The sequence below is a fragment of the Antechinus flavipes genome, chromosome 3 (genome assembly GCF_016432865.1).
Source record: "Antechinus flavipes isolate AdamAnt ecotype Samford, QLD, Australia chromosome 3, AdamAnt_v2, whole genome shotgun sequence".
Lineage (NCBI taxonomy): Eukaryota > Metazoa > Chordata > Mammalia > Dasyuromorphia > Dasyuridae > Antechinus > Antechinus flavipes.
The window spans coordinates 577,484,210-577,628,388 of NC_067400.1; the positions used below are offsets into that span (position 1 = coordinate 577,484,210).

At 44.2% G+C, this 144,179-nt stretch overlaps 1 protein-coding gene and 1 long non-coding RNA gene across 9 annotated transcripts; both read right to left on the reverse strand.

Annotated features, from left to right (window-relative positions):
• Positions 1 to 34,043: 34,043 nt before the first annotated feature.
• RPS6KA1 (ribosomal protein S6 kinase A1) lies at positions 34,044 to 95,949 on the reverse strand. Of its 7 annotated transcripts, XM_051988103.1 has the most exons (23): positions 95,835 to 95,949; positions 88,560 to 88,604; positions 73,411 to 73,464; positions 69,373 to 69,492; positions 69,118 to 69,199; positions 65,821 to 65,901; positions 65,216 to 65,295; positions 64,754 to 64,860; positions 62,116 to 62,153; positions 61,876 to 62,018; positions 59,918 to 59,988; positions 58,695 to 58,783; positions 57,034 to 57,098; positions 56,314 to 56,416; positions 52,820 to 52,950; positions 51,824 to 51,949; positions 51,542 to 51,631; positions 46,866 to 47,024; positions 42,591 to 42,752; positions 41,431 to 41,507; positions 37,050 to 37,167; positions 36,404 to 36,541; positions 34,044 to 35,109 (listed from the first exon to the last, which is right to left on the reverse strand). In XM_051988103.1, the coding sequence occupies exons 1-23, from the start codon at positions 95,895 to 95,897 to the stop codon at positions 34,987 to 34,989; spliced, it is 2,265 nt and encodes a 754-aa protein (XP_051844063.1). In that variant the 5' UTR covers positions 95,898 to 95,949; the 3' UTR covers positions 34,044 to 34,986. The 7 variants fall into 7 exon arrangements, with proteins under 7 accessions (XP_051844063.1, XP_051844068.1, XP_051844067.1 ...); XM_051988108.1 differs by lacking the exon at positions 88,560 to 88,604 and having other exon boundaries at positions 69,373 to 69,489; positions 95,835 to 95,946; XM_051988107.1 differs by lacking the exon at positions 88,560 to 88,604 and having other exon boundaries at positions 95,835 to 95,946.
• Positions 95,950 to 113,619: 17,670 nt separating this feature from the next.
• On the reverse strand, positions 113,620 to 120,019 carry LOC127558155 (uncharacterized). Of its 2 annotated transcripts, none has more exons than XR_007952728.1 (3): positions 119,913 to 120,019; positions 118,906 to 119,127; positions 113,620 to 113,678 (listed from the first exon to the last, which is right to left on the reverse strand). It is a non-coding gene; the product is annotated as an uncharacterized LOC127558155 (long non-coding RNA). The 2 variants fall into 2 exon arrangements; XR_007952727.1 differs by having other exon boundaries at positions 118,906 to 119,140.
• Positions 120,020 to 144,179: the final 24,160 nt, after the last annotated feature.

Consider the following 144,179-nt stretch of genomic DNA (forward strand, 5'->3'; position numbering starts at 1 on the left):
GAGATGACTAAGAACCATTACATTGAATTCCCAATCCCTCTATTTTTGCCTGCCTGCATTTTGGATTTCCTTCACAGGCTAACTGTACAATATTTCAGAGTCCGATTCTTTTTGTACAGCAAAATAACAGTTTGATCATGTATATTTATTGTGTATCTAATTTATACTTTACTATATTTAACATCTACTGGTCATCCTGCCATCTAGGGGAAGGGGTGGGGGGAAGGAGGGGAAAAATTGGAACAAAAGGTTTGGCAATTGTCAATGCTGTAAAATTACCCATGCATATAACTTGTAAATAAAAGGCTATTAATAAAAAAAAGAAAGAAAGAAAAAGAAAAAAGGACATTTGTTGGATTGCAACTGAGCCCCTGAGCATAGATTTCAGATGGGGAAAGGAGAGGAGAATGCCCAGTGATTGAAAGCCCCTTGTCTGATCCCATGAAACTAGTAAGTTGCAGAGAGGCAGGAGTGATAGCCAGTGGGATGTCTGCTTCACCATAATGCCTTTTGTTGCTGAGGTTCTAATGCACAGGCTTGAAAATTAGAAAGAAAGGTGGTCTGCTGTGTCTGCATTGGAACATAAGCATAAACAGAAGGGCAGACATGCCTTCCATTTAACAAGCATCTACCACTATATGTCTACCACATGTTCTGTGCTGGGATCCCTCACAGAGCTTACAGTCTGGTGGGAATACACTAACCCATTCACACATAACCTGTGACATACAACAAAACATGGCAAATGCATTAGAGAGATGCAACAGAATGCTTTCTAAAAGGCCCAATGGGGAGAGTATGACCAGTAATTGCTACTAATTAGGAAAGGCTGTGGGGATGGAAGGGATTTTTAAAGAATGGATAGCAAGATAAAAGGCTGAGATCAAATCCTGGTTCATATGTTTAGTAGTATTTAGACTTTGTCTCAATTTCCTTAACTGTAAAATGGGGATAAAAATAGCATCCACTTTCCAGGGTGATTGTGAGAATAAAATACAATAATCTTTGTAAAGCACAAAGCAGTTTTGAAATGTTATTAATAGTATTTTCAGTTTTTTATTGTTGTTTGCATTTTGTTCTCTTTCTCATTTTTTCCCTTTTTGATTTGATTTTTCTTGTACAACATGATAATTGTGGAAATATGTATATGAGAATTGCACATGTTTAACACATATTGGGTTATTTGCCGTCTAGAGGAGGAGCTGAGGTGAAAGAAGAGAGAAAAAAAATTGGAACACAAGGTTTTGCAAGGATGAATGTTGAAAACTATGCATATGTTTTGAAAATAAAAAGCTGTATATTAAAAATGTTATTATTAAAGTGGAGGGATTAGTATAGAATACGTTCTCTAGAATCAATCAACAAACATTTATTAAGCAACTCCCATATGCTGAACAACCAGAACACAAAGGCAAAAAATGAAACAATAACTGCCCTTGAATTTATTATATTTGATGAAGAGAGACAATGTGTATACATAAGTGCATGGAAAATAATGTAACGTAATGTAATTTGGGATCCTTTCTCCCACTAGTCAGTGGAGGAGAGGGCTGGAGATCAGGAAAAGGTTCATGTAGGAGGTGGCTCGGAAGCTGAGCTTTCAAGGAAACTGGGGCTTCTAAGAGGTAGAGTTTCAGTAAGACAAGATGGACCCATTGTCCCTCCCCCACCCCCCAGCCCAAGTGAATGCACTGAGTGATAGTTGATTCTAGGAAGGCTTTCTGGGGAAAGTATCCTTATCTGGATGCTGAGAGGATTAGGTACCTTCATTCAGGCTCGCTGGAAAGAGACAATATCCATTTTTGTTTTGACATCGAGGCAGCCTTTTAAGTTTAACCAGATTCATTTTTCTTAGTGCAATAAAAAGTGAGGTCAAAGAACTCTGCTGCCTGACAAAAGGAAAACTATTGTGCATTTCAAGTTTCCGACTGAAAGCCTGCTTTTAAAGCAACTCCCTCTGCTCCATCACCCGGCAATGTCGAGTTTACCAGGAACAGAAACACATTAGCTTCGAGTGCCGGGGTCCTAAATATACACACGTAGGACAAAGGGCTTGATGGCAGCATTTCCCACCTGCTTTCAGGTCAAAGGTCTCACTAGTCTCGGCTGCATTCAGGTAATGGGGCATAGAAGCATCAGGACCACCCAGTAGAGCTGGAAAAGCACTGGCTCTGGATTCTCCAGCCTTACCTTCCAATCAAACACTTAATACCTGCATAAATTTGAGCTAGTCATTTAGTTGTGCTATGCCTCAGTTTACTTATCTGTAAAATGAGAGAGTTGTGAGGGCTTCCTTCTAAATTAAGGGTGGGGGACCTTCATTCTGTCAAGAGCCATTTGGATATTTATAACATTTATGGGCCATGAAAAATTATCAACTTACAGAATTCAAGGTGGGGAGAGGATTGTTGTATCTACATTTCAACTCATCATGTTGCCTTAGCAAATGATTTCAAGGTCCAGTGTTCCCCACCCCTGCTCTAAATCTGCAATCCCATCCATGACTAGAAGTAAACTTGAGATCTTTTTGCCATAGCAAGTATAGCATTATGAAGAAGCAATTCTCTAGGCTAATATATCATAGAGTCCGAAAGTACAAGCTGAAACACACAATGCCAGAGTTGCAAAGAAGAATCCTTAGAAATAACTCAGGCAATTATATGCAAAACTTAATAGAGTCTCTTTCTTTCCCTCTTTTTTTTTAACCCTCAAAAGTAGAAAGTAAGATGGAGAGAAAAGAGTGCTCGTTAATTGAAATAAACCATATTATAAGTTTTAATCAAAGAAACTTGGGGGTCTGGAGACTAACAATAATATTAACAGAAACATTCATATAGCAATTCAAAGTTTGCAAAACACTCATCTGATTTTATTTTCTTAATGCTTCTTAATGAGACAGGTACTATTATAATCCCATTTTTAAGATGGGTACTGAGGCTGAGAGAAAAATGGCTAGTTCACAGCCACACAGCTAGTAAGTGTCCAGAGGCAGATTCAAGTCTAGCACTCTGGTACATAGAGGTCCATATTTCAAATCTGACAAAGATACTGTGGTGGTTTCCCATTTCCTACTCTTGCTCATTTTACAGATGAAGAAACTGAGGCAAACAGATGCTGTGACTTGCTCCTGGTCATGTAGTAAGTGTCTGAGACCAGATTTGAACTCAGGGAGATGAGCCTTCCTGACTCCAAGCCTGGCATCCCATTTCAGTTTGTAAGAAGGCAGCATTTTCCCCAGCTTCCCCAGAATGACCTCAATTATATAGCAGAATTTTTCAAATCCTAAAGGCGACCAGCACAAAAACAATCCTGAGAAGCTATATCCCCCAACCCCAAGTCCTCTGATGGCTTTAGGGCACCAATTCTTACCCCTTTTTGTGTCCTGGGAGCTTTTGGAAGTCTGCTGACACTGATGGATTCCTCAAAACAATGTTTGTTGCTTATATTTCTAATGAGATAGAGAGACCTCAGAGCAAAGCCTGCTCAGATGCTCACTAGCTGCGTAATTAGCTTCAGTCATTTAAACCACTTGCCCCATTCTCTTCATCTTTGAGGCCCACATGGACAGGGGTAGAGCACTGGGCCTGTAGGAAGGAAACTCTGAGATCCAGCCCAGCCTCAGACACTTCTTAGTTGTATAACTCTGGGCAAGACCCTTAATCTCTATGTGCCTTAGTTTCAATTGTAAAATGGGTATAGCAACAACAGTTGCTTCTACTTTGCAGGGATATTCATTTATTTATTTATAAAAGAGTGAACTTGAATGCAGTTTTTAATAATAGCTTTTTATTTTCAAAATACATCAAAGATAGTTTTCAATATTCACCTTTGCAAAACCTTGTTTCAAATTTTTCTCTGTCTTTTCCTCTCCTATCCCGCTTCCCTAGATAACAAGTAATCCAATATAGGTTAAACATGTATAATTCTTCTAAACATATTTCCATATTTATCATGTGCAGGGGTATTTTAAATATAAAATGAGATATTTGTAAAGTGTATTTCAAACTTTAAAATGGTAGCTACTATTATTGTTAACTATTAATAAAAATACTTAATTTCATTTAGAAGTTAGTGAAAAATAAAGACTTGATTTTTTTTTTCTGATCCAAGTTCTCAATGAAAATTAGATTTAGGGTTAGACCTTGGCAATGCAAGGACTTTAGGTTAAGAACCACTTCCTCAGAACCTCAGAGATAATTCGATTATTTCTGACTTTCAGGTTTCAAACAGACAGCCTTGTTCAAAAGGGATGTTTGTTTTTGCAACGCAATCAGGGTTAGGTTACTTGTCTGGGTCATACAGCTAGGTATTAAGCATCCAAGACTGGAGTTGAACTCAGGTCCTCCTGCCTGTAGCGTATTGTGCTCTACCCATTGTGCTACCTAGCTGTCCCCCTCAAAGGATAGCTGTTACAAAACCAGGGAGACAGTCAAACTCACTTTGTCCCAAGAACTTACTCTGTTGGCAATGGTGTGAGCAGCAGAGGAGCAGAGACGAGTTTGGGAAGGAGAGGAAGGGAAAGCTTTAGAATCTCTGGATGATGCATATTAGTCACAAGTGTTTTGTTTTTGTTCTCAGAAGGGAGGGAAGTGAGAGAGAGAGAAGGTGGATTTTTGTTCATTGGAAAAATAAATAAATAAAAGACAATGTGAACCTTTGTGTGATCTGGAAATCCCCACTCACCCTTAACAATAATAATTATCATAGGGGGGAACTCTGTGCTTTCTGTCTAGAAACTTTTTTTTTTCATTAAGTGGGAAAGTACAGAATAAATGGAATTGTTAAAAAAAAAAAATGATTCTCCCTCTTACAGGCTTCTCCCAGTCTCATTCAGTCAAAAAAAAAAAATCCTCTTAGAAAACTCACTTTGTATTACTTTTCAATAGCTAATCCAATCTTTATTTTGTCCACCTTGTAAATAGGAGAAAAAAAACCAAAACCAGCCCCTACTTGGAGCCCCATTTTCCAAGTCCTCCCAGACGACATTCTCAGCTCCAAAGCTGCCTCTTCTACCCTGGCAGAAGCAAAAGACTTCTTGGCTGTTTACTGAGAAATACCTTTGGGGAAAGAAGGACTTCTCATCTGTCCCATTCCACTGAAGCGCTTCCATCTGCTGTGGGATCACACCACCATCTGCTGTTAAAAAGGAAGACAACAGCCCAGCTGAAATACTAGCCTCCCCTCCAATCCACCCGAGAAGTCTTTTAAGCAGCACTATTATCTGAAAGGGGGAGGGAGGCGTGGCTGTAGCTGGCGGCTTGGTTTAATATTACTAATGGTCGAGAAGGAAGGGTTGATATAATGGCTAGGTACCTTGTTTCAAGGCTGGCAGCGAATCAGCCTTTTCCCTTGAAATTCAGTAAGTCAGGTGGTGCTGTGTCATGGAAAGGGTTCTGGACCAGAAGCCGGGAGAGTTGAGTTCCAAAGCGCCACTTGGCTTTGATCTAGATGGCCCCTGCAATGACCCTTTTCTGTCTATAGGCCAAGTGTTTTTGATTCATGGGCACAGGGAGGTGTTGATGAGGAAACCCCTTTTCTTAGGTCAGGTCAGCTGATTTACGAAAATTACACAGATGCCAGAAACTCTAGGTAAACCCAGGTCATCTTGCCCGAAGACATTTTAACCACCACGCCTGCTCTGCTTTTTACAGATCAGGAAACTGAGGCAAGATCAGGTGAGGAAAAACTACTGAGCTTTCCAAATATGAAACTCAGGGCTTGCATGTTTGCCTGTGAAAATCAGGGGAGAGTAGTGGGTCCCCTCAACTTTTCAATCTCCACTTGCAAAAATGTCACCCAGCTCTCTTCCACAAAGCTCCTCCATTTTCAGTGACCTGTTCCTCCTTGTTTTTGCAAAATAATCTGGATAAGTGACTTGCAACGGGGTCATACAGCTAGTAATTGTTGAGTATAGTGAGGCAGGAGTTGAACTCAGATCTTCCTGACAGTAGAGCCTATGCTGTGCTACTTAGCTGTTCCCCTCAAAGGATAGTTGTTAAGAAACCAGGGAGACAAACTCACTTTGTCCGGAGAACCACCTCGGTTGGCAATTGTATGAGCAGCAGAGGAGCAGAGAGGAGTTTGGAAGGACATGAAAATCAGGCTTGCATGTTTGTGGAGGGGAGAGTAATGGGCCCCCTCAACTTGCAGTCTCCATTTGCAAAAATCTCACCCAGCGCCTTCACGAAGCTCCTCCATTTTCAGTGACCCGTTTCTCCTTTGACCATTTGTAGTTGTCGACTAGTTTGTAGTTTAGTTTCCTCCTGGTATATTTAATCCCTCCTCCACAGTATCTATTCCATGAGAGACAGCATGGAATACTGCTTATGTGCTTGTTGCTCCCAGAATCATGAGGACCTGGGTGCACATCCCCTCCTTTTCTGATGATATTTAGTTACATCACCCTCTTGCCCTCTTGGTTTCCTCATCTGGGAAATGGGAAAATCATGCTTGTTCTGCCCACATCATAGAGTGGTTATGGGGCTTAAATAAGATAATGCACATAAAGGGCTTTATAAATGCCTTCTTTATGGAAAAGACAGGAAACAACCCTCTCCTCCTAGATACTTTCTTCCACATGGATTTCCCTGATACTGCTTTTTTCTGATTCTGTTTCTTTTCAATCTGACCTTTCTTCTCCATCTTCTTTGCTAGATCACCATCCACACCATACCCTTTAACTCTGGGTATCCATAAACTGTCCTAGGCTTGTTTCTGTCTCTCTCCACACTCTCACTTGATGACCTCATTTGTTCCCATGAGTTGTGATTATCTCTATGCAAATGACTCCTGCAGGTCTATATCCAGACCAGTCTCCCTCCTGACTTCTAGTCCTGCACAACCAGCTGCCTACTAAATATTTTGAATTGAATGTCCCACAGGCATTTCGGACTCACCATGAGTGAAACAAAATTCATTATGTAGGGGATGAGGTCTTTTCTAGGTTCCCTTGGCTGCTACTGTCTCCTCATCTAAAGCTATTCTCTTCTTACTTGTATACATTTTGTTTATATCTCTTGTGTCTCTCATTAGAATATAAGCTTCTTGTTATGTATCCATAGCAGTTCATAGTTCCTCTAACAAAGCAAGCACTGAATATGCTTTTGAATGGTTTTCCCACTTTAAACTTCCCCATACCTATCAAGGGTATCAGCCAATTAGCTGCCAAATGTTGTCATTTCTTCTTCCTCCTCTATAATAACAGCTCACATTTATGTAGCACCAAGAGTTACAAAATATGTTACAAATATTGGCACTTTAAATTCATAACAACCTTGGGAGGGAAGTGCTATTACTATATTATTATTATCCCCATTTTATAGAGGAAACGACTGAGAAAGGGGAAGTGACTTGCCTGGATTCACTCAGCTGGTAAGTGTCTAAAGCTGAATTTGAACTCGGTTCTTCTAGACTACAGGCTCAATGCTCTAGTCACTAAGCCACCTCGTTGCCTCCCTACTCACATGGTTACTACCTTAGGTGATGAAGGTGCCTTTGCCTGTACTATTGCAATAGCTTCCTAACTGGTCTCTACCCTCTACACAGCTACTAGAATGACTTTTCTAAAACAGATCTGACCATATGAATTCTCTACTCAATAAATTTCAGTGATTTCCTAATATACCTGGAATCAAATACAAACTGTTTGACCTTTCAGATCATTTACAACCTGATTCCTACCTACCTTTCCATCCTTTTTGTACTTTATTTCCTTTCACTCACATACACACACACACACACACACGCACTCACATACGCACATACACCAGTTAAACTGACTTTGCTAATTTTCAACATTTTAAAAAATATAATTTTATTTACCTTTTTTTGAAAAAGAAAGTCCTTGTAAGAAGTAATCATAGTCAAGAAAAATGAATCTACACAATGGTCATTTACCCAAATATATACTTCTTTCTTCATCCTGGGGTATCTCAATCATCTCTCAGTCTGGAAATGATTAATAAGCTTTATCTCTGATAATCTGGAGACATGGTTGGTCCTTGCTTTGATTAGAAATATAATAAGTGAGGCAGGTAGGTGGAGCAGTGGATAGAGCACCAGCCCTGAAGTCAGGAGGGCCTGAGTTCAAATCTGCTCTCAGACACTGAACACTTCCTAGCTGTGACCCTGGGCAAGTCACTTAACCCCAATTGCCTCGACAGGGGGGTGGGGGGGGGAGAAAAAATATATAATATATATATAATAGGATAGGTAAGGAAGAGATACTTGGAAAAATTACAGTGATTTAAAAAAGATATTAGTAAAACTTATTTAAAACAAACAAGGAATTTCCCCCTTAACCATAACCATAAAAGATACCTGATTTTGTTCCCTTCTAATTTTGTTTAATGGTATGACTTTTCACATTCAACTTATATATTCTTTTTAAGTTTGCTGTTGCACATGGTGTAAGATGTTGGTCTAAGCATCATTTCTGCCAAACTGCTTTTCAGTTTTCCCAGCAGTTCTTGCCAAATTTGGATTATTTCTTGTGTGATTATGTTCTCAGCCAACCTCTTTTCAGATGAGGGAACTGAGGCCCAGAAAGGAGAATCGATTGCCCCTTGGTCATCCCAGCAGTAACTGCTAGTGAGGAGAATCTGAATCTTTATTCTGGGACTCTCCATTATACCTGCTGGTAAATGGCAGTCTGTAAACTTAACCCCAGGCTTCTGTCTTTACGTAGAGCTACAGATTTTCTTCAGGCTTATCCTCTCGACTGATATTTGCTCCTGGATCAGTGAATAGGAATATGAAACTCATTCTTATCCTCCTCTTTCCATGGGAAAAAATTCTGGAATGAATTCCACTGGCAGGTGAGCAAACCTGAACAAAGCTGCGTTGTGGAGGCTCAGGTTTTTGCTAGTTATCTGGAGAATTGGCGCTGTGCTAAATGTTACCCATTTTCATGAAAACCAGAGCTGGGGGAGGGGGGAGGGGTAGACCAAGCTGCTATCAGTCCAACTGGTTCCAAGCTGCCTAGCTCAGAAATACCACAGTTGCCCTCAGGCAGAGCTGGGCCTGGGAAGGAGGGGTAGGTGGAGAGGAAGGGAATGCTCATCTTCCCTCGTGTGGCGATTCCTAGAATTGCAGCTACTTATTAACTCATAACAGGTAGAATTAAGAAACAAGTCAGACCAGAGAATTCAGGGAACTCAGATGTCTCTTTTGGTTGAACTGAGTTACCTTGCTCCTGTTGGGAGACCTTCTTTACTCTGTCTGGTATATATTCTGTGTATACTTATCTGATTTCTATTTTGCCCCAGTTTTGGATAAATGAGTTTTATAGGAAAAGAAAGAAAAAAAGGAAGGAAAAAAAAAGGAAAGAAGGAAGGAAAGAAGGGAAAAAAAGGAAAGAAGAAAAAAAGAAAAATAAAGGAAGAAAAAAGGAAAGAAGGAGGAAGTAAGTTAGGAAGCAAGGAAGGAAGGGAAATGGAGGAAGAGGAATTTCAAGGCAAGGCTTACCCTATTGATCCCAAAACCTAGACTGTGAGAATTAAGAGGGAACACAAAATCAAAACACAAAATATCAGAACCTGAAGGGGACCTTGGAATACATTCCATTAGAACTGGAAGGAATTATTGAGTATTTTAAAATTTTTTCATGAAATTGATGTAATAAAATAAAAAAAGTTAGGAAAATTATGTAATAAACATGACAAAAACTTGACCTCTAAAATATTAAAAACTCATTTTGTGATAACTCTTAAAGGATATAAACAGCTAATTTTTAAAAGAAAAAACAAATCATTAATAATCACTTGAAAAATTGTCTTATTTGTAAACAAATTATTGCAAATTAAAATATCTCCGGGATGCCACCTCATAACTTTCAAATTAGAAAAAATAATTACAAGCAATAAAATTCAGAATCTTCAGGTTGTGAAGAACTAGGATATTCTAAAACTGCCACCATGAACTATGCCTAAAGGGCTATAAAACTGTTTCATACCCTTTGATCCAACAATATCACTACTAGGTCTGTATCCCTAGGAGATCAAAAAAAGGGGGGGGGAGAAAGGACCCACGTTTACAAATATATTTATAGCATTTTTTTCTTCCTCCCTCCCTCTCTCCTTTTCTCTCTCTCCCTCCCTCTTCTCTCTTTTCTTTCTTTTTCTCTGGATCTTTCTTTTCTTTCTTTTTTCTTCCTTCTTTCCTTTCTTTTTTTCTTTCTTCCTTTCTCCCTCCCTCCTTCTCTCTCTCTCTCTTTCTTTTCTTCCACAAAATGACTAATGTAGACATATGTCTTATGTGATTGTATATGTATAGTCAAGATCAGATTGTTTACCATCTCAGGGAAGGAAGAGAGAAGAATAGAATTTAGAACGCAAAACTTTAAAAAACCCCAAACCAACTGGATGTTAAACATTGTTTTTACATGTAATTGGAAGGAAATGTTATTTTAAAAATAAATTAAATTAAACTGGCCCCAATCTGGTGTAGGTCCTCATCACCTCATACCTGTATTTATTGCAATAGCCTTATGGAGCTGTCTGCCTTAAGTCTCTCCCTACTTCAGTTCATCATTACCCTCCTACTCTGTAAACTCCAGTGGCTCCCTATGGCCTCTAGCATCACATACAAAATCCTCTGGTATTCAAAACTCTTCCTAATTTAGCCCTCCCTGACTTTCTAGTCTCCTTACACCTTATATTCTCGAACCATCCTCCGGTCTTGTGATGCTGATTTCCTTGCCATTCCACAAATGAGATACTTCAGCCCTGAGTATTTTCTCTAATTATCCTCTAGACCTGGAAGATTCTTGCTCCTCATCTCAGCCTCCTGACTTCCTTCGAGGCTGTTAAAATTTCACTTTCTACAGGAAGCCTTTCCCATCTCTTAATTCTAGTGCCTCACCTCTGTTAATTATTTCCTATTTATCCAGTAATTAGCTTGTTTGTACTTCTCTGTTTATTGTCTCCCCCATTTAACTGAGAACTCCTAGAGGGCAGGAATTATTTTAATGTAAATGTAACTGAATACATAAATAATAGTAAGCAACCACCTCAGAATCATACCCAATATTTTTCCTTTTTTTCTCCAAATTGAGCTGATGTTGCCCTGCTTACCAACGATAGCTTGCCCTTCCACAGAATTATTATCTCTTTGTCTCCTTAGCTTAATACAGCCTTCTTCCTTCGTGCCTTCAAACGTATCCAGATCCCCTTACCCCACCCAACCACACACACACACACACACACACACACACACACACACACACACATCCCTCTTATATTGTCTTTTTCAGTGATTAACCTTTCTGGAGGAATTTTAGATGTCTGATGCTGTTCTTTTAAAAAGTAGCTAAAAGCTTACTGGGGCTGTAGAACATGGCTCAGTGTGGCGGTGTGAAGGATAGATCTAGATCTAGAGTATGGGCTCTGTGTGTGTGTGTGTGTGTGTGTGTGTGTGTGTGTGTGTGTGGTCACCTAAGATTTTCCAAAGTGAAACAGGGAAAGAGTAAAATAGAGAAAGTTCAGAATTTCCTTTGGGCTTTAATGTTCCTCTTCCTTTATGCACCCAAAGTTCCACCTTTAGCACTTAATGAGTTCCTTTGTCTCGTAAAGGAAGTCATACCAGACAGAAGGGGGAAGGGAAAGAAAATCTAGGAATGGGGACTTTGCTGTGGAAAAGTAGAGGAGGCTGGGAATGTTTCCCCTTCAGCTTCTTTATCCATAAAAAGGGGGAATTAGACTAGATGATCTCTAAGGTGCTTAGTAGCATCAATATTCTGAGTCTATACCAATGAAAATGGAAAAGGGAAAAAAGCTACCTAACTGAATTTGTTATCGTTATAATGAATTACAATTATAATATTCTTGGGGCCTTTCCCTCCTTCCTATTTTTGTAGAACTGTGCAACTATAGTATGGCATATGACTGCTTTTTTTTCTCTTTCTTTTTTAGTTATTATGAGGAAAGACTCTCTAGATAGGAGAGAAATATTTTTGGAAAGGATGATGACATAAAATTTTTAAAAAAGTTATTCATTCTATGAATCTGTGAGATAGGAGTTTTGGATATACCTTCTTGATAAATTGAATAAATTCAATTCAACAAACATTTATTAAATACTCAGTATCTGAATCTCTGAGCATTTCATTTCAAGGCTGTCCCCATGCCTAAAATATTTTCCTTTCCCTTCTCTGACTCCTGGCTTCCCAGACTTCCTTCAAATCTTAGCTAAAAATCTCACCTTCTACAGGAAGCCTTGCCTAATTCCCCTTAATTATAGCGCCTTTTTCTCTGTTAATATCTCCATTTTATCCTCTTCTCATTAGACTGTGAATCAGTGATACTGTCCGTGGGGTTTTCTTGGCAAAGACACTGGATTGATTTGCCATTTCCTGTCACATAGTAGGCCTTAAATAAATTGTGTATTGACCAACTGACTGATAGGATCCTGTGCTAAGTTGTGAGGGTGATACATAGCCCATGGTTAGATGCAGAGATAGAAGTAGTCAGGTTAAATCCCATTTACAAGCCCAGAAACAAAAGGGAGACATTTCTTTGAAAGACTTCTTTTGTTAAAACACACACACACACACACACACACACACACACACACACACACACAATTGACATCTTTTTTTTTTTTTACATCGACTTGATTTCCAAATATATTCCTTCCTCCATCTCTATTCAGACAGCTATTTTTTTATAACAAAGAATGAAAAAGAAACTCGGAGACAGAGCAAAACCAAAAATTGAGCTGAATCTGATAGTATTTATAATTTTTCACAATAGTGGTCTCCCACTGCAGGATAAAAGGAAGAAAAGTAAGTTTTTTTTTTTAAATTTTATATTCAAGTTGTCTAGGTTTGGTTTTTATAATTATGGAGTATTTGTTTTTCAAAATAATTTTAATTTAGATGAAATTCATATTGTTTTTCTCTTTCTGCTTCCTTCATTTTCTATCAGTTCATCTAAGTCTTCCTCTACTTCCTTTTTTACAAAAATAATTATCCTTTTTTTAATGGAGCAGTAATAATCTATTACATCTGTGTACCATGATTTTTTTGACCATTCCCCAACTATATACCCCAAGGAGGGAATCTACTTTGCTCTTGCTCTTGCTTGTAGTACATTTAAGACTTGTATCTTTATACCTTTTCTCAGAGGTTACTTGGGCTCCTTCTCTGGATTTCTGTCTAACAGTCATAGGGAGGCAATGTGATTTGAAGAAAAAAATGTTTGCTTTAGAGTTTTTAAGCATGGTGTAATTCAGGGCAAGTCATTATTTTCTCTGTTTCCTCATCCATAAAATGAGGATAATATCACTTGTACGACCTCTTTCCTAGAATTTAATTAGCCAATCAGTAAATATTTATAGAATGGCTACTATGCTCCAGGCACTGCAATAGGTGCTGGAGATAAAAACATGAAGCAGAGCTTGCCCTCAAGGAGTACACTGTTTAGCTTGGGGAAACAAGACGTGTATAAATATATACAAAATATATAGGGGGCATGCAAAGTCATAAGGGTGGGGTGAAAGTACTAGTAGCCAGGGCTGTCAGTTCAGGCCTTGAGTAGGAGATGGCCCTTGAGTTGAAATTTGAAGAAATATAGGGAGTCTTAAAGCTGGGAGTAGGAGGAGGTGCATTCTGGGTATGAGGGACAGCCTGTCAGGGACACACAGAAGGGATTGTTATGCACATCTTACCATGTGAAAATGGTTGATATGTGTATTATTATTATTAGGAAAAAGTACCAGAATATGGGGATTTGTAGGGTCTTGGACAAGAGAATGAAACTTGCTGAATGCCCCGGTCTCCAGAATAATCCTCTGAAAATTGATACCATTTAGGAGACTCTCGGTAATCCCTTATAGGAAAACCTAAATTTCCAAAGGACATAAGTAGGACCCTAAGTGCTAGGAGGGGAAAGAATACCTTAAATGGAACAAATAAGCATTGGTTAAGCACCTACTGTAGACCAAGCATATAAGGACACTGGGGATACTATTCAGTGGCCTTCAATAGCTTACATTATGTTGGTGTGTTTATGACTGTGCACTCAGAAAATGAATATTCAAAGTAATTGGGGGGAGGGAAGCTAAGTAAATTAGATTAGGCTTCCAGTAAAAAGTGTCACTTAGCTTAACTTTGGAGGAAGGGAGGGATTCTATGAGATAGGAGGGGGAGGGGGCATTTTAGACATGAGAGACACCCTATACAAGGCCTAGGGAAAGAGGATCGAGCGTTTTCTATAGGCAATGGCTAGCTGCCCAGCTTTGTTAGAACCATGAGCCAGTGAAGAAGAGTGAGAAGTAATAAGTCTGGAAAAATAGAATGGCAGCATATTTCAGAAGGTTTTATTTAAAAGACAAACAGAAAAGGTTCTTAGTGTATCCAAAAGGCTTGTGGGATCATAGTTAGAATGGGCTTATGAATTTAGGTAATTTGGCAATTTACAATGGGATTGGAACAACTACATATAAGGACAGTTGAACAAGTCCAACGTGACCTTCAAAATTATTTATTTTTAATTGACAAATATTGCCTTCCCACCACCCCTCATGAAAAAGAGAGAGACAGAGAGATGGAGAGGGAGGAGGGGGGAGGGGAGAGGAAAGGGAAAAGAATCTTATAACAGATGCACACAAAAATGGACACATTGGCCATGTCAAAAAAAAAAAAAAAAGGATTTAAAAAAAAACTTCCCAGGTATGAGTAGCTGAGGTGTGGTTAGACAGCAACTGATCTAAAAAACTTCCTGAGGTTTTAGAGGACCACAAGAAGAGCATTAACTCAGCAAATATGGCAGCCAAAAAAAAATTATATAACCTCGGACTGCATCAGGAAAGACATTATTTATAGGAAGAAAGGTGATGATCTTACTGTATTTTTTCCTTATCAAGCCTTATCTAGAATATTGTGTTCAGTTTTGGGTTCCACAGTTTGAACCCACATTGGTTCAGTAAGAGGGTCATTGAAGAGTTAGAAAGTATCCAGAAGAGGACAACAAGGATGTTATATGAAGATTAATTTTTTTATCATTATCATTATTAATACTATTGTACTTTTAAGAAATTAAAAAATAAATAGTTTCAGAGAAACATGCGAAAATTTATGGGAACCAATACAGAATGAAGTGAGCAAACATAGGAGAACACATTATACCATAATAACAACATTGTAAAGACAAGCAGCTTTTAAAAACTGAAGAACTGTGCAATTCAATAGCCAGCTATGATTCCAGAGGACCAATAATGAAGCATGTGAGCCACTGAGAGGTGATGGATTTAGGTGCTGACTGTTTGTCTGATATCTCTAGGACAGAAGAAGATACCAAAAGAATAGAAAAAATAGAATAGAATAGAAAAAATAGAAATGGAATAAAATAATAGAAATAGAATAGAAAGAATAGAAAAAAATCACGTTATTAGTACCTCAAGAAGGCAGTTGAGACAATCTCAATAATGATCAATTCAAAGGTCTTCTTTTTCACTTTTGTAAACCTTTATAAGAATGGTCTACAAATTTAATGGAAAAATTCTTGAAAACATGATATGGAAACAACCCAGTTTTTATAACCAATTTTCTATAGCAGATCACATCTATATAGCCACAAAACTGATTGAAAGGTACCGGGAATATAAGATCTCACTATCTTTATTATTGATTTATTTTTTTAAAAAATGTAGACCAAATGACTCAACTCCAACTCATACAAGACCATTTCCTTAGCACATGGAGTGTCTTCAATGATTCTGTTCAAAGACCTTCTGATTATTGTCAAATGAGTTAAAAACAGTGATGTGTTTACCAAAGGTATTAGTCACTGTTATGGAAGGTATCCTCCTGCACAGAATTCAAATCCAAGAGAGATTCTTTATATATAGGGAAGTTCACCAGTTGCTCCTGTTTACTGATTTTATGAAACTTGAGCATTGCAAGGCCTGCTTAAGGAGATCCATAGTTACTCAAAAGAAACGGTCCAAATAATGCCCACCGGGAAAAATAAATGGATGAAGAATGTCTGCATTCAGGAAGGTCAGTCCGTTGAATTGACCCATTAGTAGATGAAACTTGAGGAGGCACTGAAGGTGAACAGTAAGGGGTCCTAGGATTGAATTAGAGGAAGAGAAGATTGCATTGGGGAAATTCAGCTCTGCTCTTCGTGCTCCCAGACTGCTCCACACTTTAATATAAATGTTTTCTAGTAATACTTCATGGCCATAGATAATGCAACAGCATATTTTCTGAAGAAAAGGTCATCTAAAGATCAAGGGGCAGATACACAGTGGGCAGAAGTAGGCTGCAGAATACAGCGTTTCTCCCCAAGTCATAGGGGCCATCTGAAGCTTTAAGAGCTGAACACTGCGCTAAGACTTTTGGACCATTCCGAATTTCCATTCAGGCACTCTTAGATCTCACTGATGGAGTGCCCCGTCCAATGGTGCACGTGGCAGCTCATCCATACCTGTCCATTCAGAGTGACTTTGAACCTTGTCTCTCCATAGATCTGCCCCAGGAGGTCTGCTCCGCGTGCTGGAGGGCTTTCTGGCACAAGTGCCGGGGATTGTCTGAGCTTTCATAGGTTACCCTTGCCAGCCACCTTCTTTTTAAGTCATACAGTTCTTTTATGGCATAAGGGATGCTATTCTAATCAGGCCTTACTAGCTAAGTGATGTCACTTCACCCGTTTGCCTCAGTTTCCTCAGCTGTCAAACTAGGAAATAACACTCACCTGTGGCTGCCATCTGTCTTTAGGCTCTGGACATTTTCTCTGGCTGTCCTTCATGCCTGAAATGCTCTCGCTCTCCAAAGAAGCCTTTACTGGCTTCCTCTAAATCCCAGCTAAAATCCATCTTCTACAGGAAGCCTTTCCCAACCCCTCTTCCTTCTGATGCCCTCCTCATTATTTCCTCTTTGTCGTGTATGTGGCTTGTTTGTACAGATGACTTTGTTGTCTGAGCTCCTTGAGGACAAGGGCTGCCTTTCCTCTCTTTTCATATCCCCCAATTTGGCTCGTCCCTGGCATATAATAGGTGCTTAATATATGTTTACTGACAGACTGACCAACTAACTACCAGATCTAATGGCTTATTTTTTTTTTTAAAACCCCATTCTCTTTGACATCTGTCAGGCTTTTGTGCCACAGTGCACAGAGTTCTGGGCCTGGAGTCAAGTGGACCTGAGTTCAAATATAACTTCAGATACTTCCCAGCTGTGTGACCCTGGACAAGTCATTTAATTCTGTTTACCTCAGTTTCCTCATCTGTAAAATGAGTGGGAGAAAGAAATGACAAACCACTGCAGTATCTTTGCTAAGAAATCCCCAAATGGGGTCACGAAGAATTTCACAAGTGAAATGAGTGAATAAGTAAAGTTTTTGACACTACCAATCTGGTCTACTGGATCCTTCCCCAACCCCCTTTCTTTTTCCACTCAGGTTCAGAAACATTTCAGTTTCCTTATTCTTTTCCTGCCTCTCCAACTTCTCAGACCAGTCACTCTTGTTTCCTCCACACATCCCTTTATGGAACCTTTCTTTGTAGCAAAAAAGTCCACCTAAGAAAGCCAATCCATATACTAGATGCTTCAAAGTGTATAATAGCTCTATCTGACCATGTTTGCTGCACTTCACAGCCATAGTCTTCCATCTCTTAAATACCTGAACTGTCACAGGAGCTATCTCTTTGTTGCTCTTCCTGCTTATACTGTCTGCACCACCACCCTTGCCCCCACCACATCCTTCATTCTGCTGCCAGAATGATCTTTGCAATATGTAAATCTGATCATATCATAACTCTGCTTTAAAATCTTAAAGGGTTAATTAATCTATCAACAAACATTTATTAAACACTGACTATATGTCAGTTACTGTGCCTGGTCCTGGGAATGCTAATTCAAGAAATAAAATAACCCCTACTCACCGAGAGCTAATATCTGAGTGAAAAAGAGAAAAATATCATATAGATAACAAATATAAAGTAAATAAATAAAAACACATACAAGCTAGTTAAATATAAGGTCGTTTGAAAGGGAAGGCACTAGGAGTTAGAGGGATAGGAGATGCTTCATGCAGAAGATAGTGTTTGAGCTGAATGTTGAAGGGAGGGTGTGAGGTGCAGGTAAAGAAAAAGTACAGCAAGGCAACCTTGCTTACCAAATGGGAGTTCAGATTCATTCAATGCCCTTCCACAATCTCGTACCACCCAGCAAGCGTTTATATCTTCCACCTCCCAGAATCATAGTTCCCATTAAATGATAGTACACAAACCCTATGGAGGTTCATGATAGTCAAAGGAGTTTGCACTAAAAATTCTTTAATGGTATTTAAATGGTATCTATTTGCTTAATTATATGACAAATACATTTTCCTTTTGACAACAAGCATGTGCATTTTTGCTACGTAATGTGCATTATAGTTTTGTTTCTTCAGTGATTCAAAACCATCACAATCATATGCACAAAGACTTTTGTGTTCATATAGTGATTATATCAAGCCCTGGCCATTTCTGACCTTAAGCACAATATGTTCTTGAAGTTTTTCAACCTATCATCAAATTGTTTTTAAACTGCCACAAGGGTTTGACATCTAAGAGCAAACCTGTTTTCTTTTTAAAAATTTTTTATAGTATTTTATTTTTCCAAATATATGCAAAGATAGTTTGCAACATTCACCATTGCAAAACTTTGTGTTCCAAATTTTTTTCTCTCTCCTCCCCTACCCACCCACTATACGACAGCAAGCAATTCAATATATTACATATAAATATTCTTCTCTAAAATATAATGTTTCCTTCTCTCTGGGAGCAGGTTTCTTGGGGTCTCTGGAAGCAGCCTTAGTTTCAGGTCAGAGTAATAATCACCTCAAATGCAGCCAGGGGTTAAAGTCCAAATCCTTTATTATCTCTTTCGTATTGTCTCCTTCCTTAGGCCCAGTTAGCTTTCTTAGAGGCCTATCTCTCTCCTTGGTTCCGAGAGCTCCTGCTGCTAGTCCTTTGCCTCTGCCAGCTTCAGCCTCCAGTCAGCACAAAGGTGGAAAATGGAATGAATCTGTCTCAGCCTTCAAGAGTGGGCTTCTCCTCTCTGACTTGTGAATCTCCTGGACTGAATCCTGGTTGAGGCTCCTAGCTTATATGTGCTTTCTTAAAGGTGTGAATCTTGTAGAACTCCAATAAGTACTAAGTACATTAGTGAACAAGAGAACTGTTACATACCATGCTAAATTAGATAATTATTGTCTCTATCAATTCCAGTGACTTAGCATCTTGTAAGAAACCTAACAAATATAGGATAAACCTATTCAATTCTTCCAAACATATTTCCATATTTATCATGCTGTGCAAAAAAAAAAAAAAAGTCAGATCAAAAGAGGAAAAATCACAAGAAGGGGAAAAAAACAAGCAAACAACAACAATAATAAGGGTGAAAATACCATACTTCGATCCTCATTTAGTCTCCATAGTTCTCTCTCGGGATGTGGATGTCACTTTCCATCACAAGTCTATTGAAAATGTCATGAATTGCCTCATTGTTGAAAAGAACCAAGTCTATCACAATTGATCATCACATAATCTTGTTGCTGTGTACAATGTTTTCTTGGTTTTACTTAATTCACTCAGCATCAGCTCATGTCAGTCTTTCCAGGTCTTTCTGAAATCAGCTTGCTCACCATTCATTATAGAACAATAATATTCCATAACATTCATATACCACAATGTACATAGCCATTCTCCAATTGATGGGCATCCATTAATTTTCCAGTTTCTAGCCACTACAAACAGGGCTGCCACAAACATTTTTAGCAACACTTTTCAAGAAAGTGTAGCCTGGGTGCAGTGTATAGAGCACCAACCCTGAAGTCAGAAGGACCTGAGTTCAAATCTGGTCTCAGACACTTAACACTTCCTAACTGTGTGATCCTGGGAAAGTCACTTAACCCCAATTGCCTCAGCAAAAAAAAAAAAAAAAAAAAAAAAAAAAAAAAAAAAAAAAAAAAAAAAAAAGTATAGCCTGTGCCAGAGCTAGAAGGGAAGAACGACATCTGAAGAGGTTCTTTCCTTAAAAAGGTTTGTTTATATGTAAAAATTGTTTAAAAAGCAATCATTTAGTATATGGCATTGAACTTTAAGTGTATATTTGTCGCTTAATACGGTGCTTGACATTAGCCAATAGAAAAGTAAATCTTTCATATTGTAACTACCTTGCCAATTTTACTGATTGTTTAGGTGCTAAAAAATTTTAAATGCATTTCCATCCCACAGTAATAGAGCTTGTAAAATTCTCCTCCCCTTTTTCATTACATATTTGTGTGAGCAAGCATTTTCATTTTATTCGTTATTATTAAATCAATGTACAGGAAAAAATAGATATGAAACCAGATTTAATTCTGTGGTTGTCTGATATTGAGTCAAATATCACAAATCTTTGTTCAAATAAAAAAGTATAGCATTGAATTTAAGTTTGTACAAGATTATTATATTAGACATCTTCCAAATTATATCCTATTTCATGAAATGTATTTATGTTCAATAAAATTGATAAGATAAAGAAATGTAATATTAAGACTTGTAGATAATAGCAAACATATTTTGTGAATAGAGTGCTGTAATTTTATACTAAATTTTTCATAATTCTGAAGGTAGAATATAATTTTATAATGAAAATTACATAATATAAATTTTAATTTAGAACTTCTGAAGGCAAAAATTATCATTGTAGTTATTGCAATTGCTCGTGTCCAGAAACCCTAACATGGAGGCACTCACATGAGATTTGTTAAGGACTATTTTTTAAAATACTTAATAATATTTTATTTTTTCCAATTACATGTAAAGATAGTTTTTGACATTCATCTTTGTAAGATTTTGAGCTCCAAATTTTTCACTCTCCTCCCTTCCCCAAGACAGGCTATACATGGACAATCATGTTAAAACACATTTCAAATACCTAGTTCTGAAAGAAATTATGCTGTGTTCCCCAACTATGTAGATGGGAACAATCTCTTTCTATAGTCTGGCTACTTGGAATAAGCTACATCTTTCAGATGACCAAACTGGATCAGTATCTTTCTTTCCAGCTGTATCCACGAAGTATGAGGTGTCTGTTCACCCACAGCATGAGCACTATGAACTAAACTGGGTGAGGGTAAGGATTAGATCCCATCCCCACTTTTTCTTAGGTTCAAAGTTTTGTTCTTTTTTGTTTGTTCTTTTCAGCTCTAAGTTCAGGTCTCTAAGTGCATTAGAGCCCCTGAAACAAGAATTTAAATTAGGATGACCTTGGCTGCAGAACTGGAGGCCAGATCAGTATTGTTGTCAGCCCATCAGGGAAGCCCTGAGAAGCTGGGGTGCCTGGGAATTGAGCCTAATGGGGGCTTTAGACTTTGAACTCATCTTGACCTGGGAATAATAAAGGTAAGTTATGAATTTGACCTTTCTCTCCTCCCTAGAGGGAGGGGGAGAGGGCGTGATGTGGAGGGTGGGGTATAAGCCCCTCCCAGATATGGGGGGTGGGGAGTCATCTTTGTTTGCTCTTGCTATATCTTTGAAGTAAACCTTCCTCTGAAAAAGCTAATCTGTAGCTTAAATGACAGAAAAAGATAATGAAGAATGTTGGAGGGGACTTGGGAAAACTGGGACACTGATACATTGTGGGTGGAACTGTGAATGGATCCAATTATTCTGGAGAGCAATTTGGAACTATGCTCAAAGGGTTATAAAACTGCATACCCTTTGATCCAGCAGTGTTTCTACAGGGCTTATATCCCAAAGAGATACTAAAGAAGGGAAAGAGACCTGTATGTGAAAGAATGTTTGTGGCAGCCCTGTTTGTAGTGGCCAGAAACTGGAAATTGAATGGATGCCCATCAGTTGGGGAGTAGTTGAATAAGTGATGGTATATGAATGTAATAGAATATTATTGTTCTGTAAGAAATGACAAGCAATTTGTACCGTCCACCTAAACTATAGCAATCTTTGTTCTTTGACTACCTCTGTGATTTCCTACTGAAGCACCTTTGTTCAGGCCATTTTCTATGCCTGGGACGCCCTCTTTCTCTCTCCCTACCAATTCTCTCCCCATCCTTTTATTTTATTATTTTACTTTTTTTCTAGCAAATTTATTTATTTTTAGTACACATTGCTTTATGAATATGCTGGGAGAGAAAAATCAGAGCAAAAGGGAAAAACCATGGGAGAGATGGAAAAAAAACACAGAAAAAGGAAGTGAACATAGCATGTGTTGATTTAAATTCAGTCTCCTTAGTTCTTTTTCTGGATGCAGATGGCATTTTCTGTCCAAAGTCTTTTGGGATTGCTTTGGATCACTGAATCACTAGAAGAATCAAGTCCTTTATAGTTGATTTTTGCACATTCTTGCTGTTATTGTGTAACTGGTTCTGCTTGTTTTGCATAGCATCAGTTTGTGTAAATCTTCACAGGCATTTCTAAAATCAACTTGTTCATCATTTTTTGTAGAACAATAATATTCCATTACTTTCATGTACCACAGCTTGTTCAGTCATTCCCCAATTGATGGGCATCTACTCATTTTCCTATTCTTTTCTACCACAAAAAGAGCTGCTAAACATCTGTGCACATGGGGGTCCTTTTCCCTCCTTTATGATTTCTTTGGGCTACAGACCCAAGATCTGAGTCAAAAGGTATGCACAGTTTGGGCATAGTCCCAGATTGCTCTCCAGCATGATTGAATCATTTCACAACTTCACCAACAATGCATTAGTGTCCCTCTCCCCATCCTTTTAAACAGAGCTTAAGGGCTTTCTAGAGGAAACCTGATCTGATCATGCTACTGGTCACTTCATAGGCTTCATAAAACACTCAGTGTTATTTTAGCTTCTCTGTTGGTGTTTAGCCTGACAGTTTTTGAAGGGTGGGAACCTACCTGTCTTACCTCAATTTTATAACCTTCCCACCTCCCACCCACTTTGGCAGTTGTTGTTGAGTCATTTCAATCCAGTCTGATGCAAAATCCCATCTGTGGTCTTCTTGGTAGATATGCTGGAGTGATTTGACTTTTCTTTATCCAGCTAATTTTATAGATGAGGAAACTGAGGCAAATAGGGTAAAGTGACTTGCTCAGGGTCACACAGTTATTAAATGTCTGAAGGCAGGTTTGAAATCAGGTCTTCTGATCTCCAGGTGCCACCCTTTATCTACTGTACCACCAGCTACCCCTACTTCGGCAGTAGGTGGGAGATAAATATTTAAAAGCTAAAGATCCGATTTAATCTCTTTCCAGTCATTGCTCCTGGTTCTGCCTTCACTGGTTGAGCAGATCAAGTATGATTCATAACAACCCTTCATGCATTTCAAGCCCAGGAGTCTGCCTCCTTTCCCGGTAGTTGTCTTTTCTCACTTCATAGAATCCTAGAATTTAGATTTAGCAGAACCATACAGATCATCTTGTCCAATGCCCTGTTTTACAAATGAGGAAGCAGGGGTCTCTAGAGAGGAAGGAAAGTGCCCTGGGATCTCATAAGCAAATAAGCAGTGAAATTCAAACCCAGCACCTATGGCTTCCAAACCAGAGCTCTTCCTTTTCTCCCTCTAAAAGTGTGACTTTTTGTTGGGAGTTCAGACCAGATGTCTTAATTTTTAGACATGGGAATTTTTTGAGGGTAGGGGATCCTTAGAAGATCCTACCATCATATCACATAGGCTGTTGTCTAAGAAACTAGCAGTAGGTGAGTGGACCCTTTGTGTCTTCCCAACCCCCATCTCCCTCCTCCTCCTCCTCAGGGCATCTGAACTTGGGGTGAGCATAAACCACAGATCTGTGGGAGGCAAGTGGAAGATGGCAGAAGGGGAAACCCCTTGCTTTTGTTTTAAAGTTTCAGATTGAATTGTCAGTGTGAAAAGTAACCCAATAAGTAGGTGTGAGGGAAGACCAAGAGGTCCCCATTTTTTAGTTCATGGAACTAAAACCCCATTTTTAGTTCTCTACATCCTCCTCCCCTTTCCCTAATCTCATTCCCATTCCCACCCTCCCATCCCTCACTCCCCATAGGCATTTTGTCCTACAGACCCACTTGGTTAAAAAAAATTGGCATGCAGCCTTCAATCTATTATTCAATCAGCAAATATTAAGTGCCTACTGTGTGCCAGGTGATTCCCTGAACTGGGTAGGAGTAGAGATGTGAGATGGGGGTGGGGGGAGACCAGCACAAGGAAGGAAACAATCCCCACCTGAAAAGAGCCTGATGAGAGGTGTCTCAAGTGTTAGGGTCTTGTACTTTTGGGGGCTGGCTCCAGAGGAAGAGGCCAAGAAGCCGAAGGGAAACAGGGCTTTTAGGGATGAAGCAAGGGAAGAATCAAGTTCAGGTTAGCATTCAAGAACAAGAAGAACAGCCCTCTGAGCAGCAGGGGCAGGACCAGACTGGAAGTTCCAAGGTCAAGAAGCAGGCCTCTGCCTCTCCTCCACACAGCAAGAGAACCTGCCTTCCTGGGCACACACGTGTGCACATAAACCACACACACAGAGGCAGGGGGTGCCCCTTAGGTCTTTGTTTCATCAATAGTATTTCTGATTCTGGAGGGGAACACAAGGACAGGATCAGTCAGGGGCTCCCCATACTGTAGTCTGCCTTTAGGTTAAGACACAAAGGCCTGGTACAGTCAACTTTTTTGTTTGTTTTTTAAACTCCCAGAGGTCTTTTTTCTTGTTTTTACTTGCTTCTGCCTCCTGGAATATCCAAGTACTTTCTTCTGAGTCTTCTGAGTCAGGGGAAACTCCCAACGACAGGGGAGGTAGAGTTCAACTCAACCCAAGATCAGAATTTCCTACAGGCAGGGTTATCAGCAGCAGAGCAGTAGCACAGCAGGCTCCCGCTCCTCTTCCCTGGAAGTGCTTAAGCAGGGTCTGGCTGGCCACGGGGTTGGGGGCGATATTTGGAGGCCGGACCGGGTGCCCTCTGAGCCCTTTTCTACTTTCAGATTTTACAGTTGTCTGGAATGAAAACAAACTATTAGACATGTTTGGACGAGTGAGCTAGAAGTTGGGAGCAAGGGAAGAGGTGAGCGTTGGATAATAGACTGAGAACTGGAAGGGTCCTTAGAGGTCCTAGATGAGGCTTCTGGACTAACCCCTTCATTTTACACATGAGGAAACTGAGTCATGGTGTTTAAGTCATCCGCCCAAGGTCACCTAGGTGGAAAGTGTCAGATGCAAAACCTGGATTCTTTCCCTCAGATCAGGCTGACTCTTGAATAAATAAATGGAGCTGAAGATCAATCAATCAGTCAAATTACCAAGCGTTTATTAAGTAGTGTGCGGGGACCCCTGAGGATACAAAGATACAATCCCTATGGACAAGTGTAGACTTCCCCAAAGGAGTGTTAAGTTACTTCACTCAGCTGGGCCTCTTATCTTGTGTTGGGAACAAAGACAGGATGACGCCTCTGAAATGGGAGAAGCAATAAGAGGAGCAAACTCATGTTCCAACACAGATTTTCAGGAAACTGACTCATTGAGACAGGGAGACATCCTGGGAGAAGCTAGAAGGAATCCTCTGAGCTGTCCTTCCTGGTGGGAAATAAAGACTCCCAAGGAGCTGTCCTTCCAAGGAAACTCCCTGAATTTGATATCCGAGGGCCTGTGCACTTGTCAAGAGAGCAGATGTCCCGATCCAACTAAATAAAAGTCCTACTAAAATAGCCCTATGGGCTCTCCGAGGTAGGGCAGTCAGAAAATCCTGTCACAGGTAGGAGGGATGTCAGCACTTGGGGTATTAAAACCTAGGATGTGAGAGCTGGGAGGGCCTTTAGAACCCAGGAGGTCAGAGCTGGGAGGGCCCTGAACCCAGGAGGTTAGAGCTAGGAGAGTCCTTAGAACCCAGGAGGTCAGAGCTAGGGGACGTAGGGCCTTAGAACATAAAATGTCTGAGCTGGCAGGGGCCTTAGGATATAAAATTTCAGAGATGGATCTTAGAGGCCTAGTTATATCCTGCCTTAGCTCTGGTAATCATCTTAATCTTTCCATTTTTGAAACCTAGTATTCAGGTCCTGACTTTACTAATCTAATAGGTGAGCTGGGATCTACATCTTCATGCCATTTCCAGGCCATTTTTGCCCTGATCCCTTTTCCAGTTCCTCTTTCCCCATTAGAATGTAAGTTTCTTGAGGGCACCCAGGAAACATTTGATAAATGCTTAATCTGTCTGTTTATCTACATATCTTGTCTATTCATCTATCCCTCTGTTCAGTCCATCTTATCTCATCTGTCTGTCTATATCATATCAACATGAGACATCTAAATTCAATTCGAGGCAATCATGCCTCTCTGTAATCTTGTCCATCCCTCTCCAAAGAAATTCCTTATTACAATGTTCTCCTAGAGCGAGAACGCAGGACAAGAAGTATATTTCTCCTCCCTCCCCCCCACCATGTAGGTGGGGGGATTAGAATTAGAATGTACTGGAAAACACACAAAGTGAATGAGTTTCCCACTGGTGATATGCTGTCTCACTCTACTCTCTGATCTCATTCAAGGAGAAGTTCTCCAGGATTTCAAGGAGACAGAGATGGAAATCAGGGACATGACAAGGTACAAGCTCCTCTACATATCTGTTTCTTCCTGGCCTTTTCCCCAAAAATTTCCATAGGATTTGCCTACTATGGGGAAGTTCCAGGTAAGAAAACTCCTCCCTAGGCACAAAGCAACCATCGCTGGCGTTTATAATCTTGGAGAGTTGTCTGGACACTCAGAATTGTGACTTGCCCAAAGTCACACAGCCATTAGAGGGTGGAGGGGACACTTGAACCCAAGTCTTAGTTTTTTAAAAAAAATACTTATGTTTTCAAATACGTGCAAAGATAGTTCTCAACATTCATCTTGGCAAAACCTTATGTTCCAAACTTTTCATCCTCCTCCCCCCTTCCCCTAGACAGCAAGCAGTCAGATACAGGCAATTCTTCTAGATATATTTCTACATTCATGATGCTGAGCAAGAAAAATCAGATCAAAAGAAAAAAACAAACATGAGAAAGAAAAAAAAAAGCAAGCAAACAACAAAAAACTGAAAATGTTTTGAAAAAAAAGAAAATCCTATGCTTTGGAGAACATTCAGAGTCCATGGTTCTCTCTCTGGCTCTCTCCGTCATAAATCTATTGGAATTGCTTTCAATCATCTCATTGTTGAAAAGGGCCAAAAAGTCCATCCCAGTTGATCAGTCTTCTTGGCTTTGAGGCTGATACTCTGTCTTCTACAGCTAGGTGGTGCTGTAGCCAGGGACTGGGAGACGGGATAGTGATATTTACATGACATTACTTTTTTGTGAATAGTAATTTTATTTTATTTTTCTAATTAAAGCTTTTTATTTTCAAAATATATACATGGATAATTTTCAACATTCACCCTTGCAAAAAATTGTATTCTAAATTTTTTCCCTCCCTCTCCTTCATCCCCTCCCCTGGATGGCAAATAATCCAATATATGTTAAACATGTGCAGTTCCTCTATACATATTTCCACAATTATCTTGCTGCACCAGGAAAATCAGATCAAAAAGGGAAAAAATGAGGAAGAAAACAAAATGCAAGCAAACAACAACAAAAAGGTGAAAATACCATGGTGGATCACTTGTCATTCTCAATGTCCTCATCTATAAAATGGGGACTGTAATAAAACCTATGTCACAAAGTTGTGAGAATCAAGTAAGATAGCTTAAGAAGCACTCCCAGCCGTATCACTTTGTAAGTGCTGGGGTATTTCCCTTTTGAGAGCAGGAAGCTGCAGCATGTGCAGTGGTCACGACCCAACAAATCATCTCAGCAGAGGGACCGAGTGAGGGGAGTCTGCAGGCCTCAAACCCTTATGGGAACTAGGGATATGTCTCCCTCAGGAAAGTAGGGACTTCCCGGTGTAGTTTGTTCCAATGGCCACAAAGGCAACTGAATCAGGCGCAGAGCTTGGGTCAGGCAAGGAAGAAGCCAAGTCATGCAGTGCATCCTGGGCCATCCCCAGTTGTCTGGATGTTTGCCGCGCCATTGGACTTCCATGACTCTGGAAAAGAGAATGCTGTTGGGGCAGCTAGGTGATGCAGGACATAGAGCACCAGCCCTGAAGTTCAAATGTGGCCTCAGACACTTAACACTTCCTGGCTGTGTGACTTTGGGCAAGTCACTTAACCCCAATTGTCTCAGGGAAAAAAGAGAAGAAGAAGAAGAAGAAGAAGAAGAAGAAGAAGAAGAAGAAGAAGAAGAAGAAGAAGAAGAAGAAGCAGAAGAAGAAAGAGAAAGAAAGAAAGAGAAAGAAAGAAAGAAAAGAGAATGCTGTTGATCCTTTGTGCAAGTCAACCTCTCTTCAATCCAGTTCACAAGCAAGTCAAGACATCATCTTGTGATGTCATTAGTCCTTTTCAAAAACAAAGGACAAACAACAATTATTACATCGTGCTGCTGCTTCTATGGTTGCAAAACACATCTCCATTATCTTCCCTGATCTTCATACCAATGTGTACAGGGAGAAGATGCCAATGTTTTTATTATCATTTTGTAGATAAGGGACCTGAAACTCAGTGTGATACGCCTGGTCTCAGAGATAGTAAGTGATGGAGCTGGCGCTCCCCTGACTTTGAATGTGGTGCTCTTACTCTACCAAGTCATTTTGACTCTTGATAAAGGATAAATCAATATCTTACTCGCTTGTTTTGGTAAAAACAAAACAAAAAGCTGGAATAAGACTAAAAAGAGAATTTTCTAAAGCTAGTATCTTGAGGGGGAATTACCCCCACACACACACTCCCTCCAGTGTGTAGGATACTGTGAGTTTTTGGAAGCCTTTCCACATCTAGTCTCTCTTTTAATCCTCACAAGAAGTATGTTATTCCAACAAGACTATACGATGATCAATTCTGATGGACGTGGCTCTTTTCAACAATGAGATGTTTCAGGCCAGTTCCAATTGTTCAGAGATGAAGAGGGCCATCTACACCCAGAGAAAAGACTGTGGGAACTGAGTGTGAATCACAACATAACATTTTCACTGTTTTTGTTGCTTGCTTGCATTTTATTTTCTTTTTCATTTTTTTCCTTTTTGAGCTGTTATCTTGTGCAGCAAGATAACAGTATAAATATGTATCTATATATTAGATTTAACATATATATATTTTTAACATGTTTAACAAACTCGCCATCTAGGGGAGGAGGTGGGAAGAAGGGGTTAGAATTTGGAATACAAGGTTTTGCAAGGGACAATGTTGAAAAGTTATTTGTACATGTTTTTATATATGATAAATCCGATATCTGTAAACATTTATACAATTATCTTGTTGCATAAGAAAGATCAGATCAAAAAGGAAAGAAAATGAGTGAGAAAGCAAGATGCAAGCAAACACAAAAAGAGTAAGAATGCTATGTTGTGGTCCACACTGAGTTCCCATAGGCCTCTGTCAGGGTGCATATGGCTCTCTCCATCACTGAACAATTGGAACTGGTTTGAATCACCTCATTGTTGAAGAGAGCCACGTCCATCAGAATCGATCATTGTATAATCGTGTTGTTGCCGTGTACAATGATCTCCTGATTCTGCTCATTTCACTTAGCGTCAGTTCATGGAGTTTCTCCAGATTTCTCTGAAATCATCTTCATGCATGTTTTGAAAATAAAAAGCTTTAATAAAAAAATAAATTTTTAAAAAGTATGTTATCCTCTTTTGAGAGATGGGGAAACCGAGACTCAGAGAGGGAAAGTGACTTCTTTCTCCACAGACACACGGCTCCTTCTGAATCTGGGCTTTAGTGACTTAGAAAACACTTGTGCTAGAGGGAGGCCAGAAAGTATAACCCTTCACCCGATGCTTTTTCTCCAGCAGTGACCATAAAAGGGGAATTGTAGAGAACAAGGAGGGGAGGAGGGAGCACAGCTAGGGGGAACCATAATGTCTAGAGCATCAAGTCTAAAGTCAGGAAAGACTCACGTTCCTGAGTTCAAATCCAACCTCTGACGCTTTCTGGCTGTGTGATGCTGGCCCAGTTACTTCCCCTGTTTGCCTCAGTTTTCTCATCTGTAAAATGAGTTGAAGAAGGAAGTGGTAAACCACTCCACTATTTCTGTTAAGAAAACCCCAAATGGGGTCCCAGAGTCAGATGTGACTAAAATGACTGAACAAGACTCCAATAAGTACTTGTTGACTGACTTCCAGCTCTAAATCTTGAGACTTATTGGCTATGGGACCATGGACAAATCATTTCCTAAACAGCAGGTCTGATTGTGTTATTCCCCCTACCCAGTACACTTCAGGAGCTCCTTAATACCTTCAGGAGCATTTATAAAACCCTGTTTTGCATTAACAGCCCTTCATAACCTCCCCATCTTTTCAATCTTCTTACAGCTCATGGCCACCCTCAGTCTCCAAGCCTGTGACACCAGCCTCCCCGCTGCTTCCCAGACAAGATCCTCCATCCCTGGCTGCCTCCCACACCTGGAATGCTCTCCCTCCTTCTCATCTCTGCCTCTCAGCTTCCCTGGTCTCCAAGTCTCAGCTAAAAATCTCCTCCCAGAGCAAGCGTTCCCCAATCCCTTCTAAGTCCAGCCTTCTTCCTGTTGCTTCTTTCCTGCTTGTCGTCCATTTATACGTAACTTCACATGCTCCCCCTTTAGGTTGTGAGCTCCTTGGGAGCAGGGAACATGTTTTACTTTTGTTTCCGCAGTTCTTAGCTCAGTTCCTGATCTATAGGAGTATTTACTAAATGTTTATTGATTGACTAATGACTACTCAATAACTCCAGTGACTCCTCACAGTCTCCAGGATCAAATCTAAGCTGCTATTTAGTTTTTAAAGACCTCTGTATGTCCCTAGAGTGCCTTTTCATGTCGATTATACAGGGTTTTAACTGTTAAGGACTAAAACTATATTAAGATGTTGGGGATACCCTGAACATTACTCTTCTGCCTATACCTGCTAAACTGGTCTAATTATTATTATATAATATCACATATTATTATTCTTCATATATAATCCTTAACTTTGCATCCCAAGTTTTTCAGCAGGTTAGGACCCTCTCTTCTAACCTCTGCCTCTTAAGAACTCTATTCAAATGGTCCCTTCTCTGTAAAACTATTCTTAGAGTCCTCCCTTCTCCCTGAATCTACCCTGTATTTATTTTGAATCTAACCTGTTGGTGTACATGAAGTCTCTCCCAGTAGAATAAAAGCACCCCTGGCATACAAAAGGCATTTAATAAATGCTTATTCTGAATTGGTTTTTTGGGGGGAGAGGCAATTAGAATTAATGGCATGCCCAAGCTCACACAGCTTATGAATGTCTGAGGCTGGACTTGAACTTGTCCTCCTTCATTCCTCCAAGATGCCCCTAATGTTTATTGATTGAGCTTGATTGATTTAACCTAATTGTCACTGCCCCTGCAGTTTCCTCATCTTTAAAAAGGGAATAATAAGTGGCAGCTAGATGACACAGTGGATAGAGCACCAGCCCTGAAGTCAGGAGGACTTGAGTTTAAATCTGGCCTCAGACACTTAACACTTTCTAGTTGTATGACCCTGGGCAAGTCACTTAACCCCAATTGCCTCAGGGAAAAAAGAAAGGAATAATAATACTTATCCCATCCTCCTCATGGGTTTGTTGTGAAGAGCTTTAGAAATGATTACTGTGAACAGAGCCATGACTAGAGTGGAACAGCTGAACTTATGTCTTCAAACGCAATCATTGTCCTTTATCAGTTTAGCTGCTAAGCAAAAAATAGTTAAGTAGGAAGTTACATTATTTTCCTTCCTTCTTTCTCTACATGAGTTCCTCCTTAGCCACAAATTCAAATCCCCACCTTTCCACGGCCACCAGGGTCTGTTTTACGCCAGAGGCAGCAAAGATGACCAATGTGAAAATGTGTTATAATGGACTATATATGTTTGGAATAGAGAAAAAAGAAGTTTTATTTTATTTTTATTTTCAGGTCTATGTTCTTTTTCTTTCATCTCTCCTCTACCCACTGAACAAGCAAAGGGGGAAAAAAATTAACTGACACTACAAACATGTCTAAGCAAAAATGAATTCCCACACTGATCATGTCCAAAAATTACATATATGAATCTGCATTCTGGATCCTTTACCTCTCTAAAGGTGAGCACAATGTTTTATGATGTTCAGTTGTTGTTCAGTTTTTCAGTTGTGTCTGTCTCTTCATGACCCCATTTGGGGTTTTCCTGACAACGATACTGGAGCGATGTCATTTCCTTCTCCAGCTCATTTTACAGATAAGGAAACTGAGGTAAACAGGGTGAAGTGACTTGCCTAGGATCATAAAACTAGTGTCTGGGGCCGAATTTGAACTCATGAAGATGAGTCTTCCTGACCCCCATCTCTATGCATTACTTGGAGTCACTCTTTTTCATAGGTCTTTTGGATTTGTAATTGCCCATTGTGTGGATTAGAGTTCCTAAATCTTTCAAAGTTGTTTATCTTCAAAATTCTGTTTCCATTTTATAAGCTGTTCTTATTCTGCTCGTTTGGATTTGTATCAGTTCACACAAGTTTTCCCAGGTTTCTCTGAAACTACGCCCTTTATTACTTCATACAGCACAAAAGTATTCCATCACATTCATGCCTTAACTTTTAAAACCATTATTCGATAAGCTATCCTCCAGAAATTTCCAATTCATTGCCACCATGAAAACAGATGTTATAAATATCTTTGTATACATGTGTCATTTCCCTTTCTTTGACGTCTTGGGTATGTAGAGGTATCACCGAGTCAGAAGATGTGCGGTTTAGTTGTTTTGGAGGTATAATTCCAAATTGCTTTCCAGAATGGTTAGACCAGTTCATAACTCCACCAACAATGTATTAATCACGGCTTTTCCACAGCTTTTCCAGCATTTGTTATTGATTAAAAGGCCAACTTTGTCAATCTGATGGGGAAGTGGTGGTGCCTTAGAATTGTTTGAATTTGCATTTCTCTAATTATTAATGACTTAGAGTATTTAAAAACATGGCTTTTGGTCATTTGGATTTCTTTTTCTGAAAACTGCCAATTCATAATTTTTGACAAAAAAAAAGTCTACACATGCTATTTCAAGAAATCTTAAAAGAAAACTACCTAGATTTCTTAAAAACCAGAGGGCTCTGGAAACAGAATCCTCTTGTCTCCTCTTGAAATAACCCCTAAAGTGAAAACTCCTAGGAATATCATAGTCAAGTTTCTGGGTCAAAGAAAAAATATAGAAAGAATCCAAAGTCAGGATCTCACATGATTTACCTCACTCTCCATTCTTAAGATCATCAAGAAGTAACATCCCAGACCTTGCCTAATTAGGCTCTCTCTATAACCCTAATGATTATAGGTAGAATAGGGGATACATCTCTCATCTTCCTATATTAGAATATAAGTCATTTCTTCCTGTTTAGTCCCCAATGATTGGATAGTCATCTTTATCTTATGTTTCTTTTAACTCTCATGTTTGAATTTTAAAGTTTCTATTAAGCTTTAGTCTTTTCATCAGGAATGCTTGGAAGTCTTCTGTTTAATTAAAAATCCATGATCCCTGCGGCATTATATTGTTTGTTGGGTAAGTTATTCTTGGCCATAAGCCTAGATCCCTTGCTTTCTAGAATTCTGTATTCCAGGCTCTCTGATTTTTCATAATAATAATATTTTAAGATTTGAAAAATATCTTATAGGTCTTCTCTTATCTGACCATTATTATCCCCATTTTACAACTGAGAAAACTGAGGGGGAGAGAGAGAGAGAGCAGTTAAATGACTTATGCAAAATCACACAAGTGGTGTCTGTGGCAGGATTCAAATACAAGACTTCCTGACTTCAAATCCAATGCTCTTTATTAATTATGCTTTTCTTTTCCCCTTTCACCCAGTGGAGATGGGAGGTGAGAGGGAGGAAAAATAAACTCTTGTCAAGTGAAAAATAATTGTTTTTAAAGTACCGCCATAGAGCCCCAGCTACTTTACATACCACGTTTCAGGCTCAATTCTGAAAGCATCATTGGGTATAGAGAATTCATAATCTAATGACTGGTATAAAGAATACAAATATGACGTTGGGAGAGGGACCTGTCTGGGGAGTCACTGGAGGAAGTGTCAGAGGGAGAGTCTCTCATCTCAGAAATAAGTTTATTAGAAAGCATACAGACAGATGAACCCTGAGTAACCGGCCAAGGAACAAATTATAAAAACAGACAAAAACAAATCCCAAGCTCTCTTTCCTTCTGTCAGTCCAACATATTTTCATAATTTTGGCTCTAGGGAATTTTGTCCAGTGGTGAATCTCAAGTCATTCAAAAAGTGCTTTCATGACCCTGGCACCCCCTGGTCTGGCAGGTGGTGGGGCGGGGTGGGGGGAGGGCTTAAGCCTGCATTTTAATTGTTCAGCTGGGATAAAGCCAGCCTTAAGCCGGGCCGCTCCTGGCTACCCTGGCCAAGGAAAGCAGCTCAGTAACCTTTTTTGGAGCTAGGCCCAAGAGGATCCTGAGGGATTCTTTATTGCAAGGCCAAGGGCACCGAAGTGAAGACAGGCTGGAACAGGTGTCCGGGCAGCAGGGACCCTCCAATCTCAGAAGCACCAAGGACAGACATCCATGCCCCGATCTGCTCTTACAAGTCCACGGCTCAGGAACAGAGGCTGAGCTCTTCCCCAGAGAGGGAGGGAATCTTCATCCTGTTTTGTGGCCCTCCTTCTGTCTGGAGTTAAATCTCTCCTTCTCAAAACAGATCCTGGAAAAAAGAATTGATCACCACCCCCCCCCTTTTTTCTTTTTAAAAAGAAGAAGAAGAAGAAGAAGAAGAGTTTGTACAGTGATTGTTTCTAGTCAGGAAAGTCCCTGCCAAGAATGGTCCGTGCTTGGGAGCAGAAAGGCACTTTGCGATCCTCCCTCCCCCATGCTCCAGGGGAGCCCATCCAAGCTGGCGGCTTGCCGGAGCTCCCACCTGGCGGGTTCCCAGTTCCCTGCCCAGGCAGATTAAATGCAGATTTCCTCAGGGAAACGCGCAGTCTGTGGTGTCAGCCCAGCCCCTCGGCCTGCGACGTGCCCCCAGGTCTCTCACAGTGTGGTAGAAGGCAGCTTCTTCACCCGTCGCTGGGCCAGGATGGACGTCTCGATGGGCTTGAGCTGTGGGGTGGGCTTGGAACTGCTCAGTGCGGAGTAGGTGGCAGCCATGGCACCCTGAGAGAGTGGGGAAGAACAAGGTGGATCCCTCAATCCACAAATAAGCAACTATCAAGCATCTATTATGTGCCAGGCCCCGGGATACAGGGCCTGCCCCCAAGGGCGTCATTCTCCGATCGCCTGGGCCCATGGCCTGGGCTCCATGCAGTCTGGGGGCATGGGAAGGAGCTCCATCAGCCGGGCAGCTCTCCTGCCTCCCAAGAGCAATCACGTTCCCGTGGGGATCAGTGATTCCACCACGTCTGAGCAGACTGTGCTAGAGGTAGGGTCAGAGACTGGATCGGCCCTTAAGTAGCCACCATGTGATGCTGCCCCTCCTGCGTAGAGGGGAGCCCCCAGTGGCCTTCTCTTCTCCTGCCTGATAGTGAGAGGCCCTAATCAATCACTGCTGCTTTCTTGTGCGTGGGCTGCAGAGTTCTACCTGGGGCTACACCTGGGCCCCAGAACACTTTGGCTGGCAGGAGCACATGCCCACATCCACAGAGGCAGGAGAGGGAGCGCAGCACTTGGAGTCACCAAAGGCCTGCGTTCAAATGCTGGCGCGTCCCCTTACAGTGATCTCTCTCTTCCTCACCTAAAAAAGGAACTGGACCAGGCAAGACCAGGGTCCATCCTCTCATAGCGTAGGAGATAAGAATCAGCCTCAATGTCAGGGAAGCCTAGAATCAGGCCCTGCCTCTGCCTGTGAGAACCTGGAAAAGTCACTTACACTCTCGGTAACCTAGGCGCTTCTTTCAGATGAAGCTGCGGATGATTTCACAGGGGAGAGGGGAAGAGATGGGAGAGAGAATCTGGAGCTCAAGATTTAAAAAATGAATATTTAGAATTTGTATAATTGGGAAATAGTTAATAAAGTAAATACAAATATATATTTAAAATATTTATTTTATATTAATTTATATAGAAATTTATATTAAAATATGTAAGTTTTTTTTTAAGACTTAAATTGGAGGGTAAAAGCCAAACTGTATTGCCTGAGAGATTTTCTCTGGAAGGCCAGGGCTGGTTGGTAAAAGGCATTCCCACTTTGGGAGTTCCCCACATGGACAATCCTGTGTGAGAACAAAGCATTATTTGCTGCCATATAGGCACGGGAAGTGGGACTAAATGGAAAAATGGGCAGTATCAGAAGCTAATTTCTCTGCATCAGTGAAATCACAGACCCAGTTCCAGTGCTTGCCACAAGCCCGGGGCTTTGTATAGAGCAGGGACCAGGGATTCTGTGGGTTCTGCCCCTGAGTCTCAGGCTCTCTGATGTCCAAGGTCAGCGGAGGAGGAGGGGTAACCTCACCTTCACTAGCTGCACGTCCTGATGGGACAGCTGGCTCTGGGGGAGCTTGTCCTTCTGCGTGACCCACGGGTGCTGGAGAACCTGCTTGGCAGTCAGGCGTCGGTGGGGGTCCACATGGAGCATCTTGGACACCAGATCCTGGCAGGGGGCAGGAGAAAGAACAGGTAAGAGAAGGGAAAGCCTGGTGCTCACCCCCAGAGACAACCCCAGGACCTGGGTTCTCCTGAGAGAATTGGGATCAGGGACCTCACACCGGGGTGAGAAGAACAACTGGGAAACTCCCCCCTTCCACGGGGTGATGCTGCTGTACAGCCACACAGTTACAACAGGAAGGAAGGGGGAGACAGAACTGGAATGCCTGGTTTGTCACTGTGGTGGGAGAAATAAGGCAGGGGAGGCTGGCTTTTCTCTTTCTGAAAAGACCCTGCTGCTAAACCATCTGCTCGGAATATATTTTGTAGGAACCTAATTATTTTGTTTCAGCCGTTAGAATGGGGGCTCTTTGAGTGAAGGGACCTGTTTGCCTTTCTTTTATCAAGAGGGCTTGGCACTGCGCCTGGCCCCTAGGAGAGCTTAATGCGTGGCTGAGTGACCAGCACCATCCTCCCCGAGGCCGTATCGAATGCCCTTCGGCCTGCAGCCTTACCTTGGCCGTTTCTGAAATCGTGTCCCAGTTTCCGCCACTGAGAGTGAATTTTCCTCCCCCGATCCGGGACAGGATCTCCTCTGGGGTATCACTGGGTCCATTTGCAAAGGGAGTGTATCTGGAAGAGACGGGAGACGGTCAGTGCAAGTCTCACTCTGTCTTGTTTTTGTCTAAGAGAGAAGATCCTGAGATCCTTGGGGTTCCAATAGGGTCCCTTGTCCACCAAAGGTCTGATGGGCTTGGTTCCAAGAGGCCTAGACAGACCTGAGGGGTGGCCTAAGGGGAGAAGGGAAAAAGGGGGAGCAGAGCACAAGGATGTCTGGAGAAGGGGGAGGGAAGAGCCAAGGCCTGAAATCCCACAGACAAGAACTTTGGGTATCAGCGAGGGACTGGTGTAGGGAGGGAAATGGGGCAATAGATACATTTCTTTAGGAAGGCAGGTTACAAGCTATTGATTATACACATGAAGTCAGCTGCAGCTTAGTCTGAAAGAACTGCCCATAAGTGACCTCCCTTCCAACTACTCCTTAATTATTTTGTATATTGTGTCCTAATATACACACACTCAGTCCCCAAAGTCTTAGCTCAATTTTAAGCATCTAAAAACTTAAATATTAATCTTTAATAGCTCAGACCATATATTAATATTACATGTACACATTAAGCTTTAATATCTTAAAACTACACTAAGGCTTTTGGGACACTGTGTGTGTGTATATATATGTATGTTTGTGTGATGTTGTATACATAAACATAAACATGTGTCATGTTAGAAATGTAAGCTTCTTGGGGGGCAGATTTTGTTTCACCTTTGCCTTTGATCTCCCTGTTCGAGAACAGAGAGGAATTGGGCAGGAGCTTCATTAATGATTGGTCACTTATGACTTGGGCTCCCAAAGACTACGTCTACATAGATTTTTCTTTAAATTGATAAGAAACATTTACCTAAGACCATCGGCAAGCATTATTTGTAATGGGAATAAGCTAGAAACTTTCCCAGTAAGAACAGATATGAGACAAGAATGCTCACTGTCACCAATATTATTCAGTATTGTACTGGAAATTCTAGCAATAGCAACAAAAGAAGAAAAAGAAATGGAAGGAATCAGAATGGGCAATGAAGTAGTAAAGCTGTCTCTTTTTTGCAGACAATACTATGATATACTTAGAAAATCCTAAAGGCGCAACTAAAAAGTTAGTTGAAACAATAATTTTAAGCAAAGCAAACCCATGTAAATCATCAGCATTCCTATATTTTATTGCAAACCCTACCAGAAAATAACTCTAGCCAGTATAAAATACCTGGGAGTACACCTGCCAAAAACTACTGAATAAAAGCATAAATACCTTTTACAGAAATGAAATCAGATCTAAATAACTGGAGAAATATTGTTCATGGGTAAGCAGGCCAATATAATGAAAATTATAATCTTATCTAAATTAAATGTATTTAATTACTGATCTAAATTACGAAAGAATTATTTTACTGAGTTATAGGAAATAGCAAAATTCATTTGGAAGAACAAAAGGTCAAAAATATCAAAGGAACGAGTGGGGAAAAGAAGCAAAGGAGGATTAGCCATATCAGACCTTAAACTATATTATAAGACAATAATTATCAAAACTATCTGGTACTAGTTAAGAAATAAAAAGTAGATTTAGTGGAACAGAGTAGACATACAATATATAGCAAGAAATGACTACTAACAACCTTGTGTTTGACTTAAGTTTGGGGATAAAGAATTCATTCCTTAGTAAAAATTGTTGGGAAAGCAGAGAAGCAGCCTGGCAGAAAATAGATATAGAACAATATTTTACACCATTTATCAATATAAGGTCAGAATGGATAAATGACCTAGATATAAAAAGAGCTATTCCAAGACAATCAGAAGAACATGGAACATATTATCTACCAGACTTATGGATAGATAAACAATTTATGATATGCCTATATTTTTTCCTTCACAGACTAATTGTACAATATTTCAGCGTCCGATTCTTTTTGTACAGCAAAATAATGGTTTGGTTATGTATACTTATTTTGTATTTAATTTATACTTTAATATATTTAACATGTATTGGTCATCCTGCCATCTAGGGGAGGGGGTGGGGGGAAGGAGGGGAAAAATTGGAACAAAAGATTTGGCAATTGTCAATGCTGTAAAATTACTCATGAATATAACCTGTAAATAAAAAGCTGTTAAAAATTAAAAAAAAAGGAAAGCAGAAAATTGGAGAAAAAAATTTTATAGAAATTTTTTCAGATAAAAGTATTCTATCTCAAATATATAAAAAAACTTTGTCAAGCCCATAAGAATATAAGTCATTGCCCAACTGATAAATGATCAAAAGATATGAACAGTTTTCCAATGAAGAAATCAAAACAATTTATAGTCATATGAAAAAATGTTCTAAATCATTATTGATTAGAGAAATGGAAATTAAAACAACTTTGAGATATCACTTAATACCTATTAGATTGGCTAAAATGATAGCAGGGGAAAATGACAAATGTTAGAAGGGATGTGGAAAAATCAGGACACTAATTCACCATCGGTGGAACTATGAACTAATCTGACCATTTTGGAGAGCTATCTGGATTTATGCCCAGAAAGTTATTAAGCTGTCTATACCCATTGACCCGGCAATACCATTATTAGGTCTGTTTCCCAAGATGATAAAGATGAAATATTTATAGCAGTTCTCTTTGTGGGGGTAAAGAACTAGAAAGGGAGGGGATGCCCATCAATTGGGGAATGGCTAAGCAAGTTGTAATGTGATTCCGAAAGAAATGGTGGTTCTAGAAAAACATGGAAAGACTTGCATGAAATAATGAAGAGTGAAACGAGCAGAAACAAGGGAATGCAGTAAATAGTGATAACAATACTGTCTTAAGAACAACTCAGTCTAAGTCATTTTCAGAATCATCCTGTCTCCATTATTTCCAATCCATCCTATGTACTGCTGCTCACTTAAGTTTTATTATTCCCACCATCTTTGAAAAGATAACATCAACAGGGACAGTTAACATTATTTATGTGTTTGCATGTCGGTCAGCTAGATGCCTCAGTGGACTCAGTGGATGGAGCACTGAGCCTGGAATCAGGAAGCCCTCAGTTCCAATCTGGCCCCAGACACTTACTAGTCACTTAATCCTGTCTGTTTAATTCACCAGAGAAGGAAAACCAAACTCACTCCAATATCTTTGCTGAGAAAAACCCATTCCAGTGTGGTCCACAGGCTCAAAAAAATCAGATATGACTGACTATACAGAAGCGCACACACACACACACACACACACACACACACACACACACAAATACAAAATAAAAGACCCGGTCTTTTGCTGGAGTCTATTTACCTCATCATATATACACACTATACAAAAATTCATACACATATGTATACATGTGTACATATGTATAAACACACACACATCCTGAGGTCCAACAAATCATGATGAGGTACAACAAATCACAAAGAGAAGTCATCTGGAATGAATTCACAAACCATTTTCAAGTCAAGAGGCATAACTTTATGGTACTTAGCCAACGGGCAAAGTTCCTAATGAACTCACAATTTTACAGGGGGAGAGCGAGACTTTTTATGGGAAAGGGCCCTGAGCAAGCTGTGCTAACCACCCTAAATGTTCCCATCAGTAAATCAATGCTGGTCATGGCATCCCGCTATACAAGACAGCCATGGGAGTTAACATCCAGACTGTATAAGGTAACTAACATACAGGATGGCTCCGTCTATACAAGATAAGTCAGCTTGCTCCTCACTGGGGCCCCCTTGGATACAGGGTTGCTCCAGGGACATGGTCTTTTGCTGGAAACTATTCACCCCATCATATATACACACACTATCTATGCATACATATATGTCTATGTACTATATATATATATAATGCTCTAAGGTTTCTAAAGTGTGTTAAGTTTACTATCTCTTTTGGAAGCTGTGTGGGGCTTTTGAGTTCACAAAGAACTTTTGTTTCTATCAAACTCACTGGGCAAGAAATTTTATCCCCATTTTACAGATGGGGAAACTGAGGCTCAGAGGGACGAAGTGATTTGCCCCAAGATCCCATAAGTTCTAACTGATGGAGAGGGAACTTAAACCTCAGTTGCCTGGCTCCTAATCCTGGGCACTGTCTGCTCCACCAGTTCTCCAGTGATAAATAACCTGCCTCTTTCCATTATCTACATTTTATCTACATAATAATTGTCTACATCATTTTCTACATTTCTCTGGCAGTAAAGAAACACTTAAAAGGTTCCTGCCCCATTTGGGGAAGGGGGAGGGGAGGAAATGCTAGAACTTTGGCCCCTTGGGGGTCCTGAGAGAGCTCCCATCCTCTGGGGGTGGGGGCCCCACTTACCCAGCCAGCATGGTATAGAGAAGGATGCCCAGACTCCAAATGTCACAGCCTTCATCATAACCCTGGCGCCTCAGGACCTGGGGGAGAAGAGCAACATTCACAAATGATTACCCGCGTCTACATAGCATCGCGAGGTGTGGGAAGCAGTTTATAGGTATTATTTCATCTGCTGCTCACTACAACCCCCTGAGGCAGCAAATGGAGGCCTCCCTGAGCCTGGGACTGGGGAGAAGAATGTCCTGAGCTCAGTGCCCCGCTTGCCACCGGCCTGCCAGGGGCCAGTGCAGGTGGGGGAAGGATTCCCTCTCTGGGGTGCCAGGCACAAGAAGGTGCACCAGCTCACCTTTTCCTGAATTCAATTTACAGACTCATGGATTCTGTTTCAGCCAAACAGGGCCTTCGTAGCCCTGGAGCATAAGGCCCTCATTCTACAGGTGGGAAACCCGGGCTAAGAGGCCAAAGGGCTTGCCCAAAGCCAGGCAACTAGTTGGTGTTTGGGATGTAACTTGAACTCTGATCATGGGATCAGACTTAAGAGCTGGAAGGAGCTTATTTCCTTTATTTTACAGCAGGAGAAACTGAAACTTAGTGGAGAAAAGGGTCTTATCCAAAGTCACAGGATTCCAGATTCAGAGCTTCAGAGGCCCTCCAGTCTAATGCCCTCATTTTACAGAGGGGGAAACTGAGTTCAGTTCCATTCAGTTTGACAAGCATTTATTAAATGCTGTGCTAGACGTTAGTGATGCAGACAGTTAACCAACCCCTCTGTTCAAGGATCTTTTGTTCTATTCCGGCAAACAATGATAAAGACAACCAAGTTGAGGGGACTCACCAGACCCTGCTTAATAAAATATCCATTTGAAAGAAGGAATGAATGCCAAATCTACATTACCATTTGTTAACCACAGAAGAATTCCAGATGATACACGGAAGGGACAGGAACGACAGGATAGGGACACTGGAGGGATGGGACTGCCCAGGGAGGGCAATCATCAAGGACTTGCAATGAAAGGTCTTTGTCCCTTTAAGTCATACAGATGCTGCTGCTTCTCCCCGCTACTCACCCAGGAGCAGCCCCCAGACTGCGCCTCAGTCCCAGGGCCAGACCCTCCCTCACTGGGGGTAACCCCAAGGCAGAAGGGGAAGGGTTCTTTGCTCACCTCTGGGGCCACGAAGTTGGCAGTATAGCAGGGAGTCATGAGGAGCCCATTCTCTGCTCGAAGCTGCTTGGCAAAGCCAAAGTCGCAAATGCGGATGCTCTCGGGGTTCCCAGACTCATCCACGTAAAGGATGTTGCTGGGTTTCAGGTCCCTGTGGACGACCTGGGGGACAAACAAGGACCCTGAAGTCAGCTCTTAGGTAGGTGTGATGGGTAGAGGGACAAAGTACCCTGGGACTAACCAGAACCACCCAGGAATCTGAGAATGGGAAAGTCCAGATGTCGGGAGGGCAGGCGATCAAGCAAGCAATAAGCATTTATTACGCACCTACTGTGTGCCAGGTAGGGAGAATACAATGTAGGTGAGCTAATGAAAAGATACAGGGAAATCCACCCTGGGTTCAGGAGTAGAGTGAGAATGGAGAGGAAAATGAATCTTTGGCTTTGGGAGATAAAAAGAGGAGGAAGATATCCTCAAGGTTACTGAACTACATGGCAGAAGGAGAAGAGTCCCTGGCAGTTACAGGTAGAGGGTAGAATCAGTGTTCAGGATTAGCTGAAGGGGGTAGAGGGCAGGGAAATTGAGAGATGACCCTGCTGGGGTCAGCCACTGGAGGGCAGGCCAAGGGGCAGGGGCAGAGAAGCAGTCACTGGTAATGGGAGAAGAACAAAGACTCTTCAGTTTTTTAACTAAGTATAATGTAATTTCCTATATAGATGGGAATGTTTCCATCTTTCTTTTAGGAGGCAGCTAGGCAGTACAGTGGATACAGTGCAGGACCTGGCATTCAAATGCAGCTGCATATATTTACTAAATAAGTCACTTCATTTCTGTCTGCTTTGGTTTCCCCATCCTTAAAATGGGGATAATAACAGAACCTACCTCCCTGGATAAAATGATGCCATATTTGTAAAGTACTTTAAAAACCCTAAAGCACTGTATAAATGCTAGTTGTTAGTGTATCAGCTCCTGGTCACTATCAGAGTATCTGGCATACAAGAAGTGTTAAATAAATGTGGTTCATCAATAAACATTTATTAAGGGCCTTGGGTCTAGCCAAAGACCTAGGCGTTGTAGACTGCAGCTTATACAGAGGGAAGAGGCTGGGATGTTTTCCTTAAAGGCAGCCATGAAAAGGAATACAACATTAAAAAGAGAATTTAAAGCTAGATCAGGGCTCAATAACCCCTTCGGTCTGGAGGGGCCCACGGGGACAAGGGCAGGGCCGGGGAGAAAGGAAAAAGTAAGGGTGTGGCAGAGGCTTCCAGTCCCACACACTTTCCCGCTCACACAATTTAGCAATTCATCGGCCTCTGTTTCATGCTCCTGACTTCCTGGAGCACAAGGACCGTGTGTTATACCTGTGTCTCCCCTTTCTGGAACCGAGCACCCCATCTAGGCGCCAAATAAATATTTGTTAAGTGACAGAGATGAAGAAGCTGCCAAAGGGCACAGAGAGAGAAGCAGGGGGATGGGCTCCGAAAGCTATCAAACTGTGTATGTACACACCTTCTGACCCAGGCTCTCGGGAGATCAAAGAAAGAGGAAAAGACCCATATGGACAAAAATATTCACTGCAGATCTTTTTGTGGTAGCAAAGAATTGGAAACTGAGGAAACGCTCATCTACTGGGAAGTAGCTGAACAAGCTATGGTGGAATACTATTGTGAAGGGGATAGTTTCAGAAAACCTGGAAAGGCTTATATGAACTGATACAAAGTACAGGGAGCAGAACCAGGAGAACAATTTATCCAGAAACAGTAACATTGCAACTGTGAAAGACTTAGTAACTCTGCTCAACATAATGACCAACCACAAACCAAAGAATTCAAGATGAAACAGAGAGGATAGCCTCAGAGTATAGACTGAAGCATATTTTTCCTATTTTCTTTGTTTTTGGAGGGGTAGGGAGGATATGACTAATGCAGAAATTTATTTTACATGTCTATACATATGTCCAGGAAGGGTGGAGAAAGAGAATTTGGAATAAAAATACAATAGATTTTTTTTTTCCCAAAAGTAACCACAGGAGATTTTTTTCCCCTAGGCTTCTTAAACTGTGGCTTGAAACCCCATTTGGGGTCTGATAACTGCAAAAAATTTGGCAATAGTAAAAAGGTTTCTGAATGTTCTATGACTTGCAGTATTAAATATTCCATCAAGATTTAACTTTTAGGGGCAACTAGGTGGTACAGTAGATAAAGCACCAGCCCTGAAGTCAGTAGGACCTGAATTCAAATCTGACCTCAGCCACTTAATACTTCCTGGCTGTGTGACTTTGGGCAAGTCACTTAACCCCAATTGCCTCAGGAAAAAAAAAATTAACCATGTAAAAATAAACAAGCATATCCATCTCTCATTAATGTGCAAATTTGCTTTCATGTTTAATAAATGACAAAATTATATGTATACCAAAAAATTGTTTTAAAATAAATTTCTTTAGGAGTTATTATCAGCAGGTCTTTGATTTTTATTTTATATACCTATACACCTGGAGTTGTATAAAAATTTCTCAGGAGAAAAGAGGCTGAGAATAGAAAAAGTTTAAGAAGCCCTGCTCTAAGATAAAACACAGAATTCTCAGCCTGGTATTTAAAGTCTTTCACAATCCAGATCCCACCTATCTTTTCCATCTTGGTTTCTGCTACACAATAACTGCCTGACTTTGGGTAGACTCTGCGTCACAGTATCTATTTTTAAGATAGGTCTCTAAGGCCTAAATTCCCACTTCTAAATTCTCTGACATATAAATCATACTTGTCTACCGCCTGGATCAAAGGAAGCCACCATAAGAATTCTTTAGCAGTACAGACCTGCAGCTGTAGAGCTAGGAGGGCTTTCCAAGGGACCACCCTTTCACCTCTCGAGAAAGAAAGAGGAAAAAATAGATGAGGAAGGGAAACAGAGACTCATTTTGAGAAGTGTCTACTCTAAAGTGAACAGAGATTTGTCAGATCTCATTACTTAGAAATAGGAGGGACCTCAGAAGTCATTTAGCCTAACCACTTCTTACTACAGGAACTTTCATATCCACAACATCCCCAATAGCTACTTATTTAGTCTCTGTTTGTAGAGGAAGAAAAGGAAGGAATGGAAAAGAAGGAAAGAAAGGAAGAAGGGAAGGAAGGAAAGACTAAAGGAAGAAAGGACAGAAGGAGGGAAGGGAAGGAAGGGAGTAGGGAAGGAAGTCTAAAGCAATCCCAATAGACTTTGGACAGAAAATGTCATCTGCATCCAGAAAAAGAACTAAAGAAACTGAATGTAAATCAGCACATGCTAAGTTTACTTCTTTTTTCTGTTGTTGCTTTTTTTAAAATCTCTCCCATGGTTTTTCCCTTTTGCTCTGATTTTTCTCTCCCAACATGATTCGTAAAGCAAAAAAAAAAAAAAAAAAAAAAAAAGGAAGTAGGGAAGGAAAGGAAAAAGGAAGGAGAAGGGAAAGAAGGAAGGGAAGGAAAAAAGGAGGGAAGGAGGAAGGCCAAAAAGTAGGGGAGAAGGAAGGAGAAAAGGGAAGGAAGAGAAAGAAGGAAGAAGGGAGGAAGGAAGGAAGAAAAGAAGGAAGAGAAGAAGGAAAGAGGGAGGGAAAGAAGGAGGGAAGAAGAAAAGAAGGAAGGAAGGAGGGAGGGGAAGGAAGAAAAGGGGGGAAAAGGAAAAAAGGAAGAAAGGGTGACTATTCTGTGTCAAACATTCTACAAAGCGTGTTATAAAAATTGTCCCATTTGACCCTCACACAACCCTGAGAAGTAGGTGCCATTTTTAACCCCATTTCAGTTGGGGAAACCGAGGCAGACAGAGGTTAAGTGAAGCTGCAGTTCTCCCAGCTTGTGCCTCTGAGGCTAGATCCAGGCTCTATCACCGAGCACCTAGCTGCCTCTAGAGACAGAGAAATGGCCACGTCCTGAGGCAGCTCACGCTACTTTAGGAGAGTCACAGACGTGACACAACGTGTCCCCTACAGGCCCCAAATCCGCCTCTTTCTTCAAGTTTTATCCCCTGGGATGAAGGGAAACAAGTCCTCCACCAGGAAACTAAGGCCTTGGAAACATTGGAGGTATGATGGAATATTGCTGTGCTGTAAGAAAAAATGAATGAGGAACTCTAGAGCTGGTGGGATCGAGACCTCTGAAGGCCAACAGCCTTGGGGGCGGGGGGGAATGATGTACACAGTAGATTCGCAAGAGGTCAGAGAGATTAAGTGCCGCAGGTGGGAGCTGAGCTCAGCCCCAGGCTCCGGCTCTGTGCCCACCCCCTCACCGGCCCCTGGGGCTGACTCACCCCCTGGGAGTGCAGGTACTCCATGGTCCGGCAGAGCGTGTGCAGGACGGAGCTCGCCTCGCGCTCCGAGAAGAACTTCTGCCGGAGGATCTTGTCCAGGAGCTCCCCGCCTCGCATCAGCTCCGTCACCAGGTACACGTGTTTGCCGTCATCATACACCTGAGGTGGCAGAGAGAGACCCAGGCTTTAGAAAAACCCAAAGGGGGAGAGATCTTCCGTGGGAGGTCGGGGGAAGCTTCATGGAACAGAAGCCACCCAACAGAGCCTTGAAGAGAAGCAGGACTTCAGCAGCAACAGGTGAGAAAGGAACGAGCTCCTGGCACACAGCAAAACGAAGGAAGCCTTGGGAAAGGGGCAGGACAAGATCGGGAAACCAAGAAGGAGCCAGGTGGCTGGGTGACACAACAAGGGTAGGGAAGGCTTGGGGGATCTGGCTGGAAAGGGCAGAAGGGCCTTAAAAGTCGAACTGAAATTTCTTGGGTAGAAAAGTGGAAACAGTGGAGGTACAATGGAGTATTGCTGTGCTGTAAGAAATGAATGAGGAACTCTGGACGGCCTGGAAAGAGTTCCACGAATGAGGCAGAATGAAGTAGATGGAACCAAGAAAACAATATACACAATGACTACAACAATGCAAAAAGAGAGAAGAGGAAACTCCAGACTGAACTCTGCATAATTATGGCAATCCCATCCAGCTCCCAGGAAGAACTGTACCTCCTTCCCTTTGCTGAGCGATGGGAAGGACTATGCTTGTCTAGCATCAGGCCCCATCAGTGGTAGACTGGTTTTTGCCAAATCGTTTTTCTTTTATAATCTTGGTTGTGTGGGATGTCCTCATAAGTGGGTGATAGAGGGATAGATTTGGAAACAAATTAATATAAAAACAATTTTTTGCTTTTTGTTCCTTTTGAGAGGGAGTGTGACATAATGGATAGTGAGCTGGCCACAAGACCAGGTAAATCTGGGCTCATGCTGTCTCTTTGAATGTTCTAGGCCACTCTCTAAGATTCCAAGTTAGAAAGGTGTTGAGTAGCATTGGAAGAGGCAGAATTCTCATATGGGAATTCCCTTTACCCATAAGTCCAAAACTATCTCTATCCTATCAATAAAAATCAGTTCATAGCCCATAGAGACTAAATGACAGAAATATTAAGGTCACAAATTCCTTACACAAACTTTAATATGGACTAAAGTTAATTTCATAGGTATGCACTTTTTGTTATTGTTTAGTTAGAATTCTATAAAAATAAACAAATAAATAAAGGATTAAGGTTTTTTATATGTCAAACTTTTGTCTTAGATGCAATGAGAACTATAAACTCATTTGAAAAAGAGAGAATTTTTTTTTTTTTTTAATTTTTATTTAATAATTACTTTATATTGACACTCGTTTCTGTTCCAATTTTTTTTTTCCCTCCCTCCCTCCACCCCCTCTCCTAGATGGCAAGCAGTCCTTTATATGTTGGATATGTTGCAGTATATCCTAGATACAATATATGTTTGCAGAACCGAACAGTTCTCTTGTTGCATAGGGAGAATTGGATTCAGAAGGTATAAATAACCCGGGAAGAAAAACAAAAATGCAGATAGTTCACATTCGTTTCCCAGTGTTCTTTCTTTGGGTGTAGCTGCTTTTGTCCGTCATTTATCAATTGAAACTCAGATCTCTTTGTCAAAGAAATCCCCTTCCATCAAAATATGTCCTCATACAATATCGTTGTCGAAGTGTATAATGATCTCCTGGTTCTGCTCATTTCACTCAGCATCAGTTCATGTAAGTCTCGCCAGTCCTCTCTGTATTCATCCTGCTGGTCATTTCTTACAGAACAATAATATTCCATAACATTCATATACCACAATTTACCCAGCCATTCTCCAATTGATGGGCATCCATTCATTTTCCAGTTTCTAGCCACTACAAACAGGGCTGCTACAAACATTTTGGCACATACAGGTCCCCTTCCCTTTTTTAGTATCTCTTTGGGGTATAAGCCCAATAGAAACACTGCTGGATCAAAGGGTATGCACAGTTTGATAACTTTTTGGGCATAATTCCAGATCACTCTCCAGAATGGCTGGATTCGTTCACAACTCCACCAACAATGCATCAGTGTCCCCGTTTTCCGCATCCCCTCCAACATTCATCATTATTTTTTCCTGTCATCTTAGCCAATCTGACAGGTGTGTAGTGGTATCTCAGAGTTGTCTTAATTTGCATTTCTCTGATCAATAATGATTTGGAACACTCTTTCATATGAGTGGTAATAGTTTCAATTTCATCCTCTGAAAATTGTCTGTTCATATCCTTTGACCATTTATCAATTGGAGAATGGCTTGATTTCTTATAAATTTGAGTCAGTTCTCTATATATTTTGGAAATGAGGCCTTTATCAGGACCTTTAACTGTGAAAATGTTTTCCCAGTTTGTTGCTTCCCTTCTAATCTTGTTTGCATTAGTTTTGTTTGTACAAAGGCTTTTTAATTTGATGTAATCGAAATTTTCTATTTTGTGATCAGTAATGGTCTCTAGTTCATCTTTGGTCACAAATTTCTTTCTCCTCCACAAGTCTGAGAGATAAACTATTCTATGTTCCTCTAATTTATTTATAATCTCGTTCTTTATGCCTAGGTCATAGACCCATTTTGATCTTATCTTGGTATATGGTGTTAAGTGTGGGTCCATGCCTAATTTCTGCCATACTAATTTCCAATTATCCCAGCAGTTTTTATCAAATAATGAATTCTTTTCCAGAAGTTAGGGGCTTTGGGTTTGTCAAACACTAGATTGCTATAATTGACTATTCTGTCTTGTGAACCTAGCCTTTTCCACTGATCCACTAATCTATTTCTTAGCCAATACCAAATGGTTTTGGTGACTGCTGCTTTATAATATAATTTTAGATCAGGTACAGCTAGGCCACCTTCATTTGATTTTTTTTTTCATTAATTCCCTTGAGATTCTCGACTTTTTATTGTTCCATATGATTTTGTTGTTATTTTTTCTAGATCAATAAAATATTTTCTTGGAAGTCTGATTGGTATAGCACTAAATAAATAGATTAGTTTAGGGGGTATTGTCATCTTTATTATGTTCGCTCGGCCTATCCAAGAGCACTTAATGTTTTTCCAATTATTTAAGTCTGACTTTATTTGTGTGGAGACTTTTTTATAATTTTGCTCATATAATTCCTGACTTTCCTTTGGTAGATAGATTCCCAAATATTTTATGGTATCAACAGTTATTCTGAATGGAATTTCTCTTTGTATCTCTTGCTGTTGGGTTTTGTTGGTGGAGGGATAGATTTGGAAACAAATTAATATAAAAACAATTTTTTGCTTTTTGTTCCTTTTGAGAGGGAGTGTGACATAATGGATAGTGAGCTGGCCACAAGACCAGGTAAATCTGGGCTCATGCTGTCTCTTTGAATGTTCTAGGCCACTCTCTAAGATTCCAAGTTAGAAAGGTGTTGAGTAGCATTGGAAGAGGCAGAATTCTCATATGGGAATTCCCTTTACCCATAAGTCCAAAACCCTATCTCTATCCTATCAATAAAAATCAGTTCATAGCCCATAGAGACTAAATGACAGAAATATTAAGGTCACAAATTCCTTACACAAACTTTAATATGGACTAAAGTTAATTTCATAGGTATGCACTTTTTGTTATTGTTTAGTTAGAATTCTATAAAAATAAACAAATAAATAAAGGATTAAGTTTTTTTATATGTCAAACTTTTGTCTTAGATGCAATGAGAACTATAAACTCATTTGAAAAAGAGAGAATTTTTTTTTTTTGTCAGAAGAGGGAAATTTTTTTTTGTCTTTGTATCTCCAGCCCCTCCAGCCCATTAAAACAAACGAGTTAAGCAAACAGAAAATCTTTCAAGAAGTTCCCTACAAACACGAGACTCCACTATATACAGTCACATTCTAGACCTTGCAGATCCTGAGCTTGCACATGGCAGAGGAGAGGGCTCAACGGCCTCCATTTTCCCAGAGCTCTCTTATTAATGGGCATTTGACAAAGCTTTCTCTAAATACTGAACCTCTTTATCAGGAGGGTTGGTCTGGCATCTGGTTGGTAGAACAGAGACTGGGAGCAGGGAAGCCACATAGGAGATGATTTTAATAATCTGGGCAGGAGATGTTGAGGGTCTGAACAAAGATTGTGATGATAGTGTGAGGACAGGAAGGGATCAATTCAGTAATAAACAGTTATTGATAAACATTTATTAAGCACCTACTATGTGCCAGATACAGTAAGTGCTAAGGGTACAAAAAGAAGCAAGACAGGAGCTCATGATTTAACTGGGGGAGACAACAGGCAAACAAATATGTACAAAGCAGCTGTCTGAGTACTGAGAGCTGGGTTGGGAAGGTGAAGGAAAGAGGGGAGTCAATGTTGATTGAGGTGTTGGGGGGGATTAACAAATGGATGTTGGGCATAAGTAAGCAACCACTCTGATCTGCCCATTACAGGGCAAGCTGTATGATCCTAGGGGCAAAGGGCTCTAGGCTGATAGCTCCACCATTCATATTGTGATTGTAGCCTTGGATATGTCACAGCCTCTTAGGACCTCAATTTCCTCATCTGTAATATGGGGGCCTGCTTAACAAGCTGGTGTAGGAAGCCTCCAGATCCCCTTCTCCTGCTTCCTCCCCCCGCCCCGACTCACATCTTTCAGGGTGATGATATTGGGATGTTGGCCATAGCGCAGAAGGATCTCGATCTCCTCTGAGGGGTCCCTTTTGCTCTTGTCGATGACCTGAGGGAAGAAAGAGGGGAGATTGGGAGGTCTCTGGGATAGGGGTAATGGGGAGCACCAAAGGCACAAGGCCCACGGATCCCCAGGCTTTTAAAGGGAGAGTGACTCCCAAACTAACTCCCAGCTTCAGCCCCATCTGGCAGTCTGGTAGCCCCGGGACACGGGGACTGGGGGCAGGGAGGAGAGCCCCACCTTGACTGCGTACTCCATGTTGGTGGCCTTGTGGATACAGCGCTTGCACACAGAGTAAGAGCCAACCCCGATGGTCTCCTTCACGACGTAGCCATCATTGAACACCAAGCTCTTCCCGTGAAGTTGCTGAGGGGTGGGCAGGGAAACGTCAGAGAGGGGCCCTTCCAGGGGTTCTCCCTGAGCGTTGGCAGGATCGGGGAGGGGGTGCCCATTCCCCCTCCCCCTCTCCGGATTCACATTCAAGAACATGGGACCATCCCCAGAGGAGAAAGGCCTAGGCTTGGTATGGGGTGGAGTTCCGGGTGTTCAGGCCCAGGGCCAGTGAGGCCGTCAGCCTCAGGGCAGCGCCGTCTCTAGGAGAGAGACTGACATCCAAGGAGAGACGGAGCAGAAAGAACCAGGGGTCCCCAGGGCTGGATTCCAGGCCTGCTTCTGACACTATCCCAGCCCCTGATCTGGCAAATGGGACAATGATCGGCCCGTCTCCCTTGGAGGAAGGCCTCTGGCTGCCAGACAGATAGGAATACAAATACAAAGTCCCGGACAGACAGAATTACAAGGATTGTCACTACAGATTCTCCTCAGCCCCTCAAAACTGTACCCGGTTTAAAAGGGGCTGCCTCCGAGGGGGAGTGAATTCTCCACCAGCCGAAGTACTTAAGCAAAAACCAGGGGGTCTCCTGATCAGCGTTCACTGTGAGGTTGTGAGTAAGGGGAAGTCGAACTGCCCTGAGCCCACAGCCGGTAGAGGTCAGAGGTCACACTGCCTCCAAGGCCGGCCCTCCAGCCCCTTTGCTTGCCGGTTCCCATAAGCCGTGCCCTCGGATCTCCTCGAGTTCTGAGGCTATAACTGGGCCCACCATTCACGACATCACCCTGAAAGGCCCCAATGTTGTTTATGTTCTAGGTATGGCCCCTGCAAGGAATCTGGCCTGGTTCTGGCCCAATTACGCCAGGACCCCATTCTGATCCAGCCCGGAGCCTCTGGCCTCCTACCTGGACCACCGAGTGCAGTGGGGCCTGGGGGGCTCGGACCTTGCCATCATCTTCCATCAAGCCTGTAGCGACGAAGCTGAAGCCTCGGAAGAGCTGGTGAGCCCCGGCGCTGGGGGGGATGCCCGGGGAGTCTGGGAGGGAGAAACCATCCAGTCACAGATTACATAGGCCCAGCTCCTTCTTTCCCTCATACCCTTTGTCCCAGGGGACAAAATCCCCCAGGGATAGTCCTTGGGGCCCATCGAGTAACAGTGGAATAACCAAAGAGCCGGCTTCGTCATTTATAAGCTGTGTGACCTTAGCTCATTACTCAAGGTCTCTGAGCCTGATTCCTTAACTAGAAAAGGGAGCTGGTTTTTATCACAAGAAGGTAGTGAGGTTTAAACGAGAGGACGTGGGGAAGTGCTTTAGACCTGCAAAGCCTCAAGGAGTCTGAGTTATGAGGGTTCTGTCCTTCCAGATAGCAAGCAACAAGCCCAAGGAATCAGCCACAGTGCAGAAACGAGGCTGGGAATTATGACTTCAGCACACTGATATATCAAAGTGCGCCTCCTTCCTCTCATGGAAAGGTGGTGGGATACAGGGGTGCAATGAGACATACACGATCTGACCTGGATTAAGTGTTGGTTTACATTTTTGTTCCTAGGGAGAGCGCTATGTCAGGGGAAAGAAATCGGTGGGAAAGTTCCTTGGTGGTTTCTTTTTTAAATAGGGAACAAAATATTTTAAAAGCATAACAAGTGAAATATTTATGTTTTTTAAAATGTTTTAAGATTTTTTGAAAAAGAAATGAGATGACTAATATGGAAATATATTTTACATGATTTTACATATGTAATAACCTATATCAAATTGCTTATTGTCTTAGGGAGGAGGGAGGGAAAAAATTTGGAATTGAAAATTTTATTTAAAAAGAATGTTTAAATTTTTCTTTGCATGTAATTGGATATTAAAATATTTTCATTTAAAAAAAAAGAAATGAGAACATTAGCAAAAACATTTTTTAAAAGCACAAATGAAGTAAGTCCAGGAGGGGCCACAAATGAAACAATGTCTTTTCTTTTCTTTCTCTCTTCTATCCTTTCTTTCCTTCCTCTTTTCTCTTTCTCTTTTCCTTCCTTTCTTTTTTGTTTCTCTCCTTCCTTTTCTCTTCTCGCTTTCTTTTCTTCCTTTCGTCCTTTAAGAATGTACTATTTCTTTACCAAAAAACTATCACAGTTTGTGATTTCTCATCCATCCTCTTCTTTTAAAAAAAAAAAGTGAAATTTTTGTGTCTCTTAATGGTTAAGTTCATAAAAAGGGGAAATTTTAGTAGTTTAAAAAATCTTTAAGAGTATTTTATTTTTCCAACTACATTCAAAGATAGCTTTCTACATTCATCTTTGAGAGGGATGAGCATTGTGTAAACCTTAGTCTCATCGGATTTGGCTCAAAGAGAAAATATCAGACATACTTAGCTTGATATAAAAACTTGTCTCACTCTGCAGGTGAATAGGAGAGGAAAAGGGAAAGAAAAAGGAGAGGCTAACAGAAGGGAGAAAGGGATAAGAAAGGGGGAGAAAGGGATAAGAAAGGGGGGGAAGGGATGTAACAGGGGAAGCAGATTGAGGGAGGTAATGATCAGAAGCAAAGTACTGGTGAGGAGGTAAAGGGGGAAAGGAAAAAGAAAAGTAGAATTTGGGGAAAATAAGATGGTAGAAATACAGTTAGTCATTTTAACTATGAAAGTGAATGGGATGAACTTTCCCATAAAACCAAAGTGGAGAGCAGATTGTGGATTAAAAGCCAGAATTTTACAATATGTCATTTACTAGAAACACATTTAAAGTAGAATGATACATACAAAGTAAAGATAAAAGGCTGGAACAGAATCTATTATGCGGCAGTTTAAAAAAAAAAAAAAGCAGGGGTAACATTCACCTTTGCAAAACCTTGTGTTCCAAATTTTTCTCTCTTTCCTCCTCCCTTCCCCCCCGCCCCCCCCACAACAGCAAGCGATCTGATATAAGTTAAAGATGTGCAGTTCTTCTAAACATAGGGATATTTTATTTTAAAAGAGAAATGAATCTGGACTTAGGAGAAAGCGGGCCATGGGCTCCTCAACAGGGAAAGCTACATTACCATCACCAGACCACTGTCCCGCTGTCACCTGGGAGCTGGGATGGGCAGACACTTCCAAACCCATTTATGTCTCATCTCCTTCAAAATACACCAGACCCTGACTAGCTCCTCCTACAGTGATCCCTTCTTCCCCAGGCTGCTCCATTCAGCAGGCAAGTCACCAGACTGCCCGATGCTGGTTCAGAGTCACAGAACTGGGGTGGGGGTCAGGTGGTTTGGGGGGATGTGGTTTATAGCACAATGGGAGATGAATGAAGTATGGAATGTAGGAGAGAGGAAGGGAAAAGCTGAACTTTGACTCTTAGTTGTTTGACTTTGGGCAAGTCTATTCTCCTTGGGCCTCAGTTTCCTCATCTGGAAAATGGAAGGAGGGTGGGCCTACATCAGGAATTCTTTACCTGAGGCCCACAAAATTGTTATTTAAAAAAAAAAAAAAACCTGATAATTATTTCAACCGATTTTTTTTTTTTTTGGTAAACCTATTTATTTCTTTTATGCATTTTGAAACATGGATCTGAGAAGAGGCATTTATGCAGCACATACAAAAAAGTTAAAAATTCCTGAGCTATATGACCTTGAAAGCCTCTCCCAGATCTAAATCTATGATCCCATGACCTTAGAATCTAGATTATTAAAGTAAGGAGGGATCCCAGCCCTTTCATTTTAAGATGAGGAAACTGAGTCCCAAAGAGAGATATTAAATGACATCCAAGATCCATAGCTGATAAGTGTCAGGATGATAGATTCAGAACGAAGAGGAATCTGAGAGTCACGTCTTCATTTTACAGAACAGGAAACCGAGACCACCAGTGACTTGACTAAGGTCACACAGTAATACATGGCAGACATGGAGCTGAACCCCGGCACAGCAGGGCTAGTGCCCTCTGCCCTTTCCAGGTCTCCCGTTCTTCACTGTAACATATTCTATGTGGCTTCCTCAGGGGTCCCTTCTTCCCCTTCCCTCTCCCTCCCAGCCCTGGGGTCCGGGCCTCTGGGGGAGAAGGGATTCGGTCCGAAGGCTGCCTTCTACACGAGGCCTTTCTTGCCAGCCCCACTCACACCACTTTGGTGTCTCTCGTAGATGGGATTTTTTTTTGAGACAATTGGGGTTAAGTGACTTGCCCAAGGTCACACAGCCAGGAAGTGCTAAGTGTCTGAGGCTGGATTTGAACTCAGGTCCTCCTGACTCCAGGGCCGGTGTTCTGCCCATTGCGCCACCCAGCTCCCTCTCCCTTACATATACACTGTGTATGGCTACTCCTCATCCAACGGATTCCCCGAGGGCAGGACTGTCCGGCTCACCAGGTGCCGGGCGCGTAGTAGGCGCCCACTAACTACATCTCGACTGACCGACGCCGTGTTCATTCACCTACCCCTGGGTGTTCGGGACGTGAACTCCGTGTCAAAGTAGAAGGTGTCATCGGGCTGGGCGACGGCAGGCTTGAAGGGGGGTTTGATCTCGCGACGAAACAGTTTCTGGAAACACAGTCCCAGCCTCGCGGGTGGCCTCGGACCCCCTGACCCCAAGCACAGGGAGGATGGCGTCCCCTCCCCCAAGGCCCAGTCCCTCCTGCCTCAGTTTCCTCCTCTGGAAATGAAGGCCTCTCTGGCCCCTGCGGTCACAGGGGTTCCTGGGCCTGCGGCTCGGAGGCCGAGGGAGATGGCCTGGAGCCAGCCTCTAGTGGCACCTTGTTCTGCCCGGGTGGGCGCCAAGGGCCGAGGGCTCTGGGGCCATCTTCCGGCCCAGGGCCGGGCAGGATCCCAGGGGCCACAGAGACCAGCTCTTCCCCTAGCTCTGGGGCCCTTGTCATGAGAGGGAGGAAGCCCCAGGCCGGGCTGGGGGGTGCTGGTTGTGGTGATCTTCCCCAGAGCCCCCCACTAAGGGCCCCAGGAAGAAATGAAGAGGAAACGGCTTTAAATCTGTGGCCTGTGGGAGGGCGAGCAGTGGGGGACGGCATTGGGAGCCTCTGGGGACTTGACTGGGTGGAAATCTTTTTTCTTTCCTGCCAATTCCCACCCCCAACTTTCCTGGGGCCAGGGAATGCACCATGGAGGAGGGGGGAAGTCTGGGGGGGGCAGTGGGGGCAACTCACGTTCCAGTCTATGGTGGAGTAGAAGATGTGCCTCTTGATCTCTTCAGCCCCATCAGTGCCAGAGCCTGAAATAACACCATCGTTAGCCCTTGGAGGGCACCTCCTCCATCCTGGGCCGATGCACGGCCGGGCCCCCCAAAGGCTACGTTGTGGGGCCGAGAGAGCTTCAAGCACGTGACGGGCCAGTGATGGGCCCTAGGTCTCTCTGAAGACCAGCTGGGCCGAGTGCGGGTCACGGCCCGGAGGGGGCATTCAAGGCCCTTTCCAGTCTGGCGTGGCTCTCCTTCCAAGATGGCTTCACATTACCCAAGCCCTCTACTTCGATCAAACCAGCCTTCCCAGGGTTCTCGGAATCTGTCCTTGGTCTCCTGCCCCTGCACCTTTAACCGGTGGGCCCCTGGGCCTGGAAACCCGCCTTCCTCCCCACTCTCTCTTAGCATCTTCCTGGGCTCAGCTCACAGGCCGCCCTGTAAGAGGCCTTCCAAAGTCTCCTTGGTTGCTGGCCCTGTCTCCCACCACCTTAAATGATCGCATCCATACTTGTTTACTTGTCATGTCTGCTTTCCCTCCTCCCCTGACTCGAGAGCGGGGACTACTTCTCATCTGGCCTTTACGTGTTCGGAGCCCGGTATGCAGCAGGCACTTAATAAATAGTTATGGGTGTAGATAAACTATAGGGATGGACGAACAATGGAAAAAAGGAGCCCAGAAGTACGGTCCTCTTAAAGGCTTTTCCACACGCCCTTGGGCTCTCTAGGACTTGTGGAGACAGGTAGAACTCATCATCTTGGATTTTTTGAAATGGGGAAACTGAGGATCGGACAGGTTAAGTGACTGGCTCCCAATGCACAGCAGAGGTGAGGGGCTGAGCCAGCCTCCCGCCCTCGAGACGTCCTGAGCTCACTGCCCAGAGGTCCCTCCTCTCCTCTCCCCCGCTGCCATTCTCCGGCCCCAGACAAGAGCCGAATCTGGGAGAGCCAAAAAGCCCCGGGATTTGGCAATCAGAAGCCGTGGGTTCCAATCCCATCCTAACAGGGGATCTCAAGCATCTTTACTGTGACCTCTACTGACTCAGCCGGCAAATGAGGGGCCGGGCCAGGGAGCTGGACCTCACGGTCAGTGTTGGACTGGGAATTGGGAAAACCTGAGTTCAATGAGGCAATGGCTAGTTAGTTGTGTGACCCTGTGCAGGTCAGTTAATGAATCTGAGTCTCACTTTCCCTATCTATAAAATGATAGCACCACCTTTCCCCTCCTGGGGCTGGGTATGCAAAGCGCTCTGCCAAGTCTAAAACAGCATATGAAGTGCCATTCTTCTCATATTTTGTGATGACTGAAATGGTCCCGGGACCAGTCATTATTATTGCTGCTGTTTCAAGGGTTGGACACGCCGTGGTCCTAGAACCGGCTGAGCAAAGGCCTCAGTCGTGAGGGCGGGAGCTAGGCCGGCGGGGGGCGGGGACGGTACTGCGCCCCAGTCCCCCCGGATCGAGCCCAGCGCGAGCCCACCGCCCGCCATTGTCTTCTCCTGGCACAAAGGACAAAGGCCGCCTTTCAGGCAGGCAGGGGCGGGCTCTGACCTGGCCTAGCCTGCGCAGGACCCCGCTCCCCACAGCTGCAGAGCCCCCCCCCCCCACGGCCCCTCGGGGCGAGGACATTACCCAGCCTGTTGGCAGGATTCCGCTTGAACAGAGCTCGAAGGAGGCTTTGTGCTTCGGTGCTCAGAAACTGGGGCATGCCCAGCTTTGCCCTGGAACAAACAACGACAGGACATCGTCAGGCCTGGGGCGGGAGGAGTCCCTGGGCCCGAGGCTGGTCAGTCTGGGCCTCCCGGGCCCTTCATCTGGCCTGGGACCAGCTGACTCTCAGAGAGGTGGGGGGAGAGGGGGAGGCCCCAGGGACCCCTGAGGAAGGGCAGGGACGGGGGAGGGAAGGGCCCAGCATGGACAGTCAGGAGCCGTGAGGGCCAGCCAGCCATGGCACCTGCAGAAGCTACTTAACCTCGCTATTTATGTGTAAAGAAAAGACTGGACTAAGTAACTTGTGAACTTTCCCCCCAGCTCTGACCCCCTGGGTTTTAAGGGTCCTCCCAGCTCTGACCCCCTGGGTTCTAGGGCCCTCCCAGCTCTGACCTCCCGGGTTCTAAGGCCCCTCCCAGCTCTGACCTCCTGGGTTCTAAGGGCCCTCCCAGCTCTGACATCCCGGGTTCTAAGGGCCCTCCCAGCCCTGACATCCTGGGTTCTAAGGGCCCTCCCAGCTCTGACCTCCTGGGTTCTAAGGGCCCTCCCAGTTCTGACATCCTGGGTTCTAAGGGCCCTCCCAGCTCTGACATCCCGGGTTCTAAGGGCCCTCCCAGCTCTGACCTCCTGGGTTCTAAGGGCCCTCCCAGCTCTGACATCCTGGGTTCTAAGGGCCCTCCCAGTTCTGACATCCTGGGTTCTAAGGGCCCTCCCAGCTCTGACATCCCGGGTTCTAAGGGCCCTCCCGGCTCTGACATCCTGGGTTCTAAGGGCCCTCTTGGCTCTGACATCCTGGGTTCTAAGGGCCCTCCCAGCTCTGACCTCCTGGGTTCTAAGGGCCTTCCCAGCTCTGACATCCTGGGTTCTAAGGGCCCTCCCGGCTCTAACCTCTTGAGTTCTAAGGGCCCTCCCGGCTCTGACCTCCTGGGTTCTAAGGGCCCTCTCAGCTCTGACCTCCTGAGTTTTAAGGGCCCTCCCGGGTCTGATATCCTGGGTTCTAAGGGCCCTCCTAGCTCTGACATCCCAGGTTTAAGGGCCCTCCCTGACTCTGACAGTCCAAATTTTCATGCCCTTCCAGTTCTGACCTCCCGTGTTCTAAAGTTGCTCCTAGCTTGGACAGTCTCTATGTCCTGGGGGATGCTCACTTGAGAATCAGTGTCATGGTCTCCTTCCGGTCTTTCCCCTGGAAGGGCAGGGATCCCGTCAGCATCTCAAACTGTAGAGAACAAGGGACACATTCACACTGGTGCCAGACCTTAGGTTCCCACTTCATATCCACCCACCCTGGTCATTCCCCGCATTCAAGAAATTCTTGCCCTTCTTGGTGGTCCCTCCCCAGAGGGACCTTGCCCCCATTTCCAGCCTCTGGACTTAATGTCCAAGGCGGGGGGGAAGGGGGACTCAGCTTTCTGCTTCTCATCATCTCCTGTCACACTCACACACACACACACACACACACACACACACAGAGGCCACTCAAGTCCCAGCCACTGCGAGACCTCCTGCTTAGGGCTGGCAATACTTCCTCCCAGCTTCCTGACCTCTGGGGCAGCTCCCAGAACCCTCAGGCAGCCTTTCTTTACTTTTCTTTGCCTCTGTTTGACCTTGGAAAAGTTATCTCTGATGCTCATTTTTCTCCTTTTTAAAACAAGGAAGCTTTGCAATGAGAAAATGCATCCCCCCTTTTCATTTTTACGATAGGGCGTGGGGGTGGGAGGACTAGGGCTATGGGTGCAGAACACGGCACACACGGAGGGACTCGGTTATCTGCTGGTTAGTTTTGCTGATGGTCTTTTTGCCTGCCCCTTCTTTTTCTATTAGAAGGGGTAGCTCACTGGGTGGGGAAAGGAAGAGGGACTGACTTAGAAATAGAAGTTGTAAAAAAAAAAAAAAAAAACCCAAAAGATACCAAAACAAACTAAGGCTGGGCTGCACAGTGCACAGAGCACTGGACAAGACAAGGCCTGGCCCAGACATGTAAGGAACTAGTCACAATCTTTTTGGACCCCATCTGTAAAATGGGAACAACAATGACAACAAAAATAACAAACACTGAGAGCCTCCTATGTGCCAGGCACTGTGCTCAGCAATTTACAAATAATCTTCACAATAACCCTGGGAGGTAGGTGCTAGTGTTACCTTCATTTGACAGATAAGGAAACTGAGGCAGACAGGGTGAAGTGACTTGCCCAGGGTCACACCTGGTAACTGCCTGAGGCCAGATTTGAGATCAGGAAGGAGTCCTCCTGACTCCAGTCCCAGTACTCTAGCCACACGGCACCTATTTTTTCCCAATGGATATTGTGGGGATCAAATGAGTTAACATATGTCGCAAACCTTATTGCACTATATAAATGCATTATTATTTAAAAAGTAAAATAAGTTTAGAACTTCCTGATGTTTTTTCTGTCCAAATTTTTTTCTCTTTCTATACATATCTATAAACATATCTATATGATAGATATAAGGAGTATATCTATTATATCCCTTAATTTATATTTATATGATAGATATAAGGGGTATATCTTTCATACTCCTTACTTTTCAATATTCCTTCCTATCCCTCCTAGTCAATCCAGGGCATTCCCAATAAACATTGGATAGAAAATGCTATCTGAATCCAGAAAAAGAACTATGGAGATTGAATGTAAATCCACACGTTCTATGTTCACTTCTGTTTTATGTTTTTTTCCCTCTCCTATAGTTTTTTCCTCTTGTTCTGAGTTTTCTCTTTCCACATGATTCATAAAGCCATGTGTACTAAAAATAAATAAATAAATAAAAAAATACCTCCTAGTTACTGGGGAATGGGGGAAATAAATTCCAGAGTTTATTCCGCACATAAAAAATAAAATGAAGAAATGAACTGGATTCTTATTTAAACATTTGTAGCAGCACTAGGTTGTATAAATCTGTTTAAACAGAATTTTGCAGTTCAAAAAATTCAAATGAAAATGTTGCCTCTACCCTCGGGGACGTGGCCCAGTTGGGTACCCCTGGGCCGGGTGATCTTTAGGGTCCTGGCAGCTCTACTGGCTGATGTTCTGTGGCCCATTCCAGCCCCAACATTCTATGAAGGCATCCCCCGGCCTGGAGCTCTCACCATCAGCACCCCGTAGGACCACCAGTCAGCGCTGTGCGTGTGGCCTTGGCGGTTGACAACTTCGGGGGCCATGTACTCCACCGTCCCACAGAAGGAATAGGCTTTCTTCTCATGGTCGATGGCCTCTTTGCTCAGGCCAAAATCTGCAGTCCAGGAGAGGCAGGAGAGCTGAGGTTCAGTGAAACCTTCCCATCATCCCAGAGCGGCGTCCCTTGCTGGGCCAAGATCGGGGCCACTTACCTGTGAGTTTGATGTGTCCTTCTTCATCCAAAAGGATGCTGTAGGAAAGGGTGGGAGAGAGGAGGAGAAGTCAGTACCCGTATTCAGGAACCCTGAATTGCGCCAGCTGCGCTGCCTCCAGCCCCAGCGGTATCTCCTGGATCACAGAACTCCAGCTAGAAGAAACCTCAGATCAAGGTATTTTGATTTTTTAAATATTATTTTGGGGGCAGCTAGGTGGTGTAATAGATAAAGCACCAGCCCTAGAATCAAGGAGTTCCTGAGTTCAAGTCTGGCCTCAGATACTTATGAACTGTGTGACTCTGGGCAAGTCACTTAACTCAGAGTGCCTCCCCTCCAAAATTAGTTTTATTGAATGTTCTTATTTTTGCCTTACTTTGATTTTCTTTCAAGATTCTAAATTCAATTTTATTATGTCTTCAATTCCTAAAGCTCTTCTTCCTCCACTCATTGGAAAGGCAGAAAAACAAAACCAATGATGACTACATATGTTTTTATAAAATAAATGCCCGCATCAGCCATCCCCCTCCTTTTACAGACAAGGAAACTGAGGACCAAGGAGAGGAAGGGTGCTCTAGGAGCCAATTTTATTATATTTTCAATTCCTACATCTTTCCCTCTTCCATTGATTGAGAAAGCAGAAAAACAAAATCAATAACGACTCCATGTGGTCTTAAAAACAAATATTAAGACAAATGTCTGCATTAACCATTTCTCTCCTTTTACAGCTAAGGAAACTGAGAACTAGGGAGAGGAAGGGAGCTCCAGGAACCAATTTTATTATATTTTCAATTCCTACATCTTTCCCTCCTCCACTCATTGAGAAAGCAGATATAATTCCATCATATGGTCTTGCAAATTTAAGACAAATGTCTGCATTAGCCATCCCCCTCCTTTTACAGATAAGGAAACTGAGGACAAGGGAGCTCCAGGACCACACAGTAAGATCAGAAGTGGTTCCAGGTTCTCTGATTTGACCATCAGTATTCTCTCTATATTTCTAGCAAGGTTTCTTAATCTAGTCTTTACTCTCGCTGGACTGGACTACTCAGGACTTCCCATTCAGGGGATTTTTCTCAAGCTGCTCCCTCTCTCCCTTGAGTTCCTGCCCAACTCTACCTCCTCCAGGGAGCTCCCCTGATCTCTTCAGTCAGCACCAAGCCCTTTCCTACTTGCATTTCATCAAATGCTTTGCTTTAATGTTCAATGACCTGGGATATAGGTTACTACACCAGTAAGTTCTTTGAAGGCAGTGAGAGGGGAAAAGGAGAGAAGCATCTTGCTCAACTCCAGCATGAAGATGAAAACGAAGTATAATGTATCTGGAGATCCTTAAAACTCAACGGAATGAGGAGCACACTCAACTCATCCTCAGAATTCACTCTAGAAGCTCAGCGGTTCCTTGAAGGATGCAGGAGGGAGGAGGGGCATCAGTCACTTGCCATTCCCAGCCTCCTTTGCTCTCGCCTCCCAATAAGAAGGAGCTGAGCTGTCCAGCTCCCCTTGGCTTCCTGCGCTCCTCTTTTTTGTATCCTAAATCACCTTTCCTTTTTACTTCCCAAATCAGTTATCTTTCTCTGATGGATTTAGAATGGTACAGACTCAGGTTCAGGAATTAGTTCAAATCTGGCTTTATTAGATACTTAAGAGCTGAGGGATGCTGGACAAACTACTTCATTCTGTTTCCTAATCTGTAAAATGATGTGAAAGGAAAAAATGGCAAACTACTCCAGTATGTTTGCCAAAAAAAACCCAAATGGTGTCATGAAGAGTTGGATACAACTACAAGACTTAGGTTCAAATCTCATCTCTACCTTTTACTACCTGTAGGATTTGGGCAAATTATTTCATCTGAGACTCAGTAAAATGAAGGAGTTAAACTAGAGAATGTTGGAGATCCTTTCCAATTATCAATCTATGATCCCCTGCGGTTTTTTTGCCTAATTGACTAAGAAGATACACTAATTCAATCTAAGGTATCAATGACTTATAATTCCTTAATTATTATCAATAAGCATTTAAGTGCCCAAAGTATTCCATGATATACTCCTCCCAGAAGTACATTTGAATACATTAAAAAAAATTATAGAAGGGAACAGCTAGGTGGTGCAGTGGATAGAGCACTAGCCCTGAAGTCGGGAGGACCTGAGTTCAAATCTGGTCTCAGACACTTAACATTTCCTAGCTGTGTGACCTTGGGCAAGTCACTTAACCCCAATTGCCTCAGGAAAAAAAGAAAAAAATTATAAGACAAAGATTAGACAAAGATTAGCCCACTTTAATTCTAACAAAAAAAAAAAAAACAGAGCCAGAAAGATCATGATACTTGCTTGGGGTCCCACAGCAAATAAATGACAAAGCTAAAGAAGAATTCAAGCCCCTGTCTCAGGCTTTTTTCATTACCGCATACTGAACTCTTCCCATATTAAAAAAAGAAGAAGAAAAGAGTCTGGGCAGGGCAATGGTTAATCCAAAGGAACGGCTCCTTAATGAGGAATTTCAGGCACTGTGCTGGTGACCAGCTAAGGAAGTGGGTATCTGGGGGCCATCCGGAAGCCCTACGACCCCCTTCCGGCTCAGGCCGGAGCTGAGTGTCCCAAGACATGCCCTCTCCCACCCTCAGTCATTCCGCACACACTTCTCAGGTTTGAGGTCTCGGTAAATGATCCCCAGCTTGTGCAGGTGATCCAGGCCCAGAGCCAGCTCAGCCAGGTAGAACTTCACATCTTCTTCCGTGAACATGACCTGGGGATGGACAAAGTCAGTAAGCTCCATTACCCACAATGCCCAGATGCTCTGAGACCAAGAGCAAGGCCAGGCGAGCTGCAGGGGCAGGAGGAGAGGCCAGCCCACCTTTCCCTCATGGGGGCCACTTCCTTCTTTGCCCCCCTCCCAGTCCCTGGGACACTACCCTTCTTGGGAGGTTTGTTGGGAGTACTTCAGGGCACTCTTCCGGAGGCCTGGCCATTGACAGCTGAGCTCCCCTGGGCATTCCCGTAACCCCCCCTTCCTTCCTCACGAGCCTGACCGAGGCTCAGAGACATGGCTCAGGGGCTGTACCTCTGGAGCAGAACTGCGGGAGCCCTGGGGCCAGACTCACCTCCTTGGAAAGGCGTGTGAAGAGGTCTCCTCCTCGGAGGAAGTCCAGGATGAGGTAGAGCTTCCCCTCCGTCTGGAAGGCTGAGGGGAGGGAACAGTGTCAGGGGCTGCAAGCCCGGCTCCCGCTCCTCCCACTGCCCCTGGGCCTGGCGGCCGGGAGCATCCGCAGCCACCCTCTGGCCAGAAGGCACGGGCAGTGCCCACGGGGCCAGGCTGGCTGCCCTGACAAGCAAGAACATCTCTTTGGAGGGAGCGAGGCGGGCGACAGACACTGATTAAGCACCTACTATGTGCCGGGTAATAAATAAGCTCTGAGGATTCAAAAAGAGGTAAACTCCAGTTCCTCCCCTCAAGGAAACTACAGCTTAATGAAGAGTAGAAGATGGGACAATTTTTTCTTTCTTTTTCGAGGAAGGAGCCGGCCTGGCCCCAGGAGGCAGAGACAGAGATATGTGGGGAGAACTGCGTCCTTGCTTGGGGTGGAAGCTAAGCTGTCCCATCCCCCAGGGCAGCCACGGGCTGATTGAACACGGAGTGCGTCTCTCACCCACCAGATGCCCCTGGGCTCCCCCAGGGTGGCGGTGCAGGAGGGCTGGGGGCGCTCACCATAGTGAAGCTTCACCACAAAAGGATGGTTGACGTCAGCTAGAATGTCCCTTTCCATCTTGGTCCTGACTCGATCCCGCACTTTCAGGGAGGTAAAGAGAGACCCGGTCACTCCGTGCTCCCTTCCCAGGAACCAGAAGTTGCGGCTTGCAGCAGCGTTTCCCCTCCCGTGTTCCCCGTCCCTTCTCGCCTTAGCGCTGACCCTGGTTCAGCCTTCGACTCAGACACCAGGGGCGGCTTCCTAACCCCAGCTCCCATGCGCAGGGTGCTCCCTTTTATCTCTGCTTCCCTTCAGCACTACTGTTCTCACCCCTCCCCAGCCCAAGGGGCCGGCTTGCTATGTCCTAGTCACGATATTCCTTCCTCCACATCTCCCTTCTGCCTCTGGCTTCCTACAGGGGCCACCTTTCCCACCAACTCGTTCCTGACCTTGCCCGCTTTTGCCCTCCAGAAAATGACCTGCACCATGTTTTGGATTCACTGATCCACATCCTTCCCAAAGGAACCTCCCCTTCCTGAGGACGGGGACGAATTCATTTTTGGTCTTGGATGCCGGGCTCTAGCCTGGGCACCCAGGGGCACTTCCTACATGCTGCTGAAGGAACGGGTGTATCGGGCCCAGTCCCACTCCTTGCCTCTGCTGCCGCCTTTTCCTGAATGCTGACCTCTGCCCCCACCCAGATGACAGACAGCCATCCCTATGACACGGTCTCTGCTTGGCCACAGGCTCCCTGACTTCTCGGTGCTGTCGGAACCTGAGACACGTTAGCCAACCCATTACTGCTCTTGGAGACCTGCTTGGCTCCTGCCCCACTGCTTTCCCCTTCAGTGTTTTTTCCCCCTAGAAATCTTCCTCCTCTTCCTCCTTCTTTTTCCTCCTCCTCATCTTCTCCTTCTCTTCCTCCTCCTTCTCCTTCTGTTACCTCCCTACTCCTCAAACTGTGGCCATTCGTGGAATTACAAGAAGACCGGACAATGGGAGAGGAGTTGGGTCAGATCTCCGAGGCCTCCTGTCCTTACTAAGCTCCAGCCCACAGCAAATTCCCCCTGGATACCCCTGACCCCTCCAGCCCAGCACATCCCCCACCGAGCTCGAGAGCTCCCTTCCATGGGGCAGCTAGGGGGCGTAGCAGACAGAGCCCCAGCCCTGAAGTCAGGAGGACCTGAGTTCAAATCCGATTTAAGACACTTAACACTTCCTAACTGGGTGACCCTGGGCAAGTCACTTAACCCCAATTGTCTCAGAGGAAAAAGGCTCTCCCTTCCTAAACCAATTTTCCTGTCTATGGAATCCCTCCATGTGACCTAGATTTGAAACCCAGAGACATCCTGCAGACCTCCAACATCCTAAGAGCAGGCGTTCTCAATATTTTTTGTGTCAATGGAGCTCTCTGGCAGCTCCATGAAACCTCCAGACACTTCTCAGCATCATATTCTTAAATGACTAAAGGAAATACTAAATTGTGGATAGAGGAAAAAAATAAAGCTGCCATTTTCCCCCCATCCAAGTTCTTGGTGCCCCTGAAATCTACCTATAACCCCCTTGTAATCCATTAAAAATCCATGTCCTAGAGCCAGCTCCAAAGAGGCAGCTTTTATTAAGCCTCCCACACCCCCCTTCTTCCCAGTCTACAGCCATCGGCCTCCATCAGGATCTCGTCACATCTCCCAGAACAACAAGATGAAACTGGACCGCTCTCCCTTCCTTCACGGACCAGCGGTCATCCTTTTAACACAGCTCAGAACACAAAATGAAAGGGGCGGACTAAACTACCCTAAGGTCCCTTCAGCTGAAACACTGTATGCATGGTCCTGGATTTTATGTGGTGAAGTTCCTCCTAGTCTGGACATCTGATGTCCTGCCCTGCCTCTGATATATTTCTGTCCTCAGGCCCTTCCCATCTCAAGCATCCTGGGTTCTAAGGGCTCTCCCAGCTCTGATCTCCCGAGTTCTAAGTTCCCTCCCAGCTCTGACATTCTATGTTCTAAGGGCCCTCCCAGCTCTGACATTCTATGTTCTAAGGGCCCTCCCAGCTCTGACCTCCTGGGTTCTAAGTTCCCTCCCAGCTCTGACATTCTATGTTCTAAGGGCCCTCCCAGCTCTGACATTCTATGTTCTAAGGGCCCTCCCAGCTCTGACCTCCTGGGTTCTAAGGGCCCTCCCGGCTCTGACCTCCTGGGTTCTAAGGGCCCTCCCGGCTCTGACCTCCTGGGTTCTAAGGGCCCTCCCAGCTCTGATCTCCCAGGTTCTAAGGCAGACTGTTCTGACATTTTATGTCCTAAGGTCTGTCCCGGTTCTAACCTCCATGTTCTGACATTCTATGTTCTAAGGTCTACCTTCTAACTCGTTACTGATCATTCAACAAGTAGTTCACTAAGTACTGGTTGCTTCCGGGCTCTATGCCAGGCACTAGGGATACAAAGACAGAGAGGAAACTGGTCCCTGCTCTCAGGAGTCCAGACCACCGGGGAATGGAAGGGAGATGATACAATGTATTTACAGAAAAATAAATACGGGAAATTTACAAAACCACTGCAGATTTCGGGGCTGCGCGTTGTTAATAACGGGGGCGTTGGGGAAAGGACGCCTGGAGGAGCTGGCCGGTGAGCAGAGATCGAAGGGAGCAGGAGACAGGCTGGGGATGTTGAGCCTTCAGGAACGAGGCTGGGGGGGAGCGGGGTGGGCGTGCGGGGGAACGGCAAACAGCTGGGTTGGCCAGAGTGCGGCGTTCCCGAGGCGGCGCGGAACGGGCTCAGAGAACCGTGTCACCGGCGAGGGGACGGCTCGCCCTCAGCTGTGAGCTACGGAGATGCCGGCGGGAGGAAGGCTGCTTGGGCAGGAGGGCGAGCCTGGAAGCAGGGAAGCCAACGGGGCGGGGGGGGGGGGCAGTGAGGACCTGGACGAGGACGTGACCAGAGGGAAGCGGATGGATATGGAGGGTGTGGAGGGACTGAGAAGGCAGTTCGCCAATTAGTTCATTGAACATTATCTTTCGGCTCTGACATTTTGGAATTCTACATTATTCTTTGCAAGAATGTGGAAGGGCAGCTAAGTGGCTGCTCGGAGTTCGAATTCAGCCTCAGACATTTGACAGGTACTCGCTGGGTGACCCTCAGCATCCTCCTTAACCCCGCCTGTCTCATGGCACATGGGATGGTGGCTCCTTCTGGCCCTGGCGTTCAAGGCCTCCTTCCCCCCTCCCCCCCCCTCACTCCCTCTGGTGCCCCGAAGCCTCTCTGGGACGGGCCCTATCTCACAGCCAGGGCCCCCCACGGACTCTGCCCCCAGCCCCTTACCTTTCAAGGTCGCTTTCTTCAGGACCTTCATGGCATAGAGGTGCCCGTTGTCTGGGCGGGTGATCTTCCTCACCAGAAAGACCTAGGGAACATGGGAGAAGAGCGTCAAGACCGGAAAGGGGGGAGAGAACAAGCCGGGGGGAGAGGTCCGGGCGCCTGCTGCGGCCCCTCCCTCCGGCTCCAGCTCTCAGACACCGTGAGCACCCGGCGGCCACGGCTTCCGAGCCGCGTCCTCCCCACGGTCACCACACTCACCTTGCCAAAGGAGCCCTGGCCCAGGACCTTGAGGAGCTCAAACTGCGAGGGGTCGGCCTTTTCTGAGCCCTCCTTGACGTGGTGCGTGATAGAGATCTCTTTGACAACGCCTTCATCCTGCTGGGGGAGAGAACAAGGTGCTGCTGAACGGAGCTGGTGTAGAATGGGAGGATGAGGCAGGCGGGGGGGATCTGGGAATAATCAACGGGCCGGGCTCCGTCATCCCAAGCCCGTTTCCACAAGGTCCAGCCCTTGGGGAGATCAGATATCCTCAGAACCAGAGGGCATTATACCTAGGCGAGATCTTAGAAAATAGGACATCAGGACTGAAAGAGCTCTAGAACCCGGAATATCAGAGCTGGGAGGGCTCTTAGAACCCGGGCTGTCAGAGCTGGGAAGGACTCTTAGAACCCAGGATGTCAGAGCTGGGGGAGCCCTTAGGACCCAGGATGTCGGAGCTGGGAGAGCCCTTAGAACCCAGGAGGTCAGAGCTGGGAGGGCCCTTAGAACCCAGGAGGTCAGAGCTGGGAGGGCCCTTAGAACCCAGGAGGTCAGAGCTGGGAGGGCCCTTAGAACCCAGGAGGTCAGAGCTGGGAGGGCCCTTAGAACCCAGGAGGTCAGAACTGGGAAGGACCCTTAGAACCCGGGCTGTCAGAGCTGGGAGGGCCCTTAGAACCCGGGGTGTCAGAGCTGGGAAGGACTCTTAGAACCCAGGATGTCGGAGCTGGGAGAGCCCTTAGAACCCAGGATGTCGGAGCTGGGAAGGATGACTATTTAGGATCACAGAATGGCAGATTTAGGGCTGGGAGATCCGAGAGCCTCTAGCTCCACTGCCTGCGGTTACAGAGAAGAAGCCGGGGCCACAGAAGAGCAGGCCATCCCCGGGATCACACACTCTCCTGACTCCCGGCAGCATTTTCCCCGAGAACGCTCTCAGGCCGCTCACGGGAGCTCAGGTGGGCGCTGCCATGTGGTTGCCTGGCAGAGACCCCTGTTCAACAACACCGGCCGCCAAGGAGAGGAAGCTGGGGGGGGCAGAGTCTCTCACTCCCTCCCCCCACTAACTTGGGCACCAGCAAAGGTAACAGTTGGGCGCCCTTGTTTCATTGGCACAACACGGGGAGGCTGCTGGCCAACACGGGCACCACCCATCTGCCAGCCGCCTGGGCCTCTCGTGCACGGCCAGTACCAGTCCCCGGAGCTTCGGCGCCCTGGCATCAAGTCAGCTCCCCAGCTGGAGCCGGGAAGGGGGGTCTGAGGCGGGGGGGGGACCCACAGATGCGACCCCGGCCCCCACGGCTCTGCTCGGCCTTCTCCCCGGGAGGGGGAGGAGCGGGGAGAGGAAGGGGCCGGGCGGCTTTTGTTTTGGCCACAATAGGAAGTGAGGTTCCCCTCTGACCTCCTTGCCTCACACCCGCTCTATCTGCTGTGAGAAGCCTCCGTCCACTCTCCCCAAGGGCCGAGTCTTGGCTGGGGGAGGAGCGGTTCTCGCCGGCCCAGGGGCCCAGGGAGCTCTCGGGGCCAGCAGCGCCAGGGCTGCTCCTGAAACGGGGGGACCCGCCTGCCTCGTTGCCAGCCTCCCCACAGGAAGGAAGCCTTCGGGGGGCAAGGGCCCTCGCTTCAGTGGGGGACGCACCGAGCCAGGCTGCCTGCCTGGGCCCAAGCCCGGCCCCAGTCTCAGAGCTTCTGCCCACAGTGGGTTTCAGTTCTCCCCTCAACATCCCCCCAGGCCAAAGGTCCCCAGACCCCCCGTAGCTCCCCTAAGTCCCCTCAGGTTTACAGAGTACGTCTCCCCCTTGCGGCCCCGTCTGCCCCCAGCCTCTCTGCCACCCACAGCGGGCATCGCCCTGGCCGAGACCCAGGCTGGAGCCGGAGCCCGGAGGAGCTGGTCCTGCTGACCCTGCCGGGGCCGAGGGCAAGCAAGAGGCACGCCGGGTGTGCCCTGCCCCAGGACACTCACTCACGGCTTCCCCAAGAACACCTGCTCTACAAGAGGGACGACGACTCCAAGCTAAAAGGAAAGGAAGCCCTCCCTCCCGGCCTCCCTCCCGGCCTCCTTCCCCACCCTCCCTCCCGGCCTCCCTCCCAACCTCCCTCCCGGAGCATCTCCCCCCACCCCGGCCATCACTAACCGTGTCCTGGCTCAGGCTGGGGCCCAGAGTGGGCCCGGGGGCCCCGGCAGGCCTTGCCCGCTGCTTCCTGGGCAGCCAGAGGCTGAACAGGGCCCGGAAGCGGGGCAGCTTAGGGTCCCGCTCCATCCTCCCATCCCACCGGCTGCGCTCCATCCACCTGCGGGGGCCGGCACCATGGCAGGTGGCGGGCCTGCGGGGCCGCTGCCCTCGGGGAGCCCGGCTGGCGGGCGGATGTCGGGGCGGGGGCCGGACCAGCCTAGGCCGAACCCGGCGCCAATCAGCCCCCGCCTGTGGTTTCCCCGCGCTGGGCTCGCCCCCTTCCCTCCCTCGGAGCCACTTCGAAATACGGAAGCGCGGCCTGCTGGTCTGCGCCCCTCCCCGTGGCCTGAAGCCGGTGTCACCTCAGCCAGCCCCTGCCCCGGAGGGCGGTGCCTGCGGGAAGCGCCCCAGAACCAAGTCAGGCACCCGGGGAGCCACAAGGTCGGGGGTTCGAATCCTCTCTCTGCAACCTGCTCCTTCTCTGGGACCTGGAGTTCGGATTCTGCCTCAAGCATTTCCTGGAGGTCTGGCCCTGAGCAAACCAGCAAACTCACTCAGCCTCAGTCTTCACATCTCTAAAATGGGGACAGTGACAGCACCTCCTCCCAGGGTGGTTGCGAGGATCGGATGAGACAATATCTGAAAAGGGCCTCACACCCCTTGAGTAAGGCACCCGGCAAAGGGGGACCAGTCCCATCAGCTGCTACCCTCTCCCTAGGTAACTCCACAGTCCACAAGGAAGAAAAGGGTCCTGGTTCATCGCCCCCTCCACTTCTCAGACTCAGTTTCCTTTTCTTGAGCATGAGGAGGTTGGACAGGATGGCCTTTGAAGCCCCTTTCTGTGACCTGCTTTGAAATGGGTCAGAACCTGAGTGAGGAGGGTCTGGCGGGCCATCCTGAGCCGGATCCGGGGAGCCCTCGGGGCTCAGACTGGGCGCTGGGGTACACAAAGGCAAAGCCCCCCTGCAGCAGGGCCAGCCCCTCGCGCGTTCCCCGGGGGGGCCAGAGGAGATGCTCACTGCGGCCCAGGCCCCTCCTCCGCTCTCCCCTGGCCCCGCGGGTCACAGAGCCGCCCCCCGCAGACACACGTGGGGCTCTCGCCGACCCTCGTGGGATCCCATAGGCTGGAACTGCTCTCAGGCTCAATGGGCTCTGTGGGGGTGGATCAGAGGTTCGGAATCCTGGCTCTGTGCTCACTGCCCGGGTGATCCTGGGCAAGTCATTTGCCCTCATAGGACCTCAACTCCCTCATGTGTTAAATGAAGGAGCTGGACTCAGGGACCCCGGCTCAGACCCTGTGGGTCTCGGGGGGCTCAGGGACATTCCCCTCACCCGACTCCCATCCAAACTTCGCCTTCAGGGCTTCCAAGGAGGCTCTTTCCTCCTCCCCATTAGGGGCTGGAAGAATGATTAAGATGGGATGGAACAGAGAGGGGGCAACCAACCGGCCTGGGGCCCCATGGAGTCAGCTCAGGGGGGGAAACAGGGCTCCAGGTGCCAGGAAGACAGGACTGGGGCTGTGGGCTCCAGGGGAAGCAGGTGGGGAGAGATTACAGCTGAGGCTGGGAGTCACATCCTGTCCGGCTCACGGCACCATCCCCCTTCCCCCTGGGGCAGGTTAGGGGCTTCCCACTCTGCCAGCCCAGACTTCCCATGTGAGCTCCTCCCCTGGGACCCAAGGGGCAAGGGGGACCCTCCCCAGCCGCCTGCCAGTGGGACTCACAGCAAGAAGTGACGGGGAAATGCCTGCCGCCAATGCTTCTTATGGTGTCCCCTGGGGATCCAGCCCCGGGCCACAAGCCCTCCCAGGGGACTCGGGCCAGACCCCCCCAAAAAAACACCAGCCCCTCCCACGCTGGGCTCTTACCTTCTGGGTACAGGAGGCCGAGTCTCTCTCCGTCCAGGAGACATCTGTGGAGGCCTGCATAGTGGAGGAGGATGTCAGTGCAGGGGGAGCTTTGGGCCCCACTTACTTCTGCTTTTTCAGCCTCCCCAGCTTGAGGAAGGAAGGGGGGTTGCAGCCTGGGGTCCTGGGTCCCTCCCCACCTCTCACACTTCCCCCTTTGGGAAGGAGAAGGGAAAGGGAAGAGCCCAGTACGTAGCTAGCTGTGTGACTCTGGATAAGTCATTAACCTCTTCTTGTCAGGGGAGACGGCTGCGGTGGATGATCTCTAAGATCCAATCTCTTCCGGCCCCAACATTCTGTTCCAGGGTCTCTCTCAGTTCTGAGATTCTTTGTTCCAAGGCCCTCCCAGCTCTGGCCTTCTGTGTTCTAAGGCCCCTCCCAGCTCTGACATCCCATGTTCTAAGATCCCTCCTACTTCTGACATTCTGTGTCCCGAGATCCCTCTCAGCTTTGGTATTTTATGTTCTAAGGGCCCTCCCAGCCTAAAATTCTATATTTTAGTTTTCTTCCCACTTCTGACATTCCATGTTCTAAGACCCAGCTCTCATACTCTGTGTTCTAAGGTCCCTCCCAGTTCTGACATCCCGGGTTCTAAGGTCCCTCCCAGCTCTGACATCCCGGGTTCTAAGGGCCCTCCCAGCTCTGACATCTCGGGTTCTAAGGGCCCTCCTGGCTCTGACCTCCTGGATTCTAAGGGCCCTCCCAGCTCTGACATCCCGGGTTCTAAGGGCCCTCCCAGCTCTGACATCCTGGGTTCTAAGGGCCCTCCCAGCTCTGACCTCCTGGGTTCTAAGGGCCCTCCCAGCTCTGACATCCTGGGTTCTAAGGGCCCTCCCAGCTCTGACCTCCTGGGTTCTAAGGGCCCTCCCAGCTCTGACATCCTGGGTTCTAAGGGCCCTCCCAGCTCTGACATCCTGGGTTCTAAGGGCCCTCCCAGCTCTGACCTCCTGGGTTCTAAGGGCCCTCCCGGCTCTGACATCCTATCATTGGTTCACCCAGACCAAGGCTGGGAAAAGGAGAGAGAAGTGGCCCCAGTCTGGTCCATGCAGGAGAAGAAAGCCAATGTTACCACTTCTGGCCACTTCTCTGCTCTCTAGGAACAGGGGTGTGGAGTGGACAGACTAGTCCAAGATCGCCCAGAGCTTTGCAGGAGAGCCAACACCAGCATCCTGCTGCTCTCCAAGCTTCCTCAAAGCCCAGTGGTTCATCCCGCTGCCCCAGACAAGCAGCCCCAGGCCAGGCTGGAAGCACCGAGTGCCCCTCCCATCACCCGGGGCCGGGAACAGCCCACCCAGCGCTGGAGGGCCATGGGAGCTGCCCAGTCATGATCCCCTTCTCACAGACGAATGGCTTGCCAGGTTAAATACCTGTCCAAGCCAATCAGCATCTAGCCATACAGCAGATGAGGGTCCACACCTGGGCCTAGGGGTTCGGGCCACAGCTGCTCTACCTCTCACAGAAGGGAAGCCCAGGGAAAGGGGCAGTTCTGGATCCAGCTCACCCGGCTGGTGAGACTCAATCAGAAAACTCTTCCAGAGACATTAAAACTGTAACTCCGGGGCCCAAGCTTCTAAGAGAGGGAGTGTGGTTGCTGCAGGCCTAAGTTTTCTGCAAGACTAAATCTACAAGCATTGATTAAGCATCTACTGTATACCAGAACCAATCTCTACTCCCTAAGGAGTAAGACACCAGGAGAGAGAGGAGGAGCTTGGAAGAGCTCTGAATCAGATTCCCTGCTTGTCTGGCTAAGGGATTCTGAAGGGGAGGAATGAGCTTCCCAAACGCTTACCCTCATGGGGCTTCGGCCCCTGCAGCCCCCCAAGTGACAGTAAAAAATAAAACCAATTTATTAATTGTGCTCCTCAATGAACCTTCCCAATTTTCTCCAACTGCTAAGCCCATCCCTTTGAGATCACCGCCCATCTACATTGTGAGTTGTCTTCTTTTTACCACTGTATTAAAAGCTACTTGAGGACAGGGACTGCATTTTTGCCTTTTCTTATATGCCCAATGCTTGCCATGCAGTAGGCACTTAAATGCTTGTGGATGATGAAGTCACTTTAGATTTCTCTGAATCTCAGTTTTGTCTTCTGTTAAATGGGGATAATGCGGCAGTATACAGCCTCTCAGGGTCCAATATTGTCATTTTTCAAATAAGGAAACTGGAGGCCAGAAAAATGAGGGGACTGACTCCGGAGTCCAGCATCCTCGGGCTGACATTCTGTAAGGCTCACAGAGGAGAGTTATAGGCCTCTCAACCAAAGCTTCTTAAACTGTGGTTCGGGACCCAGGTGGAGTCTCGTAACCAAATGTGGGGTCGCAAAATCATGATTCATTAGTAAATGACTGATTTGTCTACCTGTTTTATATCTACACACAAAAATTTCTTCAGTGGAAAAGGTATCGAGGGGGAAAAGTTTAGGAAGCCCTGATCCACACCACAAAGGCTTGGGTTCAAGTCCCGTTTCTGAGGCAACGTGACCTGAGCTCTCGGGGTTCCAGACACTGCCCGCCTCTCCCTCCAACATCAGGGCCGGGAGGAAGCCTTGCTGTGGAGGCTGGGAGATGTCCGGCCAGCGGGAGCCCTGGGCTGGATGTCTGCCGGGGGCGGGGGGCAGTCCTGGGGACTTCCCTGGGAAGGAGAGAGGGACAGCTACAGCAGCAAGACCCCAGAGGGTGGGTCAGGCCCCAGCACTGGGGGGAGGGGGCAACTGGGCCGGCTCCCTGAGCCCCTCCAACACCTGGGAGAAGGAGCCCATTGTCACATTCTGCTGAGTGGGATCAGGCTTTCATAAACAGGAAGAGAAAGGATGGGGGGGGGAGGAAGAAAAGGATTCTGAAAAGAGACAGCTGCGGCCGGCTTCAAAGAGGGATCTGGCCAGGGGACGGAGGGAGCCCCTGCCAGGGGTCAGAGGGAGCCCTGGCCGAGGGACGGGGGGAGCCCCAGCCAGGGGTTAGGTCTCTATCCCAGGGGAGAGCCCGGGCCCAGGGGGCCCGTCACCTCCTGCTCCCCGGCAGCTGTTCCAAGGCAGTCCCGAGGCAGCCAAGAGAGCCCTACCCCAAGCCCTGTGCTCAGAGGCCAGGGCCCGGTGCTCCCAAGGAACCTCGGCGTCTGACCCACCTTTCTCTGCGCGTCAGAATCCCATCTATCCCCAAAATGCATCTCCCACGCTGCCTTTGTGGGAAAGCACTGTAAAATTTGTATAACACGCTGCCTGGAACACCGGCCAAGGGCCCGGGCAGTGAGGGGGCAGAGACAAAACGAAAGCCCCCGTGCTCAGGCGGACCACACTGTCTGGCTGGGTCTGGGGGGGATGAGGGGCGGGGCAGACCCTGATAGAAATGGCCCCTGAGGTGAACCCTGAGCAAAACCAAAGATCTCCACTTCCTCTCACGGCAGCTAGGTGGCACCAGAGTGCCCAGAACCACCAGCCTGGCGTCAAGACCCAAGTTCAAAGTCAGCCTCAGACAGAATAGCTAAGGAACCCCATCGGCCTCAGTTTTCTCACCAGTAAAATGGGCTGGAGAAGGAAATAGCAAACGCTCCAGGAGCTTTGCCAAGAAAACCCCAAAGAGGGTCAAGAAGAGAGGGCACATGTGACAAGTGCCTGAAGAACTCCAGAAAGAGGAAAGGACCTGGGTCCCACTGGTCCTGCTTGGCTGGCGGCAGACAGCTCGGCGTCCTCTCTGTAAAATGAGGGAGCTTGGACCCTCTGGTCCCTGACGCCAAAGAAACCCCCAGCCCCAGCTTGGACCCTTGTAGGGCGGCGACTGTGGGCAGTAGTGAGGAGTATCTGATAAAAACCATCTGCAGCAACTAAGTGTAACAGGGGCTGCCCTCAGGGGTCTCTGCTGAGGGAGGGACTCACAGAGGGGGAGGGAGTGCCCCCTAGTGGGCATGGGCCTAAGCCCTGGGGGAGAAGGGGCAAGGGGCCCTCTGGGGTGCCCTAGAGGGCAAGTTCACCTTTAGCCCCCAGGCTTCTAAGGGGAGAAAACTGAAGCCAGAGGAGGGAAGAAGGAATTTCTCAAAATCTGAATTCAAGTCCTCTGACTGGACTCTGAGGGCCCTTAGAACCCAGGAGGTCAGAGCTGGGAGGGCCCTTAGAACCCAGGAGGTCAGAGCTGGGAGGGCCCTTAGAACCCAGGAGGTCAGAGCTGGGAGGGCCCTTAGAACCCAGGAGGTCAGAGCTGGGAGGGCCCTTAGAACCCAGGAGGTCAGAGCTGGGAGGGCCCTTAGAACCCAGGAGGTCAGAGCTAGGAAGGCTTTAGAACCCAGGAGGTCAGAGCTAGGAAGGCCTTAGAACCCAGGAGGTCAGAGCTGGGAGGGCCCTTAGAACCCAGGAGGTCAGAGCTGGGAGGGCCCTTAGAACCCAGGAAGTCAGAGCTAGGAAGGCCTTAGAACCCAGGAGGTCAGAGCTGGGAGGGCCCTTAGAACCCAGGAGGTCAGAGCTAGGAAGGCCTTAGAACCCAGGAGGTCAGAGCTAGGAAGGCCTTAGAACCCAGGAGGTCAGAGCTGGGAGGGACACGAGGAGAGGTAGAAAACAATTCAGAGCTCAGGTAGCAGACAGAGCTGATCTCAGGCCCGGATCCTGCCTGAAACACTATTGCTGTGAGTGAGATCCTGGCCAATCACTTCCTTTCTCTCATTCTCCATGATTTTCTAGACTGACATCTCGGGGAGGTTTGAGTCTGCCTTGGTGGGGAGAGTTCCTCACCAGGACTTTTCTATCTACAGGAAGATCCAATAAACACAAATAGATCTGGTTCATTCCCCCATTTTACAATAAGGAAACTGAGGCTTTGGGGATAAAGTAACTTAGGGCCACCGGCTCTTCAGTAGGAGAATTCGGATTTGAGCCCAGGACCTCTGACTCCAGACCATACTAGGTTCCCAGCTTCTCAAAGAAAAGACACCCCGCATTTGGGAACCCTTGTTAGCTGAGGAAAATCACATGACATTTTCAAAATGCTCACTTGTTTTATTATTATTATAACCATGCTTCTGGTTGCCAAATTCTTTAAGCTGCTACTCAAGGCCCCTGCCTACAATGAGACCCCGGGAGAGCTCTGTAACTCATTTCCCATCATCCTCGGGAGGAATAATGTGCTTGCTCGCTCTCCCTAGAATGCTCTCTTAGAATGCCCAACTCTCACCAGACTGCCCCGGCCGGGGCTCAGGGGGCTCCCCGAGAACATGGACTCCAGTCCTTTCATCTGTAAATGAGACCAGGCCCCCAGAAGGGGCAGGGCCCACCCTGGCCCTGCTCAGGCCGATCCCCTCTTGGACAAGCCACTTCTCTATTCCGGACCGTCATTTTCTCACCAACAGAGAAATAATCAACTAGACAGGCATTTATTAAGTGCTTACTGTATGTCAGAATCTGATCACTAGAGGGCGCTACAGCGCACAGAGAGCCAGTGCCAGTGCAGCCTCCGGGGCCCACTAGCCAAGTCACTTTACTCTGCCTCAGTTTCCTCATCTGTTAAACGGGATAATAACAGCACCGCTAAGCAGGGTTGTTGGGAAGATCAGATGAAACAATAACTGTGAAGCATCAAACGCCGCGCCCGGTGCATTGTCACCGCTCTTTCATTTGAGCTTCTGACTCTTCGCGACCCCGAGTGGAGTTTTCTTGGCAGAGACCCCGTGTGCCCCGATTTCTTCTCCAGGGGATTAAGGCAAACAAAAGTTAAACCCGGGCCCACAGGCTTAGTGTCTGATGCTGAATTTGAATCTGGGTCTTCTGGACTCTAGGTTCTGTGGTCTATGGACCAGGTCCAGGGGTCCTCAAACTACGGCCCGCGGGCCAGATGCGGCAGCTGAGGACATTTATCCCCCTCACCCAGGGTTGTGAAGTTTCTTTATTTAAAGAACAAAGTTTTTGTTTTTACTATAGTCCGGCCCTCCAACAGTCTGAGGGACGGTGAACTGGCCCCTATTTAAAAAGTTTGAGGTCCCCTGGCTTAGATGGTTCATGGCAAAAAGGAAGCCCTGTGTTAGCTAGTATAACGACCATAACTACTATTCCCAAAAGGAGTGTTTCTACTGCTCCTCCTCCTCCCACTTTTCCTTTTACTACTACAACGACGGGGACCACCACTCCCCCCCCCCATACACACTGCAGTGCAGTTCCAACGCTCCACCTCCGCGCCTTTGCTCTGGCTGTGCCCCGCACCTAGAGAGCCCTCCCTCCTCACCTCTGCCTTAGAGAATCCCTGTTTTCCTGAAGGCTTAGCTCAAGCACCTTTTCCTGAGTCTTTTCTGACCACCCCCAGGCTCCATATTCCTTCCCGGACCACCTTGTACCTGTTTTCTCTCTATTTATGCATTTACATCCAGAATGAAAACCCTGCAAGATCAGGGACTGGCAGACTGACCTCCATGCCCGCCACCGTGCCAGACTCATGCGCTCATGTGATGAACTCTCGGAGAGAGAAAACACATTTTTAAAAATGGCACAGAAGATGGAGACGAGGAGGCAAGACCAAGCTGAGAGGGGATAAATATCTCTGTTACTGACAAGAGATTTGAGGGTCTCTCAGCCTCTGGCTCGAGAAATCTGAAACAACTTGGGGGGCTCAGGGTATTACTGCCCAAAAGGGATGCCCGGGGAGACGTCCATAGCTGCAGGGTGATGTGGGAGCAACCCCAGGAGAACCATTTCTATGTTAACAACACTTTTAGAGCACACAAGAACTGTGATCAATGCAACACACAGCACTGGGGACGAAGCACGCTCCCCCCTTCCTGCCGGAGGTGGCAGACTTAGGGTACAGAATGAGACCTAACCTTTTTTGTTAGGGGATCTGATAGAGACCCCCTTAGATCTATCCACATATATTATATTATGTGTCAATCAGTTAGCAAGCATTTATTAAGCACCTACTATGTGCTGAGCAAAAAATAGTCCCTTCTTTTAAGGAGCTCACACCCTAATGTGAGCGACAAGCTGCAAACAATTGTGTACAAAAGAAGGAAAAATTGGGAATAATCTAAGAGGAAAGGCCCTTACATTAAAGGGGATCAACAGAGGATTATGGCAGAAGGTGAAATTTTAGATGGGACGTGAACAAAATCAAGAAGTGGAGATGAAGAAGGAGAAAACTGCAGGCATTGGGGGGGGGGAGGAAGGGAGCCAAAGAAAGTGCCCTCTTAACATAAAGCTTTAAAATCTGCAAAATGCTTTTTACAAACATAATCTCATTAACTTTCTAAGAGCCCCGGGACCTCTACTATTACTTTCAATTTGGAGACAAGGAAAGTTTAGTGTATGAGGAAAGAAAATTATTTTTTGTTCATTGAAGAAAAATCTAATTGTTGAAAGAGATATCAGGTTGGTTCCATTATTCACTAAGCAGTGCGGTGGAGAGCGCAGTTCAAATTTGATCTCGGCTGGGCGAGTCACCGGTCTAGCTCACACAACCAACGTCTCATCACAGAGCAATCTTGCTCTGTCCTGCTTGTCTAGCCAAGGTGTCCTTGGTAAAGACGGGAGGCAGCGACAGCGGGCCTTCCCAAACAGTACTCTGGTAGGCCGCATCTCACGGTCATGGCTGACGGAAGGGGGCAGACAATATTAGAACCACTTTGCCTACAATTCCGCCCTAAAGGCTCCCTGCCGTCCATGCACAAGTTAAGATCCTGCGAGATTCTCTGAGAGATGCCCCTGAAGAATTAGCTGTTCAGTGTCTGATAATGTCAAGTGAAGCATGAAACCGGGAGACGTATGTTTGCCAAAGGGCTTGCCACTGTTGCGGAAAGTGTTTGTCATGTAACGTGAATGAAAGCGGGATCCCCGTGAGGGGGTGGGGTCTCATCGAGGGGTTCTTGTCTGTGGGGAACGTTTCTACGGAATCCATTGAGATCTATGACTGCCCACTCTGGAAACAGGGAGGCCCAACGTTCCACCCACGGAACAATCAAGCGCATGAAGAACGTTTGCTGTTCAGATGATGAGACGTCTCCGGATGGACAACAGCCCATTGAGCGGGTCCAACTGGAAGCACCTCTTGGACAGAAATGAAGAGAAGGGGCTAGAGACAATTTGGGGGAATGACCAGCACTTCGAAAGAGCCCGAGCTACTCCCAGAAAACAACAAAAAAACCAATATTTGTAATTCCATTGTTCTGCTTACAAATCATAGGACTCCATCATTTCTGAAGAATCCAAGTAGAATACCAAGAAAAAAAATGGCGTACATAAGAGGGTACCAGCAATGACTTGGTTATGAGAAGTGACATGAACAACATTATTTAGGAGACGAGAGGAAGCAGGCTAAGCAAGATTCATGAGCAAAGGACAATCTATGGACAGCCCAAGTGCCACAATATCCCAAGTAAGGAGAAGGAAGTCAGGGAAGGAAAAACACTTATTAAGCACTTACTATGTGCCAGGCTCTTTACTAAACACTTTATAAATATTTTGAACTTCACAACAACCTTGGGAGGTGGGTACTATTATAATCTCTATTTTACCATTGAGAAAACTGGGGCAGACAGGTTAAGTGACTTGCCTAAAGTCACACAGCTTGGAAGTATCTGAGACTGGATTTGAATTCCGGCCTCCAACTCAAGGGCCAATGCTCAATTATTGTGCCTTATCAAGGGTGACACAAAACAAACATAAATTTAGGATGTATACATTTGCCAAAAGATGTGTACATTTACAAAGCATACTGGGTAGACCTCTACACGAAGATAATTACTGACATTCACATAGATCAGGAGTTGCTTCCTTTTTTTTTTTTTTTTTGGTTCAATTTGGTGAAGCCTATGGATCTCTTCTCAGAATAATATTTTTTTTAAAAAAGGAAATGTAGTGTTCCAAAAGTCTCAAGTAAGGCTCGAGCTAACTTAAAACTACGCTGAGACTTTTGGGGAAAGCCTGTATATTGGATTGGAAATAGAACAGAGTATACAAATGGAGTATAGTTATCAAAATATTAAAAACAAAAATAAATTCATAGAGCTCTCTGAAATCCATCCAAGGATGCTTTGGGGAATCAATGGACCCAGTCAAAACCCCCTAATATAGGACTGGCATAGTGGACAGAGCACAGGGTCTAGAGTCAGGCTCTTATTAGCTGTATGACCCTGGGCAAGTCTCTTAACACTGGTTGCCTCAGTTTCCTCATCTGTAAAATGAGCTGAAGAAGGGAATGGCCAACCACTCCAGAATTCTTTCACAAAACCCCAAATAGGGTCATGATGAATAACCAAAGTTTGCAATGTGTTTATCTCATCTGAGCGACTGGCAGTCCTGTATCAGACGTTCTAAGAGGCTGGCAGGCTTAAGGTCACAAAGCTCACAAGCATCTGAGTGGGGACTGGGAGCCAGATCTTCCTGATGCTAAGTTGGGTAGACATTATGGTGGGTCCATGGGAGCACTAGGACAGGAACTGCAAAGTCTAAAGTGGCGTGTGACCTGTGGCCCTCCTTGCAGGGAGTTCCTGCATCAGAAGGTTGTTGATGGGCAGAATGCCTCCCTCTCCCCCATTGCTTCCCAATGAACTTGAGGATTCTAGATCCATCAACTCGAGCAGAAATGTCCAGAGAGGCTGATTAGAGCTGGTGGCAGACAGTGGGACTGGATGTATTCAAGCACAAAGGTGCAAAGGCAGTAACAGAACTATTATTAAACTCATTTGACAGATAGGGAAACTGAGGCAGACAGAGTTTAAGCAACCTGCCCCGCTTCTAAGCATCTAAGGCAAGATCCAAATTCAGATTTTCCATTTCCTGTTGTCTAACTGAACACAGAGAATGATAAGCCAAATTAACTACAGAAATTAGTTGGAAGGAGGAAGTTTTATTTATATTTCTCTCCCCTAGCATACAATTGTTTTTGTTGTTTTTTTTTTTTTCATTTAAATTTAATTTTAATTGCCTTCTGTATCACATAGGTTGGTCAGGATCTGCATCATTAAAAATAATAATTTCAGTATAATGATAATATTTATATAGCACCTACAACGTGCCAGACATTATGTTAAGCACTTAATTACTATCTCATTTGATCCTCACAACGCCCTGGGCTATCATGATCCCCATTTTATAGATGAGGAAACTGAGACAAACAGGGAAAGTGACTGGCTTAGGATCACATGGCTAGTAAATGAATTCAGGTCTTGCCGATCCTAGGCCCAACACTCTAGCCACCAAGTCACTAGCTGCCCTCAGCAACAGAATGCCCCCGGCACAGCACAATCCAGTGGAGAGAGTTTGAGATCTGCCGACACTATCACCTTGACAAATAATTTCATTTCTCTGGAGCTCAGTCTCTCCCGGGGAGGAAAACGGGGCAGTTGGGTCTGCATGGCCTTTAAGATCCCTTCCAGTTCAAACCCAGTAAAACACAGGTCAGATGGCCATTTACCTATGTCCAAGGGAAAGGAGAATATGCAAATTCTGCTCTCATCTGCCCAGGAGAAAGACCGCCTGGGAAGATCCGTCAGCACTTGTACATAGGACTCTCCGCTCTGGTTGGGCTTTCTCTCCCTGCTCAGATAATCAGGTATCTGCTTGTCTGTTACGGCCCCCTAACGCACCTCGGGAGCCCACTGCCTTGCAAATACACTGGTAGGAGCTTAATAAATGCTTGCTGGACTACCCTGGGGAACTCCACCCTTTCCAAACACCTGGGTCAGGGAGGACCTGCCAAGAAACCGTTCTGTGGGCCCTGCTGCCACACCCAGGCCCTGCCTCCCATTTGGGTAACAGGAGAAGCAAAGTCCAGGGGAGACTGCTCACACACAACTGGGCAATCAATCCCATCCCTGGGAATAGGGGCAGGGTGGAGGGCGTGGCCAGGGGGTAACCATCACTCTGGACTTCCTCATAGAAGGGGCTGCTCCACCCAAAGTGAAGGTGACCTTTTCAGAGCAATGGCCTATTCCCAGAACACCTCCCTCTCCATGACCTTGAGCGTATCATAATATCCCCATTTGACAGCTAGGAAAACTGAGGCTCAAGAATCAAGGAAGCGACTCACTCAGAGTTTTTTCATCAGTTAAGCTGTAGGAACTCGTCCCCAAGTCTTCTGACTGAGAATTCAGCAGGTCACCCTGTTTCTGACCCAGGGCAGGCTCACTGACCCTACTCCCAGACCATGTGTTCTCAATTCTTGCCACCTCTGCCCAGCCCCAGGGGTCCTTAGCTGTTAGGTCCTGGAGACTTCTCCCTAGTTTGGCCTGAATATACTGTTTCAGAGGGAGAGGAGGCTGGCCTGCTCCGGGACAGGTAGGCACTAGGGTAAAATACTTGGGTTTTTTCAGTCCTGATCTTTCCTTCCTGTAGAAGGGGCCTGTTCTCCCCAGTGCTAAGAAAAAGGAAGTCTGACTGTGAATTGGTCTGAACATTCTGAACATCGCAGTGTATCCTTAATCTAGAAACTTGGCAAGTCACTTAACCTCAGTTTCCTCATCTGTAAAATGAGCCAGAGAAGGAAATGGCAAACTACTCCCGTGTCTATGACAAGAAAACCCCAAATGGGGTCAGATAGAGTTAGATATTACTGAAAGGACTCAGCAACAAAAAATGCTTCATTCACCATCTCTTTCTGGACTAGAAAGTGTCTCCCTAGTCTCTATTTTCTTGACTGTGTTCTCTTCCCCGACTGGAATATAAGCTTATGGAGGTCAGGTACTATCTCTTAAAAAGATTAAAATTAAAATTAAAAAAAAAAGGAAGCCATCTAATCCAAACTCCTCATTTTAGAGATGAGGGAACTGAGGCAGAAGGAGATGAGAGGCTTTGCCCAGAGTTCCACAGGTAATAAGCCTGAGAAGTAGGATCTGAACCCAGGGCCTGTGTCCAGAGCCAGCGTCCTTCCCATTGTACTGAGGAGGGCAATTTCCTCATCTGTAAAATGGGAGCATTACTAACAAAGATCTGATACTTCCTTCTGTGACAGCCAGAACTGGAATCAAAAGGAAGAATGTGAGACAAATGACTGGGGCAAGCATGTGGCCATTAAAAATGAGGAATTCTGAGAAACAGAGAAAGATCTCTATCCACAGTAACCACAGTTATGGAAAGAAAAAGATCCCTAAAAGGATGCTAATCTGAGCAGGCAAAAAAGCAACGTGGGTACCGGAGAGGCGGCAGAATGCTGAATACTCAGCCAGACTAACAGACTCTGAAAAGGGGAGCACTATATCGAAAGTGAAGGGGTGGGTCACTGTAGCCTGGCACCTTCTGCCCCTCACCAGCCCTGGCCCAGACCCCTTCTCCCTCATCCTGGCCCAGCACCTCCTGTCCCCCACCAGTCCTGGCCCGGGCCCCGTCTCCCTCATCCTGGCCCAGCACCTCCTGTCCCCCACCAGCCCTTGCCGGGCCCCGTCTCCCTCATCCTGGCCCAGCACCTCCTGTCCCCCACCAGCCTGGCCCAGGCCCCGTCTCCTCATCCTGGCCCAGCACCTCCTGCCCCTCACCAGCCCTTGCCGGGCCCCGTCTCCCTCATCCTGGCCCAGCACCTCCTGTCCCCCACCAGCCCTGGCCCAGGCCCCGTCTCCCTCATCCTGGCCAGCACCTCCTGCCCCTCACCAGCCCTGGCCCAGGCCCCGTCTCCCTCATCCTGGCCCAGCACCTCCTGTCCCCCACCAGCCCTGGCCCAGGCCCCGTCTCCCTCATCCTGGCCCAGCACCTCCTGTCCCCCACCAGCCCTGGCCCAGACCTGTCTCCCTCACCATGGCCCAGCACCTTCTGTCCCCACCAGCCCTGGCCTGGACCCTGTCTACCTCACTGTGGCCCAGAACTTCCTGTCCCCCACCAGTCCTGGCCCAGACCCATCTCCCTCATCCTGGCCCAGTACTTCCTGTCCCCCACCAGCCCTGGCCCAGGCCCCGTCTCCCTCATCCTGGCCCAGCACCTCCTGTCCCCCACCAGCCCTGGCCCAGGCCCCGTCTCCCTCATCCTGGCCCAGCACCTCCTGTCCCCCATCAGCCCTGGCCCAGGCCCCGTCTCCCTCATCCTGGCCCAGCACCTCCTGCCCCCCACCAGCCCTGGCCCGGACCCTGTCTCTCTCACTGTGGCCCAGCACCTTCTGTCCCCACCAGCCCTGGCCCGGACCCTGTCTCCCTCACTGTGGCCCAGTACTTCCTGTCCCCCACCAGCCCTGGCCCGGACCCTGTCTCCCTCACTGTGGCCCAGTACTTCCTGTCCCTCACCAGCCCTGGCCCGGACCCTGTCTCCCTCACTGTGGCCCAGTACTTCCTGTCCCCCACCAGCCCTGGCCCAGACCCTGTCTCCTTCACATCCTGGCCCAGCACCCAGGGCCTAGCCCTGGGGCCCAACATCTCATGTTCCTCTGTTGCAGCCAGTGGCAGATCACTGACTACAGAGGTCACCCCACCCCAGATGGATGCCCCAGGGGGTCAGTGGGGCAGCTTCCTTTGCCCCTTCCTTCCCTGGCTGCCCCCTTCTCCATTCCAAGCCTCAGGGACTATTGTGGAGTTAGCCCAGCAGCCACCTGCCTCTCCAGAGAGAGCCACTGACCCTGAGGTCTCCCTTTCCAGAGCAGCTTCACTTCTCCCCCAATAACCGTCACCAATAAGCCTTTCCTCTTTCCCTGGGAACTCTCTCTCCCTCCCTCCCCAAACCTGTTATCAAAGTGGGAGAACAGGGGCCACACCTTGAACCCAAAGGTCTCCTTTATGGTCCAGACTGTGGGGACAGAAGGAGGAGGGGAGAGGAAATAATGAGGTCAGCTTAGGCCGCCAAAAACCAGCGGGGAAGGAGTGGAGGGGCCCCAACTCAGCCCAATGAGAGGTTCAAGGCCTGTCGAGGATGTTCCCTAATTGAGGGACCTCACTCAAGTCAATCCCCTTCCTCTGGGCCTCCGTTTTTCTGAGGGAAAGAAAACGAGAGGAATACTTGGAGAACAAGAAGTGCTAAATCTGGGAAGGGCGGGTCCACCTCTACAAGGAGGGCTCCGTCTCTTGGAGCCCACATCACAGACAAAATCTCAATGACTCAGCAAACCACAGAAGAGACCCCCTCCCCCCCAGCAGCCTCGGTGACTGACAGGAAGCCCATCTCCCAGCCTCAGTTTCCCCATTTGTCTAACACACATGGTCCCCTACCCCCAGACCCTCATGGAGAAGGATCACGGCTCCCCACCCAGACTGGAAACCCCTCTAGTCAGAGCCTCTGAGGAGCATAGAAGGACAAGGAGCTTGGAGTGTCAGGGGCTGGGGGTGAGACAGAAGTGTCAGAAGGCTTTCTAACAGCAGCTCTGCCCTGGAGGGTAACACAGCAGACTTTAAGAGGACACTTCCTCGCTACTCCTGGACCCACCAGCTGTGGCGCAGACGCATGACGCCGTGATCCACATGTCCCTTCTCCGACTGTCTCCAGCACTGACCTACTGCTCCTAACACGCCTCCGGCTCCAGCACCCACCATTCTAATGCCCACTCATTCCTCAGAGCTCAGCAGCTCCATGGCGGATCAGGACACAGGAAGATCTGAATTCAAATCCAGCCTCAGACCCCTACTAGCTATGTGGCCCTTGCCAAGTCACTCAATCTGTTTGCCTCAGTTTCCCTCACATTGTAAAAATGGGAATAATGATAGCACTTATTTCCTAGGGTTGTGATCAAATGAGGTAATACTTGTAAAGCATCTGGGGCAGGGCACTTAACAAATCTTTTCTTCTTCCCTTCTTTTCCTTTTTTCCCTCCCTCCATTTCTTGTTTCTTCCCTCTCCTTTCCTTTCTTCCTTCCTCTCTGCCTCCCTTCCTTATTTCCTTCCTCCTCCCCTCCCTCCCTCTCTTTCCTTCTTTCTCCCTTCTTTCTTTCCTTCCTCCCCCTTCCCTCCCTTTTTCCTTCCTTCCTTCCTTCCTCCCCCTCTCTTTTTCCTTCCTTTCTTCCTTCTTTCCTTCCTCTCTCCCTCCCTCCCTCCTTCCCTTCCTTTCTTCCTTCTTTCTTCCTCCCTTCCTTTCTTCTTCTTCCTTCCTTCCTTGCTTCCCTCCTTAGAGGAGATCCTATTTTCAGGGTGGAGCTAAGATATGAGCACTGGAAGGCTTGAGATCCCCCTCTCCTTGCTTGAGCTCAAGGTCCTCCCTCCCCTACACTCCCCCACTCCCAAACCAGTCCCCTTGACTCTCACCTTGGAGAGAAGTCTTCCAGCATCTTCTCCAGGAATTTGCCCATTCTGGAAAAAAGAGATGGAGGAGGGCCTGTCAGAGCTGCCTGGCATGGACAGCTTAATGCCAAAGGGATGCCAAGCCAGAGCAGGGGGAACCCTCATCTGTGTCTTCTGAAAACATCCTTGGGATCCCGAGCACAAGAGGCCCCACAGGGCAGGGGGAATCCCCCTTTTGATCTAACGTGATACCTTCATCTTGCAAACAAGGAAACTGAGGCTCTCTGAAGGGATGGACTTTTCCCCAGGATCCCTGTCAATAAGGAGGCCATGACTGCCTAGGAGAAGAGGGAGAGTTCTGGGGCCTCTGGTATCCTCCTCTAGGTGGGCCCAAATGAGAAGGAGCAGGCCTGGCCCACAGATCCACCATGATTCCGCTGCTTAGTCTGTGGATCCACTATGATCCTGCTGCCCCATCTATAGGCAGGAGACCAGATTAAAAGTCAGAACCTTTGGGTCAGATACCAACACCAATGTGTCCTAGTGGCCATGGGCAAGCGCCCAACTCTGTCTCAGTCTCCATATCTGTGTAAGGGGAATAGTACTGAAACTGCCCACCTCCCATGATTGTTGTCAGGAATAAAGGTATTCTCCTCACTTCCAGAACCACATGAACAATCATGAGAGCTCTTATTCCTCCTAAGAACCCTTCCTGGGAAGCCACATACGTGGGTTCTAACCTGGGCAAACCACTTTACTTGCCAGGGTCAAAGAACTAGAACAATCAAGGGACTTCAGAAGCCATTCAGTCCTGTGAAGTGAATTACCCATGGCCACATAGGATAGAAGAACAGTCAGGCTCTGAATCCATTTCCTCCAATCAAAAAACCAGGGGCCTTTCTCTGCTAAATGATGCTGCTGTGTATTGGGGGCGAGGGGGGAGCAGTTGGGCTACATGGTTTCTAAGCTCTGTTCTGAGATTCTCCCTAGTTCCAACATTCTATGTTCTAAGGACCCTTTTGGCCCCAACATTCTGTACCCTTGCATCTCTCTTCAGTTCTAATACTTCAGGTTCTGAGGGCCTTCCACGTTCTCAGGCCTTTCCTAGCTCTGACATCCACTGTTGTAAGGTCCCTCCCAATTCTGACCTGTGAGATGTGACTCAGTGGGACGCAGTCCCACTGGCCCCAGGATTCAGCATCTGAGCCCCATTTCCAGAAGGCCTAAAGCTCCTACACTTCAGGCTATCACTGACCCGAAGCCAAAGATAGGGCATTTGTCTCAGGGAAAGCACCCAGCCCAGCCTGGCCTACGGGGACCAATTCATCTATTCCTCCTCATTCTCAGGAGGATTAGCCGGGAGTCCTCGATACCTTCCTAGATTCAAAGAGCAGTCCTCAAACTTAGTCTCAAGGGAAGCTAACCGGCAACAGGGAATACAGTGTTGGGCCTGGAACTGCAAAACTGATCTTCCTGAGTTCGAATCCAGCCTCAGACCCTTACTAGCAGAGTGACTCTGGGCAAATCACTTAACCCTGTTTGCCTCAGTTCCTCATCTGTAAAATGAGTTGGAGAAGGAAAGGGCAAACCACTCCAGTATTTCTGCCAAGAAAACCCCAAACTGGGTCACAGAGTTGGACACAGCTGAACAACAGCCTTAGTCTCACCTACACTATGTGACTGCCCCAACTTTGGGCCCAAGTTCCCTGCCTTAGGAAGCTGAGTAAGAATAAGTCTTTGAGGCAAAGACCAGGGTTCACGGCCCTTCAGTGGCTTGCCTGTATCTTCTTCCACCCACCCTCCTCCCTGATCTCGGGCAGCAGCCAGCAGAGCCATGCCCTGTTATATAACTCCTCTCTTCCTCTTCTCCCCTGGGACATCCCTCCCTCCAAGCCTTTTAATTCCCCCTAATCCTCTACAGAACAGAGTTCATCTGTCTATCCACTTCCCCTTCTGAATCCCTGGCTCAGTCCAAGCCCTCACACCCTATGCTGGAGCCCAGTAGAGAGAAAGCCTGTCCAGGCCGGAACCCAGCATGCTACAGTTCTCATCCCCTCTCCAGGTTTGGTTTCTCCTTCTGGAACTCTGCACAATAGGAAGGACAAGCTGACATGATCATGACGCTAACGGCGCTTTAAGATTTGCAGTCTATTAGTAAGCACGAGCTCATTTGATCCTCATAACATCCCTGTGAAGTGGGTGCTATTATTATCCCCATTTTACAGATGAGGAAACAAGGGGCAGAGATTAAGGTGATTTACTCAGTTACGGATGTAGGGAAGGGATAGGAGGGACACAAGAAAGACACCTGCTTGGATACTCCAAAAACCATTCCCCTGAAATAAACAGGCTGAATTCAAACTAGCAAAACTTTTAACTAACCTTACTCTATCTGTGTCCAATTCAATCAGACCAGGATCAAACTCCACCAGCTTGCTTTTCTCCTGATAAAGGCCCAGAATACCTCCCTTATCAGTTCATATTCATTATGTCTCAGACAGCAATTCTGTCCTGTCCGGGGAGCGATCCTCAGCCTATGGCTGAGCCTGAGCTTTTTCTAGCAAAGCGAATCATGGCTCCTCTGGCTTAAAGAGATGGTACAAGTGGACATTTGGGCCCCAATCCTGCCTTCATTATTTATTACCTATGTAACTTTGGAAAAAGTCACTGAAGCTCCTTAGGCTTTGGTTCTCTTATCTGTAACATAAAATGACTAAACTGAGTTCCCCTAAATTTAGACTAAAGACCCTTCTTCTAGCAAAGTGAATCATGACTCCTCTACTTAAAGAGAGTACAAGTGGACATTTGGGCCCCAAACCTGCCTTCATTATTATCTATAAACTTTGGGAAAAGTCACTGAAGCTCCTTAGGCTTCAGTTCCCTCATGTGCAACATAAAGGGGCTGGACTGAGTCCCTCTAAATTCTGGACCAGGGACCCTTCAGTTTCCTCCCAGACACAGGGTTGACCCAAAGGGAGCCAAAGAGAGGCACAAAGGGCAGGGAAAGGGTCTGGGGAGGACGAGGTGGAGTCCCAGAGGAGCCCCAGCCTCCGGTGGACTTGATAGTGGGTTCTGATGGGTGTCTCAGTCCCCCTTCTTGCCCTCCCCCACCAAAGCAAAATAACTTTCTTTTGGGGGAAGGGGGAGGGGCAAGGGTTTGACTTCCCGTGAAACTGAGGAGCAGATGGAGGAAGAAAACACTGACCGCCACAGAGACAGGAAGCGGCCTCGGGCACCAGGTTCGGATGCCAGCCTTGGCATCGGGTAGCCCTGCTCCCTGCTGATCACCCTGGGGCTGCGTGCCAGGCCTGATCGGTATGCCCGCCGCTTGGCGAGGGCCCCTAGGAAGGGGGGGAAGGTGTGTGGACAGGGGCTGTTCCTGGTTGAGAACACCCTCCTCAATTTGGCAGTTCAAGCCCTCCACACTGTGCCTCCTGCCTACCTTTCCAGGTTTACTGTGCCCCCCTCCTCCTCCCGGGTCTAGGTCCCACCAAGCGGGCTTGCTGTCTGCCTCACAGCCCATCTGTTTCTCCTCTCTGCGCCTTTCTACATGACTGGAGTACGCTCTCTTCAGCTGACTCAAGTGCCACTTCCTAACCAAGGCCCGCTGGAGCCCCCTGGGGAGGATGCCCACCTCCCAGAAATTACTTTGGGTCCATTTTGTTTATCTGCATACATGAGGCTCCCCCGCCCCACCCCCCTGGCATATCAGAGACCTCAGAGATCACCTGATCTAGCCTCCGTATTTTACAGCTGAGTAAACTGAGGCTCACAGAGAAGTGACTTGATTCGGGGCCCTCAGCTAGTAAGTAGCAAAGCTGGGGTTCTAACCCCAGCCTCTTCCTTAATTCCTCACCATCCAGATCCCAAGCCCTAACGACTCCTGCTTGGCTGCCCGCCTCAAGCTATGAAAGCACAGGAGCAACCCACATTTCTCAGAAACCTGGAAGTTTACAAAGACCTTTCTTCACAACAGTCCTATCAAAATAATCAGCCCCATTTTATGGAGGAGGAAACTGAGGGCAAGAGGGATAGCAGGTTAGCAGCTCGGCTGGGACCAGCCTGAGCCTCCCGCTGTGAAGGTCCCCTCTGTTGGCCGTGGCTCTGCCCACCTTAGGCAGGAAGGGGGGGTGAAGGGGGAGGCCTCGCGTGCCCCTCCCCCATACTGCCCAGCCCGATTCAGCCCAGGAGCCTCAGTGGCGGTGGCACCTATACCTGGAGGTCAGACTGACTATCGGTTACATGTCACCGGGGCTGAAAGCAGACACGGCGTTCTGGGGAGAACAGCGGGGCCCCTGTTCTCTTGTGAGAACAGCCCAACCCTCTGGGGCCGGCTTCAGCCACCCGTCCGGCCCCACAGCTCCTGTTATCCAAACCCTCAGTCTTCTGGCACTTCTATGGAAGCAGTGGGCTCGGGCTCTGGGAGCTAGGGGAAGGGGCCTAGGGCAGGTGCCTTGGTCCCAAGGCTGGCTCCAGGTCTGGGGGCCCTCTGAGGGGATGTCCATCCCTATAAGGTCCTGAGAGAAGCTGAGAAAGGGTTCCTGGCTTTGGTCAATAAGGTTCCACGTCCTCTCAAAAAAAAAAAAAAGCAGAAGTAAAGTGACTACGATTATAAAACTGATGTAACAAAACTGGCAGGGCCCAAACCCTTGATTCTACACAAAGGGAAACTGAGGTCCAGAAAAACAACCTGGGTGTGAGATCATAAACTGAAAGCTAGAAGATGTCTTGAAGGACATCTAGTCTGACATTTACCTATGGAGGAAGAAGCAGGATTTGAATTAAGGTTCAGTGTTATGTCTATTTCCTCTCAAGAGCAAGATAATTTAACAGCTGGCTTGGATGCATAAGAACCCAGGTTTCCTATCTACAGGGTTATTTCCTACCTCCCACCCCAATTCCGCAAGAATCTCTGTTTTTTCCCCTAGAGGGGATGGAGGAAGGGGATCCCTGCACCCAAAGGGAGCACCAACTCTGCTACAGTTTTGCCTATTTGTCCACCCCCATCACATACCTTCCCTTTCGGATCAAAGCATCCCTAAACCAGAGCCCGAATCTGGAGCCCTGGCAAGAACCTCATCTCTGAACATGATTCCTTAAAGGAGCCAGTGTGGGGGATGGGGGTGGAAAGCTTAAGCCCAGCACTGAGACCCTGAACCTTTCCCTGTCCGAACGATCTCGGGGCTAGACACTCTGCCATTGTCCCTCCCCTATCTCCAAAAGTGGATGCAAAGGGCTGCCTTATAGCCAGGGCCCCAGACTCCTGGGTCCCTTAGGAGAAGTACAAAGATCAATCAGCGGAAAGAGGCTTTTCCATCTCCCTTGGCCTGGGTCTGCCCCACCCTGGGACTTCTGCTCCCCAGGACCCGCCCCCCTCACTCCAGCATGGTGAAGGAAAAGGAACAGAAACAAGGCTGGCTCCAGCTCCTCACCTCTCTCCGGGTGAGTGAGCTAGTGAGGGAGCCGGTGAGTCAGCGGCCCGGTGATGTTGGGCCTGTAAAACTTCATGGCAAGACTCCCAGGGCAATTTACTTCAAATTGCTCCTTCAGGGTTGTTACCTAATCCCCCACAGGGCCCACCCCCAAATCTCCAACCACCCCTTTTAAAGGCCCAGTAGCAGCCAGCCACACTGAAGGCCGAGAGGCCCCTCTGGATGACCAAAGGTGTGTGCCCCCCTCACCACCTCCCCCAGGCCTAGGCTTGAGTTCCTAGTACTAGGGCTCACTCCTGCTAAGGTGCCCAGTGAAGTACATGCAGGGATGGGCAGGTGGGGCCCTGGGGCCCTGCATGCCAGGGCAGCAGCCAGGAGCATATCTCCTCCTGCTCGGCTCTGATGGGAATTAGGGGCCCAGGGCCTGGCTCACCCAGCTTCCCCAGAGCATCAGGCTTGGTGGAGATCCAGCTCTTTCCCTGAGCCCAGCTAGGCAACAGCACTAGGGGACCAAGGGTTCGATGCCCAAGCCCTCTCAAAGTTCGGCTAATGCTTAACAAAAGGATTGGGACAAGGTGCCTCAAGTGGGGAAGGGGAGAAGAGGAGATACTCAGGAGAGCCAGCCTTTTCCCCAGAAACAGGAGGGAGGTGCAGGAGCCAATACTATGCCCTCAGGTAGGGGTGGTGGTTCTAGACCTATGTATGATCTTGTGTTTTACTAGCTCTGGATTTTCACAGCCAGTCTCCCCCCACTTACCCCACCCCTAGTCCTACAGAATCACAGATTTTGTCCACATGGAAGTCTCCAAAATCAACCTAAAGGACCTCAGGGACCTCATCTCCCCAATCTCGGAGGAGACTGGGAATTGTAGATAACGCTCAGAAAAAGTGTCCTCCTCCTGGGCCACAGGTCTCTGAACCCAGCCCCTGCCAGGAGGACTGCTGCATGGCCGGGCCCTGGCACCCCTCCCGGGACGCAGAAGGGCACCCCCTGATTGGGGGAGGTCTTGCCTTGGCAAGCAGAGATCAGCTGCCATCCAGGCCAGGCAGAGAACAAGCCCCCAGGCAGCCAGGAGCAGCTGGGAATCGCAAGAAAGAGACCGGTTTGGGAAGAGACTAAATCCAGAAGGGGAAAACTACTGGAAGAGACAATTCCCCAGTTGATGCCGGTGCTCTGGTATTCCTTCTTCTACCTGGTGGTACTGGGGTGTTCAGCACCCCAAGGTGTGAGCGTGGAACGGTGACTCTGGGATCCCCTCCACCCCAATCTGGGAGGGGTGTGTGTAAAGGGAGGGGGATCAGCTCTCTCCCAGCCCCCGCCCCCACCCCAAGGTGTGAGCGTGAGGGCTGGAGCAGCTGGGGGGGATCCCCCCACTCCAGGACGTGTATTTGTTTGTAAAGGGAGGGGGATCAGCCCTCTCTCCGGGCTCCCCCACCCCGACAGACACACTGAGCTCAGCCGGGAACAAACTCCCGCTCTGGGCTCCCCCTTCTCCTTCTTCAGGCTTACCTGGCCTCCGGGAGCCGCCCAGGCGGACTGTCCTCCAGACACTCTGTCCCGGAGAGCCGCACGAGATGCCTTAAGGGCACGTTTCCCTCTCTAGCCCCGGGTTTCTCCCGGCCGAGGGCAGCCTGGGCTGGGAGGAGGGGTGAGGTGGGGAGGAAAGAGCGATGCTGCTGGACTGGGGGGAGGGGGTCAGGGGAAGATCCAGCTGTTCCTCCCCTTGCCGCCAGCTGCAGCGCGGTCTTTGTCTCCCCGGGGCTGGGGGCTTCCCGTCGTGCCGGGCCCAGCCCAGGCCGGATCCCGGGAGGTCCCGCCCGCCGCAGCCCCGGGACCCGAGAGTCCCGGACACCCAGCCCCACTCACCTCGGGATCCAGTGGAAGCAGCTCAGCGAGCGGCCAGGGCTCCCCGAGCTGGGCGAGCGGCATCTTGCCGGCGGCCCCCCGGGCTGGCGCGGCTCCGGCTCCGGCTCCGGCTCCCGCGCCCCGCGCCCCGCGCCCAGGACCCCACGCACCGCTCCGGCACTTCTTACTCCCTCCGTCCGCGCTGCCCCGGGGGGCGGGGCCCCGCCGCCGCCGCCGCCGCCGCCACCGGACCCGCCGTTCCATTGGCTACCTGCGGTCCCGGGGAGGGTGGGCCACGCCCCCTCCCCTCCCCCTCCGCCTCTACTCCCCATCCCTACCCGGGCGCTGCATTCCCGGAGTAATCTTCCCTCCCACCCTGCCCCCCACAGCCGGGCGCATTCCGTGTCCCTTCTGGGCCCTGGCCCCGGTTCTCACGGGGCCCCCGAGCCGCCCCCCGCCCCCTTAACCCTTGCACGGCCCCGCTTCTGGGGCCTTTCTCTCTCCTCCCCGACTCCGCACATCTGGATAGCTTCTGCTCCAGATGTTGACGCTCTTATCCCAGGGACGCCCATCCAGAGGCTCCCTTAGTCTAGGGGTGGAGTCGGGGGGACCCAGATGAGAATGTGAGACTGGGATTTCGGGTGTCGTCTCTCTCCACTCATGCTCTCCCTGAAGGGGCTCCGCTCCTTTCAGAGGTGTCCTGTTCAGGGGCGTCTATCACCTCCCTATCCCTATCACCCCTGCCCCTAACCTTTCTGGGGGACAATAGACCCACACTCCCCTGACAATAAATTTGCCAGACCCACCTCTGTCCTCAAGACTGGTGGAGGTGGAGGGTAGGAGAGAGGTGGTCCATTGTTTCAGTTCTTAAACATACACCATTAAAACAGATAGATGATAGATAAATAGATAGATAGATAGATAGATAGATAGATAGATAGATAGATAGATAGATAGATAGATAGATAGATGGATAGATAGATGGATAAATAGATAAATAGATGTAGATAGATAGATTATATATATATATACAGAGAGAGAGAGAGAGAGAGAGAGAGAGAGAGAGAGAGAGAGAGAGACAGAGAGAGACACAGAGAGATGTTCTGAACCAAAAGGGATTTTAGAACACAGGATATTCCAGCAGAAAAGAACCTTAGAACCTAGAAGGGTAGAGCAGGAAGAGCCATTAGCACAAAGGATGTCTGAACTAGAAGGGACCTTAATTGAAATTTAAAGTAAAAAAAGTGCTAGATTTGGGGTCCAAGGCCTGAAGTTCAATTGCAGCTCTACTTTGGATGTTATGTGCCCTCTTTAGAGTTTAATTTCCTCATCTTTGAAATAAAGGGAGTGAACAAAATCCCCTTTGAGACCTACTCTCCTTGGATATTCTATATTCTTTTTAAAATTATTATAGCTTTTTATTGACAAAACATATGCATGGGTAATTTTTCAACATTGACCCTTGCAAAAACTTCTGTTCTAACTTTTCTCCTCCTTCCCTCCACCCCCTCCCCTAGATGGCAGGTAGTCTAATACATGTTAACTATGCTAAAGTATATTAAATACAATGTATGTATACATATTTATACAGTTATCTTGTTGCACAAGAAAGACTGGATTTAGAAAGAAGATAAAAATAACCTGGGAAGAAAAATAAAAATGCAAGCAAACAACAATAGAAAGAGTGCAAATGCTATATTGTGGCCCACACTCGTTTCTCAGTGTTCTTTCTCTGGGTGTAGCTGGTTCTGTTCATCACTGATCAATTGAATTGGATATGAGTATCAATTCTGATGAAAGTGGCTCTCTTCAGCAATGAGAGGATCTAAATCAGTTCCAATAATCAGTGATGAACAGAACCAGCTACACCCAGAGAAAGAACACTGAGAAACGAGTGTGGACTACTACTTGCATTTTTGTTTTTCTTCCCAGGTTATTTTTACCTTTCTAAATCCAATTTTTCTTGTGCAACAAAATAACTATATAAATATGTACACATCTTATTGTATTTAGGATATACTTTAGCATATTTATTTTAACATGTATGAGACTGCCTGCCATCTGGGGAGGAGGTGGAGGGAAGGAAAAGAAAAGTTGGAACAGAAGTGTTTGCAAGGGTTAATGTTGAAAAATTACCCATGTATATGTTCTGTCGATAAAAAGCTACAATAAAAACAAGAATTGATCCTCATATAGTCTTGTTGTTGAAGTGTATAATGATCTCCTGGTTCTGCTCATTTTACTTAGCATCAGTTCATGTAAGTCTCTTCAGTCCTCTCTGTATTCACCCTGCTGGTCATTTCTTACAGAACAATAATATTCCATAACATTCATATACCACAATATATGGTATTAAAATTATTATAGCTTTTTATTGACAAAAGAGAGGCTTGGAGAGACCTACATGGACTGATGCTAAGTGAGATGAGCAGAACCAGGAGATCATTATACACTTCGACAACGATATTGTATGAGGATGTATTCTGATGGAAGTGGATTTCTCTGACAAAGAGACTTAACTGAGTTTCATTGGATAAATGATGGACAGAAACAGCTACACCCAAAGAAGGAACACTGGGAAATGAATGTGAACTATTTGATTTTTGATTTTCTTCCTGAGTTATTTTTACCTTCTGAATTCAATTCTTCCTGTGCAGCGGGAGAACTGTTCGGTTCTGCAAATATGTATTGTATCTAGGATATACTGCAACATATTTAACATATATAGGACTGCTTGCCATCTTGGGGGGGGGGAGGGAGGAAGGGGAAAAAACGAAACATAAGTGATTGCAAGGGATAATGCTGTGTAAAAATTATCCTGGCATGGATTCTGTCAATACAAAGTTATTATTAAATAAAATTAAATTAAAAAAAAAAAGAAAGGACTGCATTAGTCCCAAGCCATCATCTAGCCCTGTATATTGCACATATAACACCATTCATAAATGTCTAGCTGAATCAAAGGGACCTTAAAATCTGGAGTGTCAGGGCCGGAAGAAAGCTTTGAAACCAGCTAACCCAAGCTTCTCATCTTACATACAAAGAGACTGATATCTAGTCAAGGTTAAGGTCATACAGCAAGGCCAGGAGAGAAGTGGAACTGCAATCTAGATCTCTGGACTCCCTGTGCCCTCACCACTCATTACATCCCATCACACTCAGCTCCAGAAGCCAGAAAAAAAGCTGGCTCTTAGTCATCTTTTCAGGAGCTTCCTCTCCTCCCCAAAACTATGTTTTTTCCTCACAATGATTGCCTACGGTGAATTTTCTTTAAGTTACAGAAAGCTGTGATTTTTCTTTGTGACTTAGAAGATGAGGTTGAGAAGTGAGGGCCTGGTCTTAGCCAAGCAATAAATTGACAGAATTTTCAATTCAGTACTTCCAGTTCTGACACTCTCTTTTAAAGCTCTTCCTAACTTTAATTCTAGATTCTAGCTTTGGCATTCTATATTTTTAACATTTTATGTTCTAAGGGTCCTATTTTATGTCAGTCTCTCCGGGAGTTAATATTCTATGTTCTAATATCTATATTCAAAGTTCCCCGTGAACTTGGATATTCTATATTCTGAGGTCCTTTCCAGGATAGACATTCTATTCTAAAATGTCTTTCTAACTCTAAAATCATCAGGGCATAATGGACTTTGAAAGATCTGGAACTAAATTCCAGATACCATGCAATCCTGAGTAAGTCAGTTTCTCATTTGAAGATCAAATTAGATAACGTCTGCAAAGCACTCTGCAGACTAATTTTCTTTTCACTCTGCAAACTTTTAAAACGGATAAAATGACCAGCTGTTGTGCTAGGGTCGTTTCCAATTTATTACTCTATATGCTAAGGTCCATTTCTGACATGGTGTGTTCTAAAGTTCCTTGTAGCTCTGATAATCTATATTCTAGGATCCCATCCAACTTTGACATGCTGTGTTCTGAAGTCCCTTCTAGCTCTGACAGTCTATGATTTAGGATCTCTTCCAGCTTTGACATGCTGGGTTCTAAAGTTGCTTCTATAGCTCTGACAATCTGTGTTCTAGGAATTTTTTTTTCCAGTTTTGCTAATTCTGTGTTCTAAAGTCCCTTTCTAGCTCTGACAATGTTTTAGTTTCTGTCAGGTCTGTCCTAGATTTTCATCTTTATTCTTTTTTCTTTCTCTTTCTTTTTTTCTCCTTTTTTCATCTTCTCTTCCTCCTTCTTGTTTGTGAGTGAAGAAGTAGGGCTTTCATTCTTTTCAGTCAGCTCCCCCTGCAACATCTCTGTACTAGCTGGTTTCTGCCAAGCATCTGGGGCCATGACTGCTTCTGCCCATGGCACAGCAGACCACTTTGAGAAGTTCCTGTTTAGATGTTTCTTGACTTGACTTTAAGTAAAGGGGCCATGTTGTTGGGGATAAGGAAAAGAGCAAGAGCGGGGCCATACTAGCTTTCTCCTAAAGTGCTCTTGAAGCAACACTTATCACATGTAATCCTAGGGTCAAGGCAGTTCTCCTCTTACGAGAATATGGGAGTACTATTCCAAATGTAATTTCTCTGGCTTATATCCTCTTCAGAAAAACCCTGAAAATGTCAGTATCTGGCTCATTTTGATTACTCTTCCCTCTAAAGACCCTCAGTTCCCCTGTAAGCACCCAGCTAACAGAACATCAAACATTGGAAAGATTTTATTTTCATACCAAGAATATAGAAAGGGCTAATACCTATATTCATAAATAAGCAAGATTTCCAGTGACTATTAGGGTCTCTGTCTCATGCTGGCTCCTCAAGATACATGGCTGTCTGTAGGGAACACCTAGATGTGCAGTTTTCTCTGCAAGTCTCCATGCAACCTCTGGTGTTTCTATCTCCCCTCTGAAGGATTCATGTATTATTTCAGCTCTGGGACTAATTCCCAGAATCCCCTATGAATGAATTTAAAAGGGAGAGAGACTTACCTGAAAACCTGCCACCCATAAATTCTCCTCAAGGCAGGGGGAATGAACACTGGATTTGGAACCACAGGACACGAGTTCAAATTATAACTTTGCTACTTACTACCAGTATGAGTTTAAGCAACCACTCAACCCATCTTGAGTTTAAGTTTCAAGAGGAATGGGAATCAACAAGGGAAAAAGAAGGATAAATTAGAAACTGAAATTGAGTGGATGCCCAACAGTTGAGGAATGGCTGAATAAGTTATAGTATATGAATGTAATGGAATATAATTGTTCGATAAGAAATGATGAGCAGGATGATTTCTTTTTTTTTTTAATTTTATTTTATTTAATAATAACTTTGTATTGACAGAATCCATGCCAGGGTAATTTTTTACAACATTATCCCTTGCACTCGCTTATGTTTCGTTTTTTCCCCTCCCTCCCTCCACCCCCCCCCAAGATGGCAAGCAGTCCTATATATGTTAAATGTATTGCAGTATATCCTAGATATAATACATATTTGCAGAACCAAACAGTTCTCCTGTTGCACAGGGAGAATTGGATTCAGAAGGTAAAAATAACTCGGGAAGAAAATCAAAAATGCAAATAGTTCACATTCGTTTCCCAGTGTTCCTTCTTTGGGTGTAGCTGTTTCTGTCCATCATTTATCCATTGAAACTCAGTTAGGTCTCTTTGTCATAGAAATCCACTTCCATCAGAATACATCCTCATACAATATTGTTGTCGAAGTGTATAATGATCTCCTGGTTCTGCTCATCTCACTTAGCATCAGTCCATGTAGGTCTCTCCAAGCCTCTCTGTATTCATCCTGCTGGTCATTCCTTACAGAGCAATAATATTCCATAACATTCATATACCACAATTTACCCAGCCATTCTCCAGTTGATGGGCATCCATTCATTTTCCAGTTTCTAGCCTCTACAAATAGGGCTGCTACAAACATTTTGGCACATACAGGTCCCTTTCCTTTTTTTAGTATCTCTTTGGGGTATAAGCCCAATAGAAACACTGCTGGATCAAAGGGTATGCACAGTTTGATAACTTTTTGGGCATAATTCCAGATTTGAGCAGGATGATTTCAAAAAAATCTGGAGAGACTTATATGAACTGATGCTATGTGAAGTGAGCAGAACCAAGAGAACATGATACACAGTAACAAGATTATGTAATAATCAACTTTTTAACAATGGGGTGGTTCAAGGCAATTCCGATGGACTTGTGTTGAAAAGTGCCTTCCACATCTGGAGAGAGAATCTTGGAGATTGAATGTGAATGAAAAAAATAGTATTTTCATCTTTTTGTTGTTTGATTGTTTTTTTTTTCTTTCAAGTGTTTTTGTCCCCCTTTTGATATGACTTTTTCTTGTTCAGCATGATAAATATGTTTAGAAAAATTGTACATTTAATCTATATTGGATTGCTTGTTATCTTGCAGAGGGGAGAGAAGGAAGGAGAGAGAAAAATTTGAAATGCAAAGTTTTGCAAAGATGAATATTGAAAAGTATCAACAATAAAATTATTTATTCATACACACACACACACACACACACACACACACACACACCCCTTAATATCTCATATATATTTTGTATAGTGGTAGCCTGGTATAGTGGATAGAAAGCTGGCTTGAAGTCAGGAGGATCTGGGTTTAAACCTTCCTCTGACATATATTGCCTGTGTGATCCTGAGTAAGTCAGTCAACAAGCATGCATTAAGTACCCACTATTTGTCAGGCACTGTGCTAAGTGATAGGGATACAAAGAAAGGCCAAAGACAATCTGCCCCCATCTAATGAGGAAGACAATAAGTAAACAAATATCTACAAACAAGCTATATACAGGATAGATAAGAAATGATTACAGAAAGGAGGAATGAGAATTAAGAAGAGCTGGGAAAGGTTCCCTGTAAAAAAAAAAAAATGAGATTTTAGTGGAGATGTAAAGAAAGCCAATGAAATCAATAGGCAACTTGAAGAGGAAGAATATTCCAGTTATGGGGCCAGTCAGAAAAAATGCCCAGAGATGGGGTATCTTTTCATACAAGAGCAGAGACCAGTGCTACTGGATTGAAAAGTACATGACAGGAAATAAAATGATGGAAGACTGCGAATGAAGGGGGTGGGTTATGAAATGATTCTAAATACCCCTGAATAAAGAATTTATATTTGATTCTGGAGCTGATGAGGAGTCACTGGAGTTTAGTGAGTAGGGAGTTGGAGGGGGTACATGAAGTGGTCAGAACTGAGTTTTAGGAAAATTCTTTTAGTAACTAAATGGAGAATGGACTGGAGCAGGGAGAAACCTGGGGCAGGCAGTCCCTCCCAACAGCAGCTGTTACAATCATCTAAGTAAGAGGGAAGAAGGGCACCAGGGGAATGGCAGGGTCAGAGGTGAGATTATACACTGAAGATGCTAGCCTGAGTGGCTAGAAATTCCTGGATTGTGGTGGAAACTTCAAATCTCTCTCCACTGCAGTCCATCTTCCATGCTGCCCCAAAATGACTGGCAAGCTCCTCAGTTTAGCTTTTAAAGATCTTTATAATCTGGCCACAAACTACCTTTCCAACCTTAATGAATACTAGTTCGCTCCAGCAGACTGGGATCCAGCCAGACTGGTCTTTTCTTTGATTTTCTTCCAGGATGCCCTATTTCCAGGCTCTACACCTGACACGGGCTGTCCTTCATGTCTGGAAACCACCTTCCTCATCTCTCCCTCATAATCTTGCTCTCCGTTCAAGATACAGCTAACCACTAAATGGTGTCGTTTCAGTCAATCTGAGACCTGTTAAAGACCTTAGCTTAAAAAGGCTAAGGTCTCTCACCACATCCAAGACCCCATCACCAGATAGAGATGGCTCTGAGGAGAAAAGGAGACAGGAGCCCTCCCTCACTTAAATCCAACTCACTTGCATTCATGGCAGTGATGCGGGAAAGATTCCTTTCTAGATTCCCACCCTCTCCTAGTTAATAATGTAAATTGCCCTTTAACTCACAAATCCTGGTCCCTTTGAATTCCAATAGAAGATCTGACCTGTTCCCAGCCCCACCCGGATATGAGCCAACTTTGGGGCTACACCTGAAAGCCCCTTGAGCTAAGTCTCCTATTATAAAAAGTCCACGCTGGGAACCCCTCTTTGCAGAGATTCCAAAGATGGCTACCATGTGAGGACCTTCTGTCCACTGGACCCTCTGTCCAGTGCCCTCCTTATCTCTACCTTCGCCTATACTTTAACTTTGCTTATCTAATAATAAACCTCTTTTATCAATCTAGCTCTCTGGGCCAATAAATGCTTTTATTGGGAACTCGTGCCGCTACTAGACCCCCTTGCGTTGAATCTGTACCCCAAACCTGCCACTAGACTTTAACCCTAATTTCATTTAGGTACCCCAAAGCTAGACCTCAACAGCAGCACCTCCCTGACATCATGATGGCCTTGAGAAGGCAAGACAAACAATAGACCTTCCTGAAGCCTTTCTTAATCCCCTTAACTACTAGAGTCCATCATCCCAAACCACCTTGTATCCAAGTAGTTTATATTGGAAAGGGTCCTTCTGCATCTCAACTTTCTACATCAAGGTTTTACTATCTCGAGGATCAACATAAAAATTTAAATAGGAATTTAGGGAGAATTTTGTGGAAGTTGTATACAACACGCAAAGGCCAGCAGATAATACAGAGTCTTTGGCCAAATACTTAACCCAGATTTTATAATAAATTACTCTAAATACTCCATAAAAGGGTGAAAAAAAATTAGACTTTTCCCTGGAATGAAATGAAGATCAAAGAAATTTACCCAAATTTTCCAGATCTAGGAGGACCATGTACCCAACCCCCATGATTTGGAAGGGATAACTATTTTCTTCTTAATTATTCTGTATGCACAAAACCACATGTTTTTGTCTTCAGTTGTCTCTCCCATTCAAATGTAAGATCCTTGTGAGTTGACATTATTTCATTCAAATAATGAATGGGGCATCTAGGTGGTGCAGTGGATAATAGAGTGGAAGCCTTAGGGTTAGGAGGACCTGAATTTGCATGTGGTCTTAGACACTTACTAGCTGGAAAACTCTGGGCATGCCTCAGTTTCTTCATCTGTAAAATGAGCTGGAGAAAGAAATGATAAAGCACTGCACTATCTTTATCAAAAAAACTCTAAATGGGATCATAGCTAAAATGATTGAACAACATCAAAATCTATTCAACCATATATCATTACTCTTAAATCCTTTTATCCCCTTGACTTAATGGTGTTCATGCCTTGGCAAACCCCAGTCTTGTGTCACCTCTCCCCATGTGTGCTCTCAGAACTTAGCACTATCAAAAGGTGTTTGTATATTGCTTATTTATATCCAAAGTGCTGAGCACAATGCCTGTCACATAGTAGGTGCTTAACAAATGTTTGCTAATTGATTGCTTGTATGTACGTGTTGTTTCATCCAATAAATAGATTGTAAGCTCCTTGAGGTGAGAACTATTTGAAAATTGTCTTTGTATCCTCAGCTGTTAGCACAGTGCCTTGTATACAGTAGGTACTTAACAAATTGTTGATCAATTTGTGTGACTTTGGGCAAGTCGATTCATTTTCCTCCTCTGTAAAATGAAGGGAATTACAGTTTAAATTTAAGTGTGTGTTTAGCTGACATAATTATGTAAGAAAATTATCAGGAAGAACTGAAGTTAAGAAGAGGAAGGCAGGGAAGCAGTCATAAAGGTAGAAATAGTAATGGCAACTTACTTGATTGGCTTTTACCATAATATCTATGCTCCAGCAAAACATATAAGGCTCCTATTCTTTTAGCATATGTTAACAAGAAACTTTAAGTCATCAGTGTAGGATCACAGCAGGTTCTTCTCCTTCAAGCTCTAAGAAAACTGGACTACCTCATCTATAGAACCTATCATTCATTAAAAAAAAAAAAAAAAAAAAAAAAACTAACAACAAACCACCTCTGTGAAGAGAAAATAAGAGAGAAAGATTATCATTGTTTGGTTGAGTTGAAAGATTCTTTTGTTTAGTTCTAATTATTCAGCAATAGCATCTTTGAGCTCTGTTGCCCTGTAGATCAGGATGACTGGTTCTGAAGTTTACTTGAACCTGTGGCAATGATCTGGTATATATAACTATACCTGTAGGGTCAAAAATGCTAACTGGAAAAAAATTTCCAGAGTTGTTACTTTATAAGTAAACTCAGTATGACTTTTAAATTCTTACTGAATATAATAAGAAAAAGGAAAGCAAAATAAAATATTTAAAAATTTTTTCAACAGTATGATATTTTTCTAAATATATGTAAAAATAGTTTTCAACATCCATTTTTGTAAGATTCTGTGTTCCAAAGTTTTCTCCTGCCCTCCCTTCCCTACTCCCTCCCCAAGAGAGCAAACAATTTAATATAAGTTAAATATGGGCAGTTCTTTTAAAAGTATTTCCATATCTGTCATGTTGTACAAGAAAACTCAGACTGAAAGAGAAAAAAAGCTACAAGAGAGAAAGGAAGGAAAGAAGGAAGGAAGGTGAAAATATTATGCTTCAACTGATTTAGAAAGGCCTAGATTTACCTGAAATGATGCTGAACAAAATAAGCAGAACCAGAAATACATTATACACAGTAACAGCAAGATTGTGCAATGATCAACTATGAAAAACTTGGTTCTTCTCAGCAATTCAGTAATCCAAGGTAATACCAATAAACTTTGGATAGAAAATGCCATCTGTATCCAGATAGAGAACTATGGAGACTGAATGTAAACCAACACACACTGTGTTCACCTTCCCCCCCCCCCTTTTCTTCAGATTTTCTTTCTCTTGTGTTTTTCCCCTTTTATTCTGATTTTTCTCTTCCAAAATGATTCATAAAGAAATGTATATATCTATTTAAAAGTCTGATTCTTTTTGTACAGCAAAATAACTGTTTGGACATGTATACTTATATTGTATTTAATTTATACTTGAACATATTTAACATGTATTGGTCAATCTGCCATCTGGGGGAGGGATGGGGGGAAGGAGGGGAAAAATTGGAACAAAAGGTTTGGCAATTGTCAATGCTGTAAAATTACCTATGCTTATAATTTGTATATAAAAAGCTATAATAAAAAAAGAAATGTGTATAGAAAATGAAAATATAAGTATAACCAGAAAAAATAAAACAATAATTTTAAAAAGACACAACAGAATCAACAAAAAGAAAAAAAAAAGAAAGACAAATGGAAAGAAAGAACGAAAAAGAAAGAAAGAGAAAGAAAGAAAGAAAGAAAGAAAGAAAGAAAGAAAGAAAGAAAGAAAGAAAGAAAGAAAGAAAGAAAAAGGAAGAAAGGAAGGAAGGAAGGAAGGAAGGAAGGAAGGAAGGAAGGAAGGAAGGAAGGAAATGCCATCTACAATGAGAGAGAGAACTATGGAGACTGAATATGGATCAAAGAATACCATTTTCATTTTTTGGTTTGTTTTTTCTTTCTTATAGTTTTCCTCTTTTGTTCTGATTTTTCTTTCACAGCATGACTAATATGGAAATATGTTGAAAATAATTAAACATGTATAATCTATGTCAGATTGCTTGTTGTCTTGGGGCAGGGGGAGATAAGGAAGGAGGGAAAAAATTTGGAAGTCAAAATCTTAAAAAATGAATGTGGAAAGCTATCTTTATATGTAATTGGAAAAATAGAATACTATTGGAGAAGGAAAGGAAAGAGACTGGATGAGGTGATTTCTAAATCATCTTTCTCATGAACTGATCCAACCATTCTGGAAAGCAATTTGGACCTATGCCCAAAGGGCAATCAAACTGTATGTACTCTTTGATCCAGCAATACCATTACTAGGTTTGAATCTCAGATCATAAAAAAGGGAAAAGAACCTACATATACAAAAATATTTATAGCAGCTCTTTTTGTGGTTGCAAAGAATGGGAAATTGAAGGAATGCCCTTCAACTGGGGAATGGCCAAATAAGTTGTGGTGTATGAATGTAATGGAGTATTATTGTGGTAAATAATCTCTTCACAGGCTAAAAACTGATCCTTTGCCCCAGGAATGCTATAAGCCTATAAGGTAGGAAAATGAAGATGACAGTGAGAAACTTAGGGCAGCAAGAATGGTGGTTGAATATACCTGAAAAAGTTTTATATATATATATATATATATATATATATATATATCTTTATGTATATACCAGCTACGTGACAGGGTCTGCATGACATGTGACCCAGCCTCAAAAGGGTGCTTCTTGCCTCAGGGGCTTGGGAAATTGGGTTTGTGCCTCCCAGTGCACCAAGCCAGGGGACAAGTAGGTCCACTTCTTTGTTCCTCACTACCACTTCCAGCCCCTCCCTTGGCTTCCATCATTCAGCACCTGAGACTCTTCCTTTGAAGAACATCCTGTCAAACTGCATTACCTCATGCTGATTCTGGTGGCAGTCCCCAGGTCCTTTGATCTCAAGGAGTTTGGCTCTTGACACACCTCCCACTTCATCTTGACACACCTTCCTTCCCACCTGAAGCCCAATTTTTATACCTGGGACTTCCATAGACAAATTGCAGTCTCCTCAAATTATCTGTTGAAATTCATTAACCTCCTCAGCTCCTGTGACTTTTCCTTTGACTCTACCTCAGTCTCACACTGCGGAGCAATAGTTCTTAACCCATGAATTTGTTTTGTTTTTAATATTTTGATAACTGTATGTCAACATAATTGATTTACTTTGTAATCCTATGGATTTTATTTTCAGTGTTTAGAAACATGATTCTGAGAAGGGGTCTATAAGCTTCACAAGAGTGTTTCTAAGGGCTCTAGTACTTTTAAAAGGTTAAGAATCTCTGCTGGGGCAACTGGGGGGGACAGGGAATAGAAGGCTGAAGTTGGAATTGGGAGGAACTGTGTTCAGATGTGATTCAAATGTTTACCAGTTGTGCTAACCTTTCTTTCAGCCTCATATGTAAAAAATGGGAACAATAACAGCATTTATTTGACAGAAATATTTATATATTTATAAATGTTATATATTACTATTATTACCTTTGATTTAACCAAAGTACTTTATTTTGCCTCCATGATCAGAACTTTCAAATTATTCTAATCACAATCCTATATCCTTCCATTTTTCCCTTAGCTTCACTACTTCTAAATCTAGTCTTCTCATTCAATGAGATATCCAGCCACTCCATCCCACTGTTTTCTCAATCATCCCTGTTCTAGCTTCATGTTCTCTTCTCTGAGAGAAAATAACATCAATATATGGTTTTTGCTATTTTTCAGACTTGTCAATTATGTCCAACTTTTCATGACCCCATTTGGGTTTTCTTGACAAAGTTACTGGAGTAGATTGCCATTTCCTTCTCCAGCTCATTTTACAGATGAGAAAACTGAGGCAGATAGGATTAAGTAGCTGGCCCAGGGTCACACAACTATTAAGTATCTGAGGCAGGATTTGAACTCAAGAAGATGCATCTTCCTGACTCCAGGCCAGCTCTTAGTTCTATTACAATGAATTTTAAAAACTCAAATTTGTTCCAATGTAACTGATGTATAAAAATAATCCTTAAATTATTTTGAACAAGATTCCAATTCTGAGTTTATTTTTGCTGTTTTTTTTCTCCAGAAACATCAAGAATCCAAAAAAAATGGTACCACTTCACAGTAATTCATATTCTGTAATTTATGTTACCTCAATTGGGCCCTCACTCCTATATGTGTATCCTCTTATTCTTTCCTAACAGACTATTTTTCTCCCCAAAACAGACTATTCTAAGCTTTTTCTTTTCTCCTAAAGCCTATTCTAGCAACCCTCCTCATTGTCTCATTGGAGGGCTTGGCCTCCTACTTTACTAAGAAAACAGAAGCCTTCTATCTTTATAGTCTGTCCCTTAAAATTCCTCTACATCATATCTCATTTCTTCTGCAAATTCTTATCTCCTCCAAACTATTTCTATTAAGGACACTTTGATAGAGTGAACAGAGTACTGGACAAGAAATCAGAAGTTCAAATCCAGCCTCTGACACTTACTAGCTGTATGACCCTAGACATAATATTAAAATTTCTGCCTGCCTCAGTTTCCTCATCTGTAAAAAAGAGGATAGTAATATAACATGCTAGCATTGTTGTGAGAATGAGTGAGCTGCCACTTGTAAAGTGCATCGCAAACCTTAAAGTTCAAGTAAGTGCTTTCAATTATTATGAATCACCCAGGTTTGAAACTTTGACATCATCTTGGATCCTTGCCTCTCCCTCATACTCCTTCTCTAATCACTCTTGAAGTATTGTTAATTCTTCCTCCTTAACAGCTCCTTCATGTCCCACAACAGCATTCCTCTTCCTCCACAACATTTCCTCACTCACATAGCTGTCACCGTAGTACACATTTTATCACCATCTCTTGTTTGGATTCCTACAATAATTCACCTGATTGAACTTTGGACTCTGTCTCTCTTTCTGTCCATACAGTTGTTGAAATAATTTTCCTAAAGCAAAATCCTGACCACATCACTCCTTTGCCCAAGAATTTTCCCTCAAGGATAAAATACAACCTCCTTAAACTGTCGATGGAGAGGGAATCAACATTACCTCTCAGAATCCCTGCCTTTCCAAGAGTAGCTCATGTGCTACCTTTTAAGGAAAGCCTTTTCTGAGTCTTCCTTCTCCTCCCACCAGTTTTTAGTTGTCGGTTCTGTTATAAAGCATTTTGAAAACTCAAATTCGTTCCAACTTGACTGATATATTAAGGAACATTTTGAACAGAACTCCATTTCTTCCTAAAAGAAACATTGAGAATGTGGGAAATGCTATCATTTCACAGTAAATCATAAGCTGCAAGGCTTTCCACGACCATTTCCACAACTTTGGGTCTCTGTCAAGTTAGAATGCATCTAGATAGTTTATCTTTTGGAGCAGTTGGAACTGTGCCCTGAGGTACAGCCTACCCATGAAGCCCAGGGTGCTGGAGGAGCAGTAAGAGGCTGCCTGTGTAGCCACTGTTTATAGTAGGATTTATGTATTTCTTAACCACTCAACACATAGAGATTCAACATTTTATATTAGGTTCTTATCCTTTTTTAAAATACATAATTAATGTTGTGCCCTTAATCCCATCTTCACCATGAGACCTGTGATTTTTATTGTGCAATTTTGCATAATTTCTTTTTTGGTTAAAAAAAATGTATGTTACACAACGGCATTACCGTCTGTTCTCTCTTCTCAAATTATAATATATGTATGTGTGGTATAGTGACTGTAACTCTGTACTCGGGCCTGGGTACAAATCCTAGTTAATATGTGTTCCAGCTGTATGACCCTAGGCAAATCACTTAACTATTGCTTGCCTCAGTTTCCTTCTCTATAAAATGAGGGGTTGAATTCAAATTCAAGGATCTCCCAAGCCCCTTGCTGCTCTGAATCTATAGGCTATGACTGACCTATGTTACATCCTTGCAAATAGGATGGAAGTTCTTTGAGGGGAAAGATAGTATAACATTTTGTCCATGAGGATCTAGTGCTTTGAATACAGCAGGTGATGCTTAATAAATACTTATTGGGTTAGAATAGATTCTATCTTTAGACCTTTATTCCTTTGGATTGAAAAATTCCTGGGAGAAGAATAGCTCACCCTTTTATTAACATGTGACTGAGGTGGGAGCATCTGTAGAGGGAACTGTTGTTTGATTGTGTCCAACTCTTCATGACCCCATTTGGAGTTCTTGGCAAAGATACTAGAGTAGTTTGTCATTTACTTCTCTAGCTCACTTTGCAGCTGAGGAAACCGAGACAGGCAGGGTTAAATGACTTATTCAAGGTCCCACAACTAGTAAATAGCTGAGATAAGATTTGAACTCAGGTCTTTCTGTCTCAATTCTATCTACTGTCCCACCTAACTGACTTTTGGAGGGAATTAAGTTAAGGAAGAGTAGGACTCCATGTTATCGTAAAGGCCACTAGCTCTTGGGGAACAGCAAGAGAAGGAAGGAGTCATGTGAACCAAACTTAGCCTCCTTCTCTACACTCAGGGTTCTGAACCTCTCTTAGAAAAAAGAATTCAAAGTTAAGAAATCTATGTTTCTAATAAGCTATTGTATGAACTTGGGCAACACATTTAAATTTTGGGTAAGCCTCTGTCCCCTTATCTGTCAATTGGAGATCCTCTTCCTCCTTCATAGGACTGTCCTGAAGATCAAATTTTAAAGTAGCTATAAAGCAGATGGAAGGGATTGTTATCCTTATTCCCAGAGGAGACTCTATGGGGGAACAGTATGGCCATGATGTGAAGTGAATTTCTGACAAGACTGTAATCTCCTCAAAAAATCTCCATGCAAGCATGGAGGCTCTGCACACAAGTTCCTTATCAATATTTGTTGAAATTAATTGAAATTAGTTCCTCCACCATTTTAGGATCAGCCTTGTCTTGAGGATGGATTCATCAGCTTAGTTGAATGAGAGGGAATGATCCTAAACACTGGGATGGGGTTGTTGGGTTGTTCGGTTGGTTGTCTTATTGCGAGTGGGATGGGGATAAAGCACTGAATAGTAAATTGAAAAAAGTTAAAAATGTTCCCAATCTTTAGGGTGGGATATTCAATGAAAGAATGGGAGCTTGATGAAGGGGTAAGAGTTCGGAGGGAAGTGGGATATTAGCAAATGGATAAGTGAGAAAATGGGTTTTAGTGAAGAGATTAAAAACCATGAGGGTTCTCTGAGGAGATGGAGGCTCACTAAAGGGATCTGGGGCTCAGTGAGAGGACTCTATGTAGGGAAAGAGTTCATTGAAAGGGATAAGGATTTCATGAGGTATAACAGCTTCAGAATTCAGTTTCAGGGATACCGTAAGAGGGGTTTAGGTCAGACCAGAGAAAGACCTTTAGGGTCAACAGATCAGGGGAGATAGACATTTCTCTCTAATAATTTGCCTGGAAGTGCCTGGCCATTTGAGGAGAATTAGTTAAAGAAGCTAGCTTATCTATAAATTCATTTAACCAGGTACATGGAAATACCAATACATTCCAAGACACTGAATAAAAGGGAGAAATCTTTACTTTCAGCCTCTCCACTTTGTGGAGCTCCCACTATTTTCTCAAAGGTTACTTTCCATTCTAGGACAAAAATATCCTTGGAGGCAGGATCACTTTGAAGGATCCTTTCTGCTGATTTTATCTGGAATTCCCTAGATAGGATCTCTTTCCAAAACACTTCCTGACCATGTCCCAGGTCCTGCAGGGGAGATGATTGCAGTCTACTGTGTATTTAGGGAGGCAGGAGACCAACACATAAATATTAAATGACAAGAAATATTACCAAATTGTATTAATTAAAGCAAAGGTCTCCAAAGAGGCAATTGTATGCTATGAGATTTCAGGAAAGTCTATTAGAGAGAGAATATACTATTAGAATATTTATATTCATTTTTATCTTTAAAAGAAAGAAATCAAGCTTTTCTAATATTTAATATGTGGAGTGGCTCTAACCCATCTCTCTTCTGTATGTCAGAAAGCCATATGTCAAAAGTCCTGAGGGGATAGGGAGAACTGCACAAAGTGGAGGGTAGGAGAGCAAAACCTTTACTCAAGAGCCCATCAATTGGGGAATGGCTCAATAAATTGTGGTATATGAAGGCAATGGAATATTATTGTTGTATTAAAAATGATGAACAAGCTGATTTTAGAAAGGCCTGGAAAGATTTTTATGACCTAATGCTGAGCAAAGCAAGTAGAACCAGGAATATATTATACACAGTAACAGCAAGATTGTGTGATGATCAAATATGAAAGACTTGGTTCTTCTCAGTGTCTCAGTGATCCAAAGCAATCCCAATAAATTTTAGATAGAAAACATCATTTGCATCCAGAAAAAAAAAACACTATAGAGATTAAATGTAAATCAACACATGCTATATTCACTTCTTTTTTTCTGTTTTTTTCCCTTCTTCTATGGTTTTTCCTCTTGTTCTGAATTTTTCTTCCTGCATGATTCACAAAGAAATGTATATTTAAAAAGTTAATATGCATGTGTAACTAGAAAAAATAAAACAATAAAGAAAAAAGAAAGAAAAAGAAAAAACCCTTCATTCATTCATTCAATGTCTTGGGACATATTGCCATGCCTGTGTGCCCTGTTACACAAATATATATATATATATATATATATATATATATATATATATCATACACTCTAGTTTTAGCTAAAATAACATTTGACCCTAGTAACAGAGTGAGGGAAACAGATCATAACTGCTTTTTGTGCTGATCTCAGGGAAAGGAGTGATAATTGTGAAATAATGTAGACCGAAAGGCTTCTTGGAGGAGGGGATATTTAAGGTAGGCCATAAATTCATTGAACATATAGGATCATAGATTTAGAAGGGACTTCAGAGGCCATCTAATCCAAATGGCTCATTGTAAAGACGTGGAAACTGAGGCCCAGGGAGGTAAGAAAGGTATCCAAAGTCATGCAGGTACTGTGCATCAGAGCTAGATCTTCTGACACTAGGGATAATGTTTTCCCATGATTTCACACAAGGTTCTTGGATAAGCACAGAAAAGAGGAAAATTATATAATCAGTGGGGGCAGGAATTAGCATACTTGGTTTGGGATAAAAATTGAGTTCCATCTGCATGGATGGAAGGGTTCAAATCAGTGAGGATGAAAAATCTGGAAGGGGCCAAATCATAGAGGACTTTGGATACTAGGTTAGACTCTATGCTATAGGTAATGGCAAACCACTCCGGCTTTTGAGCAGAGGAGTGATATGTACAAGGAGTTATGAAGATGAAACAATGCTGTAATTCAAAGTCCCTAACAATATAGTTCCATCCTACTTTTAGAATGTGATAAAGACAAAGTGAAGAATGATAAGGAAAAGAGTTATCTTACCTGATTGGGCCAGGGAAGGCTTCATTGGGGACATGGCATTGTAGTTGGGGTATAAGATCATAAATTGAAAGCCAATATTTAAGTCATTTTATCTTATACCACACCCTTTCACAAATTTGATGTTCCAGCCAAATGGAACTATTTTCCATCACCCATTCTTACTCTTTACTCTTTCATTTGCAGGCCTTTGTTCATTCTGTTCCACATGCTTGGAAAAGACACCTGTCTTCCATCCATCTCCAACTGCTGAAGTCTCTCTCTTCCTTCAATGGATGCAGTGTGCTTCCATTGTAAAAAGTAAAAAGGGCACTTGTCCTGGACTCTAAGGATCTAAGTCCAATTCATGATTCTTTGTGTTTTTTGGCAAAGAAGACATATCTTCATAGATCTCATTTCATCATGTGTAAAACTAAGATTTGAACCAGATGTCCTCTGAGGTCAATGGCAGCTATCAATCCATGATTTTATACCCCAAGTCCAGTGCTACTTCTTCTGTGAAGCCTTCCCTGACTTATTCAAGTAAGAAAGCTCTTTCCCTCATCTTACTTCACTTTGTCTGTTTCCCCTTTGTCCTATCACATTTTATCTTGAAACATAATATACACTCTAATAGAAGTGGATTTCTTCGACAAAGAGAAGCTCTAACTCAGTTCCAATTGATCAATGATGGACAGAAGCAGCTACACACCCAAAGAAAGAACCCTGGGAAATGAGTGTAAACTGTTTGCATTTTTGTTTTTCTTCCCAGGTTATTTTTATCATCTGAATCTAATTCTTGCTGTGCAACAAGAGAACTGTTCGGTTCTGCACAGATATATTGTATCTAGGATATATTGTGGCATATTTAACATATATAGGACTGCCTGCCATCTGGGGGAGGAAGTGGAGGGAGGAAAGGAAAAAGTCGGAACAAAAGTGAGCGCAAGGGATAGTGTTGTAAAAAATTACCCAGGCATGGGTTCTGTCAATAAAAAGTTATAATTAAAGATTAAGAAATTTGAAAAACTAAAAAAAAAAAAAGAAAAAAGAAAGAAACATAGTATATAAGTAATATGCTATAAAATTATACATAGTTTACTTATATAAACTCCTGGAGGGCAATGACTATATTGGGCTGTTGTCTTTGTATCTCTCCCACCTCCTGGGAGACTTTTAAAAAACTCTAACAAGAGTTATGCATAAAGTAGGTGCTTTATGAATGCAGTCCTCCTACCTTCAAATTATCATCTGCTGCAATGATAGTACTATTGGGGAACAGGAAGGTTACTATGCCCTTTACCTTCACTGTATCCTTGGATGCCCTGCTCAGTATTAGATGGTCCTTCACTTATCCCCCCGCCACACAAAAAAAAAAAAATCCTAGGTAGGGACTAGGGACATTCCTATACCTTGTTCCCCACTGCTACATCCAGAATGTCCCTTAGCCAGAGGCTACTGCCTCTCTTCCTTTAAGGATTACTTCCTTTAAGAATTACAAGCCTTATTGGAGTTACCTCTCAGATTTTAAGTCATTTTCTTTTCTTTCTCAAGTTCAGTACCAGACTTACCATCTTGCAGTCTTCCCCTACAGCACAGACCTGTTTGTTAAATGCTTACTGACTGACTGATTGACTGACTTCCTTACCAACCACAACTCTCTGGTCCACCAGAGAGTCCATTTCTACTCTGGGGACCTTCTTAAGCTAATATTGCCTTCTTCCTTAACACAGCCTCTTCTACCAACTAATAATTCTATCCCTAAGATTTTTTCCTCCATTAAGATGCCTCCAACTCTTTGGTCCAAATCCCTCCTCCAATTAGGAAGATTCCCTCCTCAAGGTCAGGGCTATTTTTCTTGGTTTTTTTTTTTTTTTTTTTTTTATTCCCATTGTCTGGCACATAGTAAATGTTTTTGGATTTGAGATATTACCACATACTGATCAGACTGGCAAAATTAGCCCCAAAAATTAAAAAAGGGAAAAATGACATATGCTGGAAGGGCTGAGAAAATAGGTACATCATTGCACTGCTGATGGAGATATGAAATGGTCCAGCCATTCTGGAAAACAATTTGGAATTGGGCCTCTAAATCTATTAAACTGTGCATTTATTTTGATCTAGTGATACCATTACTAGTTCTATAACAAAAGGAGATTAAAGAAAGAGAAATACAATCTAAATGTACAGAAACATTTATAGTGCTTCTATTTGGGGTGGCTAAGAATTGCAAACAGTGTGAAACCATCAGTTGGACAAGTCATGATATATAAATGTGATTACTGCAAAATGTGCCAGAAGGGGGTGGTTTCAGAGAAACCTCAAAAGACTTATATGAATTGATGCAAAGTGAAGTGAGCAGAATTAGGAGAACACCTTATACCATAATAACAATATTATAAGGACAAACAACTTTGAAAAATTTAGGAAACCTGACCTTCTCCCCCTCCTTTTTCCTTTTTTTTTTTTTTTTTTTTTTTTTTTTAGGAAATCTGATTAATACAACGGCCAATCACAATTCCAAAGGACCCATGATAAAACATGTCATTCATTGCATGATAGAGAACTAGTGAATACAAAGGGTAGATTGAGGCATTTTTTTTGGGGGGGGAGGTATTGGTAATACAGGAATTTGTTTTACTTAACTATATAATTGTAATAGGATTTGTTTTTCTTGTTTTCTTAGTGATGGGAGGGAAGGTGAGAGAGAGAATATTTGGAAGTGGAAATAAAATAAAACTGAATTTTTAAAAAGAGAAAAATAAAAAAATGAAGTATTTCTTGACTTGACTTCTCCAATAATCTATCCTCCTAGTTCCTTAACCTCTTCATTCCCTATAACCTAAAGATTCACCTGACCTCAGTCTCCTATAGAAATGGGGGAGGAAATTAGCATTTATTCAGTACCTTCTATATGCCAGGCACTTTGCTAAGCACTTTACCAATATCATCTCATTTGATCTTCATAATTCTGGGAGATAGATGCTATTATTTTCCCTTTAGTAGAGTTCTGGGCCTGGAATCAAAAATCCAAAATTCAAATCTGGCCCCAGACACTTAATAGGTGTGTGACCCTGGGTACTGACTGTTTTCCACAGTTTCTTGAAATGTAAAATGAAAATATTAACTTGATTTGAGGATTAAAGTGTAAAAAAACACTTAATACAGTGTCTGGCACCCAATCGGCATTATATAAATGCTTATTCCCTTCACCTTCTCATATTAGAGTTGAGGAAAGTTAAACAAACAGAAATCAAATGATTTGCCCAGCCAGTACATGTCTGAGATCAGATTTTAACTCAGGGCTTCCAGTTTAGTGCTTTATCCACTGCAGACGGCCCCACCCTAGATTTCATTATCACTGATCTCTAACCTTTAAATTCCTCTTCCTGAGGGTAACCTCCTGTCTTTCCATATTTCCTTCTGTGTGACCAATTCAACTACGCTCTTTCCTCTGGCCTCTTTGTCTAGCTACATACAGCTCCTGCCTTGCCAAAGTCCAGTCCAGGTGTACTCCCAGAACCCCCTTTTCCTTTTTCCTTTGGTATGCTGTTGAATACTTCTCAAGAAAACTATACAACCATGTGTTCATTATAGATTTGTTTGTTCATTTCATCTGGGCTCTCACTGCTGCACGGCCATTCTTTTGGTCTTCTTTGATCGACTCTCCTAACTTCCTCCTTTTCTCCCCTCATGATCCCCCTATACCATTCATTCCCTCTGACTCTGCTATAAGTTTTCTCTCTTCTTATCTCCATTTCTCAAGACCTTTCCTATTCTCTCTTCCTTTGCTCCAGTTTCTTATGAGGAAATGACCTTTCTTCTTGCCAATATTTTTGATCCTCTCCTGAACCTTGTGGGACTCTTCTGCAATCATTCCTTCTCATTTATGTCTTCAACCTTTCTTTAATTATTAGTTCCTCTCTTTGCCTCTGCATGTGCCCAGGTCTCTCTTATTCTTAAATAATGATCGAATGACCTTGACAAGACTCTGAATATCATCCTAGATCCGTTTTCTCATTCAAAGCCAACCTCCTAAGGGGGAAAAAAATAATCTCCCCTCCTTACCTCTATTTCCTTATCACTCACTCTTCAGTTTTGAACCCCACCACTCAATTGAGACTGCTCTTCCCAAGGTACAAACAATCTCTTAACTGATAAACCTCTGCCTAACTGCCAAATGAGTATTACTAAGGCACACATCCATGTCACTCTCCTGCTCAACAATCTCCAGTGGCTCCCCATTCCTTTAGGACAAAATATAAATATCTTGTCTTGTCATATAGCCCTCACCCTACAAACTGCCTCTTCTATATCTTTTCAGATTTATTTCACATTACCTTCCTTCACATCTGCTATGTTCCAGCCAGCTAGCAGATTTGCTGTTCTTGATTTGTCATGATATCTCCTGCCTCCATATTTTTGCATGGACTGTAGGTCTTGCCCAGAGTATACTTTGCCTTCCCCTCTGTCTCTTAGAATCTTTATCTTCATTCAAGGCTCAAGTCGGGTGTCCCCTTCCCAGAGAAGTTTTTTCTGATTTCTCAGCATCTCCTATAATACTAGAGTAGACATCTAGTACATATTTATTGAATTGAATTATTATCATTTATTATAGAGGAAACTGGCTTTCCCTGCAGGGCCTTGCTTTAACCACAGACACATCCTGCTAGGGCCAGCCCACCTCACCCTACCCTGACCCACACACCTCCCAGGGGAAGGCGCTATATTCAGCCGTGATAATCGAGTCAGACGTCAGTGTGAGGGAGAACTAGGGCAGAAGAGACTGGGTCCCTTCTCAGTAGATCGGGTGGCCTAGTAAGTGGACACACCCCCAAGGCAGGATTTATTTTGAGTAGTCACACTGCTCATCCAGCATCTATTTAGGGGCTTCTAGATGACCAGTGCTCTCCAGAGGTCAACTGCAACTGTGGCAATTCGTAGGTTCTATCTTCTGCCTGAGATTTCAGATAATGGGACTGCCAGGGTCTGGGTTTGGGGATTGGGGTTATTCTCCCTGAGTTCACCAGTTGACTCCATTATTATTAATGTATACCCCATGGAGTGCCAAATCTCAGTGACCTCACCCAATGCTCTAAGTGTGATCCGCCTAGGAGGAATCACCTGAGAGGGGGTGGGGATGGGGGAGAAGTGGGAAAGTGGTGCCCTAGAATTACACAGTAGAGAAGTATACTTAGGAGCAAGAGGCCAGGTCCTGGCTCTATATTCTATGTTCTAACTTTCTATAGGAATCCATGGCCCAGGAAGGCCCCAAACTCAAAACTCCCATAAACTGACTCTTATTCCTGGGGATTTATCCCAAGATCGTTCCTTTTTCTGTCATTACCTTTGGAGTTATTTCAAGGAATCTTCCAAATGGACAGTTTCATCCAAGTTGGGTAAAGGGGGACCCCACAGTCTATAGAAGTATTCCAATGTACAGACAACTTTTATTGTGCCCTACAGAAAAGCAAGAAGACAAAAAGAAGAACCCATGAATAGATGCAGAAATACACAAAGCACCTACATAACCCATCAGTTTCCCCCAGAAGGGAAATGAACTCAAATTTGCTGTCAAGGCAACCCTTTGGTATTGCAGTGAGTCCCTCTTTCTCACAGAGTCCTGGGGTACCAATTTGTGGTTTAGAGTTGACCCGGAAGGCAAGCAGACTTTGTGTAGAGCTGAACAGTGCCATTCCCATCAGACCCATGTTGTTGACCGAGTAGCTCATAGGAGTAACATGGGGAAAGACTGGTTTCTGTAGTCAGAGGAGCTGGGTTCAAATCCAGCTTCTGACTCCAAGGAAAGTCACACAACCACTTTCAGCCTCAGTTGTGTTCTATGTAAAGTGGATGTGTGTTGGGCTAGATGTTTTCTGAGATGGTTGGAGAGAGTATATCTATAAATAAAGGCTATATAAAAACAAAAGATGTCAATACTTTTTTTTCAGTTGTGGGTGGGTGGATGTTCTCCCCACAACCAGGCTGTGGCTTTAGTTTTTCAACTTTTGAGGTTACACTGGCAATGTTCTGCCTTCTCAGGATGCTCCCTGATGAGAGTCTTCCCTCTCTACAAGGCTGGGGTCTAAACTCTCAAACTTAGGAACTCTGAAACTTGGGGTCAAGACAGTTGCCTTCTCTTTTTAGGGCCAAGTAGGTATGCACATGCTGCTTCCTGCTATATGTAGGGAGCTCTGACCTCCTGGGTTCTAAGAGCCCTCCCAGTTCTGACATCCTGGGTTCTAAGGGCCTCCCCAGCTCTGACATCCTGGGTTATAAGGCCCCTCCTAGCTCTCACATCCTGTGTTATAAAGCCCCTCCCAGCTCTCACAACCTGGGTTCTAAGGGCCCTCCCAGCTCTGATATCCTGGGTTCTAAGGGCCCTCCCAGCTCTCACAACCTGGGTTCTAAGGGCCCTCCCAGCTCTGATATCCTGGGTTCTAAGGGCCCTCCCAGCTCTGACCGCCTGGGTTCTAAGGGCCCTCCTAGCTCTGACCTCCTGGGTTCTAAGAGCCCTCCCAGTTCTGATATCCTGAGTTCTAAGGGCTCTCCCAGCTCTGACATCCTGGGTTCTAAGGTCCTCCCAGCTCTGATACTGTGTTCTAAAACCTTCTTGCTGTGACATTCTATGTTCTTTAAAAATTATTATTGTTTCATTTTTTGGGTTATATATATACATTAACTTTTTAAATACACATTTCTTTATGAATCATGTTGGAAGAAAAAAATCAGAACAAAAGGGAAAAACCATGAGAGAAAAAACCAAACAAACAGAAAAAAACAGTGAATGTAGCATGTGTTGATTTACATATCTCCATAGTTCTCTTCCTGGATGCAGATGACATTTTCTATCCAAAGTTTATTGGGATTTCCTTGAATCACTGAGCCACTGAGAGCCAAGTCTTTCATAGTTGATTATCACACAATCTTACTCTTGTTGTGTACAGTGTATTCCTGGTTCTGCACATTTCCCTCAGTGTCAGTTACTGTACATCTCTCCAGGCTTTTCTGAAATCAAGCTGCTGATTGTTTTTTACAGAACAATAATATTCCATAACATTCATTTACCATAACTTATTCAATCATTCCCCAACTGATGGGCATCCATTCAGTTTCCAATTTCTTGCCACTACAAAAAAAGCTCCTACAAATGTTTTTGCAATACAGGTCCCTTTCCCTTCTTTATGATCTCTTTGGGATACAGACCCAGTAGAAACACTGATGGATCAAAGGTATGTGCATGCCCTTTGGATATAGTTCCAAATTACTCTCCAGAATGGTTGGATCATTTCACAGTTCCACCAATAATGTATCAGTGTCCCAGTTTTGCGGCATCCCCTCCAATATTTATCATTATCTTTTCCGGTTATCTTAGCCAATCTGAGAAGTGTGAGGTGCTACCTCAGAGTAGTTTTAATTTGCATTTCTCTAATCAATAGTGATTTAGAGCATTTTTAAAAATATGACTATAGCTGGCTTTGATTTCATCATCTGAAAATTGTCTTTTCATATCCTTTGACCATTTATCAATTGGAGAATAACCTGTATTCTTATAAATTTGAGTCAATTCTCTATATATTTTAAAAATGAGGCCTTTATCTCAAATACCATTCTATGTTCTTTTATTCCAGTTTTCTCAGTTGCTTTTTAACTTAATAAATAAGGATGGAGGGAGATGGGAAAGGAAGAGAAAAATCCTAAAATTCCCCCCCCAAAAATTTTGAGGAGCTGTGCTACTTAAAAAAAAAAAATTCCACTGTGCATACCCCTTGTCCCAGCAGTGTTACTACTGGACTTATATTCCAAAGAGATCTGAAAGGAGGGAAAGGGACTCACATGTGTATTTGTAGCAGCCCTTTTGGTAGTGGCAAGAAACTGGAAACAGAGTGGATGCCTATCAGTTAGATAATGGCTGAATAAGTTATGGTATATGAATATTATGGAATATTATTGTTCTGTAAGAAATGACCAGCAGGATGAATGAAGAGGCCTGGAGAGACTTACATGAACTGATGCTGAGGGAAATAAGCAGAACCAGGAGATCATTATACACGGCAACAGCAAAACTACATGAGGATCAATTCTGACGGATATGGCACTATTCAACAATGAGATGATTCAAACCAGTTCCAATTGTTCAGTAATGAGGAGAGTCATCTACAGCCAAAGAGAGGACTGTGGGAATTGAGTGTAGACCAAATGTAGCATTCTCATTCTTTGTTGTTTGCTTGCATTTTTGTTTTGCTTCTCAGGTTTTTTTTTTCTTTCTAGATCTGATTTTTCTTGTGCAGCAAGATAACTATATAAATATATATACATATATTGGATTTAACATAAACTTTAACATATTTAATATGTATTGGATTACCTGCAGCTTGGGGGGGGTGAGGGGAAGGAAGGAAAAATTTGGAACACAAGGTTTTGCAAGGGTCAGTGTTGAAAATTACCCATTCATATGTTTTGTAAATAAAATAGAAAATATTCCTTGAAAAAAATTCCTCTGTAGAAAATCTTTCACTATCTTTCACTGCCTTTTTGAGCCAGAAAATGCCATTCTTAGAATTTCTTCTCTCAGACCATGGTAAGCATATATACCTTTAGCAGAAATTCAATCAATAAGTACTCTGATTGTTGCTATCCAGGATGGGAACATCCCCTCTTCCACTTGTGCTTGGAAGAGTTGCATCAAAGCCAAGGACAGGACCAAATCAAAGGCAGCCATTGCTGGAGAATAGTGTTGGGGGGAGATTGGAAGAAAAAAAAAGTCTTCTCCCACTCTGTTATACCCCAGAAAAAAGCCTGAAGCAAAATGTGATGGAGTCCAGAAGACACAGTCAGCCAGTTTGCTTTTAGAGTCCTGAATGAGCAGTTCCCCAAAAAAGGCCATTCTCTCCAGTGCTAGGCGGTGTCCTCTCAACAAGGTGCTTCTGGAGGTTTATTTGTGCTAGTCAGGGAGGAATATGTTGCAGAAGTCTCCAAATGAAGACCAGAGCACTGAAATCTCATCAAATTAAATAGTGAGTTCCTTCCATTGATCAGACTCCCCTGATTAGCCCCCTTCTAAGGCACCCCCTAGCTTGGACATTCTGTGTCCTAAGGTCCCTCCCAGCTGACATTCTGTGTTCCGAAGTCCATGTACTTAGGATCAAGGCCATGTATTTTATTTATATATATTATTGTATATATACATATATATGTATGTATATATATATATGTATACATACATATATATGTATATATATATAATTGTATATGTTAGTATTCCAAATTTCTGAGTTGTTCCTTAACCTAATAAATAAGGAGGGAGGGAGATGGGAGAGGAAGAGAAAAATCCCAAAACCCCCCTCAAAAAATTTGAGAAGCAGTGATATAATAAGAAAAATTGAATTAAGTTCTTGGATTGCAAGGAATTAGCCAGTAGATCTCTGGCTTGAATTGAAACCTAGTCCCCCCTGTCCCCTATTTCCCTTCAATAATCAAGGCCCAGTTAGAGATGAAAGCCAACTGGGCTGGGTCCCTTCCCCCTCCCCCATTGCCCCTCCTTTATCCTGGGCAGGGCTCAGCAGGTAACAGGCACCCCTGTCTCCAGGGTTACCAGCTTAGCCAAGGCTTCCTACTTGATAACAAGGTTACAAAGGCAGGTGAGAAAATGGGGGAAAATGGTTTTCTGCAGCAGCAGCAGTTACAAAGAAAGTCCTTAGGATTTGGAGTTTGCCCAGCGAGGAGATCCCTGGCAAAGGCTCGCCCCTCATCTTACCCAAAGGAAAGAAGGAGGAAAGGAGAAGGGAGAGAGAGAAGGAGGGAGGACAGGGAGGATCCGGGGTCAGAGAGGGTTGGGGATGGTAGCCTTTGGGCTAATTGCTCTGTTTCTTTTGGCCTGTGTCTCCTTTCCTTCCCATGCCCCATGGGATGTAAGGGAAGGGGGGGTGTAGGGCTGAGGGCCACAGTTTTCCGGTTTGGGCAGGCCTGGGCAGTCCCTGGAATGCTGGTAGAGGTGGGGCCAGGGAAGAAGGGAGGAAGGCAGTCAGTCCCCAGCCTTTGGGGTGTGACATAGAAGGCTCCCCTATCAGCTGGTTGCTGTGGAAACCATCTCCCTCTTCCCCCTTCCAATCTACCCCCAGATCAGAACCCTTGGTTTCCTGGCTGTTTCCAGGAACCCCTAGGGTTTGTGAGGAATGGGGGTGGGTGCTGGGAAGGTGCAGATCCCACAGTCTTCCCCATTTCCAATTTCTGGACCCCTCTGGTTCTAGAGTCTCCTGGCCCCTCTGCCTGTCTGTCCTGCGAGTCTCTGCTCGGGGGTGCCTCGGGTACCTTCCCAAGCAGGTCCCTGTGGCCCCGGGAGGCCTCATGGGTAGGGGCAGAGGCAGTACTGAAGGGGGAACAACATGGCCTGCCTTGGGGGGCAGTGGGAAAAAAATCACTGGATTGGAATCGAGGCTTGGCTTGGTATCCTGAGTCTGGCATTTAACCAGCTGAGTGACCTTGGGATTCAGTTAATGAGAGCTCAGGATCAGACATTTTTCCTGCTTGAAGTTGTGACTGCCATTGTTCTGCCTTCTCAAAGACTCCCCTAACCCTGGTCTGGCCCTTGCCCCTCCCCACCGGTTCCCTAGATAGCAAGTAATCCAATATTACATTGATTATCTTTCTGAATGAATCCCATGGATTCTATTTGGGGAGATTCTGGGCCTGAAACAGACGAAAAGCTGTGTTTGACACCAGAATTCAACTCTGGCGGGAGGGAAGGGATGAGTCAGAGTCTGAAACTACTTTCAGGGAGTAGACTCCCCCAGAGTGCCAGAGGTAGAAACCCTTAGGGAGAGACCGCTGTCTCAGCCCAGGGTGTACTAAAGCCTTATGGAAGGAGTTTTGTACAAAGCAAACCTTTCTACTTCCTGCAAGAGGGTCCATGGCTGGGTACAGCCCTAGCATAGGGGACTAAGAATGAGGTTGGGCAGGGATATCTTAGCCTTGCCTAGAGCGAGGATTCAGGGGTTCCTGGGCCATCCTGTTTTCCAAAAGATCATTGTAGTGTAGCCTATAAAATGCAAGGTCTGAAGTCAGGGAGACCTGAGTTCAAATGTAACACCAGAAATTTACTAGCTGTGTGGCCCTGTGCAAGTCATTCAACCACTCTGCCTCAGTTTTCTCATCTGTAAAATGGGGATAAAAGTAGCCACTGTCTTCTGGAGTTGTGAGGAGAAAGAGATCGAGTGCTTGGTAAACTTTCAAATGCTATATAAATGCTAGTTTATTATTATTATTATTGAAAATATATATTGAAATAATATATATTATTATTGAAACCTGAATTGGAAAGGAGTGGGAGGAGATTATGATCTTTTCCTGTAAAGAAAGCACATTATATAATCACTATATGTGTGTAATGTACAGTAAGTTGTAAATTGGCTGTTTATCCACATATATGCTAACTAGAATGATGTGAACACTACTTACATCTTAATGCATTCAAAAAAACTTGATTAATTGAAGTATGCAAATAATGCTCTCAAAAACAAACCCTCAAGCTGTCATCTTGGAAGTTCCAATAGGTTTCTGCTCAGACACAAATAGGTGGTTTGACAAGTCTCTAAAATCTCTATCAACCAATCAGCACTGCCCTTGAGTCCACAAGTCTGTGGGTAGGAAATGCAAGAGCCACTATAGGGAGTTAGCTGCTGCCTGGGTCTCTTAAGGGGCTTTTTATGCTTTTAACCATGGTTGTTTACTACCTGATTTGGTCAGTAGTTTACTTTTAAATTGGGTGACTAGGTGGCAAAGTGGATAGAACTGCAAACTGGAAGTCAGGAGGACCAGAATTCAAATCCACCCTCAGATACTTCCTAGTGATATGATCCTGGGTAAGAATCTTCACCTTATTTGCCTCATTTCCTCATCTGTAGAATGAACTGGAGAAGGAAATGGCAAACTACTCCAGTATCTTTGCCAAGAAAACCCCAAATGGGGTCACGGTTTAATTGAACATGATAAAAATGACTCAACAACAAATTACTTCAAATTTACCCACAAAGTTGTTTGTAATATTTTTCCGTCGGTGGTCTGTTTTATCACGGGGTTTCTGTTTAAGAACACACACATGTGGCCTCTGATGTCATACCTGCAAATATCAGTATAAGTACACTTATTAGTAAAAAACAAAAAATTAAGACTTTAAAATGGACTTAATTATGCTAAGGTGATTTGTTGTTCAGTCTAGCTGACTTTTGGTGACCCCATTTGGGGCTTTCTTGACATAGATACCACTCTATCATTTTATAGCTAAGGATACAGGTGAAATGATTTTCCCAATCTAGTAACTGTTTGAAGCTGTATTTGAACTAGTCTTCCTTACTCTGCCCCTTACTCTACTAACTACTTTCTGCTAGATAATAAACCATTTAATTAATTATCAGACAGACTAAATTCTCCATAAATTATCAGTTATACTAAGCTGACAATTTTTTTCCTACTAACTTATTGAGGCACTGAAACTTAATTTCCCTGCAGACATTGCCTTGCACAAGGGATTGAATTAGCATCCTTGATAGGCCATCAACCTCTGCTTGGAGACCCACGGTGATGGGGGCGGGGCTCACTCTTTGCAGAGGGGAAGTATCATCTTATCCTCTCTGTTCCTTGGTTCTATCTTTTCTGTCATCACCCGCAATGTCCAAAAAGCTGAGTCTGTTAACAGGAAAGCTTTTGTTCAAATCCATTCCTAACTTTGTACTTCTGGATGAGTCAATTGACCTCAGTTTCCTCAACTGTAAAGTGGATTTATTGAGGGATGTCTTCCCCCTCTTTTCAAGTCTCTGAGAAGAAGTGAGAAGCCCCCACCCCAATCTTCCCAAGGTCATGAGGTCACAACTCTGGCCTTCAGGATGACCTTCTGTATAAATGGCATTGGGGAAACTGAGCTGGGAATCAGCAGACCAGGGTTCCAGCCCTGGCCCTCTGGCAAATTTGCTGGGCAGCTTGGGGCACTTCCCTCTCTGGGTCTGTTTCTGTCTATGAAATTAGGGGGTTGGAAGAAATGGTCTAAGGTGCCAATCGTGCTCTGATATTTAGTGCATCTGTGCTTCAGAGTTCTGAGGAAAGGCCTTGGGGTGCGGGAGGAGTTACATAAGAACAGGGGTGGGGCTGGAGCCCAGGTGTGCAGTCTGGAACATACTGGCAAGGCAATGGGCCGGGCTCCTGGACGCTCTGAGTCCTTGGGGCGTGAGTCACTGGTGGGGAAGGGCAGAAAGGACTCCTGGCCTGGGAGGAGGCTGGCTAAGGTGCCCACTGGGGGAGGGGACTGAGCCTCAGGGAAAAGAATCTCAGCTTATTGGATGTCAGAGCCCCAAGGCCCTTAGAATTTGAGTTTGTAGGACATGGGTGAAATATTCATTGGATTGTAGAATAAAAAAAGGCCAGAGCAGAGAGAGATCTTAGAACAGAGAATTTTAGAGCTGGGAGGAAGCTTGGGGATGGTTTTACATAGGGGGAAACTGAGTTCCAGAGAGGGGTCATTTCTTGTCCCAAAAGTGAGAGCAGCAGAAATGGAAGCCGACCCAGTCCTTCTGGCCCAGGAGCAACAGGAAGGAATAGGAGAACCAGGGACACTTTAGAAATGGGCCCTGCTCGGGAAGGGGTGGGGCTGGGCGTTGGTGGGTATATTCCACCCTGTCCTGTTTTTGGTACCTGAAGGGCTGTATGGAAATGACACCGACGCCTAAGGTGCGGACAGCATTGCCAGCCCTCAGCGCCTCCTTCTCGAAGGGAACGCGGCTTTGGGCCCCCACCTCGTGGCCAAAGTTAGAAACAGCACCTTGGATCCGGGCCGGGGAAGCCCCAGTTGGAGAAATCCTGCACGGGGTAAGAGGGAAACTCGAGGGGGTAGAGGATGTTACAGAGTGCTGGCCTTGGAACCAGGAGTAAGTGGGTTCAAATCTCTCCCCAGACACTGCAACCTTGGGCAAGTCCCATAACCCACAGGTCTGCGCAAATCAGGATGCCGGATTCAACGGCCTCTCTCTAAGGGCCCTTGCAGCTCCATCCACGTAATTAATCCTATGATCTGGTGAATCAGAAGGACCGAGAAGTAGAGAGAGAATTATCCCTCCGCTCCTGAGGTCCTTTCCAATTCAGATTCCAGGACTCTTTGAACTGGCCATACCAGGCTCACTCCCTAACAGGATATAGAAGAGAAAGGTCACAGGAGTTCAGAACAGGTGGATTGGGCGGGTGGAAGCAGGTGGAGGAGATGCGGGAAGGCTTCTTGGAGGAGGCAGGATGGGCCGTGGGGGATGGCAGATTGTTGTTCATGGTCCTTCATTCTCAGAGGACTGTGACATCAGAAAGGTGATCCCATGACTTGTAAGAGAATTCGATTTAAATGAATAGTTATGTTGGCAGCTAGTGTAGACCTGGAGAGCTGTGATCCTGCTGCAGAAATCTTCACTATCGGTTTCTTTTAGAGCTGAGTTCAAATCCTGTCCTAGGCACTCAGTAGCTGTGTGATCCTGGGCAAGTCCATTTTCTCCCATCTTACCCAGGATCGTTTCTATCTAACTTCATTGACCAAGATGAGGAAGAAATTATAATATAACTTGGTGTTTTCCAATCAATAGGAAAGGTGGAGGTACAAGAGGAAATGACTGAGTGATGTAGCTTTGGCAAGGAAGAGGGCCAGCCGAGGAGATGGGTAACAACATGCAATGTCTAGAGAGTGAGTCTGTTACCAGGGAGACTTGGGTTCGAAACCAGCCTTAGCTTTGTGACCCTGAACAAGGCAGAAGATCTTTTTGTCTCAATTTCTTCATCTGTAAAATGGAGATAATGATAACACCAATATTGAAAGGTTACTGTGAAGATCACATCATAGGATAATAAGTGTGAAAAACTTAACACAGGCACTGTGTAGTATGCACATAGCAATGCTAGCTATTAATATTACAAGTAATAATAATAACAAGCATTTATTAAGCAGACACTATGTACCAAGTACTGAGTGCTAGGAATACAAAGAGAGGCAAAAACATGGTCCCTTCACTCAAGAAGCCTACATTCTCAAGGGGAAGATAACATTCAAATTACAAAGGAAATAAAAGATTTTTATAGAACAGATGAAAGGTCATTTCAGAGAAAGGCTCTAGCCGTGGTGGGGACCAGAAATTTTCCTGAAAGAGGTAGGATTTGAAACCAGGGGGATCCAGGAGGTCCAATAATAAAGGAGAGAATTCCAGCCTCTGGGGCACCACTAAGGCAGGAAGTAATATGCCGTGTATGTGAGGAATAGAAAGAAGACCGTTTCACAGGGAAAAAAATTTACATTCAGGGGTTCTGATAAAGGCCTCATTTCTAAAATGTATAAAGAATTGGCTCAAATTTATAAGAATTCAAACCATTCTCCAATTGATAAGTGGTCAAAGGATATGAACAGACAATTTTCAGATGAAGAAAACCGAAAAATGGAGAAGATAAAATCATTTCTAGTCATATGAAAAAAATGTTCCAAATCATTATTGATCAGAGAAATGCAAATTAAGACAACCCTGAGATACCACTACACACCTGTCAGATTGGCTAAGATGACAGGAAAAGATAATAAGGAATGTTGGAGGGGATGCGGGAAAACTGGGACACTGGTACATTGTTGGTGGAGTTGTGAACAGAGCCAGCCATTGTGGAGAGCAATTTGGAACTGTGCTCAAAAAGTTATCAAAATGTGCCTATCCTTTGAGCCAGCAGTGTTTCTACTGGAATTATATTATATCCCAAAGAGATCTTAAAAGAGGGAAAGAGACCTGTATGTGTCAAAATGTTTTGGCAGCCCTTTTTGTAGTGGCCAGGAACTGGAAACTGAATGGATGCCCATCGTGTGGGGAATGGCTGAATAAATTGTGGTATATAAATGTTATGGAATATTATTGTTCTGTAAGAAAAGACCAACAGGATGATTTCAGAGAGACCCGGAGAGACTTATATGAACTGATGCTGACTGAAGTGAGCAGGATCAGATCATTGTACATGGTAACAAGATTATATGATGATCAATCCTTTTCAACAATGAGATGATTCAGACTGGTTCCAATTGTTCAGTGATGAAGAGAGCCATCTACACCTAGAGAGAGGACTATGGGAGCTGAGGGTGGAACACAACATAAAATGTTCACTCTTTTGTGGTTGTTTGCTTGCGTTTTTTTTCTTTTTCATTTTTTTTCCTTTTTGATCTGATTTTTCTTGTGCAGCAAGATAATTGTATAAATATGTATAGAAGAACTGAACATATTTAACATATATTGGATTACTTGCCATCTGGGGGGGAGGGAGGGAAAAAATTGGAACACAGGGTTTTGTAAGGGTGAATGTTGAAAATTATCCATGCATATGTTTTGAAAATAAAAAGTTTTAATAAAAATTATATCAATGAAACATGAAAAGAAAGAAAGAAGGCCATATGTTCCACAGAACTTGCCGGTGGTGGACAGACAACTAATTAGAGATGGCCAAGGTTCATTTATTTCCTAACTGTGTTCCCCTGATGCTCTTTCTGCCTCATTGCACTATTGCTACATTTCCCTTTCTTGACCTCTTCCTATTGGTTCAAGAATTTACCTGGAGCCAGACATTGAGCTAAAATCTGGGACTACAAAGAACAACAAAATCATAGTTCTTGCCCTCAAAAAACTTATAGTCTAATGGGAGAAACAACAAGCAAGTAGCTCAGGACGTCTAAGATGAATTCAACAAAAACAGAAAAAAAGATCCTCAGACTAAATTTTCCCCTTCTCCCTTTCCCACCCCCACCTGAGTGCTGATGTTACTATACCTAGTGCTTTCATTAGCCTGCAGTAGTTTCTTTGACTGTGTGGCCTGGGGATCCATGGAGCTGGCTAAGGCCTAGGAAATCAGTGCACATATGTATGCATATGTATGTATTTATGTATCTGTGACTGTGTGTATGTATAGACAAATATAATTAATATATTTATATTTAAATGCATACATACACATGTACTCTTTTCACATATATATTACAGATCTAATATAACAATGAATGAGTGTACATTTATATTTAAATATGTATGTCCTATGTATCATATTATATATATTATACATACTTATATATTTATGCATTGGGGGGGGTAGAAGTGAGGTGCCTCTGGAAAGGTGCACAAAAGGGAAGGAGAAACAGCAAGACCCAGCAAAAGATGAGTTCCCCAGACCGTCACTGAGCAGGCTTTAGCTTTGGTCAGGGTCAGTCAAGGGTTGGTATCTTGGTGTGGAAGAGCATCAATCTACATCCTAATCATCAGCCCAGAAATATCTCCTTTCCTTAGAGTGTAAGCTCCTGGAGGGCAGGGCCTGTCTTTCTACCTGCCTTTATATTTCTAGAGCGTAGAACGTATTATGTGCCCAGCACATAATAAACATCTAATAAATACTGGTTGGCAGGCTGGCATTGATTCATAAACACTTAAGAACAATGCTTTTGATTTGTTGTTGCTGTTGTTGTTCTTCAGTCTTGTCTCACTCATCATGACCCCCTCTGGAATTTTCTTGGCAAAAATACTAGAGTGCTTTGCCATTTTCTTCTCCAACTCATTTTACAGACAAGGAAACTGAGGTCAATAACACAGTGAAATGACTAGTCACTCAGCTAGTAAATGTCTGAGATCCTTGTGCTTTATTCACTGAGCCACCTGGCTTGCCATACTTTCAACAGAAGTTGCCATAATGGGTACTCATGTTCTCCAAGTCCTATGGAATGGAAAGCTCTCACAGTATAAAGACCTTTTGGAAGCCTCGGAGGAACAGGATGCTGTCTGTTACTGGAGATGTCCCTCGAGAGGCTTCTCAGTAACTGTAGAATTAAACTAGTGTCCCGGTATTTTTATTCAATTATAAAAGGTAATCATTTTACAGAAATTATTTACAATAATTTGCAAAACATTCAGAATAGTGATTTATTCCAGAACCACTTCTATCTAACTCCATTGACTAAGATGAGAAATAGAAGATAACAACAATAATAATATCATTTAATATCATTGTGCAACTTGGAAATGTTCAAGCAGCTTCCAAAGCCTCTCAATTGCACACGTCCCATGCATCCATCCCCTTCTCTCTAATCAATTTGTGATCACCCAAATTGGAATGACTTCATTACGAGACTTCTTGCGACAGCCTCCTAACTAGCTTCCCATCAACTTGCCTCTCTTCTCTCCAAGCAGGTTTCCCTCTCACCACCAAATTAATATTCTCTAAGATCAAGTCTGATTTATCTCTGCTTTGCTCAAGAAACCTTAGTGACCATTGCCTCTAAGATGAAATACTGACTCTGGTGTTTTACATTTAAACCCCTAACGATCTGATCTCTGCTTCTTTTTCCAAATGATTACACATTATCGTGTACTCGACCCTCTGTACTGACATGATTGTTGTTCCAAGTGCCACATAGTTTATTTTCTGCTCTGACTTTTGCAAAGGCGACTTTCTCACCTCTGCCATCTGCTTCCAAAGGTTCCCCAAGGGGTGGTAGCCAGTCCCCTGAGACTGTGTATTGATTTTATTTACATCTTGTATTAACTTCTCTGTGAGTATATAGATATGTATATAGGTATATAAATGTGTGTGTGAGTGTATATGTATATATGGATGTATATTGTGTAAATATGTAGATATTTATGAAAGCATATATATGTGAATATGTATATGCATGTATATATATATATATGTATATATGTATGTATGTATATATACTCCCTAAAGACAGGGACTGGCTCAGTTTGATATTCCTCTCCCCAGTCATGTGGGCTGGACACATGTGCCAACTACTTAATGGTTATTGATTAGTAAAGCATCAAATTAAGAAGTGTGGTCTGGTGGGTAGCATTATCCCAGCCTCAAATTAATAGCAAATAATAATATTAACTAGCATTTATATATCACCACTGCTCTGTGTTAGACACTGTGTCAAGTGGTTTTTAATCTATGTTATTTCATTTAGTTCTCACAACAACTCTGGCAAGTAGGAGCCACATTTTCCAGTTGGGGAAACTGAGGCAAACAGAGGTTAAGTGATAAGATCACATTGCTGAAGTCTTGTTTGAATTCATCTTTGCTACCACCGGGCCCGTGCGCTAGCCACTGTACTTGCCAGCAAGTTTCAGTTTACCATTATGTCTCCCTTTCGGTACCAGTAACAATAGAAAGCAGCGCGCTGAAGTTTCAGAGCCCGCCTCTGACAGATTTTGGTTTGGGGACCAGGAAACTCTGAGTCTCAAAGTTACAAAAGAATTCCTCCCCGCTTAGGGGGAGGAAGTTTCCGCACCGGGAGTTCGCAGTGCGATGGATGGAATGCGAGGTTCAGACCAAAGACGAACACGAAAGTTCACCGACCGATGGCCGATCTACTGCTCCCCCTTCCTTCTAAACCTTCCCACCCCCGGATATTCCGTTCCGCGACTCTCCATCCAGCCCCAAACTCCGCCATGTATTTGCCGCGACCTTTCGGGCTTTTTCGCGTTCGGGCGGCAGAAAGCAGGAAAGGCGGCTTTAGGTCTCCCGACGTGCCCCGCCAGAGCTGTTCCCATTTACTATTTGGCCTCCAGACCCGGGGTGACGATACCCTGAGGACAAAGCCTGGCTCGGGCTGGCGTGAGCTCCCCCGGGCCCGGCCCGCCCCTCCCCCTCCCCGGGACGGCAGCTGAAGCCGACAAGGGCCGCAGGAGCCGCCGCCGCCGCCGCCGAGACCTCCCCTTGCTTGGCCCCGGGAATTAACCCTGTCAGCGCTGCGCTGGCTCCGAACTGAGTCTCAGAGCGTCCGCCGGATCGGACCGACCCACAGCCCGCTTCGCTCCCCCTCCCCGCGCATCCTCCTGGCAGCCGCCCGAGGTCCGGGAAGCGAGGGGAAATCCTGCTGCCGGGACCGCCGGAACGGGCATGGCGGAGAACGCGCATGGCTCCCCTCCCGCGCCGGCTAACTTTCCAAAGGAAAATGGCCAATCCGGGTTAGCGTGTTAGCTCCGGAAGGGCAAGGATTGTCTGCACTTTCGTACTAGCAGTTGCCCACGATAGTGTTTGGAACATAGCACTTAATAAATGCTTCTTCGCTCATCCCCACTTCGCTCCTTCCTCTCCATCTCTCCTACCTTCCTTTCTTCTTTCCTCCCTTCTTCCCCCTTTTCCTTCCTTCCTCCTTCTTTTCCTCCCTCCTTAACTTCTTCCCTCTCTCTCTCCTTCCTTCCCTTCTTTCTTCCCTTTTTCTTTTCTTCCCTCCTCCCTCCTTCCCTTTATCCCTCCTTTCTTTCCTTCTTTCTTTCCCTTCTTTCATTCTTCCCTCGTTTCTTTTTTCTTCCTCCTTTTCTTCTTCTCTCTCTCCTTTCTTTCCCCCTCCTTTCCTTCCTCCCTGTCCTTTTTTCTTCCTCCCTCCTTTCTTTCCTTCCTTCTCCTTACCTTCTTTCCTCTCTCTTCTTCTTCCCTCCCTTCCCCCTTCCTCCTTCCTTTTTTCCTTCCTTCTTTCCCGTTCCCCCATACTTCATCCCACTACTTTCAAGCATTCTTTTTTTTTTTAATCAAAAAATGGAAACTTTATAGAAACGTTATGGGAAAAGTATGAAAAGGGTGACCAAATATTTTCAGAAAAATCATGAAAATTATGATTTCGCCAAAGAAATAGGATTCCTTTCATTCTATTACAAATTAAAATTACAAAGCAAATAAATCCTGATTATAGATGGAAGGAGGAGATTCAAACATTCTTTTTGTACTGGAAGCAAGAAAAGAAATTTCATTTGACTTTTGTCCAAGAGACTTCAGGAGATCTACTGGCAATAGTTCATGCTAGAAACTGGACCATAAACAGATATAGGGACAGATCGTGGGACATTGCAGGTTTTGAGAACAGATAAATGGGGACCAGTATAGGGACACATGTCTGGCTGAAGTGCTGAGATAAGCAGCTTCTAAAATCTTCACCTCCAGGCAGTCTTCCAGATTTCTCCCCCATTTACATTCTAGCAGTCCAAGACCTGAGGCTGGACCCATATCAATTCTGCTCATCATATCACCTTCCCACAGTCTGAATATGCAAGAGGAGATTCTGGGTTATAGCTGGACCAAGAACTCATGTAGGAACACTGGAATTTTTCCCCTTACAAATTCCCCATATCAAACAAACTGCTGTTTGTCCTTCATTCTTAAAGGGTTCCATGACATAGGAGAGGGGATTTTATATATATACACACATATACACACACACACACAGAAGGTAGAGATTGAACTATGGCATTTCTCATATTTGAGGTAGGGGCTCTTGAGCTATAGATGTTCATAGTTTAGGTTTATTAACCTAATTCCTATTAAACTGCAAACTCTCTGAGAGCAGGAACTGTCTTTGGTTCCCCAACGCTTGCTGTGACTAGCACATAGTAGGCACTTAATAGCCCCCAGGCTAGCTTCCAGAAGCTAGTCAGCAAGTTTCTTTCTCTGCTAGTCATTGGAAAGTTGGGCAGGATGGGAGCCTTCTGTATCCACCCCAGAGAGGTTCCCCTGAATATGTGTCATAGGGACTTTGATGAGACCGCTGATATGGTAGTTTGAGTATAGTGCCACCTGGTGGATAAATGATATATCATTCTCCCTCTTCAATTCCTTAAGTGATTAAGATTTTTCTGTAGGTTTACAATACATGAACTGGATTGGGCTACTTAGCATTATACAATGTCCCACAGATTACCTGGGATAGTCCATGACTCTCTTTTCAGATACTATTTTTAAATGTATAAAATAAAATGCATAGGACTTGAAAGAAAACAATTGTTCTGAAATAGTTTGTTGGGTTTTTTCTCATCCAAGTTCATAGGGCCTCCTGAAATCTACCCACGGACCTCAGGTTAAGAACTCTGTCACTGAACCCCTTATTCGATAAAACTTTTGTGGTTTTCTCTAAGAATTAAATACAAATTTTTCTTTTTGGCATTGAAAGGCCTTCATAACTTGGCTCTAATTTACCTCTCTAATCTTTTTACATATCATATTGCCTTCATGAATTCTCTGATCCAGCAAACTGGCCTATGCTATGACATTTAAAAAATTTTTATCTCTTATATTTTTGTTGTTTTTATCCATCCATTCATTTATTTTATTAAAAATTTGATTCGTTTTTATTTATTTCCTGTTTTATCTCCTACCTTTTTGCTTTTATACAAAATGTCTTTCATGCCTAAATTGTACTTTCTCCTCACTTCCACTTCTTTGAACCCCTCACTCCCTTCAAGGTTCAACGCAAGTGCCATTTCTTTCAAGAGTTCTTTTCTGATTCCTCCACTTGTTAATGCTCCCAATCACTTGGTATTTATTTTGCCTATATGCTATTTTGGCAACGTGGAGTTATAAAGCTCTGAATAAGATGTTGACTGAGGAATCCAGGAGCCCCCAACTTCTTGATTTCACAAGGATGCCTCTGAGGCTAGAAACATCCATCTTAAGATCCCTGTTAATTCCCCTCTACTCAAGTAAACAAGCACAAAACAGAAGCTTATAGCAGCCAAGGCCTCAAAATTTTGTCATATGTATGAACAGTCAACCTTTCTGCTAAAGCAGGAGAAGTTGGAACTTCTTTTTTGAAAGAAGTAACTTCTGAGGATTCATAAAGAGGATTCTGAGAAGGGCAAAAACAGTCCTAAATGGGTTCACATTCTAATGAGAGAAATAACTTCTAAAACTACAGGATAGATGGTTGGTTGGGTGTTGTCTTTTGTTCTTGAAAAGAACATCATTATGTCAGGTCAAGGTACAGTGTGCAGACACACTAACTGGTTGCTCAGACCTTGGGTTAGTCACCAAAAATTATAAGATATATAAAGAATAGATGGAAGGTAACCTTTTTAAAAATAATATTTCATTTTTCCATATATATTCAAAGATAGTTTTCAACATTCACCATTGCAAAACCCTGTGTACCAAAATTTTCTTCCTTCCTTTTCCCTTTGATCTTTCTCCACTCTCCTTTCCTCTAGATAGCAATCCAATATAGGTTAAATGTGCAATTCTTCTAAACATATTTCCATACTTGTTATGCTGCGCCAGGAAAATCAAGAAAAATCAGATCAAAAGGCAACTAGATGGCACAGTGGATAGAGTAGCAACCTTGAAGTCAGGAGGACCTGAGTTAAAATTTGACTTCAAACACTTATGCTTCCTAGCTACGTGACCCTGGGCAAGTCACTTAACCCCAACTGCCTCAGCAAAAAAAGAAGAAAAAGAAAAATCAGATCAAAAGAAAAAAAACATGAGAAAGAAAAAAAACTAAGCAAATAAATAATAACAAAAAGGTAAAAATACTATGCTTTGATCCACATTCAGTCTCCATAGTTCTCTCTTGGAATGTGAATGGCACTTTCCATTACAAATCTGTTGGAAATGACTTAAATCACCTCATTGTTGAAATGAGCCAAGTCCATCACAGTTGACCATTACATAATCTTGTGGCTGTGTATAATGATCTCCTGGTTCTGGTCACTTTACTCAGCATCAGTTCGTGTAAGTTTTCCCAGGTTTTTCTGAAATCAGCCCATTTATCATTTCTTATAGAACAATAATATTTCATTACATTCATATACTTTAACTTGTTCAGCCATTCCCCAACTGATGGGAGGTAATCTCAGAAAGGAAGGCACTACAAGTTGACACTGAGAACTTCCCAAGAGCACTTGAGGGAAAAGTTTTTTGAAGAAAGTAGAATCTGAGCTGTCTTGAGAGACCTAGAGATTTTAGGCGGTAGAAGGAAGAGGGAAAGTATTGGAGGCATGAGTGATAATTAGGATAAAGATACAGAGATTGTAAATGAAGTATTTTGAGGAATGATAAAAGTAAGTCAATGTATTTGGATCATAGTGTGTGAAGGGCAGTAATATGCTACAATGCTGGGAAATGGAAATGAATACATTATGAAGAACTTTAAATGCTGAAGAGGACTTTGTATTTGACCTTGGAGATAATAAGGATTCAGTAAGTGAAAGAATAATATGGTCTGGTTTGCACTTCAGAAAATCACTTTGGCAGCTAGTGGAGTTGGAGTCGATTGGAATTCATGGATTCCAATGGATTTGGACTGGAATGGACTGGATGGAATAGATTGGAATGAGGAGAGAGCTAAGCAAGGAGATCAGTTGGAAGGCCATTGCCTTAGTCCTAATCAGTGATGAGGGCTTGAACTTTGAGTGAGATGGTGAAATGATTATGTATAAAGCAAAAAATCCAACATGTATTTATATTTAAAAATGTCTAGTCATGTCTGATTCTCTGTGACCCTATTTGGGGTTTTCTTGGCCAAGATACAAGAGTGGTTGGCTATTTCCTTCTCCAGCTCCTTTGACAGATGAGGAAACTGAGGCAGACAGGGCTAGGAAGTGTCTGAGACTAAATTTGAATTCAGAAAGATGAATCTTCTAGACTCTGGGTCCAATGCTCTGTGCACTAGGATGTCCTCTAGCTGACCCTCTTAAAAATACTGGAAAGCATCAGAATGGATATTTCAAAACTATCAAGGTGACTAGGCAAGTGCTTGGAGGGGGACAAGGTGATAGGGACATAGATTGAGAGATGAAGCACTGACCTTAGAATAGGCAGATGGTGAATTGATGCAGAAATCCTTTTTTTACTCAAGTTTGATTCTTTGTGACTCCTATTGGGGTTTTCTTGGCAAAAATACTGGAGAGGTTTACCATTTCTTTCTCTAACTCATTTTATAAATGAGTAAAGTGAGGCAATTGGGGTTAAGTGACTTGCTCAGAATCCTATAACTAGCAAGTGTCTGAGGCTGAATTTGTGCTCAGGCCTGGCACTTCAGCTACTATGCCATCCAGCTTTCCAGAAATCCTTCTACCATAACACATTGCCTTCTTCATGAATTAATGGCAGCAGGGCTGAGTATATCCATTCCACTTGAGACCTTTGTTAGAAGGTGGTACCTTCTAGGGAACATATGAATACACTTTTACTGAGAGATGTGATCCCTGGATTCTTGAAAGGAGGACCCAAGAAACTCCCAATTTCTCCCCATGACTGGGGCTCCTGTTGCTTTGTTGACTGAGGTTCAGGAAAATGGACTCTTATTAAAACAATCTCTCCTCTCTGAAGAATTTTTTTTAATGGAAATAGCCTTATTATTTTTTTAAACATTTCTTAGTCACAAACTTCCTCTCCCTTGTACTTCCAAGAAGTGGGCAAGAGAATTTATCTTCCCCACCCTATTTTCAATAGCAATAGCAACATGGCAGAAACCCAGACTAGCCTGGTACTGGAATTCCTAGATCCTCCAATTCTTATTTGTTACTTCAGCCTTCTTGTTTCCTTTTTTGAGCACACCTCCAACTAATAATTCTGGAAAATGGACATGTCCAACTGTGGCAGTCACCTCCCGGACGACCCTGAAGTCCTGAGTTGGTCACCAGTCAGCCTCGTGGAGATTTCCATCCTGGAATTTTTCTTAGAGCAGGATAGGGCCCAAGAAGATTCTGAGGCTGAAAGACTGAAGCCTTGCCTTGGCTGATTATATCAAATCTTGTCAACCCTCCTGGATAATTATTACAAGTTTCATAGACAATGCAGGTCCCAGACAAAATATCACTTCAAAAGTTCCACTCAGGCATTTTGCCTTCCTGTGGGAGTAGAATGAGTATAATGATGTATTTGAATGTTTTCATTTTCTTTTATTTTCTCTCATGTACCTATGAACCCTTTTCATCTTACATATCTTCTGTAATGGAGGAAATAAAAAGCTATCTCCTATCTGATACTTATCTTGGACACTTAGTACCTTTGTGGGAGGGGACCTTGTTAATGTCCATTTGTAGAGATTCTAGACAGGGTGTACCTACTAAGTTTTGTTTTAAAGACTTTCCTGGAAAAATTCAAAGGGAATAATGATAAGCCAGAAAGAAATTGAATCTCTTTATGGGTTCGGCCCCCTAGGTTGAAAACAGATCTGCTTGAGTACAAAGTTCTTTGGGGGGCCTCTGGGCCATAAATGATGAAATACTTCTAGAAATAAGGCTTCTCGTTCTTAGAAGTTCTTTCAAAATAAGAGATGGGAAAGGGAGTCTAAGAAGAGATCAGCAATCACAGGAAAAGGGTTGGATATAGGAAGATATAAAGTTTTGTTTTTCATAAATTCTTATGAGAACCATAAAGAGAAAAAGAAACATTTAGTCCATGTACAATGAATGGGAGATTAGATTGTAGAAGTGGGAAAGAGGAAGGAAGGAAATGAATTAGACTAAGTTTTCTTTTAAAGGGGTGCTACAAATGAATGCTGTTCAAATTTGTAGTGGTTGTTATTTGTCCTTGATTCTTGATTCTTTTTTTTTTTAATTGTAACTTTTTATTGACAGAATATGCATGGGTAATTTTGACATTGTTCCTTGCACTCACTTCTGTTCCAACTTTTCCCTTCCCTTCCTTCACCCCCTTCCCTAGATGGCAGGCAGTCTTATATATGTTAAATATGTTATTGTATATCTTAGATACAATATATGTGTGCAGAACCGAACAGTTCTCTTTTGCACAGGGAGAATTGGATTCAAAAGGTAAAAATAACCTGGGAAGAAAAACAAAAATGCAAAGTTTACACTCATTTCCCGGTGTTGCTTTTCTGGGTGTAGCTGCTTCTGTCCATCCTTGATCAACTGGAACTGAATTAAATCTTCTCTTTGTTGAAGAAATCCATTTCCATCTGATTCTTGAAAAGGATCATGATATCAGGGAGGTGACACTATGACATGCAAGTGAACTGGATTTAAACGAGGCAGGGCTGTGCAAAGTCACTAGCTTTACTTTCTCTCGTGGAGCCATCTGGGTCCAGTGGCAAGATCAGCCTGGAGAAGGCTCTGCAAATTCAAAATGTAAATTCAAATTCAAGGAGTGAATGGAGGAGTAAAATAGGGAGGATTCTCTTCCACATTCTTATCTGGATTGAGCTGGCATAATTTTTTTTTTTTTTTTGCCATGGCAATTGGGGTTAAGTGACTTGCCTAGGGTCCCACAGCTAGGAAGTGTTAAATGTCTCAGGTCACATATGAACTCAGGTCCTCCTGACTTCAGGGCTGGTGCTCTATCAATGTGCCACCTAGCTGCCCTGACATAATTTGTTTAAAAGAGAAAGGAAGAGGAAAAAAAAATAATGAAAATGGTGTAATGGAAAAAGGAAGTAGTGGGATAACACTGTGAAGATGGTAGAAAGAAATTAAGATCAGATTAGTGAAGGCAAAATAAATCACAGAGAATCAGTTAACTTTAAAAGAGAAGAAACATAATAAATAAAAATATTAAATATTATAAACATATAATATAACCCAATAGAATTTGAAATACCAACTTAACTATTATACCTCTCTATGTTAATAGATTAGATTAGATTTTCCAACAAAATGAAAGAATAGATAATAGAAAATCCTACAATTTGCTACATATAAGAAACACTTAAATTATATATGTGAATACATTTAAAGTTAAAATTAGGGGCTAGAACAAGATTTATTGTTTCTATTGATTCAAAAAAAGTAGGAGTTACAGACATTACTTCAAATAAGGCAATAATATTAATTGATGTCAAGAAATATAAATAAGGATATTGAATATATTTAAAGGCTCCGTAGAACTTGATCTAATTACATTTAAGTAATATAATTATGTATGTAAGTATATATCAAATGATATAGTGCATAAGTGCCTAAAGAAAGTGATAGCCAAAAGTGATTGCAAAAAGGCACTAATTTATTTTTGGATACTAAGAAAGAAAATACAGAGCTGAATGGAGTATTAGAAATGAATTACGTTTGGCAGCCTCTGAGTGAGAATACTGAAAAATATACATATTACTTAAAAACTGATCCTGTTGTAAAACATAATGAAATAACAAAGGCAGAAAGCCAGAAATTATAAAATATATCCTTTACATGTCAAAACACGTGCTTTTTTTTAGTGTTTTCAGCCACGTTGTCAAAACACCAAAAAGGAGGACAACTATGGCTTCAAAGCCAGCTACCATACTGAGGACAAATTCTTCAACTTGAAAAGGCTACAAGCCAAAACTAAAGTGGAGTGTTGGTGCATGATTTTTTGTTTGCAGATACCTCCAGTTGAAATCAATCACTCTCTAGCTGAAGTTCCAAGGGAAGAAGAGATTTTGAAAGCCATTAGGCTATTTTTATGAGGCAAAGCATCAGATGCTGATTCTATTCCAGCTGAGATTTACTTGATGGGAGATCTATTGCTTATACAAAAATTGACTGAAATTTTCCAGATTATATGGGAAGAGGAAGTGATATCCCAGGAGTTCAAGGATGCCTCCATTGCCTGTCTTTATAAAGGTAAAGGGAATCACAGGAGGGTCTCTCTTAGTCATTGCTGGCAAGATTCTTGCCAGAGTTCTCTTCAATAGGCTGATCCTCCAGCTGGACAAAAGTCATCTACTTGAGAACCAGTGTGGCTTCAGAAGGGGCTGAGGAACAGTTGACATGGTGTTTACTGTCAGGAGAAGAACAGAGGTCTGTATCCAATTTGTCTATTTGACCAAAGCAGTCGTGAGGGCTTATGGAAAATTATGTCAAAATTTGTTTGTCCAGAGAAATTCATCATATAGAATGTCAATCTCATGATGGACAATAGACTCTCAAACTACTCCAGTCACCAACGGAGTGAAAACACTTCTGTGGTTGCTGCCATGCTTTTTAGCATCATGTGTCAGCTATAAACCTCCCACACTTTTTAGCATGATGTTTCAGTTATAAACCTTTATATCTTTCTTTTGGAATAGCGTATTCCAAGCTCTTCTTTACTTTTAAAAAACAACTGCTAAATCTTGTATTTTCCTTCATACTTAAATGCTTTCTTTCTGGATACTTGCAATACTTTTTCTTTGATCTGTAAGTTTTATATTTTTGCCTATGATGTTGATAGATTTCATTTTGGGATTTCTTTCAGGAAGTGATTAATAGATTCTTTCTATTTTCTTTGGGCAGGTTGTCATTCTTGATTTCTTCAAATATTGTATCTAGACTTTTTTTCTGCTTGATTTGTAATTCAGGTAAAGCAATGATTATTAAATTATATCTCCTTACCTGTTTTCTAGGTCTTTGTTTTTGGTGGGAGATAACTCACTTTTCCTTCTATTTTTCTAGTCTTTCAATTTTGTTCTGTAATTTCCTATTGTCTCATAGAATCACTGATCTCTTTCTTATCCAAAATAATTTTAAAAAGTAAAATATAAATAATTTATGGATTTTAAGAGAAAATAGAGAATTCCAATTTAATTTTTGAGGCTCTTGTTTCTCAGGTCCTAAGTTATTTGTTTTCCTTCCAATTCATTCCCCTAGAACTTTCATTTCCTTTTCCATTCCTTTCCCTAGAGAGTTCATTTCTTTTGCAATAACATTTTAAAATTCCTATTATATTTCTTTTAGGAATTATGGTAGGGGTTGTGGCAAATCCATATATTTATTTTAAGCTTTTTTATAAATGATATGAAGTTATTCTCTTCTAGGTTTGTGTCTGAAGTATCCCTAGTTCCATGACATTTATTACCTGTGCTTTTTTCCATGTATTCATTTTCTAATCTTATATCTTA

What these genes read in the sequence shown, in the direction of transcription:
- RPS6KA1 (XM_051988101.1), bottom strand. Translation starts at nt 88,700, where the DNA reads ATGAGGGTTCCCCCTGCTCTGGCTTGGCATCCCTTTGGCATTAAGCTG. An exon ending in CTGGAAGACTTCTCTCCAAG is followed by an intron (nt 73,465 to 88,559) that starts GTGAGAGTCAAG and finishes TCCACTATGCAG; the next exon opens with GCCTCCACAGATGTCTCCTG. An exon ending in CACGTCCCGAACACCCAGGG is followed by an intron (nt 52,951 to 56,313) that starts GTAGGTGAATGA and finishes TCTCCCTCCCAG; the next exon opens with ACTCCCCGGGCATCCCCCCC.